General features: G+C 40.0%; 2 protein-coding genes across 15 annotated transcripts; one reads left to right on the forward strand and one right to left on the reverse strand.

Annotated features, from left to right (window-relative positions):
• Nucleotides 1-13,435: 13,435 nt before the first annotated feature.
• MARCHF5 (membrane associated ring-CH-type finger 5) lies at nucleotides 13,436-33,972 on the reverse strand. Of its 4 annotated transcripts, none has more exons than XM_088670375.1 (6): nucleotides 33,769-33,972; nucleotides 21,802-22,004; nucleotides 19,374-19,504; nucleotides 17,205-17,388; nucleotides 16,610-16,776; nucleotides 13,436-15,727 (listed from the first exon to the last, which is right to left on the reverse strand). In XM_088670375.1, exons 1-6 carry the CDS (start codon nucleotides 33,849-33,851, stop codon nucleotides 15,611-15,613), a joined length of 885 nt encoding a protein of 294 aa, XP_088526501.1. In that variant the 5' UTR covers nucleotides 33,852-33,972; the 3' UTR covers nucleotides 13,436-15,610. The 4 variants fall into 4 exon arrangements, with proteins under 4 accessions (XP_088526501.1, XP_088526502.1, XP_088526504.1 ...); XM_088670376.1 differs by having other exon boundaries at nucleotides 16,610-16,746; nucleotides 33,769-33,892; XM_088670378.1 differs by having other exon boundaries at nucleotides 16,610-16,746; nucleotides 33,438-33,769.
• On the forward strand, nucleotides 33,966-106,173 carry CPEB3 (cytoplasmic polyadenylation element binding protein 3). Of its 11 annotated transcripts, none has more exons than XM_088670366.1 (11): nucleotides 33,966-34,106; nucleotides 42,711-43,609; nucleotides 63,003-63,162; nucleotides 73,348-73,404; nucleotides 80,811-80,834; nucleotides 86,214-86,381; nucleotides 86,486-86,575; nucleotides 98,280-98,398; nucleotides 99,405-99,519; nucleotides 100,093-100,274; nucleotides 102,372-105,583. In XM_088670366.1, exons 2-11 carry the CDS (start codon nucleotides 42,722-42,724, stop codon nucleotides 102,597-102,599), a joined length of 2,031 nt encoding a protein of 676 aa, XP_088526492.1. In that variant the 5' UTR covers nucleotides 33,966-34,106; nucleotides 42,711-42,721; the 3' UTR covers nucleotides 102,600-105,583. The 11 variants fall into 11 exon arrangements, with proteins under 11 accessions (XP_088526492.1, XP_088526495.1, XP_088526500.1 ...); XM_088670365.1 differs by lacking the exon at nucleotides 33,966-34,106 and adding an exon at nucleotides 40,488-40,601; XM_088670364.1 differs by lacking the exon at nucleotides 33,966-34,106 and adding an exon at nucleotides 42,347-42,478.
• The last annotated feature ends 9,366 nt before the right edge of the window (nucleotides 106,174-115,539 follow it).

Here is a 115,539-nt window from a genome sequence, read left to right on the forward strand (position 1 = left end):
GGAGCAGTTCAGCTAATGCAATGAGCTTCGGCTGTGCTACTGAACTTTCCCTCCCTCACCAATCCCTGCTCACTCTATAAATCTGAACAGATTTGGGGAGATTGCTGGGACAGAAGGAAAGAAAAGTTCTGCACTAACACAACTACTGTTTTGGACTTCACCCTATGTTTGCACTGAGTGAGGAATACAAAAAGCAAAATAATAAAGTGTTGCTAGTAGCACGGCAGCCTATTTTGTATTACTGCTTATGCTGCGTTGCTGAACAATTTCTAGGAGCATTAAGTAGCAACCCCCTCTTTTTCTTTCAAAGCTTTCTGTTGTCTTTTAAAGCAAAAAGGTTGAAGAATGATGTGACACACTCATTTGTCATGTGCGCCGCCGACGCTAAAAATAATGTTGACATTTATAGAAGATGCACATTTGAGCCAAGTTTTCCCCACACATGACTCTTCTTGAGCTCAAAGAGGCTCTGCGGGTGTCAGGATAGGCCTTTGAAACACCTTGTCTCCTCCGCCACCACCCTGTCAATTTTTTGGTATCCCATCTCCCCATTTTGTATCTTTTCAGGCTGCTGCAAAGCAGTGAGAATTACCAGTCACCCAGAAGAGGGTTGGTATGTTGTGTACTGCCCTGGAGGCAGATGCTGTCAGCAATACATTATGTACATAAAAGGCACTCTGGAAACTCAGGGACAAGCTACGTGGCATGAGCTCAAGCCAAGCCGGAGAGTTTGTTTTGTAAAATTATTGTCAGTTGTAGATTTGCCACCCTGCACTCACCTGGAAGCAGACATTGTCTACTTGGCTGCCTTCCAACAGTCTTGCTTAGGGCTGATTCTGTTCTCATGGTGCTGGAGCAATGGTTTGCTTATTAATTACCTACCCTTCACCCTAAGTTCCCAGGGCAGGTTGCAGCATTAAAATACAATATTTAAAAAAACCATTTTAAACAACAGCCCTAAAGATAAGCTGGGTCCTAAAAACATACTTTCTACGTATCAGAAGCCACTTTAGCATTAGCTGCATAAGGAAGGTGTGGGAAGGGAAAGGGAATTCCACAACGCAGGGGGCCACCACAATAAAGCCATCTCCCAGACTGCCCTTGTCCCGAACCTTTGGGGACAGAGGAACTACCAAGAGAGGCCCCTCTTCCAATCTCAACACCCAAGAGGGTCTGTAGGGAAGGAGGCAGTCGTTCAAATATTTGGGGCCTGTGTCATTTAGGGCTTTAGATACCAATATGAGTACCTTGAATTGGGCCTGGGAACAAGTTGATAACCAGTGCAGCTGTTTTAAAACAGGGTGGCGCTGTGGTCTAAGTACCACTGAGCCTCTTGGGCTTGCCAATCGGAAGGTTGGTGGTTCAAATCCTCGCGACAAACTGCCAACCTAGCAGTTCGAAAGCACACCAGTGCAAGTAGATAAATAGGTACATTTCCAGCGGGAAGGTAAACAGCATTTCCATGCGCTCTGGTTTCTGTCACAGTGTTCCATTGCGTCAGAAGCAGTTTATTCATGCTGGCCACATGACCCGGAAAGCTGTCTGTGGACAAACGCTGGCTCCCTCGGCCTGAAAGCGAAATGAGCGCTGCAACCTTTGACTGGACTCAACCGTCCATATGCACAGGTCCACCATGACTCCGACCTATAATGTCACCTCAAATGAATGGAAATAGCATCTGTTTGAAAAGAGTGTCAAGCTTTGTCCAGATTCCAGGAAAGAGGTCGCCAGCAAGATGCTACTTTGATATGGAAAGTGACTGAGCTCCATGGTGTATGTGTGTAGATCAGCTGCTTAGAGACAAAAATAAATGAATACATTTAACATGCTTGTTACAATCGCAATACATTTTACAGGATTGTGATATTTCATTGTGATTTGACCACTGAATTTCTAGTTCAGTCAATCTTTGTTGTTATTCCCCCCCCCCAAAAAAATGTCTGTATGTCCTAAAGCACCCTAAAATGCATTGTTTTGGCCCTGCCACACAGTGATGGTGGATTTCACAAATGCTGCCAGCACGGACCGCTCACCCACATGAATCATCACATCTCATCTGCTGAGTAAGTGTCATGGGGATGTGCCTTAAATAATTCCCCCAAAATCTAAGACGATACAAGAATGGAAAGAGAATAGGAGAAAAACAAAACCCTGACTGCATAGGAACACTACAGATTCTGAGACAATGCAGAAGGCACATCAATTTTAAAGCTCCATAACAGATTACGTAATTATTGTTGTTGTCGTTTAGTCGTTTAGTCGTGTCCGACTCTTCGTGATAATTACTCTACATAATTATAGGTACTTTTTATTTTCCATGTGTTTTCATACAGCTATGTCAGCAAAGAAATTGGTCTATAAGGATGAATATGAAATATTTGAGCAGCTTCCTTCCCACTTCAGGTCACCAAAATGTAAGAAATTTAAATCACTGATGTTTTGCCAGCTTTTATGTCACCCATATATGCTGCCTGTGATCGCCACACTTCGCTCTGCCCCATGGTAGGACTGATCCTACAGTGCAGTCAACATGACTGACAAACAGTTGCTTCCACAGGGGTACCTTGATAGCAAAATCATTTTATTGCGAATTGTGACTGATGCTGACAGCACTTTCAAAATTCAGTGTGCCCAGTAGTCCAAAAAAGTTGACAACCTCTATCATAGGTAATGAGTGTTTTTATACTAAAACGCAAACTAATAAGCGATGTCGGCTCTATAACCTGTGATCCTGTGTATTTTGTCATTGGATTTTACCTCTCAGATTGTAGATCAGTCACTAACACCAGATCCAGTCTTGGCCTTGCTTTTGATAGAAAGCAATACAAATCCCAGATTGGGAATATGGTGGCAAGAATGTCAGCAGCTAATCATTGTAAATCTTGCTCACCGCCTTCCTCAGTTGATTACTGGGTTGGTAGAGCCTGGGATATACGGTAGGTATCTCTGAGCATCTCACATATCAAAGAAAACTAACTACAGGGGAATCTAAATCAGATCACTTTTATGCTACTTGGTTTAAATTTTTGATATATGTCAATACAACAGAGACAGAACATGGCCCAATTAAGTTTGTGGAGAGGATATGTTTCAGAACATTAGGATAGAAAGTGATCTATCAGTGTCTTGAACTGTGATGAAAAAAGATGCACCACATGATTTAATGTAGGGTATGGCCTTCCCTTTTCTTCCCCTCCTCCTTATCCATTCTAATTTTCCTCCCCACCTTTTTTATCAATACATTTGATGTTGTTTGTATCTTGTCTTTATTTTAATAATTTTATTTTTTATTTTAAAAAGCAAAAGTATAGATGTTTTTGTGTGTCTAAAGATTCAAACTGGAGCCACAGGGCTGAGGAAGAGCTATTTCACAGTGGAATGGGCTCCCTTGCACGGCGGACTCTCCTTCATTGGAGATTTTTAAACAGAGGTAGGATGGCCATCTGTCAGGGATTATTTAGCTGTTATTCCTGCATGGCAATGAGTTGGACTAGATGACCCTTGGGAACCCTATGGTTCTATTTATTTATTTTTAAAGCCCGCCTCAACACCGTTTTTATCATTCACATACATGGCTGCTGTTGGTTCTGCATGTGGGAGGAGAGAGAGAGAGAGGTTCTTGCAAATACTGGTAGAAAACCAGCCTTGCTTTGCACAAGGTTTCCTCTGCTCTTTTCTTTTACTTTTCTCATTTGCATTTGTTCCCAACTTTGAACCCTCCCCTTTTCCCAGCTACAATTTAGAAATCCAGATATGCTTACAAGGCAAAACAGATCAAAGGGTGGGAAAGCTGTGTCTCTACCCCCCCCCCTTTTCTGCTATTTATGCTGGGTATGCTGTACATTTTCTTTCTCTGCTTAGCTCTATAGAAAACACTGGGGATATATTACATCGCTCTGAGCCCTCCAGGACAGTGTGGCCTGTTTCTCTTATTTAGATAGATACAGATACCCGAGAGATCATTGTTTTTGCATGTACTGTATACTAAATATATATATATCTTATCCTTACATTGCTGAGAACAGAGGCCTGAGTTGTGTCTGCTTTGGTTTGTGAAAGGGCAACTCCATATATAAGTCCTGAAGGATAGATTACTCCGATGTGCTCTCACAGTCCAAATACAAACCACAAAAAGAGAGAGTTTATTTCACTGCTATTTTATTTCTTCCTTTCCAAGGTCTTGTCATAAAGTGGGACGCCAGCTTCCTTTAAAAAAGGCATAAAAAGGTGGTACCACTAGCCAGAGCTTTCCTAAGTGCTTTACAGCTGTTCCCTTGTATTATGTATTTCATTTACATGCCACCTTTCCTCCAAGGAGTGCAAGTGATGCCTGAAAGAGAAAAACAGGCACTTTTTGTTGGGGGGGGGATGGTGCGGTTCCACCCCCATCGTTCAGCCCAGACACTGAGGTCCAGTGCTGAGGGCCTTCTGGCGGTTCCCTCACTGCGAGAAGTGAGGTTACAGGGAACCAGGCAGAGGGCCTTCTCGGTGGTGGCACCCACCCTGTGAAACGCCCTCCCATCAGATATCAAGGAAATAAACAACCACCTGACCTTTAGAAGACATCTGAAGGCAGCCCTGTTTTTCGTGTATGACCTTTTATTATGTTTTTATATGTGCTGGAAGCTCCCCAGAGTGGCTGCAAACCCTAGTCAGATGGAGGGGATATAAATAGAAGTATACCATCTAGATCAAGGGAAGTAATAGTACCACTGTATTCTGCTCTGGTCAGACCTCACCTGGAGTACTGTGTCCAGTTTTGGGCACCACAGTTCAAGAAGGATGGTCAAAATGGTCAAAGGCCTGGAAACGATGCCTTATGAAGAACGGGTTAGGGAGCTGGGTATGTTTAGCCTGGAGAAGAGAAGGTTAAGGGGTGATATGATTTGTTGTTGTTGTTTAGTCGTTTAGTCGTGTCCGACTCTTCGTGACCCCATGGACCATAGCACGCCAGGCACTCCTGTCTTCCACTGCCTCCCGCAGTTTGGTCAAACTCATGTTCGTAGCCTCGAGAACACTGTCCAACCATCTTGTCCTCTGACGTCCCCTTCTCCTAGTGCCCTCAATCTTTCCCAACATCAGGGTCTTTTCCAAGGATTCTTCTCTTCTCATGAGGTGGCCAAAGTATATGATAGCCATGTTCAAATATATAAAAGGATGTCATATAGAGGAGGGAGAAAGGTTGTTTTCTGCTGCTCCAGAGAAGCGGACACGGAGCAATGGATTCAAACTACAAGAAAGAAGATTCCACCTGAACATTAGGAAGAACTTCCTGACAGTAAGAGCTGTTCGGCAGTGGAATTTGCTACCAAGGAGTGTGGTGGAGTCTCCTTCTTTGGAGGTCTTTAAGCAGAGGCTTGACAGGCATATGTCAAGAATGCTTTGATGGTGTTTCCTGCTTGGCAGGGGGTTGGACTGGATGGCCCTTGTGGTCTCTTCCAACTCTCTGATTCTATGATTCTATGAAATAACAACTTTTTTCTTTTTCTTTATTTTCATGCCAGGGAAAGGTCCAGTATGGTTGTTGTGAGAAATCAGTGGGCCCAGCAAGAGTTTGGGTTTTATTCAAAAGCAGCTCTCTGCATTTTGTGTGCAAGGGAGCCAAGAGCTGTTGCTTTTTCTGCGGCTTAGCTGGCCAAATAGCTGGCATTAAATTATGAGCTCGAAGGGAAAGGTTTTGACAGGTGCTGCAGGGCTTGTTTGGCTAGAGCATTTTGAATCAACATCTGACTTCTGAACTTTGGGGGCTGAATTTTTTCCCACCCTGCTAGTTGCTGCCGCTTAGCACAACCTCAGCAGAAATTGTTCCCTGCTGCCTGTGGCCGAGTGCGTCTTAGGAGTGCGTCTCACAAGCAGGGGCCACGAGGTGGGTTTGGGGATAGAGATGAAGTGGGAGGTGTTGGAGCGATGGGGTGGGCGGTGTTTATGGGTGTTTGCGAGTTATGAGAGTAGAATGGGATGTGTAGTGGGTGCTGTACCGGTATTATAAGTGTAGAGATATAAGGCAGAATTTGGGTATACTGTGTCTATGGTACTGGGGTCACTGTTGTATAATGGGAGTCAGGATGTGCTTTGGCAAAAGTATTGCCTTGTATAGTTCATTACATATGTTATTTCTGTGACATATAAATATAAGGAATACTAGAGGCTGCCACCCCTGCTCGCTCAATTCACCAACCCCAACTACTTGCCAACCCCCTTCCTCCATAACTACAGGTGAAACTCGGAAAATTAGAATATCGTCGAAAAGTGATTTATTTCAGTAACTCAATTTAAAAGGTGAAACCAATATATGAGATAGATGCATGACATGCAAAGCAAGATATGTCAAGCCTTTATTTGTTGTAATTGTAATTATTTGTTATTAGCAGGGTCAATTATAAATGGAATGTAATTGATTAAATGTAATAGTGATGTTTATTTTTGTATTATTGTAACCATTCGTTTTATTACTGTGGAATTTCCAAAAGAAAGCATTTGTAAAAATTAAAATAAAAATAAAAAATAATAAGTTGCATTACTGAAATAAATGCACTTTTCGACGATATTCTAATATTCCAAGTTTCACCTGTATTTGATTCCTTCTCTCTTTATACCCCAGTGAGTGTCTATCATGCTTTTAAGCCTTTTATTGGTTGGTATTGGTTTTATAGAAGTCACTTTGGGAGCCCTGTTAGCTGAAGACCAGGATACAAATGTCCAAAAGAAGAGGATCTGCGTTGTTTTTAAAAACTGCAAATTACATGCAAATCATAAAATAAAACCACAGTGACAAAATAACAAGACAACAGTGTGCACAGCAATGCGCTCATGCCGTTTTCACTAATATATTCATTTTTACACACGTTTCCCCTAAATACACCGGTATGGATTCGTACATATTTTCTGGTTGGAGAACTGCATTGCAAAATCCGGAGAAGGGTGAATTTTGGAAACTAGCTGTGTTTCAGAAAGTGTGAATTAGGTAGGTTTGCATCAAAAGGCAAACTGAACCAAATTTCTTCCCGTTGCTGGAACAGGCCACATGATTTCTGTGTTCTGTACGGTAATAATATCGCAATATCAGTACTGGATTCAGGAACTTATTTCTGGACTGCAATATTTCATCAGACATCCTTTTATGGAGGCCCTTGAATCTAAACTATTGATTGTGCAATTAAAGCTCCAAATCCTCACCTTTTGTGCTTCTGCTGCAGGGGTATCACATTTCCTAAGTGCTCAGAGCACAATGTTTGTGCCTGATAAAACATAATACCCCCTCTCATAAGCACTCAATAGCATCAAGTGATTGTTAGACCGGAATGTGGCTGGACAGGAGAAATAAGCACATCAGCTTTTCTTTTCTTTTTTGCTTTTGGTGGGCAACAGAATTCATGTTCCCAGACCCCCATATCAATTCATTTGATGCTGTGCACAGCTGGAGTGTTAAGAGGCAGCTCTGAACATTACAATTATGTGGTGTGTTTAACACCAGTATTTTCCCCACAGAAAATAAAAATACTTAACCTAAGACATTCACCTTGAAATCCATCTTAACCTAGCAAAATAGATGTGGTGTGGGGTGTGTTTTTTAATAGTTGCTGTAGGTTATTAAGCATAAATTGGATGGCCACCAGTCATGTATGGTTTAGTTGAGGTTCCTTCACAGCAGAGGGTGGGACTCGATCACCCTTGGGATCCCTCCCAACTCTACATGTTTATGATTCTAAGGCTAGGGGTTAGTCTGGTTGTGCTCTCAGGATTCCCCTCCATTCCTGTGATCTTGTAGCTGCTGAAAGAGTGGATTCTGCAGAAAAAAGAGACCGTTAAAAGTAGTCGAACCAGTCTGTCTGTGACGTTAATAGCTATAGCCAAGTCTGTGAAGTATCACGTGTTGCTATGTTATGCTTGGGCTGAACTGTTCAGCACAAAATAGCTGGAAATCTTTCCAGGAGGTGAACTCAGGCAGGAAGGTATTCTTCCCCCTCTCACCTGGCTGGAGGTGATGCCATCAAGGTGTGGGACTGAGTGTGCAGAAGAACAAAAGAACCAGTCAGTCAACTGGGAGTTGGAAAGATAGAGAGACCTGATTTCTCTCTCGGTGAGAATCTACTACTAAGAGTCTGGGAAAGATCCCCTAGAAACCTAATGGGAAAACAGTTAGATCTGTTGTTAATGTTGAGAGCCCTTCCATATTATGCTCGGTCTGTGGTGGGTGGGTGTGCACGCTAAACAAAACCGTATCACAGAAACACTACAGTCACTACCAACCTTCATTCTAAAGAAACTAAACCCAAGGCACTTGCAAGCTCCCATGAAAAAATCCACTGCTCAGAGACTGGGGGTGTGCTTAACAATGTATTGGCTCTGTCTAAAACTGATCAGAAATGTAACACCAATTGGCATCTGCTTGAAGGATAGATATTTTTAATTGGCTGGATATGTAATTTTTCCTAAATATGAATTTAATTATTATAGATGTGTTTTCTCTCTCTGCTGTTTTAAGCTGCTTTCAACAGATGTTGGGAAGACAGCATTTAATTTTTGTTTAAAAAATATAAAGAAGTCAACTGAAGTAAAAGTATACTACGTGTGGGTACAAATATATACGGTAGGCTCAGCTCAATGAAGGATTTCACAACCCAATGGCTTCTGCAAATGACTGGGAGATGTCTGGTTTTCCATCAGGTTGCAGCCCTAGTAGTTTATGGCAAGCCGTGCTGCAGGGAGATCCCTCCTGCAACCTTGATAGTGTGGATGGAATCACTAGACCTGGTGGGGCTCCTAGGAGGTCCCATGGGTGTGGCCAAGTTGTTATTACTTTAGGTTGAGTTTGGTCTTCCTTTTGGCCCCTGCTGTCATTGGGGCAGGAGAAGAGAACAATAGAACAAAATTCCTAGAAGTGCTCATCCACCAAGAACTATAAAAAGGTCGAATCCTATGCCACTCCCTTAAAAAGATGACCACCATATAGCACAGGCAACCTCCAGCCCTCCAGATGTTTGGGACTACAATTCCCATCATCCCTGACCACTGGTCCTGCTAGCTAGGGATCATGGGAGTTGTAGTCCCAAACATCTGGAGGGCTGAGTTTGCCCATGCCTGATATAAAGGTAAAGGGACCCCAGACCATTAGGTCCAGTCATGACCGACTCTGGGGTTGCAGCACTTATCTCGCTTTATTGGCCGAGGGAGCCGGTGTACAGCTTCCAGGTCGTGTGGCCAGCATGACTAAGCCGCTTCTGGCAAACCAGAGCAGCGCACGGAAACGCCGTTTACCTTCCTGCTGTAGCGGTACCCATTTATCTACTTGCACTTTGACATGCTTTCAAACTGCTAGGTTGGCAGGAGCTGGGACCGAGCCAACGGGGGATTCAAACCGCCAACCTTCTGATCGGCAAGCCCTAGGCTCTGTGGTTTAACCCACAGTGCCACCCGCTTCCCGATGCCTGATATAGCAGGCCAGAAATCACACCTCAGTGCAATCTAAACTAATGACTAGAAGCTGGAGCAAACAGAGACGCCATACGTCTGGTGCCTCCAAGGTGATGATGATGATGGTGATTAAAATTCATACACTGCCTGTCATCCAAAGATCACAGGGCGGTTTTCAGCATGAAAATAGAAAATAGAAAAATACAAAATGCGTATCATAATGAGAACATCCCACCCCACCCCAAAAAACCCTCCTCCCACAAACACATTTAAAAGGCCATGGATTATTTAGCAGCCAAGGGTCTGGTTATAGAATAATGATGGCATCACACAAGCTTCCCAGGGGGAGAGCATTCCACAAATGGTTAGCCATTCCTGAAAGAGCAGGTTCTCAGTTTGCCACTCACCTCACTTCCCTCGCAGGAGGCTCATGGAGAAGAGACTCTGATGAATGATGTCCACAGGGTTTGGGTAGTGTCATGTGGAGACAGGCAATCCTTGAGGTCCTGGGGTCCTGAGGTGCAGAAGGCTTTAAAGCTCAAAAACAGTACTTTGAAATGAGTTTGGAAACGGAGCACCAATGCAGCCATACCACAATGGACTCTGGAAATCCCCTTGAGATTCAGCTGGTTATCCATTATTGGGGTGTGCTGTTTGGACTCATGGCACTCGTGCTTTGATCCTTTGGGATACTGGCAAACCAGTAAATAAAGGTAAAACAGCCTGTTAGCAGTTTAGTCTTGGTAACAGAGACAGAAGATCATACAAAGTTCTTAACAATTTGGGTCCAGGATGCTGTAAGGACCACTTTAGCCCTTACGTCCTGACTTGACCACTGAGTTTCCCCCCATGTTACAGAGGCCTGGCTGGCCTCCATTGAGAGTTGCACATTTTGTGTCAGAAGCCCTGAGCTCTTCCAGCAAAGATTCAGTATGTTAAATTTCAGCCATCTCCTAAGACCTTTTTTTATGTAGACAGGCCTTTGCAACCTTCTTGATCAGTCATTTTAATCATTTTATAATGTTTTTATGATGGTTTTACACCATGATGTTCTATTGTCTAAATTGGCAGCATATACTCTATAAATAAATAAAAATTCAAAGTGTTTATTGAATAGGAGCAAGAACAACACACGAAATCTATTTAGGAACCACCACCCTCCAGTAAGCCTTTAATTGAATTGCTGTTGGTCTAACTGCATTCAGTTCAGGTTTCGATGCAGCAGGGAGTAGACTACTCATAAAATTCTGTTTTTAATACTGGCTTCCATGCTGTTGTGCTGTCTAAATGATTATTGCTTTGCAATAAAGCTGCCTCCACAGTCTGCAAGCAGTATTTTCATAATATAGCCAGGATAAATGCTCATAACCACGCTCAATTATTTACAGAAGAGCTTAATTAAAACAAGTGTAGATTTAAATAAAGCAGCAAGCAAAGTTCAATGATGCGTAAGAGATGTTGCAGTGTTAATGCTTTCCTCTCACCACAAATGTAAATTGGTTGTCCGGGTGTAATGTGAACAACATGCCCTGGTCATTCCAGACACAGAACTTGAATTTAACCCATAAAGTCTCACTCCCAATGTCTATTTTATACAACCCACTTTTAAAACTATCGTCTGTCAGCTTAACCCTCTTGCATCGTTTGTTTTGACATCAATCTGCCTTTGAGGTATATTGGAGCACCTTATTAAACTCCCAGCTAGCAATAAAGATACAATTTATTTCAGTGTGACTCTGTGTTTAACGTAATAAATTTATTGGAAATCACAGTCGAAAAACATTGCTAAACACACGTTACTAGGGTACATTGGCCTCTACAGCATTGTTGTCATGATTATTTTTTAACAAAACTGCTACTGAGATTCATTAGAGCAGTTTTGTGTTGAGCAACTGTGAATCTCAAGCACTGTAGGGCTGATTATTTATTCATTTAGAGACAAACCAACCAGCTGGGAAAAGATACAACCTTCCAATGAGGCATCCTTCATTAGGAATCTCTGGAGGAGAAAACCAAAGAGAAAACAAAAAATGCCTAGGTAAAATATGGAAGGTGTTTAATAAACCCCACTAGATTAATAAGAAGAAATAGTACAAATAAAACATGAGTGCTAACAAGTTTGCTATTTGAGAGTATTAACTCCTGTGTCAAGATAAAGACAACCTGGAGAAGAATGAACCTCCTAAGGTTAAGCTTAGCCTGCGATCCAATGGATGCCTGCAATGTTTTATAACGCTGGGGGTTTTTTACATAAAGAAATGAAATGTAGTTCCTTACAAAAAGAACCCGATTTTGATCAGTTGCTGGAGATAGGTAGTGCCTTTCCTATTCAATTTTAATAGGGATAAATAGGATCTCTTATTTTTGCAAGCTAAACAGAAATTTTCTCTTTTTTAAGGGCAACTGGCCTCAATTGTTGAGGATTTCATGGAGCATGAAATGGTTCAGGGTTTTTTGTTTTTAAATTGAAAAGAGTGACTTAAAAAGCTACCCCAACTTGGGCAGATGAATCAGTAAAGTTTCTGTATTTGCCACTTGTGTGTGTGTGTGTGTGTGTGTGTGTGTGTGTAGATCACATGAGCCATCCTTGCTATATAAACAAAGGTTACTTGAATACTGAACAAACTCCTAGAACCCCATGGATTTTACACATCTTTTGATGAGACACCTAATGCATCTGCTGGAATTTGTAAAGCTTGGGTATGAGCACTCTTAATGGTGATCTAAATGGAAGAAGACCGGGATTAGCAAAGGCTCTGCAATTGTAATACAGAAGTTGGCACAACACAGCAATTCCTTGTGGACAAAGAGATTTTGCTGTGTACACAGAGCTGCCTTGCACGCAAGTTTCCTGGTTTACTGCACAAATAGGCGCAAGGCCAGTGCACTTGTGGATCTTCTGTCTGTGCATGGGAACTTTTGCTTCTTCCTTGTGACATCCCCTTCCCACTGCAACCCCTGAAAAGCCACTCCAGAAACTGAAGAAACCCTCTAGAATAGCCACCAACCCAATTTTGAAGCTGCTGTAGGCATACAACATCAGCCAAGCATTAATTTGCATGTGACAATGCTTCCCTATATCATGGGGCTCTTTGAATCCTTGATTCCACTTTCCAGTGCCTAACAAATTCAAACCCCTCTTTCCAACACCAATGTCTCAACCGCACATTGAGGCTTTCAATCTCCTACATAGCAATAGAAATATCACTTCCAGAACCACACAACTTGCATTTCCCAATGCTCATTTAGCATAAAGCAATAGGTTAACTAATTTGGGGTTGGAGAAGGTGGGCTCAGCCGTTTTATGAAATTAAGCAAAGCAAATGGTGGCATGGTCCAAGGATCTGCAGTGGAAAAGAGAAAGGAATTATCGACAGTACAACATAATCCTGCATAACTAAATCTGGGCAGAGTGAAGATGCTCTCGTAGAACTGGGATAATGAACAGCAAGCGCCTTTATGGGAGATGAAATCTGATGTTGCTAGTTGATGTATGCTAGTAGAAACACCAACTTCATTGGACTGGTCATGTTGTGCGGATGCCTGATGATCGTCTTCCAAAGCAACTACTCTATTCCGAACTTAAAAATGGAAAGCGTAATGCTGGTGGCCAACAAGAGGTTTAAAGACTGTCTCAAGGCATATCTAAAAAAAATGTAGTATAAACACCGACAACTGGGAAACACTGGCCTGCGAGCGCTCCAGTTGGAGAACAGCCTTTACCAAAGGTGTCATGTGCTTTGAAGACACTCGATCTCAGGACGCAAGTGAGAAACATGCTAAGAGGAAGGCATGCTTGGCAAATCCACACCGTGATCAACTCCTGCCTGGAAACCAATGTCCCTACTGTGGAAGGACATGCGAATCCAGAATTGGCCTCCACAGTCACTTATGGACTCATTGTTAAAACCGTGTTTATGGAAGACAATCTTACTCGGCTACGAGTGATCGCCAAAGAAGAAGAAGCTAGTAGAAATAATCAAACTAATATATTCGTTGTTAAATTAAGCAATGGATATGGTTCAGTGTTTAATAGTTTATTCCCCCAAACATTTAAAGGGATTAAAGCAATCTATGTTACTATATTTGACACCATACACCTAAAGAATATAAAAAACTTTATTCAATCTAATCCAGTATGTGATCGTAAATTGCATTACTAAAAACATGTCAACAGCACAGTAACCAAGGTAATGCTTTTCGCTACTGAATTTAAAATATAATCCCACATTCTTCACAGTACATTTGTAGTGATAAAACAATAATTTCAGCAATTTTACCATAGAACAAAATTTTAGACCAACCAATCTGTACTTTTAGGTTTTGTAAGAGATTGCTTAAAAACCAGCAGGTATCAAAGAGCTGGTGTATATAAAGATCACCTAGAAGGCTTCATCTCACAACAGGAATTTCTGCAAGAAATGTTTTATAGTGCTGAAAACTCATAGAAAGCCAACATTCTGCAGGATACTGCTGAATATATAAATATATAGATATCAAAAGTCAAATTGACTTACAGTGGGGGTTTTTTAGAACTTACAACAAGAAACTAAAGTATTCTGTTATGCTTTAGGTTTTTCCACATGTACCAATGCTGAAATACTAGCTGGTCATTATTACCTTTTAAAATATTACATTTTTATATTTAAAGTAAAGCTTGCTATGGAAATAATAATATTTCTTTAGCATACGTTATTACAATCAAACAAAGACTCTTTTTTTCATTTGCATCACTTCTGGTCAACAATTTACCAGTACTTAAAAAAGATGTGTTTATTACATTTTCCATGCATTAGATATTTGAATTTGAACATAATTTGAGAGTTTAAGAGACACTCAATGGTTCTTTAATCCTGCCAAAGCAAATATGACTTGTAAACCCAGAATGACTGTCATTTGTTACATCGCGATGATGTGACTTTTACAGAACCCAACATTTAAACACTGATACACTAATTTCTACTGTTAAGAAAAAGTGCAATTTAAATATCTCCCTTATCAACCTCAATCCTGCCATGTACTAGGAAATCCATCTCATCAACTGGAATGGGACTTCTGCACACATGTCTAGATTGGAACCTATGCTCCAATCCAAATAATTCACTTATAGGTGCCACCAAAATCTAGGACACTTTGAAAACATATTTCAAAAGAGATGCAGTTAAGGTGAGCGCCAGATAAGTCTTAAAAAAATAAAAATAGAAAATAGAAAACTTACTTCAGTAAAGCAGGATTTACTTGTGTAATCAATAGTCTTTTAACATTCACAACTGAACATTTATACTTTCTTCTCAACACAGCTGTGTGTTACCAGTGCTTGTTTTTGAACCCTTGCTTCTTGATTTAGCCTGAATGATGACTCCACAATTTGGTTGTGCTTCCACAGCATACGGGCACTAAGCAACAGTCTAATATTGAAACGAGTCACATATAGATTGTAATTCAGTTTTTCAATTTTACTGGTGGCAGACAGGAGTTAATTATATATAATGCTACTTGCATTACAATGAAAGAGCCAAAAGACAGCAATCTGTTGAATTCTTTAAAAAAATAAAAAAGCAATTTGCTGGTGTTCCAAGTTATCAGACCCAGACAGGTTTTTCTATATTTAATGAAACTTCTAACAATCTGGGCTGTTATGATGGACTATGTGAACTAGCAAGAAAATGAGTTGAGTTCTGCTATCACTAATTTGAGGCTTATTCTTTAGCTTCCTCTATGAATACGGGAACCCTTATTAACTGACATTCCAGAGTTCCACTTGGCAATAATAAACTATGCATATTTTTAGAAGTTTCTTATATTGGCCCATTTAGCAAAGTACTGTGCATTTACTGCAATAAGCAAAAAAATATAATTCAATACAGTTTGCACATAATTTATTAACTTCACAACTGTTTGGCTTCCGTTTTGAAAGAAGGCAACATTTGCCCATAGGAAAATGATTCAGATGTCTTCCGCCTCAAAGTAAACACATCAGTGAAAACAAATCACATTCTTAGGATCAACAACTAAGGAGGATTTGCCCTGCCATAATAAGGTATTTTATTATTCTATGGGGGGATGGGGGGGGGGACCGACGACAAAAAACAGCAACATATCCTCCATTTTCAGCTCCTTTAGCCAAATAATAGTATTGGTACATTGCTGCTGAATATAGCAGATGAGATTGTAAAAGTCTGACACCCACAGTCATTTATGCACCTTCTTGCTCAGGATAGTTTAAAATTTTCCGATGAGCTTGTCGCAAATATTGCTGCTGTTTGAAATAGACCTTGAAAGCTCCTTTTATAGCAACAAAAGCAATTCCGCCCTAAAATAAAAGGGAACAATTATTCAAAACTGACAGAACATGTTTAACACCTAATTATTATTATTTTTTTAAAAATGGTTACACACACACACAGGGTTGTCAAGCCCCATTTCCTTTGAAGTTCGGCTAATTAGAGCAATTCTGTACTAAAACCCGAAGCATACATTTCCCTGTCATGATGGGGGTAATCTAATGTTTCTGGTATAAAAATATCTATGCTGAGTTTGCGCATTCTTTTGAAAGTTTTCATTCACTTAAATGGGGAGGGGAGGGTTATGGTTTGTTCTAGGGCTGAATCTCAACTTTCTCACCCTCTGCGGGCCATTTTAACAGGTGGGTGGGGCCACTGACACAAAAAAGAAGAAGAGGGAATGTTCAGTCCTTCACAGCTCATGCCCAGTCCATGGTTCACAGGATTGTGTGAATGCAATCCTAGAGCAAGGGTGGGGAACCTCCAGCATGTGAGCCTACTTATGGGTCCCAATTTGGCTCACAAGGCTGTTTCCTTAAAAAAAACCACCACCCACCTGCTCCATACCTAACGCTATATGTGACATCATGTTAAGGATGCATTCCAAAGGAACAACCAGAAAGTATCCTTGGACCCCAAGCACCATCACTAACCCCCCTACCCTATGCAATAGGACCTACTGTAACTCCAAAGTGCCATATAAATGCTACCTGAATATTTTAACCGATATTATGTAACAGTAAATGTAACAAAACACATCAAGCATGTTATTTAACAGAAGTACGACAAATGTGAAAATATGCAGAGAGAAGCCAAATCTCCTACGACAAAGGTGAAAATATGCAGAGAAGCCAAATCTCCTACACATCTGCCAATCTTAGTTCTATAAAGGAAACTTTACACAGGCTTACCAAAATTGTTCGCTGAAGATTAGAGTTAACACTGCTGAACATCAACTTGCCAACTATCGTAGCAATAGTGGGAAAGACAAGAGCTCCACAGAGAATGCGAGTAGCAGAGACGTGATCTGCCAGAGGGTTGGCCTCAGCTGGAATACGAGGAACAGGACATCCAATCCCTAAAGAAAAATGCCATTGCTAACCAAGAATTAGAGTGCACTAAACCAGATTTGTATTACAAATTTAACCTCTCCCTTCCCATTAGCTCTTCGATTTAATGGTTTTGAGTACTCCTAGCCAGAAAGCTTATATACTGCAACACATTCTAATAAAATTATTTATGGCATTTACTTCTAGTTCCACAAATTAGAAAGTGCTGCTCACAATTACACTGTTTTTAGCCTTTAAACTGCAATACCTGCTTGCAAGCTGCATTTGGGAGATGGAACTCCTCTAACCAAATATTGTGCTGGAGAATATATTTTTACTTAGCACCAACGAGAGAAAAAGAGATGTACTGTATTCTAGATACTAAAATCTATCTTACCACCCCTCCTCACAGAAACAGCCAAGCCTAGATATTCTACTCAAATTTTGGTAGCATTACCTGGAAATATGCTGTTCAGAATCTGTAGTTTGTTAGAATATTTTCGCCACAATCTAAGCACATAGTCTTCCCAGCGAATCATCTTTCCCAATATAAGCATAACTGGGATGGTGGGAAGTCCAATTAAAAGGAATAAAGGATCAGCTCTTTCCATGACATCGAGGCCTTCTTTATGACCCACAACCTGATGAACAAAAAACACATTATTACATTAAGCACAGCACCATTCTAAATCTAGGTAATGTGACTACCTTACAATGGCTTGAATCCTCAAAGAAACTTCTGCTTACATATTTTAATTTCTAGTGTTATTAATGCAGCACATTCTGCCAATAAGACACCATTTTCAGACTCTTTAAAACTTGTAAGAGAGAAAAGCACTTACAATTCAAGCAGCATGTATCAAGACATGATTCTACTTCAATTTTTATACCAAAGGAAAATAATTTATACTAAGCCATTTTGTTAATGAGGCAGACGTTTTTGCCCTTAGATACCTCAATGGAAACCTAAAACTATGGGTCGACTTCAGGAGCCACAACTATAGAACCTAATTTGAACCACCATCCAGAGAACCTACATGCCACTGCCCTGTACACTTATAGTAGTGATTAGCTTCTCTTGCACACAGAGATTAGAGTGCCAGACCTTCTGGGCTGGTGAGCAACTCATACAATTAGGCAACTGTTTGTCTCTCTTAGGCTAGATATCCATTTAGAACTGATGGTGCAGTATCAAGTCAAATAATCCTGTTTCTGAGTATACGTAATTATTGCATATGAGTTTGGCAGCACAGAAAACAATCTTGTAACTGAAACCTGACAAACCATTTAAAAAAGATATAGATACATATCTGAAATGGACTAGACCTGAAACAAGGAAGTATTTTTGAGTAGCTGTTTTCGGTATTAATTCCGCTATATATGTCCAAAAGCATCTTGATATGAGTCACAAGAAGTGTTGCGGTCAAGAAAGAGCGCTACTCCACAAAAAACTTCAAAATAAATGTTTGATATATATATATGCTACACAAGAATGATGTTCCTAGAACCATGTATCAAGAACAGAATCCACGAGTAAAGCTAACTTTTTAAAATATCCGATATTTTTCAATCCACAGTTGTGCTATAAATAACCACAATCTATAAACTGTTATGACAGCAGTAGTATATTGAGCACATCTGTGCAGTTGTCAAAAGCCTGCTTCAAGTACTATATATAAAGTGAACAGATGGATAGTGAAGGTACTGCAAGTGACTCCATATCTATACTCAAAGGCAGGAGCACATGAGAAATGAGTCCTGCCTTGTATCTTTCCTCCAAGTATTCCTCTAGACAGAAAAGATGAAAAATTGGGAAGAGGCTGAGAACAAACCTGTTCATTGAAACTATATAGGAAGTCTATATCCAGGCTGAGGGCTTGCTCTGAGCATACTCCCTTTGCTCTCAGCTAGGTATTTATTTCATTTGTTTCCCAGCTTTCCTCTAAGAACAGAATACACAAGCATTTTATCATCACAACAGGGGGAAGGCTAGCCCAAGCAAGAATAACTGGCCCAAGGTCATCCAATAAGCTTCATGGTGAAACAATGACTGCTTCCTTTCCCTGACCTCCTCCCCAAAAAAGTGGGAAAGGTGAGCAATAAGCAGTGAGAGAATCATGTTGAGCATGAGAAAAGCAAGAGAAAAATCTCAGATCGTAGGTAGAATAGGAATTATCAAGCAATCTGTTTCTCATTCAAATAGCAGCAGTGACTCCCATATAATTTTGCAGAGCTTGTTAATGAATAGAAAAGCACGAGGGCATGTGGGCATATGCAGAGATATACACAGTCAGAAATGGACCGATGTGAGGCTTTGCAGGATATTTATGATGAAATTTATTCAAACAAATGCTTGTGTGTGTAGAGGGAGGAGCTGAAAACAGCTGTGCCTGTTAGATGGGATTTGTCAATCTATAAGCACAGAGTTACATGAAATAGCAAGGCGGGTAAGGAAAAACCACCACATGGGTAAGGAAAGAAGAATATGGAGTCAGGCTCTTGTAAACTGTGTTTTCCAATCCTCCCACTGAATTTTCTTCCTTACAAAAAAAAAAACTTCTTTGCAACTGTCTAGAAGTTTCCAGCTTGATTAAAATAATGTAACATTTAGAAAGTGCATCTGAACCTGCATCACTGTTACAGCTCCATAAGTGACAGCTGTCCAGTAGATAGAGCCCACCATTATTCCAGCTGCAGCAAACGGACAGGCTTTTGAGATAAGGCGATCTGCCAGGTCCAAGACATAAACAACTGGACCTATAACATAAAGGAGAAATAAAGTTTTGTAGCAGAGATGATGAATCAAAAGAGTATATAGCATGATACTACTCTCTATTAACTCTATCACTGTCTTTTATTATTAGATGCTATGAGCTGCTTTAAGAATCTCAGGGCAGGATAATAATAGAACAAAATCCAACCCCGAATGTTACACTGTCCCTTGCATCCCACTGTCCATCACCTTGAGACAATTGCGCATAAGGCAAATGATGATGATGATACCTTCCTTTTCACATAAGAATGTAAAATGTCACCACCCTCTACAGTTTGCATTGCTTATAGGCAGGTGGGAGTTCGCACCCAGCCCCGCACATCTCCTTCAAGCCCCCACTGAGGCTTGAAAGGCATCATGAGGATGTTTACAAGGTGTGGTTTTAAATCCCTGTGGTCCACTTTGAAATCCCGACAATTGGGGCAGCAATATGGCATAAGGTGATTGACAGGTGGGCAGCATGTGGGTGGAAGGAGCTGTGAGGGTTAGGGGTGAGGTGTAAAAGATGCAGAGTTGCCAAGGGAGGGTGAGGGGGTTGTCGAGCCAAGCGAGCAGGGATGGAACCCCTGGTTAATATTAGTAGTAATGGCGGTAATGTAATAATATTCCAGTTGTGTGCTCCCCGCAACCCACTTTTTTTTTAAAGACAATTTATTAAAATTTCCAATTAAACACATTTAAACAAAAACAAAACATACAACCACAAACACAACAACACATAATAAACACAAACATTTTCTTCTTAACATCTTATCAATTATTACAGTTTTCTTTGCTCTGCCGAGCTTTGACTTCCCTCCTTCCCCCCAATCGGTTTTCTTATCCATTCCTATCTCATAGTTCCTTTATTCCTTTTACCTAAAATCAATTCGTAGGATTTATTTATTTTATTTATCCTGCAAGTGTCTTTAAACTTCTACAGTTCTTCTCCATATAGTCCACAAATTTGCTCCAATCCTTTTGGAACCTTGACTCTCCCTGGTTTCGGATCCTGCTAGTCAGTCTTGCTAATTCCGCATAGTCCATCATTTTCGTCTGCCACTCTTCAATCGTCGGTAACTCCTGGGTTTTCCATTTTTGGGCTAACAAAGTCCTAGCTGCGGTTGTTGCATACATAAATAATACTTGATCTCCTTTCAGTATCTCCTGTCCTACAAGTCCTAATAAAAAAGCTTCCGGTTTTTTGGGAAAGGTGTATTTAAAAATCTTTTTCAGTTCGTTATATATCATTTCCCAAAATCTTTTGATTTTTTTGCATGTCCACCACATATGAAACAATTCACCATCCTTCTCTTTACATTTCCAGCATGTTTTGCTACTCATCCTAAACATCTTAGCCAATTTTACTGGTGTTAAATACCATCTATACATCATCTTCAAAACATTCTCTTTCAGGGCAGTACATGCGGTAAATTTCAAAGTTTGGTTCCACAATTTCAACCACGCGTCATATTCAATATTATACCCAAAATCTTTTGCCCATTTTATCATCACATCTTTTGTCAATTCATCTTTCGTATACCATTCTAACAACAAATCATACATTTTTGACAACAATTTTGTTCTGCCTTCCAACAAATCTATTTGAAATTTGGACCTTTTATCTTCAAAGCCTATTTTTTTAATCATTTATGAACACATCATTTACTTGGTGATATTGCAACCATCCAGTCAAACATTCTTTAATTTCATCATAAGGTTTCAGCTTCCATCCCTTTTCTGATTTCCTCAGTATCTCCTCGTATGTGGCCCTCCTCCCTTCCATATTTATCTTTTTAACTGTCAACACCTCCACTGGTGAAATCCACCATGGGGTCTTACGTTTCTAACAGCGATTTATTTATTTCCCACACCTCATATAAAGACCTCCTTATCACATGATTTGTAAAACCTTTGTGAACTCTTTTTTTGTCATACCAAAGATATGCATGCCAACCAAACCTGTTGTCGTATCCTTCCAAATCTGATAAGTCTGTATTTCCCAATGTTATCCATTCTTTTAACCAACAGAGACAGGACGCCTCATAATATATCCTCAAGTCTGGCATGGAGAATCCACCTCTTTCCTTTCTATCCACTAGAATTTTATATTTTATTATTGGTTTCTTCCCCCGCCAGACAAATCTCTGCAAAACTTTTTGCCATTCTCTGTATTGTTCTGTCCCCTTTATTATAGGTATCGTTTGAAATAAAAATAACATTTTGGGTAATACACTGGTTCGTAATTGTCATTAAAGCCCCGCAACCCACTCTTCATGGAAATTTCACATGCGCATCTTACCTAGTTTTGGAAAGACTATTAAGTATTCTGCATTGCACTGAGGACAGGCAACACGAGCTGTACTGTTCCCTCTCTGTTTTTCATCCACCCAGCGCTGTAGACAAGTTTGATGAACCCATTTCGTAGAGCCTCTACACCTGCATGGTCTCACCCACTCTGCTGTTCTGTCATCCTCATCAGTTGCAAAACACACCCAACAACTCCTGAAAGTTAAGCACAAGTGACACATCAGAAAGCGTTAGAAATCTCCCCAACCATTTTATTGCTAATTTGTTTACCTAGAAAGGGCATTTCTTAAATGCAGTGCTACTAACTCAAACTCATCAATACCATAGTCTTATAGCTAGATTATATATATATATATATATATATATATATATATATATATATATATGTGTGTGTGTGTGTGTGTGTGTGTGTGTGTGTGTGCTTAATCCTAATGCCATTTCTTAAAATCATATTTTGCATCATTCGTTTCTGAAGTAATTGAGGTCCATTTGCATTTTTTTGCTTTATTCATTAAGTTAATGTATTCCAACAAATGAACAAATTATTCTACATATAATATTGATATTTTGGTCTTTCCTGAATAGGGAATGTTTACATCCTGGCAACACTTACAAATAAAGAAAAATGTGATTGTAAAATTAAGGAAGGAAATGCACTTAATTCTCTTGTAGATTGATTATTTTATTTTTAGTTATAAATGTGTTTGACAGTAATCTAGCGAAGGGAAAATTGCCCTCTTGCAATTTATCTTTCCCCTCCTGTTCAGATAACTGAGTGATTGCATTATAAATATATCTAAGTCTGTAGAGCCCTTTGCTTTCCACAATCAATCGTAATCACAGCGCTATACAGAAAATGCACAGCAAAAGAGACATACATTTCCTTTTCCAATATGGAGAGAGAGAAAAAAAATTCCATTATTCTTATCATGTCAAATCTACATTGCTATGGCACTGCAACTAAGCAGAATTCTACCTTCATTCACTTCATTTCTTTCTTACTTCCGTCAAGAATATAGTTATTGGGCAGTATATAATAAATACAGCAAATAAATAAATACACAAATTTCTAAGAACTACAACTATTAAATGTTATTCCGGAAGAGTAGAATGATCTAGAATTCAGAATAGGACGGTAAGTAAATCCACAAAGAAACTGTACAGTTAATTACAACTTTCCCACATTTGCACAGGAAACATTTCTGGCTGATTGTGTTCAAAAAATCCTGCATAGAAATGAATAAATGCTTATTTATGTAAACTATTTTAATCCATTCCATATTTATAATCACATGATAGGGCAGAAAATAATTGTATTTCTCATTTCCAAAATGCTTAGCCTGCCTTTCAATGGCTAATTTGCATTCTCAGGGCATCTGAGAAATGCAAACAGAAAAAAACCCAGCCTCATCCAGGAAAGATACACAAATAGTTGTATCAGGACAGGAGCAAAAACAACAGTAGACAATTTACAAGGAAGATAATCAAAATTGAATCTTAAATTGAAGGCAGGGTGGACCGATTTAAATCAAATACTTCATCTTGAAATTCATCTATTTTCTGAAGCAGCATGCATACCAATTGGGTGCTATAACAATTAAACACATTTTCCTGCAAACAAATACATTTCCAATGAACCTCAGACGTCTGCTTGTGGTACCGTGTTTCTCCAAAAATAAGACACCGTCTTATATTTATTTCCCCCCCCAAAAAACAACGGTGGCTTATTTTCAGGGGATGTCTTATTTTTTTATTACATATGGTACAGTTTAACCTACAAGGATAAACTGCCTATCACTATGGCTTATTTTCGGGGGTATGGCTTATTTTCGGAGAAACATGGTTATAAGGCCTTTGCTTCTTCAGCTCAAACTACAGCATAAAAAATAGGTCTGCATTCCTGCTTACTGTTCTGAACCACTTTGGTGCCTGCCACCAGGCTCAGAATAATGGAGGCAAACCAACAAGATTTGATGGGACACCCCTGCACAAGCATTATTTACCATTGATATAAACCGTTTGGCACAGGATTTCCAGAGTTTATTCAAATAAAGAGTTAAATATTTTAAAGTAAGCAGCACCAGCTGATGCCACTTTTAGGAATTTTATAAATTCATGAAGGATTTATACACAAGGAACTTAATTACTACCACCCTGCCCTCAATAGCAGGGGTCAGCAAACTTTTTCAGCAGGGGGCCGGTCCACTGTCCCTCAGACTTCGTGGGGGGCCAGACTATATTTTTTTGGGGAATTCCTATGCCCACAAAATAACTCAGAGATGCATTTTAAATAAAAGCACACATTTTACTCATCTAAAAACACCAGGCAGGCCCCACAAATAACCCAGAGGTGCATTTTAAATAAAAAGACACATTCTACTCATGTAAAAACATGCTGATTCCTGGACCGTCCGCAGGCCAGATTTAGAAGGCAATTGGGCTGGATTCAGCCCCTGGGCCTTAGTTTGCCTACCCATGCTCAATAGCTTCAGACTTGGCAATCAACAAATTATCTTGGGAAAGTCCCCTAACAAAAATTAACATATACTCTTTCTATGGTGTATTCTATCTTATATACCCAATCTTAGCTATTATTATCATTACTACTGTACCTTTATTTCACTACAGCTCTGTCTACTATTTCTTGTGTGTGTGTGTGTGTCTTTTGTATTCACATCTAACAAACTGTATTCCCTGCTTACTTTCAACTTTCCATTATTTAGGGAACCCTCTCCCCCCAAAAAGCAATGATGAGACAGTGCTAAGATGCTGGAACTACATGGCAATAGAAAAGCATTTATCTGAGCTTTGAAAAAAGGAATACGGGAAATAAGTTGAACAATTCAATCTTTCTTCTCACTATTACAGAAGAACTGGAATTTCTACACACAGACACACAGACACACACACACACACACACACACACACACACACACACACATCAAAAAGCAAAACAGAAATAAAGTTGCAAATGCAGAAACTACTAGACATCCTCACTGAAATTTGAGGAGTCTTTGGAACAAAAAAAAAATCAGACTGGAATACAGTATCAACTCTTTTACCTAGAAGACACATACAGTAATACCTCGGGTTACGAACGTGATCCGTTCCGGATCGCAGTTCGTAACCCGAATAGTTCGTAACCCGAACGCGATGGGCGCCGCCATTTTGCGCATGCGCAAAGCACGATTTTCGCGCTTTGCGCATATCGCGCGATTGTGCGCGCGCCGCTTCTGCGCACGCACGCGCAGCGAAAACACTTCCGGGTTTGCGCAGTTCGTAACCCGAACTGTTCGCAAACCGAGGTGGTCGTAACCCGAGGTACGACTGTACATGACATATTTCATAGCTTGCTCAAGTTACAATGTATGATGGCTACCTCTGAACTGTTAATGAGTGCAAAACTGGGCCACACAGATAAAGTTGTGACATGCCTTGGGGCAACCTGACACCCCAAGAGGTCTAAAGTTCATTTGGATGACAGGAAAAAATGACTTTACAATCTTGCAAAATAACACCCTTGAATTAGTTATTAAAGGCTATACCCTGAAGTATTAAAACATGTTTAATACTAGGTTATATGCTTGAAATATAATATATATCATTAAGACTATCAAATTCATTTTGATACAGCAATGGATCAATGTCACATACATTTTTTAAACGAGAAGTTTCATCCAATTTATTGCTCAACAGCTATATTTTAAACAATGGATGGCCTACAAAAAGAATCACATGATATCCTTTATATTCTTAAGCCTTTAGCAAGTTATGAATAATGAATAGTAAATCCCTTGTTTTCTGTCATCAGCTTTATCTTGCTATTGACAGTAGCTGCAGCAGAAAGAGCTAAATAAAACCATTGACACAAGGATCTCAGTTCTTGCCAGATTTTCCATTTTCTTGTATTGAATAAAACATTACCCTGGTCTTAGTACAGAATCAGGTCGCTACTCAGACTGCAACCTAAAATAGAAACAGCTAGCTAGGTCAAACAAAACATAGTTTCTGAAAACTCTACTATCTCTATAAAACCAAATGAATTAGCAATAGTATACTTTCCCCAACTCTTTTTTACTTTAAGCATTTCAGAACAGACTTATTATTTCAGTCTTGAAAATAATTATCTCTTTATTCTAGCTACTATTAGCATTCAACTTCACCAGAGATCCACAAGTTCTAACATCATGAGAGAGGATGTTTGCATCCTGGATTTCAAGTTCCAAAAAAATGACACTGCTGTTAATTTTGAGCAGCACATCTAGCTTAGCATCCTATTCTCACAGTGGCCAACCTGCTGGCTACAGGAAGTTCCCTCTTTTAAAGTCAAATGTGATTGTGTTGGACTTCCTTGGTAATTGTCCACTTACATACGGTATATGTCGAAGTTACTCATTACTACAGCACTTTCTTCTTTTGAACGCTTCCTTGATTTCATTCTCCATCTCAATATCATCTTCACATTTTGATCAGTGGCAAGATAGTAAGCCCACTTTTGGGGCCAGGTATCATCAACCACGAGGGACCCAGGTGGCGCTGTGGTTAAACCACTGAGCCTAGGGCTTGCTGATCAGGTCGGTGGTTCGAATCCCTGTGACGGGGTGAGCTCCCGTTGCTTGGTCCCAGCTCCTGCCAACCCAGCAGTTCGAAAGCACGTCAAAATGCAAGTAGATAAATAGGAACCGCTACAGCGGGAAGGTAAACGGCGTTTCCATGTGCTGCTCTGGTTTGCCAGAAGCGGCTTTGTCATGCTGGCCACATGACCTGGAAGCTATATGCCGGCTCCCTCGGCCAATAATGCGAGATGAGCGCGCAACCCCAGAGTCGGTCACGACTGGACCTAATGGTCAGGGGTCCCTTTACCTTTATCATCAACCACAGCAGCTGTGTGGAGGATTCTGCCCCTTTGGGGATTTCTAGCTTGGGGACTCTATGCCCGGCGTACAGTGATGCCACCTCCATGACGTCCTTCCTATAGAGTTTATATCCAGAAATAACCATATCCCACTGGTTCTCTCCGTTCCACCAGGTTTCCATTATGCCCACTATATCAATGCTGTCCTTTAAGACCAAACACTCCAGTTTGCCCATCTTGGCTCAGAGGTGTCTAGTAGACAGCAACACGCAAATATAGCCGCTCTCTCTCTCCAAGTAACTTTTGGCATGTGTGTTTTACGCTACAACATTTAGCAAGTCACAAATGTCAGCCATGTGCCCCCTGCCCTCTTAATGCTTAGTTCTACACCTTCCCTATTTAAATCATTTTTTTCTTCACCTGGTGGGGAGTGGAACACTTCTTCTGAACCAGACCCTGTTTTGTTCCTGTCAGTTTCCCCCCCCCACAATCAGTTTAAAAGCCGCTCTGCCACCTTTTGATTTTAAATGCCAACCGTCAGGTTCCGTGCCAGTTCAAGTAGAATGTATTTAAGTACCGGTATGTGAGGGAAGAGCCTGTTTTCCAATATAGGTGTGGCTCCATTTGCTCTGTGCCAGAGAGCTGGCTATTACTTTCAAGCACTACTAGATTACACCACATTCCAGCTGTTGTGCACATAGCAACTAATTTCAATATTTATGACCCTGTAAGTGAGGCTCTGTGGACAAAACATCAAGAAGATAGATACTCATACCTCCCTTTTCTTAATTTCTGTATTAATCTACTACAAAGTTTATCTTAAAAGCAATCTGGGGAGTTAAAACAGTGTGAGCAACTTAATTTTACATGGATGGTGCAGGAAGAATAGATTCATCTAACTAGTCCTGCCAGGGGAAGCCCACACAAGGACATCTGCTAGCACAATACGGCTTTCCCCCATCTCCTCCCCCTGGTATGGAGGAAATCCTGGAACAGCACATTAGGCGGGAAGGAGAGGGCAAATTGTTCCAGAATTGCTTGCTCTGATGGAGTGTTCTGCTTAGCACAACGCTGAATTCTTCCCTGAGCCTTTTCAGAAGACACATAATCCTACTTATAAAATATTGACCATTCTGTTGCACAGAATGTACAGCAAAAAAAAAAAGCTCAATCTTTTTTATACAGAATGAGTGGCATCCTACATTTCTTCTAGCATAAGGAATTTTAGCTGAGCAGTGGAACTTTCCTGCCCTCGACTCTCCCCCATGGACCCCAGAAATGTGCTCCAAATGGTTGAGGAAATCTCCAGAACAGATTTAGAGGGTGCACAGAGAAAGAGGGGGGGAGTTCTGTTCTATAGTTAAAAGTCCTTCTACTAGTATAACTCATGTTGAATAAATTATTGTATTTTAATACTTCTGTTGAAAGCCGCCCAGAGTGGCTGGGGAAATCCAGCCAGATGGGCGGGGTATAAATAAATCATCATCATTATTATTATTTTGCTGGATACATCATTTGCTTTTGAAAATTAAAAGGTAAAGGTAAAGGACCCCTGACAGTTAAGTCCAGTCATGAACGACTCTGGGGTTGTGGCGCTCATCTCGCTCTACTGGCCAAGGGAGCCGATGTTTGTCCGCAGACATTTTTTCTGGGTCATGTGGCCAACATGACTAAGCCGCTTCTGGCGAAACCAGAGCAGCGCACAGAAACGCCGTTTACCTTCCCACCGTTTACCTATTTATCTACTTGCACTTTGATGTGCTTTCGAACTGCTAGGTTGGCAGGAGCTGGGACTGAGCAACGGAAGCTCACCCCATCACCCCATATCCACCCCATAGAATTTGAACCGCTGACTTTCCGATCGGCAAGCCCTAGGCTCAGTGGTTTAGACTACAGCGCCACATGCGTCCCTTTGGAAAATTAATGTTGTTCTAAACTCTCAATGTTTTCTATTTTCTGTGAGATTACAGTACTGACCTATTTGCCTGACTTCTGCAGTTTGACACGCCAAACGTCAAGTTGTTTTAATTAGATACAGAACTGGTCAGTAAAGGGGAAGAACTAGAAGCTTCTTAGGAAACCAAGGTAGGGTTATTACTGGACAAATTTCACAAGATCTGTATGAAGATATTCCAAACAAGTTATTCTTGATTAGACTGAACTATAGTAATGAATGTTTGCCTTTAGTGGAATTACAAAAGGTCTTATGTAAACAAAAGGTAGGTGTGTATAGGATTGCACTGTTAAGCACTTAATCTTGACACTATTTAAAGACTCTAGAATGTTTCATTATCATATTGCACCACTGGGCTAGAATTTTATGCCTTGTCACTGGTACTAACACGACTTCACTAATCAGCTACTCTTCATCTGTGTGCACCAACTATCAGGTTCACTCATCTTGTGAGTGGAAGGAGGAAGTAGAAAGTGCCTTTTTTGCTCTTAAATAATTCTGCCACTAGGAAGCAGAACTTCCTCTTTGTGAACATGTAGACAAATAATTCAAATACTACTGGTTGAAATACCTTTTTTGTTTTGCTGATTGTGTAAAAGGCTTAGGGTATTTATTTTCTCCTTCCGTGGGTGGCAGTTAATTCTAGCAACTGCAGAACTGCTACTCCCAATAATTAAATTTTCTGTTTCCACATATAGAAACTACTTCTAGTAACTGCAATTGTGCATAAAAATCCCTTTCTTTATTGAGCGCACAGATTGTTGTTTAAATTAGCATATAGAGAACAAAAAAAATGCCTCCAAATTAATTTTTAAAATGAGAACTACTTTTTCTGGAAAAAGAACAGTAAAATCAACATAACAGCATATAAGATAAAGTTAGTATTTATGCCTTATACTTTAAAATATTTATTAAGATATATTTTTATAACAAAAAACATTTATCCCCAATTTCATTTACTATAATACAATAATATGAGAAGAATTAGTATATCCTTATGACATTAATTACCCCTGCAGCTAGTAGCAGCAAATAGCACACCACCACTGATTTTTAATGTGAGTGATCATTGCCCCTTTTCCATTGTATAATAATTTTCAAATACACAACTTCTGCCAACACTTACAGATGAATGTCTATTTAGAAGCAATTCTCCTAAAAATCCACCAAGCTTACTCCCAGGGGAGTGTGTGCAGAATGCTTAGCTAATCAATACTTATTCCCTATTGAATGGCAAATCTTGTTTTCTTTTAATGAAAAAACACTGTCACTCCCATTTTGAAGAAAACAATGTTATTGTGCATCTATATGTGTAGGTATCCATGGTACATTATAAACATGATGGTAGGGCTGTTGAATGCCTGCACTTCCACTAGGAAACAGACATACGCAAACATCTGAACCAGGGGGAGAGAAGTAACCTAAGGCAGGTTTCCCCAACCTGGTGTCCTCCAGAAATTTAGGGGTCTACAATTTGAGCATAGCCAACAGTGAGGGGATGATATGGGTTGTAGTATAACACTTTGTATGGGGCAGGGGGAAGAACCAGGTTGGAGATCTTCTCCTCAGTTTTTCTCTATGTCACTATTTCCACATTAGAGAAGTCAATAAAAGATGAAGAGCTGCAGAAGAGATAGATGTTAGAATTTGCTGGCAAAGCATAACTCCTGAACTTTGGTTCAGTCATCATCCATTGCATTCAATGGGGCATTCTACATCTGTGTATAGAACTGTGGCATAAGTAGCCTTGGACAAGCCACTCTCTCTCTCAGCAGCAGTGTCCCATCTGAACTATGGAGATACAACTTTTGTCCACAGGCACCTTTCCAGGTCATGTGGCCAGCATGACTAAACTGCTGCTGGTGCACAGAGAACCATGATGAGTGCCAGAGCACACGAAAACGCCTTTCACCTTCCCGCCACAGCAGTACCTATTTATCTACTTGCACTGGTATGCTTTAAAACTACTAGGTTGGCAGAAGCTGGGACAGAACAATGGAAGCTCACACCATTGCACAGATTCAAACTGCTGACCTTCCGATCGGCAAGCCCAATAAGAGGCTCAAAGGTTTAGACCACAGCGCCACCCGCATCCCTTATCAGGTTACATATATCAGGTAAATTAGGATAGTTTGCTGCATGTAATGTAAGTTGGCTTACTAACTCCCAACATTCATTTTAAAAAGGCATTCCTACCACAAAGATAGGCAAGGCAACAACTTTCCAAAAGAGAGTGATTCCCCTGTATTCACCAAGAAAGACTCATTTCTAAATACGATAAATGAAGACCAACTACACTGCAGTGCTTTCCCCAGGGGGTACTCAAGGGTACGCAGTACCAGCACCTCTTCTGTTGTTGTTAAGAAGTGTGGCACTTCCAGTGAAGTCAAACCACTGGAGAATCACAGTGCCTGTTATGGCTGCAGAAACCAGTAACTTGTAACTGCAGCCTTCTGCATGGTTTTTGCCGTGTTAGCAGCACCTAAGTGACCTCTCTGGGGCAAAAGCCTGGGCAGTGTGTATGGAGGTCCTGGACCTGGAGGTCTTAGCCTTGCTGATGTGGTCCAAAGGAAAACAGAGCAATACATTTGGTATCAGCTTGGATGCAGGAGTTGCTGGAAGGATGCGTACAAGACGCCATCTAACTGTCTTAGGGACTCCATTCCGGACTCCATTCCACTCCACTCCTTGGCCTTTTCATCCTTCAAAGACGTCCCACAAGGCAGCGGGTACAGATTTTTCCTCAGGGTTTACTCCCAAAGCCTTTCTTACGGAAGAGTATAACTGCAAGGCAACATAGGTTTGGATCAGATTTTCCTTTTCCTTAATGGCCTACCTTACCAGGTTGATGAGCCATCTGCCCCTCACCTCCCACTACAGCATGTACAGAAACCACTTTCTTGACAGTTGGATCCACTATTGGTCTCATCCACTCAATCCACCAACACCTGCCTTCACATGCAGGGGAAGTCTTTAACACACTGAGGGTTTGAGACCCACTGGCTACCCTCAGCTGTTTTAGCCAGTCAGTTGAAGCCATTTCCTGAGGTGTGGCCACTGCTGCAAGCTGACAGCTTATAAGAACCACAGGTGAGAGCTGAGTGCAGGATGGGAACCAAAGGTGGACGAACCACCCCAGACAGCATGATGTGTCCCCCACCAGAGGTACTACCCCTCCTCCAACAGCCCATATCAACACCCAGTATCAATCCCTTATATCCAGTAACTACAGTACAATACAGGCAACACCTGATTTGTGTGGGAGTTGCATTCTAGGTCATCACATGCGACGCCGGAGCATACATATGCCTGCTTCGCTCCTGCCTCCTTTCCAGCCACTTCCAGGTTGCTGCAATGCCCTATCATGGCCGTGCATCAGTTGGACACACATAAATTCATTGTTGCCTGTATTATTGGAATGCAATTAAATGAGACTATGGTTCCTCAAATGACTAATGTAACCATTTTGCCTTACTCAAGTCAATAGGGCTGTTCTCAAAGATATGGGAATTTCCCTTCTGTCACTAGGTGGAAAAAAGCACAGGCTAAGTCTGGGTTATTTCCATATCATGCCACCCGCCACAACAGAAAAGCAATACAGTGGTACCTCTGGATGAGAACGGGATCTGTTCCGGAGCCCCATTTGCATCCAGAGCAGTATGGAACCTGAAGCATCGAATCTGTGCATGCTCACCACGCGATTTGGCGCTTCTGCGGATGCAGAACCCCTTCCGGCACTTCCGGGATCGGCGAGTTCGTAACCAGTGATGTACGCAACCCGCAGGGAACGTAACTAGAGGTATCACTGTATAGTTTATATAGAATTACTAACAGGACCCACCTCTTACATGTTATTACTGTAGATAAAAGGTAAGCCAACAAAAACTGGAACTACAGTGCTAGTTACAGGTAGGTAGCCGTGTTGGTCTGACATAGTTGAAACAAAATAAAAAAATTCCTTCCAGTAGCTGTAGCACATTAAAGACCAACTACAGTGATCACTGTAGCAGTATACAATATGGAATGAAAAGATCGTACAGCAACCCACAGTCAGATAGCTGTATCTCAGCTCTACAAGAATCCTTTGAAAAGTTGTCCCAACGCTCCACATACTAGGTTTCTAACTTAATCTTTATTCTCTGCTTCTTCCCTGCAACCACGAAGCCAGAACAGTAGCACTCCTGTCCTTCTGGACCACAGAATTCAAACTCTTTTGGAATGAGGGCCTGGGGACTCTGAAGTAGTCAGTGCTGAAGGATAGTGACAAAGACATAGAAAAGGTTACTTGAACAGTGGTAGTATGAGCACAAGGTTGCTCCATGTGGTGGAAACATCCATGATCACAACTCATTGTTTTATATGCAAGATCTGTAAGCTACTAAAATAGGAGTTGTAGGTGTTGACATAGATGTTTTTAACAGCACTGTAGGGGCTAGGACTTTTAAGATTACTGCAAGGTGAACGTAGCAACAATTTCTACTGGAAGACATTTGACAGCAAACGGTGTGTGTGTGTGTGTGTGTGTGTTATTTAGGCCCAAGGCCTCAGACACAACAGCAACTCTCCACCCCCGCCCCCCCAAAAGACACAAACAGCCCTCCGTTTCTTTTTGAGCCCCTGTTTCCACATCCGCTCAGGCCTACCCTCAAATTCCACCAGTGACTTTCTGCACGCATATAGGCCGTCGCGGTCCAGGATGGTGCGGTGCCTCCACGCGTGCTTTCCCTTCGGCCCGGTTCCTGCTCCAAAATAATTCCCTCGAGTCGCACTTGGAAACGGGCCCGCCTTACCTCCCGCAGCTCCCCTTCTTTCCCCGTACCTGTCCATGGTCTGCGGTAACAGCAAGCCCGTCTGCTCCGACATCCTCTCCGGGTGCGGGGAGCCCGGGGGCTCGGCTACGACAGGCGCCAGGAGCCGGCCTGGGGAAGCAAGGCCCAGAGCCTGCCGCCGAGGAGGAGGAGGAGGAAGCAGCAGCAGGAGGAGGCTCTCCTTACAAGCGGCGACAAGCGGCGACGGGCCGCTTTGACGACCTAGGCCGGTAAGGGGGGGGGGGGCAAGGAGAGCGAGAGCCACAACAGAGCCGCAACCTCGGAGCGAGCGAGGGGGCGGGGAGGAGCGAGGGCAACTGCGCACGCGCGAGGCCCTCTTACCTCACAGAGGAACTGCCGCTGCGCCTGGTTCCCTTCTCGCCCACTCCGAGCTGAGATACCGCAGAGCGCGCCCAAGGCACCATGGGAGATGTAGTTCCCGCTCTTCGCCGGCCCTGAGGGGGGATTTAAATTCCCCTTTCCCTCCCCCTCCCAACCCCCTCGCCCCTGCCGCCGCCTTCTTCTCCTTCTTCTAACGGCGCGCTCGCTCGCGACAGTTGCTCGTTGCCCTGCTCCTCCTCGCCCGCCGCCGCCGCTGCGTGAGAGCGCGGGCCGGCCGGGGTTGGGGTTTTGCCTTCGGCTGGGGGAGCGGCGAGATGGCTACGCTCGCTGAGGGAAAGGTCAGCACACACCTCGACGCTGTCAATTCTTGCTCCTTGCTACCCACTCACCCTCCCTCCCTTCCTTGGGGAGCAGGAAACAGAGAGAGATGGGCGAGTCTGTTTCCACAACTTTCATTTCCCCCGCTCCCTATGCGGAGACGGTGGTGGGGTGAGGTGGGGTGGGGAGAGGTATTTTTCGGTTACATCATCACATTGAAGCTCCTTCGGTCCCCTTTGCCTTGCCTTCCCCACTGGCACAGGTGCGCCTCCTTTGTCCCAGGGCATTCAGCGGGGGGGGGGCAACTCTCTCCCCTCCCCCCTCGTCACAGACGTCCTTTTGGGGCAAAGGGGTGGCTGGGCTGTGACTCCTTGACTGACTGTGCTCGCTTAAAGAACTTCATGTACTTGTTTGTTACCTTCATCTACTTCGCCTTTCCTCCAAGAGGCTTTTCAGTCGCGCAAATGGTCCTTCCAGCTCCCTGCCCCACACTTTTACCCTCCCAACTCCCCTATGAGGTAGGTTAGGCTGAGAGGGGGGTGACTGGCCCATGGTCACCAAGTGAGTTTCCCAGCTGAGGGGTTTCAACCCAGCTCTTCACTGTACTAGCCAGAACCACTATAGAGAATGGCTACTTTTCTTGCCAAAAGATGACACAATTCCCCCCCCCCCCGCCACAAAAAAAGGTCACCTACCTCAACAAAAAGAAATATGCAAATACACTTTGAGTATGTGTTGCAAGTTGGTTAATAATATGCTTTTCATGAGTTTTGTGGCTTCTCCCAATATTTTTTTATTGGGGAGGCTGTGGCTGTAATTGAAACCATCATTTTATTATGGCTGTGTTTCTCAACCTCAATCTCCGAGTCAACAGAAGTACCATTCAGGAGACTTTTCTCCTGGGAAGAGGGTGCTGGAGTTTGGAGGCATTTTTGTAAAAGATGATTGTTTGTGTACCAGTACAAATTCATGTTGAGTAAAAAGGACAAACACCCAGACTATAAATTTATGTGAAACTGTTACAAATTTGATGTACGGTATAACTAAGAAACCTAACCAATTGGGGCCTACTTTCTAGAATGTTCTGTAAAATACCCAAAGGAATGCTGCCACTTTGACTTTTTATCTTCTTTTTCAATATTTTGATTAAACATGCAGACTAGCATATAGACAGGGACGCGGGTGGCGCTGTGGTCTAAACCACAGAGCCTGGAACTTGCTGATCAGAAAGTCGACATTCGAATCCCTGCGATGGGGTGAGCTCCTGTTGTTCGGTTCCTGCTCCTGCCAACCTACGTAGCAGTTTGAAAGCACGTCAAAGTGCAAGTAGACAAATAGGTACCGCTCTGGCGGGAAGGTAAATGACGTTTCCATGCGCTGCTCTGATTTCGCCAGAAGCGGCTTAGTTATGCTGGCCACATGACCCAGAAGCTGTATGCCAGCTCCCTCGGCCAGTAAAGTGAGATGAGCGCCGCAACCCCAGAGTCATTTGCGACTGGACCTAATGGTCAGGGGTCCCTTTACCTTTACCTAGGATATGGACAGTGATAACAAAGTACATAGATATGATATAGAAATAAATAGCAACATGCTTCTTTAGGGGGATTTAGTGAAATGGGATTACATGCATCACTTTGGCTGGTCAAGTTAGTTAAGGCTGCAACCACTGAACCAGCTGAAGCTGGTGAAAACATTCCTGGCACCTAATGTCACTTGCGTCTGCAAATAGCACTGAGACTTTGTAACTAGCTCTTCAAGAAGACTGTGATCCCATCCAGAGTCAAATTTAAATATTCTAATTACTAGATTTTTCCAAACCATGGTATTTAAGAAAAACCTGGATTATTTTTTTAGTTTGTTAGGCCTCATCCATTCCAGTCCTCTAATCAGACTGGAACCTGCTGAGGTGTTTCCACACTGGAATTAGAAGGTGAAAAGTTGTATAGAGCATATTGATAATATTGCTGCTCAAACAAATGGATCACAAACACCATAATTTCAGACTCAACAAAACACTTCTGTGCAAAAATTGTCTTTTTGCTTCAAAATTGGTGCACTCTACAAATGTGAAAACTTAAAATTAGTTAGTTCTTAATGTTTCTGTTTGGTTAATTTTATGAAAGAATTAAACTCCATTACTTCTCCCTGATAATTTATCTCCTATCAATTTTAATTTGTATATAGTAATTGATATTGGTTTTGCAGTTGTTAAACATGGCAGAACTACAAAGTGGGATGCAATAATTTGTATAACAATTTAGCTATTAGGGTTTGTAACAATTCTTAGGGAACTAGTTACAGTGGTACCTCAGGTTAATAATTAAATTTGTTCTGGAGGTCTGTTCTTAACCTGAAACTGTTCTTAACCTGAGGTACCACTTTAGTTAATGGGGCCTCCCGCTGCCACCGTGCCGCCACCGTGCGATTTCTGTTCTCATCCTGAAGCAAAGTTCTTAACCCAAGGTACTATTTCTGGGTTAGCGGAGTCTGTAACCTGAAGCGTCTGTAACCCGAGGTACCACTTTATTTCTGTCTGCAGATTGGAGTTGCTTTGGGAGTCATGCTAGTGGTATACTTCTACAGAATGCTAGAAGTGTAACCTTCTGATACATTGTTTTGCTCTACTTAAAGCTATTTGTTTTCCTATTAACTGATAATTTTGTATATTTTGCATATTAGCATTTAGCTTGCAGCACTGAGAATGAGTTGTTGGTGGTGGTGGTGGCACCTGTCTGTCTCGAGAGACAATAGAGTGTGCTTCTGGGGGTGAAATCAAACTGCTGTATAACTAGCACCAAAGTGACCTCCTCGTGGCACAAGCCTGGGCTGCTGAGATGACAAGACCCCTCTCTCAGCCTCGTTGATCTGGTCCAAAGGAAAGTAGAGTAATACATTTGGCACAAGCTTAGCTGCAGGAGTTGTAAGGAGGTGTAGAAAGTACCATCTAACCATCTTAGGGACTGCACTCCAGGTTTGTGTAGGGTCAACTCCTTGGCCTTTTTCATCTTCCGAAGACGTCCCACAAGGCAGCGGGTACAGATTTTTCCTCAGAGTTTACTCCCAAACTGCCCCCAACGGAGCATGATGTGTCCCCCAATAGAGATATCATCCCTCCCCTAATCCCCTCACATCCCAGAAGTTGTCCTCTTATACCAGGTTCAGACCATTTATATTTTCCCTTCCCCATCCTTTTTTATGCAGATACAGTGGTACCTCTACTTACAAATTTAATGTATTCCGAACGCACATTCGTAAGTCGAAAAAATTTGTAAGTCGAATCCCATAGGAATGCATTGGGAGAAAAAATTCGTAAGTCGAAGCAACCCTATCTAAAAATTCGTAAGTCAAAAAAATCCTATCTAAACTGCATCCAAGATGGTGGACGGAGCTCTGTTCGTAAGTAAGAAACATTTGTAAGTAGAGCTATTTGTAAGTAGAGGTACCACTGTACCAGGGATTGATCCTGGGACCTTCTGAATACAGATTCAATCCCAGTGGTATTCCAGAGAGTGCTGGGTATGTTCTGAGCCTGGAACCCTGGAGAGCTGCTGCCAGTCAGTGTTGAAAATAAATGGTATACCTTTTGGCATAGTGATCAAGCAACAAAAAAGCTAGCCAGGGCTGATCCTGTCGGTTATTCCCTTGTCCTTTTGGTCCACTGTTCCAGGACTTGGAAAATAATTAGGAAAAGACATAGTGGACCTCCTTTAACCTGAAAGAGAGAAGGCATGCAAACAAGAGTTATTTCACTGCTGCTGACTTTCTTGGATGTTCTGTTCAGTGCAAAAATGATGCTGTGGTTGGGGCAATTAATGCTTTATTGTCTTAGGGTCTTGGCATAAGCTTGCCTTGGAGACAACTGCATCATGGGGTGGGGATGGAGACAAAGGCTGATTTCTGTTCACTTCTGCATAGTGGAGGCTGACCCATTGGGGCAAATGAGGCACTACCCTACCAACTCAAGTCTGCCCTTACTCAACCCCTATAAAACCACCTTCTTACTTACAACCAGTCAAGGGTGGCTCAGTCTGCTATTCACTTTGGTTCCTCCTACTGTTGGTCTTCTTGCCTTCCACCCTACCAGTCCTGTTGGGCATCAGCCACCACTGCTCCTGCAGGCAGGGGAGAGGGGTGGATTAAAGGACCTAGGGGAGGAGTGGGCAGAAGCAGCTGCTGCTATGTCTCTTGTTTGATCCCAACACATAAAAATAAACACCTGTTTTTCAGGTTACAGTCTGGCTCCCTATTATTATTTTAGTTCCAAAATAATATGAAAGGGGAATCAAAATATAATTACAAATAATAAAAACAGCATAGAAAACAGCTGCATAGAACTATGAAGCAAACATCCATTTTGTCAAAACTAAAGTGCCAAATCAGAAAAGGAGTGAATCCAAGAAGCAAAAGAGAAAGAACCAAAGCAGCTATTGTTCAAAAGGCCTTTCTGTAAAGCCAGGTCTTGACTTGATGTCTAAAAGCATTCCACAGTGAAAGTAGGCAAGTCTTACTAGGGATGGTGTTGGTGCCAAAAACAACCAGGCCCTACAAATTGGGTCCAGAAATTAATAGGTAAACAGTGAAGATCGAATTGCACTGGATTGATATATTCAAGCTGCCTACTCCTGACAACAGCTTTACAGGAACATTTCCTATCAATTGAAGTGCAATGCACTTTAAAGGAAGCTCCCTACATAGCATGTTACAATAATTTAGTCTGGAATTATTTATTATATATCAATTGTTTATATTACCCTTCATCTAAAGATCACAGAATGGTTTACAAATGAAGCAAGACTGATGTGGTTAGGCATGCCCTCTCCAGGAAAAGGGACGTGTGGTATAGTAACCAAACTTGGTAAAAGGCATTTCTAGTCAACTGGCATGATCTGATAATTCAGAAGCAGCATGAAGGAATACCCTCTCGCTGTGATTCTGAATTTTCAGAAAGAGTGCAGCTGCATCCAATACAGGTTGTATTTGTAATATTAGATCCTACAGTTATTTCATCTTATCTGAATTAAGTTTGTTCATTGGCATCCAGCTTCTCACAGTTTCCAGGCACCAATTCAGGCTTTCCACTGCCTTCCTCAGATCAGAGGCAGATGGAAGATGATAGTTTATATGAGAGAAATGCCCGATTGTACTTTATGGAATTGACATCTGAATAAACAATTGGTGACTGAGAATTTAACATAGCCAAATCCCAACTTGTTTAAAAACCCTGTATCTTATTAACAGTACAATATACATAATGCTACTTAAGCATAGTAATCTTTGGTATTTGTCTTTCCAAGGTACTTCTGTGAAGTAAAATGCCCATTGGTTGGTAATTGGGAAAACATGCAATTCTGCACATTTAACTTGGCTTATTAAAGTCATGCCATTCTATTATTATTCATAACACAGGAAGATAGCTAATTAAAGTGATTTATGATGATGCTGTACTTTGGTTAGTCAGACTGACCTGACAACCTTTGGGACTGTGGGGTTGGAAAGTGGGTATCTAGGGCACAGTCCTGTAAAGAATTCTGATACATGTGATGTGTTGAAAAACAAGGCTTTCCATTTCTGCCACTTTTGTTATGTTACCCAAATTTATCCCTGCCCAAAAGCTGCATGTGAATCCAAGGCATTTGACTAGGATATGCTTTAAGAATGAAGGATATTATAATAACTTAATCACTAAGAATATTTTGAAGAAACAGATATGAAACCTGCTTCCCATTAATAAGATGAAAATAAAACTTTGTGCCAACTGCCTTCCCCTTTTCAGCAGTGTAATATACACATCTGAAGATGCTTAGGTGGAAGATGAACATAACAGTTGTTTGCTGTGATTGTGTGTATGTATGTACATAACACACACACACACACACACACACACACTGAACATGGGGGGGTTGTCTTTGCTTGTAATCTTCTCAGTGTTGTAGAATGTGCACTGTTGGAGAAAGAACGGGATAGATTTTTTATTTGATCCATTATGGCAACCAGGTGTTTTTTGTCATATGTTGTGCCTTTTAAAATGGAAAAAATACCCAATAATTAGCTAGTATTAGAGTTGCTTACTTTGGATCACTATTACTCTGTTGGATCTTAATTTAGATGCGGCTCAAATCTCTCTATAAAAAAATTAAAAATAACATATTGACCCATATCTAAATTAAAATCAGAGTGACCCGTGCCTAATAAAATGCTTGGCTCCAAAGGTACCTGTTAAACCAGTTTTGCCTCCTGAAGAGTGATCGAGAGGCTTTCAGCCATGAGAGAGCTGCAAGCTCTTTCAGTTTTACAAACGTGCCTCGGTGCGTTGAACACTCTTCTCCCAGCTTGCCTCTGTTCAAGGAAAGACTTCAATCCCCACAATTCCGCGGTTGCACATGCGTCTTCTGCTTACAGTTGTCAAAGTGCTCTTGCCAGAGCAATTTCTATTTGTCATATACCAAACCCGAAAGAAGGAAATAGACACACTGTCCCTTCCTTTTATTGATCTTTAAATACAGAATACTCAAAAGGTAACTTTTATCGGCGGCTAAGTGGATTACTGCATGCAAACGAAGTATTACGGGAGTATTTGATTTTCATGTACAGTAGTTTAGACGGGCACAAATACACCGGGGGGGGGGGAAGGGGGTGGAGGAAACAGGAGGCGCCGCATACCAGCCCAATGCTAGGTATTTAGTTGCCTATTTTTTCCGAGTAATACCCAATTTGTCTCTCTTCAGTTTGCCTGCGTGCACGTAATGGTTAGGTATTGACCTTGACAGAGGGGTAGATCTGTAGTGAAATCTTACGTATAAAAAGCGATGGGGGAAAATAATTATAGCTAGAGTCTCAATATGAAGTTGATAAAAAAATACCTTAAAATTGTTGTAGCACAGCTTATCTGCTATATTGGAAGCAATAGTTTTACTGTTACTATTGACTATTGTTTAAATGATTTACTAAACTGGGCGTTAAAACACAGGATGAGAGCAATATATTTGATTGTCCCTCTTTGTATGAAATGTATTGTATTAAATTTTCTTCCTTTACTGTTGTGGTGACTTTGATCGGAGCGCAGCTAATGGAAAACTACACAAAGCCTTTTATATTATGGCTTGCTGCAGTGCTGCTTTAAAGGTTTCCCTGCACCCCCTACAGCAGCAGCAAAGCTGCGTGCTACAGATGTGCTAGTTTGCTCCTTTTCGGATTAGGAATTTAGCTTAATACTCTCTTTATGCACTCCCTGCAATGCATTATTTTTAGATTGTGTGCACAGATCAATAAAATAAAATAAAAATACTGCTTGAATATATTTCTTCTATGCCCATTAAAATGTTGCTGTTTTCACTTGATTACCTGTTATGAAGAGGGATTTTAAATTCAGGAATGTTTTGAATTTAGTGGATATGAGAGAGGAAGTTACTACCTTCATATTTCTTCACACCCTTCTCAAAGCAACCCCTGTTTAAGTATTGGTTATTTTGCTGATGCAGTTAAATAGCGTTGAGAGATACATTCGATTTTGAAGGTTGCAACATTATTTGAGAAAAGTATATTGTTAAAACAAGCCTGTTTAATTTATGAATTTGTTCAGCGTCTTTTCCAGACCGCCGTCTTTTGTTTGGCCTATTTAACTATTTGCTGTTCCTCTGATAGCGTTCTTATAGGTGCAGAGGTAGGGAATGCTCTTTAGTAATAATAGATAGAAGACAAAATGGTCATTATTACTATCTGGTGATTTATATTGGCAATATAAATTAATTAGTGTTTTATGTCTGTGCGTGGAAAAATCTGCAGCAGGAGGATGCCTACAAGGAAGTGTTAGGGCGTCTGAATACTTTCCCCAGTTTATGCGGGATTGAAGGCTTCAGTATTTTTTGCTCAAAACAATTTAGTTCTTGGATTATTAAATGCCATATTTAACATGGGAGACAAAAGGACCGTTAAAACAAACAAAACTGTATCCCCTGGTTACGTGCAAGATGCCTCCCACCCCTTCAGTAGCTTTAAAAAGTACCGTTTGGCTTAGTTTTTTTCGTTTATTCAGGGCTTTAAAATCGTGGATCCTGAACTGTTTTTAATTATTTGGTTGAACCGGTTTGTTGATTAAGCGAAATGGGTATGCGGCTCCTTTAAAAGGTCTATTCATAGGAAAGGGGGTGGGGGAGAGTAAAGGCTGCTGTCTTTTTAACCTTGCTGAAGGACGCAGCAGTATTTATTGACGTATGCAAATAACAAGGAAGGAGGAGGGTGCACGGAAAAACAGGAACCAGAATCAGTTTCTCATTGCAGGGCGAGAGATCTGAGTTCCGGTGTAAGAGAAAGAGACGTGGCGAAATTGCTGTATATCTCTGCCCTATAAGCATATCTTTCCTTTACACTGAAGGGAACCAAGACATCAAAGAGGGTGAAACATCTTCAAATGTATTTTTAGAAGCGACGTGGAGCGATTACACTGATTCAAACTGTTACTCCTAAAGGGGTGGGGGTAGGGATTACGTATTAGTCGTACATTGCAACTTGCGGCAGCGTTACGCTAGCAGTGGCATTCTTGCAAGCAGCAGAAGCAAGGCTAAAGCAGCCATATGAATGTTAACAGTCTGTCTTCTGGATTTTTTTCCTTCTTCCTCTCGTTTCAGCTGCGCAAACCATGCAGGATGATTTACTGATGGACAAAAGCAAAGCCCAGCCCCAGCAGCAGCGGCAGCAGCAGCAAGATCCAAACGCAGCAGAAGCCCCTTCTACGCCCATCACGTCAGAGACACCCAAACAGGAGGATAGCAGCCCAGTGACTAGCATCGGCTCAGCAGCTCCTGCCCAAAATAGCAAGGAAAAGATGCAGATGGAGTCCCCCATCTTGCCAGGCTTAAGTTTTCACCAGCCTCAGCAGGAACCTACAGCCGGCACCTCCTTGTCTCCCTCCTTCGGAAGCACCTGGTCTACTGGGACCACAAATGCCGTGGATGATAGCTTTTTCCAAGGGATTACCCCTGTCAATGGGACAATGCTTTTCCAGAATTTCCCTCACCATGTAAATCCGGTTTTTGGTGGCACTTTCTCCCCCCAGATTGGCCTAGCTCAGACTCAGCACCACCAACAGCAGCAGCAGCAGCAACAAGCCCAGCAGCAGCAAAGGAGATCGCCAGTCAGCCCCAATCAGGCATCTTTTGCCCAGAGAAATGCTGCTTATAGCCATCAGCCCATCATGACCAGCAAACCTTCCTCCTCCTCAGCTTCCACCTCTTCTCCTTCCAGCTGGAATAACCACCAAAATGCCGCCTGGAGTACACCTTCCAATCCTTGGGGCGGGCTGCAAGCTGGCAGGGACCCTCGAAGGGCAGTAGGTGTGGGTGTTGGTGTAGGAGTGGGAGTTGGAGTGCCATCCCCACTCAATCCCATTTCACCTCTTAAGAAGCCCTTCTCTAGCAATGTCATTGCCCCACCAAAGTTTCCACGGGCTGCTCCCCTAACCCCAAAATCCTGGATGGAAGACAACGCCTTCAGGACTGACAATGGTAACAATCTGTTGCCTTTTCAGGTAATGTCTTTTATTTGAGTAAAGAAAGCGAAGTGATATTTCAGTATTTGTCTCATAATATAATTCTATGTTACATCAAACACAGTATTTGTCATTCTAGCACTTGCCTTACTTCATTAGCTATTTTCACAGAAATAATTCGAGCTATGTAGTAGCTGAGGGGGCTCACATATGTTAAAAATCTCAAGTGAAAATTAGAGTCAGGTTGTGATTCAATATTCTTTGTTTCCCTTTAATTTTGACTTTTAAGGATCAGAAATATTTGCTTATTGATGCTCACTTCTTTCTTTCCACCCCTCCTCCTAGGATGTATAGTGTTCCATGTACATGTTTTTTTAATTGGTACAGTAGTTTTTATTTATTTTTAATCTGAAATATAGGAACATTAATGGATCCATTAAAGTAGTTGGCTTCAATGGCTGACTAAAACAGAACAGTTGAGGAATCTAGTTAATTACCTTCTGCATATTAAAGGGCCAAACCCTTTCTGCTTTAAAGGGCTTTACTTGATTAGTGTTGAGAAATGAGGTTCAGCAGGATTGGGTTTGCAAAATCAGGCAGATGAATGCAAATAAAATGCTGAAATTGCTGAAGTGTAATCATGATAATGTGTTTAGGGTGTGGGTTTGAAGGAGTTTTGGATGTGTGTTGACTTGAGTATCATTTGCTTTCAATAAGGAAATCTCTAATGGCAACACGCAAGATTAAGAAATACAGGGAAGGTATTTGTGTGAATGAATTTCTTAAACTTCAGTTTTATGCCTTATCAGAGGAAAGATACAATAGGACATGACCTTCACAACCATATTGCAATGGAGCCTATTTACTAGCTACATAAGCCCTGAAATATTTAAAGCAGCAGTGTCCTTCATTGGTTTTGTTATCTAAGATGTCAGGGCAGATCAATTGCAACAACTGAAACGGGAAAATAGAAGCTCTGAAATTTTAATGTAGAATGGAACTTGTCTTGGTGTTAAATGCCGCCTCAACTGAATAACTGGCACATGCACTTTACCTTGTATCCTGTATCAGATTATGAAGATAGAAGCTTTTTTGTTTTATGTTGGTTGCCCCAAGTTGTTGCTTCTAAATGCATAAATTGGACTCTTAAAGGGCAGTGAAATCACTTTGTTTTCTGGTTTCAAAGGAACACTCTTTTAAAGTTACATTTTCCAATTTGGGCAATAAAATTACAATAAACAGTTACTGTTGGGATTTATTTTAAAATCCAGTATATTCAGTAGTGCAGAATAAAATCTTTTAAGAATACCTGCTTGCCTGGAGCTTCCAGGAAGCAGCGCTTTGCTGCACAGGAGCGGCGAGGTTCTGGGCCATATTTCCTGCACGGCCATTGGGGGATGCCAGAGCCTCCCCTTCTGGCTGCATGGTTTGGCACGAATAGTCCATTCCAATGGGCCAATCAGAGAGTGCTAGGCTTTGTCAGCAGCCTGCTGATATCCTATAAATTGCTGCTGCACCTGGGGCCCCAGTTATTTTGGGGGTTTCCCACCTTTTCACCCTGTATATGTGTGGACATGCTCAAATGTGATCAGGCAAGTCAGTGTGAAGACCTTCCTATGGAAAACTTAGTCACCATTCTCAGAGCCATGAATTAATTTTCCTGCAGACAAATTGACCGGTCTGCAGACTTTCGCCTACCTCATAGCAAGTGTCACAACTTTTTGCAGATGGCACTGGGTTGGATCTTTAACCTACTGGGCACTCCCTTAAAGGGTATGGAATGGGGTGTTTATTTCCAGGAGCCTACATGTGGAGTCAATAGGCTATAGTACCTTTCTGAGTGGTGGCCCTGGTGGGTCGTCCAACTTGATATATGTCAAGGAGTGACTCTGATCCCAGGAATGACCCATCCCATTGATCAACCAGTAGGCAGGTTGATTAATTCCGGATTCATACCCAGTGCCTTTGCCTATGTCTATTTACATCTGTAATCAATAAAAGGTTGGGGTCTATTTCAACCCAATAACATCCTGTACAGTATATATTTTTTACTGCTTGTATGGCCCAATACCGTGCTGCACACCTTGTGTTCTTGAGCATGCAATGCTGCTTGCCTCCTTCCATTCAAATAAGAGGATTGGTTTCAGATTTCATTGTGCGGCTTAATTCTATTAAAGGGAGAGTTGCTTAGTTCCTACTGGTTCTTCTGTGTGAAAGGAGCTGGAGGCTTCTTGATAGTTGGTATCTTAAAAGTCAAAGAGGTGGACAGACAGACTTCTCTTGAGACATTTACGCCTGCTAATTGTAGTTTATTATTGCATTCCATGAAGTAAGTGTAAAGTATAATTAGATGCTTCTGTGGTGCCTAATGACAAATACGGTAACCTATATATTGCTATATAGGTTACCACATCGACTTTCTGAAACATAGGTGTTAGACTGACATGCGTGACAAGTCGCTTTTTCCATTAAAACAATGAAGACAAGCTAACATATGGCATTTTCCTTCTAAATAATAATAATAAGAGTTTGGATTTGATATCCCGCTTTATCACTACCCGAAGGAGTCTCAAAGTGGCTAACATTCTTTCCCTTCCTCCCCCACAACAAACACCCTGTGAGGTGAGTGGGGCTGAGAGACTTCAAAGAAGTGTGACTAGCCCAAGTCACCCAGCAGCTGCATGTGGAGGAGTGGAGACACGAACCCGGTTCTCCAGATTACGAGTCTACCGCTCTTAACCACTACACCACATTCAGTTGTGGCTGCTATGGAATGGACTGCCACTGGTGCAACCGTATTTCCCCTTACTTTCTTCTCACTTGTTATCCCCCCCCCCCAAATGCTCCAGGGGTCCTCCAGAGCAGATTTGGGGAGAAAGTAGATAAGAAGGAAGACCGCTCATGTATTATTGGATGTTTCCCAATGTTTGCAGTAAAAGGTAAAGGTCCAGTCGCGGACGACTCTGGGGTTGCGGTGCTCATCTCGCTCTATAGGCCAAGGGAGCCGGCGTTTGTCCGCAGACAGCTTCCGGGTCATGTGGCCAGCATGACTAAGCCACTTCTGGCAAACCAGAGCAGCACATGGAAATGCCGTTTACCTTCCCGCCGGAGCGGTCCCTAATTATCTACTTGCACTTTGACGTGCTTTTGAACTGCTAGGTGGGCAGGAAATGTTTGCAGTACTCACATTCTAAACACTGACATATCTTGTTTTTATGTCAAGAGTGAAAGTAATTTATAAAGCACATATGATTTTGACTCAAAATAGATACTTTGTACAGGCAATATTAATTTAACGTATTGGTTTTAAAATATGATCAAAACCTTCCTTTTCTATACCCTATTAAAGTCAAAGCCAACATAAGAAATATATTTATTTTTATTTTGTAGAAAGAAATGTGATTTTTGAACCAAGAAATGACTTATGTTGATGGGGGATGGATTTATGACATGAGAATATTCCATGGTTCATTTAGTGGATATGTTAATAGTACAGACTTAACTTGTTTCATAATATGTGCTTCTGGAAGTTAGTTGCTAATAATTTCCAACAGAATTCTTAGCATTGTCATCAAATGACAGTTCCATATTTACTGTATTGGGGAGTATGCATTGATAGTTCCACTGCACTCGGAGTGGGCTATTATAAGTCAGACTTGTTTGGGGTTGCTTTTCAAAATGGAAATTTCATCTTTACAAAATGCAACTGCCCAGTTGCTTGACAGGATCAGGCATTTGGAACACATAACACCTGTACTGTACTATATAGCACTGGCTGCCAATTCATTTCAAGGCCTGTGCTGGGTTTTATTTTGAAATGCTGCTGCTTTGTTTTTGCAATTTTAATTAAATAGCTTTTATCATTATGGTTGTCTTGAGCCATATTTGTATTAAGTTATTGTAAACCATGTTGTGAAAGCTTTTTTTTTAAAGGGCAGCATATAAACTTACTCAGAATAAAGCTAATTTAAGTTTGTAGTATGACTATGCGATCCATACAAGTCATTGGCACTTGGGAGCTGTCACTAAATACTAAGAACACCAAATGGCACAATTATTATTTTAAACATATGTTGCTAAGTATTTCCCCATAAAAACAATTAGGCAAATTTGTCACACCGTTTCCTATTTGGTGTTATTTGAAAATGTTTTCATTTTGTAGCTTTAACTTGGCATGTTAATTTTAGATGATGTTGTGACTAGATAAGGTGGCAGTTCTAAAATTACATATACATTGCAAAAATTCTTTAGCTGCCTAAATTTAAATATTACATTTAACTTACCCTGTATGAACTGTGAAAACATAAAGATGCTTGTTAATACCTAGGTGAGGGTGATTATCTTAAAGGAAGACATTGTTTTTCATCACCATCAATACATGTTTTGCAAATGGTCTCAAGAAGAATTTAAAGAATGTGGGGTGATGCACTGAAAAATTGTGGTTATTCAGTCATATTCAGAATTTTTTATCTTTTTATGAGAATCCCACAATCTGCTTGTGTTAGATTTTAGTCTTCAAGGTACACAGATGAAAGGCAAATAAGTGGTCCTTGCTGGAAAAAGTTTTTGAATCCTGTCTTATATTTGTATGGTGTCCTATTTAAAATTGGTGCTTCAGAATATACAAAATATTATTTGATAGTGTCAGCTACAAGCACTGAGAGGGAACCTCGTTTCTCTACCTTTCCCAGATAATCTGTTTGTGATAGCTGACTGCTTCTCTAAATGAATGTCAAGCTGCTGTTCCTAATTATTACCTTTTTTAAATGTTGCAGTATTGACATAATTAAGTATCCCATTTGGCTCAAATATTATGTATTAAAGGGCAACATTTCTTGTAATGCTTCTGCTCTTGAGTTATAAGCAGGATGTCCTGAGCCTTAGATCTTTTAAATTAATCTTATAGTTGGAGATCATTTAAAATATGTGTGGCTACTTTAGTGTCATTTTCATTACTTCTGCATATATCTTTGAAAACTATGGATGCAGTAAGTTTCTAAACCAGGCATCCCCAAACTTCAGCCCTCCAGATGTTTTGGACTACAATTCCCATCTTCCCTGACCACTGGTCCTGTTAGCTAGGGATCATGGGAGTTGTAGGCCAAAACATCTGGAGGGCCGCAGTTTGGGGGTGCCTGTTCTAAACTTTTGAATGCCCATCATGCCTCTTGGATTAGGTCCATAGGGGAATAGTTCTGAAATCCTGAGTATACACAACAGAGTATGGCATGACAGATGTGAGCTGGAACAAAATTTCAGTAATGTTGACTACAGACTCTTAATGCTTAGAGTATATATTTAAGAATTTAAAAATATTTTGTATTATAATTTATGTACTTTGAGGAATTAATGCTGTGCAGCTCTATCCTAGACGATGTTAATATTATGCCATATGTTGCTCTAAAAATACCTTGCTTATCAAACAAAAAAGAGCAAGCAAACACAATATCTTGGCTACCATTTGCTACTGAGCAGCTTGGTTCAGCAGGAACTCTACACATGTCCTGGCACTAAAACTATTTTGCTTTCACACTGTGCATGTAATATATTTTAACCTTTTTTTTTTTTTAAAAAAAAACCTGGCTAGTGTTTGAAAGTAATAAGAGAGCTATCAGTTGTTTTAAGGTGAATAAATTCAGCATAGTGTAGAACAGTGGACTTAGATCCAGATTGAAATTGCTCCTCAGCTGCAAAGCTTACTAGCTGAGCTTGGGCAGTCATTGTCTCTTAGCCTAACCTACCCCACAGGTAATAAAGTGAAAACATCACGTGTGTTGCCCTGAGCTCCTAGATGAGAGGAATCAAAATGTATAGCCAGGCCTATCATTCTGGCTTTTAAACAGTCCTTGAAAACCAATTTATTCCAAATTGCTTTTATTTGAAAACAAACAAACCTGAGATCTTGAGCTGATTTATTGCTCTTGGTTTAAAATTCTATTTTTACTAATGGTTTAATTAGTTGTATGAGCTATAGGGCTGCACTCTGAGTTGGTTTTAACAGCTGAAATCATTGTATTTTATGAGAGCTGTATATTTTAATGTAAACCACCTTTTGGGGCTTTTTTCCTGACAGGTGACCTAGGAATATTTTTTAAAAAATATTAATAATAAATAAATGTGATAATTATATTACTATTGTTACTTGTTACAGATACAAAGCAATATTCTGGGTGCCTTCAAGCTACAGTTGATTATTGCCTATTAGGAAAAGGAAGTTAAATGTTTAGGATGGTGGCTTTAACACCCCTTATACAATAGTTCTGTTGCTTCTTGATAATATAGTAGCAGATGCTATTGAAGTAGTCATCATATGGAAAAATAATGGATGGCTGGGTTAGAGTGCTGGTTGAATAATTTTTCATGTTGCTTAAACTCAAACAAAAAATTAATTCCATGCTAATTTCCACAGTTCATTTGCTGTTAAGACTAGAATATTAATTGATGGAGCAGTTTTTAAAATGACTAAAACTGATGATTTAATAATTACATTTATAATAGAAATAAAGAATTGGATGCAGCTTTTAGAGAACACTGCTTGTTGTGAGAGAGATTTTAAATACAGGCAGTGGCCATTTTGCACGTGTTCCATTGGCACGCAACCGCTGATGCACACCCTGTTTTTGGCCCTAGAATAGGGCGGGCTTATTTGCACTCCGGCAGTTCATGTGATGACCCAGAATGCAATCCCTGCACAAATGAGGAGTTGGCTGTACAGTAATGTTAATATGACCCTTGGTACAGATGTGTATCTTAAAATGTTATGGCATAATAATAATCACTGTTCTGATGTCAAAGGCTAATAATGTGGCTTGTGCATTAGCTCTAAAGCCAGAAATAAACTGGTTATCATACCATACAATACTGTATCATATCCAATCCCAGTTTGAACAATATGTGCCAGCTCACTTCCAGTTAAGATGGTGATCTGAGAGGTAGTGATTCCACAAACTCCAGACCTAATTTTTAGCCAAAGATATCCTGCAATGGAATTGTTTTTCTCCTTTCCTGTAGCATATAATTTTTATTTTGTCCTTTTGATGTACATAATCAACTTCACTTGGAGTAATTTATTGTATGTGGGGTTGTGCTTGTGGCCTATGCTGTGAAAGGGGCCTAAGAAACTGGTGGATTCACAGCACATGCTGAGGAACACACCTGAAGCCTTTGGTTGCTTCAAGTTCCACTGATGAGATTATGGATCTTAAAAAAAGTATCTGAATGAATGTGACATTTATCAAATAATAAATTCTGATGCTGCACACTTCAGCACATCAGAGTCAATAACATATGGTCACCACTGAGTATTGCCTTTCAGATGTGCAAGGCCTGGAAGATGAGACTGTATTTCCCCTTTATATCCTTAGAGTGGAGAATTCAGCTTTACATGCTAAATAGTTGGATTTGGTGGGTAGGTCTCATAGTAACAATTTAAGAATTATGGGGATGAGGGAGAGATTGGTGCAGGGGGAACCCTGTGATTTTTGTGGCAACCCTGCTAACAGTTACCGGATCTCTTGAATGGTTCTATCTTAGATAGAATGTGCAAAGCACAGCCCAGTCCCCTCTCTCCTCCCAGGAAGAGAATATGTCGATATTTTAAGATATCTAATCAAATAGGATTTGTTGTGGAGTGCATGTGAGAAGTGGGTGATGAAGTGGTGGCCAAATGCGGATGAGATAGTTTTTTCCCTGGAAGGAGGTTTTGGAGGCCTGGCAGACTTTTTCCAGTGTGAAGTACATGGCCCAGGAGTGTAACATTACTTTCTTTATTATATTTCCTGCTATTTTCTGTATGTGCATCAATGGGCAAGTCAAAATTTCTATGAACCAGCAGTGCTGAAGGACTTTCTGCTTACACTTGATCTTCCACTGGAAAATCCTGTACAGGAATAACTTTCTGTGCAGGCCTGGCCTTTACTCGCTGTCCAGCTGCCTTATTCTACCCAGGTTGATTTCATCAGCTGTCTTCTGCTGAGAAACACTGTAGACCTGGTTCCTTCAAACTGTACTCTAGCCTAGGTTTAAACAGTTCCTGAAGTTGTCAGTGACTATGGACTTATCGTTTTGAACACGGGCATTGCATGGACAATTCTATTTGTTAGATTTAAGTTTGTTTTGGATCACCATGTTGTATCCCTCTCTTTCTTTAGTGTGAAGTAACACATTCTGGCAATCCCCATTGATCTTCTGGTTTCCCCTTCCTTCCACAGCAACACATTTGCTTTATTTTAGTTATATTACACTGTTTTGTTTTACCCTGTGTAACTGTTATAACATAGGAGGGAGGAGTTGTTGAGCTTTTACTTAGCACACTGTGTAGCTCGTTGACAATCCTGCTATCCCTGTTAATAAACAGGCTCTTTTAAAAGAATCATTTATTGGTTGGGAAGGGCCATAGCTCAATGGTATAGCATTTGCCTTGCATGTGGAAGGTCCCAAGTTTAGTCTCCATCATTAAGGAGGTCTGCTATGCATGATGCTAGAATTGGTCCTTTAGCATTGCAGCACCTACCTTTTGGAATTCCCTCCTATTATATATCAGACAAGTGCCTTGTCTATTGTCCTTCTAAGCCTTTTAAGTGGACACTTGTATCCCTGTTAGTATCTGTTGGATTTGAACTGATTTGTATATGTGTTGTAACTTTACATTGCTTATATATTTATATAATTATTCCAAAGTTGTTTTATATTGCTGCTCAGCAGTGACATGTGAGGATGTCACATGCCCTCCCTTTTTTGTTTCTTTTCATGGGAAACTGTACTTACGTTACCTATGCAATTGGGTTCTTTGTCCCCTTTTGGTGGCCAAGAGTATTCTAAGGAATTTATCACAGCCACAATCATTCAGTGATCACAAGACTTGTCAACTCTTGCAGAGCATGAAAAAGTGACCTTTGGCAGTAGCAACAGATACACAAGCACACATACATTTGGTCTTCATATATAGAACTGTGTGAATTAGGCAGGGCTCATCAGCCTTTTTGGACCAGTGGACACATTTTTAATTTTGAGAGGGTGCTGTGGGTGCCAGTCACAAAATAGCTGCCATAGAAGTGTAGCATAACAATAAATTAGACAGTACAGTCCTGGCAAATCTTTTCCCATAACTATATTTCCATACTCAAGCCATGACTGTACTGTCTAATTCATATATGAAGACCAAATGTCTGAGTTCCTGTGCACCTGCTCCTACCTGCCCAAGGCCACTTTGGTTAAAGGCACTAGAACCTGGTTTTTCTCCAATAACAACCCCTAAACCAAAGGCTAGACTGCCCCATTAATCACAGAGACTTACTTCTGTGTAGACAATTCACTGTGCACTGAATTGTTACTAAGTGCCTGTTCTTTAGCTCCTGTACAACATGAGACATCCTAATATTCTTTGCAAAGTTTTCATATTTGCCTTTTTTTTTGGGGGGGGGGAGTTATTTAACATCAATCTACACTTAATTGTGTAGTAGTATTTGCAGAAAATAACTTCTAGGGACCTCCTGATCTGAGATGCATCAACGGCAGGAAAGTTTCATCCTGGTTGTTAGTGGAAAAAGGAAGGAGGGCAAGGACTAGAAAGTAAGACAGAAGCAGGAAAAATGCACTAAAGAGGAGGGTAAAACAGCAGCTCTTTAGGACCCAGGGGATTCCTGTTGCCTGGTGTCCAAACAATTATCAATCCCAGCTGTGACTTCTTTGATTGGCTAAAAACACTGACAGATGGGAGCAGGTAGGTAGCCGTGTTGGTCTGGATCGAAGTAAAATAAAAAAAATTCCTTCAGTAGCACCTTAAAGACCAACTAAGTTTTTATTTTGGTATGAGCTTTCGTGTGCATGCACACTTCTTCAGATACTTCTTCAGGTATTCTTCAGATACACATTCTTCAGATGGGAGCAGGCAGCCTGGGTCATTTCACAGAAATCACTTGGAAAGGTAGCTGCATATTTTTCTTCATAACTTCCTTTCTAGGAGGGCTAGATATTTACTTCTCTTTAAAAAAAAAAGAAAAGGGGGGGGGAGTAAAACTCAGCCCTGCCCCCTCCCGCCACATGATGCCCTTCACAAATCAGAGTGCAACCCTTTGACATGGAGTGTATAAGTAGCATTTCAGTTGGAGACCATTCCCCACTCCTTGCCTCTTCTCTCCCCCATTTTATAATTGTATGACAGTATATTTATGATTTTGCTTGGTTTGATTGCTGCTACTGTTTCTTCTTGTGTTCATTTGTATTGTTACAAAATGAATACTAAAAAAAACCCTATGCATTAAAAAAGTGTGCAAGCTGTCAGTGCTGGGAGAACAGCAGCAGAAATACTCAAGGATGCTATTATTAGTTTGGTTTGTGGTCCTCAGTTCTGTTTGGTCAGAATTTCTGTAGTATATTTGGAGGGTAAAAAGTGCTTTACGCTTCTCATCTTCTATTAGCTGATGAGATAGGTCCAGCTCCAGAAATGGTGACATGCCCAAGGCAACTGATATTTGCAGTTGAGCAAATACTTGAGCATGGGTCCTCCATAGGTCATTTGGCACTTGTCCATTGCACTGCAGGGTTAATTAAACTGGAAAATGAGTTTTTATATTGTTTGTGCCATTTGTGCCTATTGCACCAAAATTCAATGTCACATTCTAGTGTGGGTAGGCCAGGGTTCTCTTATAATTTTGTTACAATAAAATATTTATTGTTCACATTCTCCTTGTTGATCAAAGACTGTAGGTTGCTATGTAATTAATTTACTTCTATTTAGCTGAAAATTGTCATAAAATTAAAAATATTATATACAGTTTTATAGTTCAGGTGATTTTTCAATTGCTCCTTTGCAAACTCCTTTTTTTTCTGATTCCATGTTAAAATAAGGAATATCTGAAGCAGCTTTCAAATGTTTTTCAGAAGTCAAAATACATTTTAAAAATATGTGTGATGTGTGGAATTTCATCTAGACTCTTGCAAGTGCAAAAACAGCCAAAGGTAATATCTGAATACCAAAATCTGGATTGGATCTCTTCCATGCCCAGAGGCACAGTCACCTTCTTCTGTTTACCACTGAAATAAAATAAAGATCTGTTGCAGCACAAAAGCTTCAGAAGCCATGCAGAAGATGAGCAATTGCTCATTCCTGGATCTATTGATCACAAACCTCATCTTTATGAAAGGCATGTGTAATAAGGAAAATTACTCTCTCTCTCTCTCTCTCTCTCTCTCTCTCACACACACACACACACAAACAGTATATTCTCTTGTCGCCTAAAAAGTGTTTCAGTCACTGATTGGTTACTGACTTACAAGTAACAGAATGCAGTAGAACCTGGTTTGGGACCCCCCTGTAAACACACTTCCTCATATTCCTAGAGGTGTACAGTATACCTTTCCTATAAGAGTCTCTAACTTGATCAAGTAGGATAAGCTACATCTGGGTATGTTGTTGATTTAAATGGGGAAATGGACATTGAAGATGAGATTAAATCCATGTTTATGGGGCATAGTGTTCCTTTATGTACTGCATCCTCCATATAGTGCAATGTAGATGGACTAGGTCACATTACTTTGTAAAGAGTAGTTTGTATCATAAATGAAAACATTATAAGTCAGGGTAGCCAATGCAATGTCCTCCAAATGTTGATGGTTTACAGTTCCAATCATCCTTGATCATTGACCATGCTGGCTGGTGCTGATGGAAGAGGGGAAACCAACAACATCTGGAAGGCACCATGTTGACTGTACCTAGGCTAGTTATTTAAATTGATCATACAGTGATAAAATTGAAGCTTTCAAAATGTGCTCTTTGATCCTAGTGCAATTTCTTGGGTGTGTGTGGGAAAGCATTAACTGACATTGCAGATGTTCTGGTTGTACTTCCTTAAATACTTAAATCATACTGTTTCGGGATACAGACTTGTGTGTACTTGTAAAATGTTAGCAAATATATTGAGAGTAGATATATGTTTGAATTCAACACTTTTTAAAATTGTAGGTTATAACAATAATAGGAATAACCAGAAAAATATGTATTATTTTTCACTGCTTATGTTGATAAACTCTTATGTCCCTGTAGCTTTTGGGATTTCTCTTCTGGAGTATTTCCTGTAGTTCGTTGGCTTGTAGGAGTTTTGGATGTTGCTACTAAAATAAGAATAGAATAAATTAACATTATGTTGAATCAGAAGGGTTAGAGGTCTTAAGATGTTCTGCTGCTTTGCCATCTTAATAAAATATAAGTAAAATGTACAGCAAATGTTTTCCCCGGAGTCTGCTTTTGAATGGGGAAACTTCTCATAAGGAAAGACTTCTGATTACTTCAGGGCGATCCAAAATTTACTTCACTGGGATTGCATTTGAATACTGATTCAGCTGAATCAAACTTCAAATTCTTAACACTGTTAGTTGTCACGAAAGTACCAGCTGTGTGTCTCGTTGGTTTGCTGCATACGGATAGGTTGCAAAAATTGGGGGCCTTAAGGTAGCGAGTTCTAGTCTTCTAATGAATCCAGCCATTTCCTTCAACAAAGCCTTCCACAAAGACTAGGGCGCTACTAGCTTAGCTTTTTTCTTTCTTTGATGCCCAAGGAATCATGAGAGATCTTTTCACTGCAGCTGCTAGATATGAGCGTATTAAGGTTTTAATGCACTTGCCAAAAAGCACAGCAACTGCCTGTTGCAGATTGGCCATTTATTATTATTATTATTATTATTATTATTATTATTATTATTATTATTAAGTTTTAGGACTGTAATATTTAGGACTGTAATATTCTCATTATATTGCTGGTTGTCCTGTGGCATTGGAGGTGATAATTTCAGCTATGTTCTACATCTAGTTGTCACTGAGCTGCTGCAGAAGAAAGTGGCTTCTTTGCTCACAACTTCATCATTACATGATGACACTTCCTTTTGTAGTCTGGCTTGAACTGTGATTTTTCTATAAATTGCTTAAACACAATGAGAATATGGATGCTCACATAATGAGTATTTTCCCACCATGAAAGAAAGGAAAAGCAGGCACAAAGCTCTAAACTTTCCAGGAGTTCTTACCACCTCAGGCTATCCTTAGAGCTTGTCACCGCTACAATATGGGATGATATTGGAATACTAAGTGGGTGTGCTACAAAGAGGGTGACAACTCAGAGTTCCTGAGAAATAACAACAATGTTCACATTATTAGGCCCCAGGTCAGAGTTAATAAGATGTGATGGGAATAGATCCACAACTGTACAGTGGTACCTCGGTTTAAGTACACAATTAGTTCGAAAGTCTGTACTTAACCTGAAGCGTACTTAACCTGAAGCGAACTTTCCCATTGAAAGTACTGTAATGGAAAGTGGATTAATCCATTCCAGACGGGTCCATGGAGTACTTAAGGTGAAGCGAACTTTCCCATTGAATGTAATGGAAAGTGGATTAATCCGTTCCAGATTGGTCTGCAGAGTACTCAACCTGAAGCGTACTTAACCTGAGGTATGTCTGTAATTGGTTCCGGAAGTCTGTACTTAAGCTGAAGCGAACTTTCCCATTGAAAGTACTGTAATGGAAAGTGGATTAATTCGTTCCATTCAGGTCCACGGAGTACTTAAACTGAAAGTACTCAAACCAAAGTGTACTTAAACTGAGGTATGACTGTATAGGGAAAGGTTAGTGTGTTTGATTGTAAGAGCAAAATGGGTATGTGGAAGTTAAATAGAACATCCCTACTTGCATTTTCCCCACCCACCCACCCCCATGCATAACTTTTTTGTTGGCTGTACTCTGAAGCCAAAATTGAGACCAGCTGAGAGAAAGTGCTTGGGGAGGACAACAGAGAGTTCAGTGGCTGGCAGTGGTAGGTATTTGCAGTTTTCACCTGTATGCCACCTTTGCTCTTTAAATTGCTTCCAACTCATGCTTTCTACATATATTGTTAAAACTTTGTCCATGAAGCCTACTTAACATTGAGTCTTCTGAGTATTGAGAATCAACAGAACAATTATGAAATAAATGAGTTTGCTCAAAAATATTGATATGAGGTCACCCAGACCGCCTATGAATGATCACTTGAAGCCTCATCAGGGTCAGTCTACAATATTTTAAGCTCATACTAGTGGCTTTGTGGTGGCCAAAACCCATTTGGCTTGTAATTCATGTTCTTGTTAATCACCACCACCACCCTGCTTATTTTTATTCATTTCAAGACATTGTGGCATCATACTTTGGCAAAGGGCCACTCACGTGACTCATTAATGTGCTGCTGCATCCCAGAAACTTGCTACATTGGCTTGGATTGTGACCTAGTTGTATGATTTGTGACGTGTGCCTAAACTGTTGTAGTAGCATTTCTTTGCTAACAAAATGGGTCACAGCTTTGCCAGCATTAAAGATCCGTTATTTTTAAGCCAAGCTATTTTATAGTCCAAGAATCTACAGATTCAAAAAACATTTCTACTTCCTTGTCTTTTGAGCTTTTTTAACAGATGAATATAGAAGTAAATTTTACCAGTTTTAGTCAATAGAAGTAGTCATTCGCTTTTTAAAATTGATTCATAAAGCAGAATGTGTGAGCAGATTTTTATCTGAAGCTTGGTGCTAAACAAAATTTAACTGTAACCTAAATGCCACAAGTTCTCAGTCGATCGTAAAAATGTCTACAGATAATTTGCTGGAGTGCAGTCATAAAAGTAAGAATAATGACTTCCACTTTCTCCTTTGACAAAAAAGGAAAGTACTCTGTAATATCTTTTTAATCTCCTGCAGAAATAAGTAGTGTTCATTTTTGAACTGCTGGGTTAGGTGAGCTAGGTTAACTGTAGGTTTCTGTGTGGTGGTGGTATACCTCTTAATCATGGAATGGAAAAGCATAGGTTTTTCAAAATTGTTCAGCAAGCATATTATGAAACTGTATTTGAAATATTGTAAACATTAACTAGTATGAAGTGCTTGAAAGATCAGTTACAAAAATCTGCAAGCCACAGCTCCTACAGAAAGCAAGAGGACCAAGGAATGTGTGTATAATCAAAGTCACTTTGCTCCTGATTCCTAGGCCTCTGACAACACTGTCCTCTTCCTGTTTCTGAGCTCTGTGGAAGGGGAAGCCCGCTGCTGAGATAAGCATTATATTTAAGTTTGTTAATGGTGGATATTTCACCCCCTCTCTTCTGTCTAAGTTGCCAGGTGAATTAAACATTGAAATTGACACAGCACAGATGAGCTTGAAGAATAACTGCTAATGGCTTGGGGATCAAAGAAACAGACTGACAAAAGAAAACATTTATTTACAATGTATAATTTACCTCCACAAGTTGGGTTATAATAAAATGAGCTGTGCAGATGAAATCTCAAGTTCCTAGACCTTGATGAGGATTTGCCTTTTACTTTCAGTGCCTTAGATTTATCACTGTCACCAACAGGAGGTTGGAGAAATAGTCAAATGTTCCTGTGCATTCTCATATGTATATGTGAAGTCTTCCTTGCCCTTGGGTTACTGCTGTGAGCTAATTTTTCTCATTTGATTATGGGGCAAATGTTTCCAATTCCTGGAAAGTTCCTCTGGGCTAAAACAATTATAACACAGAAGGGTTTTTGTTGCTCTTTTTCTTACTGTGTACAGCAACATAATAATGAAGTGTGTTCACATAGCAGAAAATCCTCCTGCATTTGCTGGATTGCTTTTTAAAAGCAATAAAAATGATTCTACTGAAAATTACAAATACTGTAATCAAGTAAATTTTTGTATTTCACTCACTCATTGGTGAAGAAAGAAAGAGAAGGTATAAATGTTAATTTCCCCCTTATCTGACTCCAAGATTTTATAAAGGGTAGACTAATATACAATGGCTATACTGAAGACATTACCGTATTCTTTTATATATACATTGTATAATATACAATGGCTATACTGAAGACATTACCGTATTCCATGGGTGGACAGAAATTAGATCAGATGTAGTAGGTCTAGGCCATTTCTAATATATCTTCAAGTGTTTCAGAGTCCAATTATAGCAGCAACAAAATAACTTTTTGTTAAAATAATGTTTAACACCTAAATTAGGCTTCTGAAATGAATACATCTCAGGGTAGCCAAGAGTGAACTTTTGTGTTGGAGGAGTGTGTGCTCAGTTCACTTCTGCTATTGGTAGATCTTGGGTTATAGCAAAAGGCAAAGTAATGTAAGTCTGACAAGCCTGAAGTCTGCTTACCCCTGCCTTAGTCACCCTAGCATCATGGACTTTTGGTGGCTCAGTGTAGGTGCATTTTCTCTCTCTTTTTAGTGTACTGCATTTTCAGGAGTTTCAGGAATATATGTGTCCTCAGGAAGCACATCCTGGGTGGGTGGGTGTGGGTGTCCCAACAAAGGATCTATCCCTACTGTCTTGCTTCCACCTACTTATGTTTCTAATAAATTCTGTTGTCATAGTCTACATGTTTCCAGTCAAGTAGTCATTGGAATGTTAGTAGCATAGGTAGTTAGAAATTGGGAATCTTCCAGTTGCTATCCTAAGTGAGGTCTCTTGAAACTATAATAATAAAATAATAAAAATTTATTATTTATACCCCGCCCATCTGGCCGGATCCCCCCCGCCACTCTGGGCGGCTTCCAACACACATTAAAATACATTAAAATATAACAGATTAAAACTTCCCTAAACAGGGCTGCCTTTAGGTATTTTCTAAATGTCAGGTAGTTGTTTATCTCTCTAACCTCTGATGGGAGGGTGTTCCACAGGGCGGGTGCCACTACCGAGAAGGCCCTCTGCCTGGTTCCCTGTAGCTTTGCTTCTTGCAGTGAGGGAACTGCCAGAAGGCCCTTGGTGCTGGATCTCAGTGTCTGGGCTGAATGATGGGGGTGGAGACGCTCCTTCAGGTATACAGGACCGAGGCCGTTTAGGGCTTTAAAGGTCAGTACCAACACTTTGAATTGCACTCGGAAACGTACTGGGAGCCAATGTAGATCTCTCAGGACCGGTGTTATGTGGTCCGGGTCACCCCACGTAGAGTGCATTGCAGTAGTCCAAGCAGGAGATAACCAGAGCATGCACTATTCTGGTGAGACAGTCTGTGGGCAGGTAGGGTCTCAGCCTGCGTACCAGGTGGAGCTGGTAGACAGCTGCCCTGGACACAGAATTAACCTGCACCTCCATGCTCCATGGACAGCTGTGAGTCCAAAATGACTCCCAGGCTGCGCACCTGGTCCCTCAGGGGCACATTTATCCCATTCAGGACCAGGGAGTCCCCCACGCCCACCCGCCCTCTGTCCCCCAGAAACAGTACTTCAGTCTTGTCAGGATTCAACCTCAATCTGTTAACTTGCCATTCAGTTGTGTTAGTTAAACTAACTCCAGAGCATAGACAATACAAAGCACAAATTAGTTAAAATAACAGTAAGAATGTTTCCTCAGATACCTTCAGGGTGAATTTTATTTTATTTTATTACAACGCAATTAGGCAAATTTATGGAGGACACTGTTAACCACAGTACTGTAGTTCAGTGTGGATGCGCTATGCCTCAAAGTACTGGATGCTGATGGAAACTTTCTTGCCTTGTTTCCAAGTACCTAGACTATATACAGAATATTAGATTTAGATTACTGTACTTTAGTCTGATTGTGCAGGACAATTTGTACATTCTTAGCATGATATTTGATTGTTGAATATACTATTCCCCCCTTAACCTTAAAAAAAACCTTAATTGCTTACTTACCGTAATAGATATGGTTGAGCAGTGTTGCTTGGGGCCCATAAAATGTTTGTGTTTAAGTCAGGTTGACAGGAGGCTTTCTGTACATTTGATTTGATGCTTGAAGGTGCATCAGCTCCTATACCACCCTACTCCATATGTGTGTGTGTGTGTGTGTGTGTGTGTGTGTGTGTGTGTGTGTATATATATATATATATATATATATATATATATATATATATATATATATATATATGAATGACATGGGGATGATCAGAAGGAACAGTGTAGCTGTTGGCAGATGGCTCCAACACAGAGTTGACAGTTCCAGAGGGCTGCCCATCTGGCAGCAAGTGACATATAGAGTATTTCTCCTGCCAGGAAATCATGGGGATGGGTTACAAGCCTATCCATTTTGTGCTTTCTGAGCATACATGAGGAAACGCCCACCAAAACATAATTTAAAATATCAGTATAGAAGCTTCCATAGGAAAGAGATATATTTGTTGTCATCAGCTTAATTTTAAACAGTCTTTTTAAAAAAGAGTATAAAAAGGCTCTTGGATATGGAATAATAATTGATTCTTTGTGCAATGCTTGCTAACACTAAAATAAAAAATAAAAAATCAGTTGAGCCTGGCAAGGATTTTAGAGAGGCCACTGTGTGCTGCTTAGTCTTCTGCTGTGCTTCACTGCTTTTATCTGTTCTCAAGTTGTTTGCACAATCTTGCTGTGCTCAAGGGTTTTGTGTCAGAATAATTGCCTTATTTTTGCAAGCAGGCAATGCGGAGCCTCTTGTTGGGTGCAAATGGTAAAATGTTCAGGGAACGCTGTTTCTGAGTGAGGCTGATTTCCTCCTCGCCCTGTCTACCCTATCTCTTAGTTTTGTGTATTAAGATACCAGGAAATGTAAAAATCTACCTTGTACTGATACATTATTTACCTTCTAGCAAGCTTAATACAGTATGTGAACAGTAAGGGAATTAAAATAAAATTAAGGCAATTTTAGCCTTAAAATTAAGGCAAATATAGAACTACAGTGTTCCAGTCACAGAACAGACCTTTTCTATCTACTCCTGCCTTCTGCAGCCTACTTTGCCCCACCCCCAAGCTGCGCTTGAGTGTCAGAGCGGCATCTGGAATAGGATTTTTATTTATTTGCACATTTGATGAGGCTTGGGGGAGGAACAACAGGCAAGGCACGTCGTCAGAAATCCAAGAGCTTGCATAAACTCATATGATCATAGAATTTGCTTTATTCTAGATCTAGGGTATATAAAATGGATTTATTTATTTATTTATTTAGCGCAAATTATGCTTCACATAATTTGGGTACCAATTTCTTAATCTCTCTAAATGAACTGAAACAATTACAGCACATATTTTCTCAATCTGTGGGGGAAATGGAAGGGATATGTGGAAATCTTTGTCTTAGATGTGGATTTGGTTCCTTCCAGATAATGTTGCAATAGAAGAGGAACATTCATTATAGTTTTATTCCAGCATTGATTCTGACATTCTGATACCTTTTTGGTTACTCACTTCAATAAGCTGTCAAGTTAAAACTGTGTCCTTTATTGCAACATTCACACTTGCCATGATCAGTTGCATTTATAGAAAAGAAGATCATTCTCTTTACATGTTCTGCACTCAAAATGTTCTGAAGGACTTACCATATTGAGCTTTGCATATTTTGCTAATTTTACAATAAATTTGTGGTGAGTGGGGAAAGTGTTAAGTGTTTGCATTATTTAGTGATGACATTGTAACGGTCCTCTTATTTTTTTGTTTTTTTCCTAGGACCGGAATCGGCCCTATGATACTTTTAACTTGCACTCTTTGGAAAATTCATTAATGGATATGATAAGGACTGATCATGAGCCTCTTAAAGGTAAACACTACCCTCCCAGTGGCCCACCAATGAGTTTCGCTGATATAATGTGGAGGAATCATTTTACAGGTTAGGAATATTCATATGTTCATACTCACTTTAAAAGAAAACAGCTTTTTTGCTGCAGTCACATTTATGTTATACTTTTTGCTAGTAAACAAGTTGCTAATATGTTTTATGCTACTCTTTGGCTTTAAAATCTGAGTTAGCTAGTTAAGCATATAGTGTGGTTAATGATACAACTGGATGCTAAATAATCATGATTTCTTTAGAGGACCTTTTTTCTTTTACAAAAATATCTTAGGCTTTCAACTTCTAATTTTTAAATCAATGAAACCTACAAAATTGATAATCCAGTTATTCTGTTATGAAATGGGTTAATATTTTCAAGTGGTTGTTTAAATATCTACCCATAATTATCATGTTTCCAATGTGGATACAAATCTCAAATGGTTTGGAATTAGGGGAAAGAACGATTACATTTTAAAAAATCACTTCTTTGGTTGATGTAATGAAATATTGATATCTCTTCAGCTGAGCAGACCAGGCTGTTCTTTCAGCTCCAGTGATAAAGATTAAACTACTCCTAGCACTCATCATAAACTATGTGAGTGAGTGGTTTGGGCAGCTTTTAGTTTAATAATTCATACTAATGTCTACTTCAACATCAGTCTCTCCAGTCTTTAGCTAAATGTGCCATATAGCTTTCAGGAATTACTTAACAGAGAGCAATGGATTTTGTTGAAAAAAATATTATCAAAGATATTTAGTGCACAAATTTTGAGCAATATCTAATTGCTTATCAAACTTTGGAGATCAAGCAGTTAGTCTTAAGCATGGGACAGGATGTCTGGGATCTAGGCTGATATTGTATTTAACTGTCCAGATGGAGCAGAAAATGAATTTGCTTTCATTCCAAGCTCCATGGGACACCTAGGATATATTGGAGGTCAAAATCATCAATTTAGGTTGGTTGTAGGAAGGCTGAAGACTTCGTGGGCAAGTGAATATGGAAACTGGTACTCAGAACAGTGAAGCGTTTTCATCTTTCAGCCTTTTAATTCCAGTGACGTTCAGAATGCAAGCCTCAAGTAAAGATCCTGTTAAAAGGATTCACTGCTTTGGAATTACTTGTTCAGCTGAAGTGAACTATTCCTGCAATGCCATTTTGACCAAATGTTTTATTTACACTTGTTTTCCACAATATTTGCTGTTTCACTTCACAATGATATGCCATAAATTTCTCCCTAAACTTAGTAATTTTCCTTGCAAAATATCATAGAACTGAATTCATAGAATTGAATGCATAAACTTGTTTGAAAACATTTACTATATTTCTGTGATATGTCACATAATTCAAGTATAGTTTTAGGACATGCCAACATAATGATATTAAACAATATTATGCCAATGCAATGTGTATTGGTGGCTAGTATGTGGTGGTATTTGCTAATCAGTGGGCTCTAAAATCACAAGGAGCACACTCTATGCTATTTGAGTGAGCTCCCGTTGTTCGGTCCCTGCTCCTGACAACCTAGCAGTTCGAAAGCACGACAAAGTGCAAGTAGATAAATAGGTACCGCTACAGCGGGAAGCTAAACGGTGTTTCCGTGTGCTGCTCTGGTTCGCCAAAAGTGGTTTTGTCATGCTGGCCACATGACCTGGAAGCTGTACGCTGGCTCCCTCAGCCAGTAACGCGAGATGAGCGCCGCAACCCCAGAGTCAGTCACAACTGGACCTAATGGTCAGGGGTCCCTTTACCCTTTACCTTTACAATATGATAGCTCAACTACCTGCTTCTTCAGGTGGTATATAACACCATCCAAAGAAGGCAACTGACCAATTATCTAGCCTCAGGAAGTGCTCATCTACAGTGCCTTCACCTTGCCAGGATTCAGACTGGTTCTTTTTCTTCCTCCAGCCCACCACTGAGTCCAGGCACTGGTCTGGGCTTGTATGTCCTTTTCTGATTAAAAACATGGCTGTGGAGAAATGGCAGCCTGAGTCAGCAGACTAGTTAGTCTGTGAGCAAGCTTCCATGACATTATCTGGGAATCAAAGTGTAAGTTCTTGTGTTTGAATGCCACCCCTCCCAAGCTTTGACTGATAGGTTTGGAAGGCCAAATTTGAGGAACTTTCAGCTGCATGTGTTGGCCTCTGATTGGATAATTATGATGCTGGAAAGATGTAGCTTTAACCTTCTCCTTGCTTTCTTACAAACCAGCCACCCAAATGGCACCACATGGGCCTGTTTCATTTCTATACAACCTTATGTGCTTTCTGTATGTTTCTAAAAACAATTGGCTATCTTTCTTCTTTTTTTGAGGGAATAACGGGGGGGGGGGTTGTTCTTACAGAATAAAACTATATACCTGAACTTAATGGGAACTTAGACCTTTACAGCACACCTGTGCCTCTGAAATGCTCCCACACACACACAAAAAACCCCCATTCCTACACATAGACAAGAAGTGTGCCAAGAAAAAAAACACCTGGAAGTGGTTTCCCATGGACACAGACATACATATGAAATATTTGAGTATTGTACTCAACCTCCTATCAGCCCCAGCCAGAATGACCAGTGATGATGGGTGTTTCAGTCCAGCAACATATTGAAGACCACAGGTTTCCCATCCCTGCTTTTGTCTCTGGTGCAGTATGGCCTAGGTGCTGCTGTGTCATAACAAACTTCATAACAAACAGCCCTCCTACGTATCTACAGTAGTAAAGACAGTACTAGAAAAGTAACATCAGAATTAACCTAAATACTCAGTCTGAAGTCTGCAATACACTTATTTGTCCTTGAATATAACCATGTGACCTGTCTCTGCAGGGGTAACATGAGATGTATTCTACCGTATGTCTCAAGGACTAATTTACTTTGCATATATTGTGCCAGATGCTTGAGGCAGCATTTAATGGACTGTTATGATGTCAGACTCAGTAGATATTTGTAAATACAGTGTTCCAGTACTCCCTATTAGGCATAAAAATGCAAATGCATGTTTGAAGAAACATGGAAAGTTGATAAAAACCTGTGCATATACATTCTAGTCTCCATCCTTTTCTAAAGGGGTGTCTTTTAACTTGTGAGTTTGCTGTCTTTCAGAGAGACCAGTTGCAGAAAGGCAAGAAAAGTGCAGTGTAGGCTTGTGAATTGGAGGACTAGTTTTGGTAGAAAGGTGGGATAAAAATAATTTTAATAATAAGGCTTGCTTTAGTATTGGCCTACCAACTGGACCTTAAACAAGTATCTGAGATGTTTTGGAATTTATGGAAGTATCTGAGATGTTTTGTAGCAAATGTATCAAACTATGATGAAATAAGAGGCATTTGGAGAAAGTCTGTAGCAGTCTGTGTAGTAAAAGTATGCTGGTCCTTTTCTGCTAAAATAAACTGTTGTGTTTGAAAATACAGTAGAAGATATGAATGTGTGCTAGCCTGTTCAGTTTTCCTTCTGCCAGATAAACAAATCTTGGAAGGTCTGCTTCACAGCCATTAAGTCTTTTCAGATAAAATGTCAGCTTGCCACTGGGCACTGTGAAAAGCTCTCAACACCTATTCTTCTATGAAGTGTCCTCCTGACTTGACTTCTGGTTCTATTCTTTATACAATTGTGCCTGAGTATAGCACTGATCTTGCTGAGCCTGTTGCCTTCTCTGGAACACAATTCCCACTAATTAAGTTTACATACTGAGACAGAATCTGTGCTGCAACTTGTGTTAAATGAATTGCCCATGTCTCTTAACTGTTGTGTTAAAGACCTAGAAGTCATGGGAAGCAGCTTTGTATAATAACATATATCACCATATAGAAGCTTTTATTCTTCTGAAACTAAAGGTCTTCTCCAGCTGGTTGGCAAACCTAATTCAAGCACCATATGTGTCTTAATAATCCCAAAGGCCAGAGAAGAGCAATTTAGGTTTTATCATAAGATGACCAGCTATGACATAGGTAGTTTAAAGGTAAAGGTAAAGGATCCCTGACAGTTAAGTCCAGTCATGAATGACTCTGGGGTTGCGGAGCTCATCTCGCTTTACTGGACAAGGGAGCCGATGTTTGTCTGCAGACATTTTTTCTGGGTCATGTGGCCAGCATGACTAAGCCGCTTCTGGCGAAACCAGAGCAGTGCATGGAAACGCTGTTTACCTTCCCGACGGAGCGGTACCTATTTATCTACTTGCACTTTGACGTGCTTTCGAACTGCTAGGTTGGCAGGAGCTGGGACCGAGCAACGTAAGCTCACCCCGTCACGGGGATTCGAACTGCCGAACTTCCGATCGGCAAGCCCTAGGCTCAGTGGTTTAGACCATAGTGCCACCCGCATCAGTTAGTTTAGTTTAGTTTTGTTTAGACAGATAGTTTAGACAGTAACAATTCAGTATTTACTATTAATTTTAATTTTAATATTATTATAATTATTATTTATTAGGAAAGACTTGATCATCATCATTGGCCACCTGCTGATGGAAGTGTGTGGACCACTGATTCCACATCTGAATCTGCATTTGTGAAGTGGGGTGGGGGAACTGAGTATCATGTCCTTGATGTGTATGCTTTGTTACTTGGTCCAGTGGGCACATTATATATTGCCCTTTGCTCTGAACAGATGCAAATGTCTACCAACCATCATTATTGTTAAACTGTAGCAGATAGGTTTTCTAATGAACTATAGATTCTTAAAATGTATGTTCTTTTTTTTAAAAAAAAAGTCTGGTGCTGTTTATTTTCATTTTCGCTGAGTCATGTAGTTGTTTTGCTCAGCAATATTGACACTGCTGATGATTTTTGTTTATTGTAGTTCTCTGCATTATTGAGAACCAGGCAGCTGAAGGGCATTGTGATAAAGATAATGTTAAGGGAACGAAATTCAGTCCCTGTAGGAATGCACAAGTTCTCTAACCCGAATCCAGTCAGCTGAGGTCACGTGGCTGGAATTACACAGTTGGCTGCTAGCCCTTTTTGGCTCAGTACCGCGGGGACTGCCTGCTAAAAAGCAAAAACTAAAGAGGGCATTGTGTGCTGCAACATAATGTTTACGTAGAGTGTGTTTGAAGTCTCTCTGTTTAGAATATTTCATTTATGAAGAAGAATGACCTCTTAGAACTTTAGAATATTTTGGAGTGTTTTTTTCAGGTACTGTGAGCCAAATACAACTTCGGAGGCAGTCAAAGTTGGTTGTTTTACCTTCCCTATCTATGGGGAATCTGAAGTCCATTTAATATTGTACACCTTTTAGAACCAGTTTGCAGACTTTAAGTCTTTTAAAAAGTTTTCTTTTTAAATATAAATATACTTAAATTCCACATAAATTCCTTTAAAATATAATTAGTAATGTTTAAATTACCGTAGGATATATATAGAAGCATTACTGGTCAACATATCAATTTATTTCCCAGAATCTTGAGTTTTTCAAGGCAGCACCCTTCATGTTGACGACAGAAGTTTAGAACCATCTTGTTGATAAAATTTCAGATGCAGTACTTCTACCATAGATTTAAATAGAATTTTTTTTTAATCTGGTAGGCAATGTATGTGTAACTCATTCGTTGACATTTTTTAGGAGTAGGTGGACAGATAGATGTTGTTATTTTCTTTTCTTTTTGAAGAATTTGCAGTCTTTCTATCTGCTTTCTCTCATGTTGTTAAGCACAACAGCTATTTTCATACCATTGTACACTGGCATGAATTATTTCTTCCTCCTGTGCTTTAAGCTGCTTGAAGCTTTCAAGTAAAGTAGAAGTGGGATTTGACCAATCTTACCATTACTGCTTATGTTCTGTTCAAGTTAAACATAATGAGAAACTTGATGCACATGAAATTGTTCACTCTCACCTTAGTGCCTCTGGAGTGGAGAACTATGGTCCGACTTACAATGCTAATACTGCAGTTTCTCTTGAGCCATGCTTATACTGAATAATAGTTTTCACCATAGGAAGTTTTGCTATCTGAATAACACACTCCTTAGTTAAAGAAAAAAAATGCTCTATAGTAGAGGATATCAGCTAATACAGATACCTATAATCATTTTCAAAAAGCAAATTTTCCCCTCTAGTAGTTCTTGAAATAAACCTAATGATCTAAGTAGGGCTACTGAGAATAATACAATTTTCAAATCTTAAATTGGCAAAAATAAGTTCTGGTTTCTACTGGATATAAATGGCTGCTTATAACTCAGCACCTCATTCTGGCATTTTCTAATGGATCTCCCTCCTCTACCTTTTCTCCTCACTTCCCCTATTTATCTTTTTAAAGCTTGTAAGCATGATGGCAGGGCTTGTGTCTCATTTTGCCAATATATACGAACCTCTTTGGCAGACCTTCGTCCAAAATGTGGGAAATAGATGATTCAGACTTGTTGCAATTAAGCACTTGCCTTGTGGTGAATTAAAGTTGCCCCAAGTAACTGCATGCAGGCCCACCACTGAGGGAGAATACAGTTGCTGTTGGCATAGCTCTCTGCTATGCTTTCTTGGTCAGGAAAATCCTGTCCCTATACCTCCTCCCAGTGGCGAAGCTGCATGCTCTGGCACCGCTGCCTGCGGGGGCATGGCGTGCTGCCCGCGGGGGCGTGACGTGCATCCTGGGGGTGTGGTGCACTGCCTGCAGGGATGTGGCACCCAGGGCGGTGGGGTGTGTGTGCCCGCGGCACGTGTCTGGGGGCACGGCCGCGATGGTACCCCCTCCCCGATGGTGCCGGGGGCGGTGCGCTCCCCCGTTCCTCCGCCAGTGCCTGCTCCCTGGCCAGAAAAATAGGGAGCACCAAAGCCAGAGAAGTTGAATGGGGAAGAGTAAATGTTATGCACCCAGTCAGGGTTGGCAATAACTGTCCTGTCATGGTTTGCAAGCTGAATACATGATGCTAACATTTCAACTGGCATACAGTTACTTTGTCCTTAACCGCTTTGAAGTTGAAACTGAAAATATCAACCAAAAAAACACAGCTGTTTTCGTATTAGTTTCAGTCAGATGTTATTACTACTGTAGTCTTCTCCCTAAAAGCTGAGATTCTTGGGTACAGCTAAACTAAAACACAGAATGCTGACTAATATTATACGTTATTGAGATATTTTTGAAACAGCAGTAATTACTAATTCTATTGCTGATCAATTTCTCAAACAAAAATTAATGCAAAGTATTTCAGTTTTAAGTTATTCACTCAAGGAGCTGAAGACTGAAGCTATCATGTGTTACTTTCCTATTTAGATCTCTTAGTATTGTAAGAACAAGTATGCGTGACTACTCATACAATTTGACATTTTTGCTTTTCTGGGAAGGTAGTTGTCAAGAGAAACTTAAAAATAGAAGGCAAAGGGCAGGTGACAAAATGTCACACAGGCAGCACCTGGCAGAGTGACTGAATGAACACATACACACACTCCAGATGTCACACTCTTGATTCTATTTTTATATCTAGTTGAATAGCACAATTCCAGCCTTAGCAAAGGAAAGGAGGAGAGAGATTAAATATGCATTGAGAGCAATAATTCATAGCATGCTCATTTATTCCCTCATATCTAACCATAAAACAATTTAAATGGTTGGGTAACCTTTTATTGCAATCATTATGCTGATAACTATTTTGGCAGACATTTGTGTGCCATATGGGATTCTTCTGCAGACATAGCTAGAGATTAGATTGGATTCACATGCTGTTTCTTGCTTGGGTAGTGTGCACGCCTCCCTTTGGGGAATGGGTGATTGCATATGGGTTTAGGGCTACCCCTGCTATACTACAGTGAGAAGTCAATATATAACTTGCTTCTTATTCTTGGAACTGGATATCCCATGAATGAATATGAAACATGAATGTGGGTAGCAAATTCCAGTGAAGGTGCCTTTTTTCTCTTTCCAATGTCAAGTGAGGCTTCTATTAAGATTTTTTTTTAACTGCCCTGCATTGACTTGAGTTCAAGAAGCTATTTAAGAGCTTGTTATAACACTCAGGGTGGTGGTGGAATGGCTGGGCTTATGAAAAGTGCATAATCTAAGCCTTTATCTAAGTCTTAACCTTTATATTGCCCTTGTCTGTTGAGTCTGTATTCCAGAATTTATGTAACTCTGTGTGAACAGCTTGCTATTTATTTTGGACTAAGTTAAAAACAACAACAACACTAAGATTGAACTACATAGCTAGAATTCATTTAGGATCTCAACTGCTATTTTTTTTTGGGGGGGGGGCAGTTTATAATTAAAGCCAATATTGATATATAGCCCTCTATAGTGCATTCAGCAGCATGACCATACCCAAGCACAGTCTCCTGAATATGTTAACCATATTCTTATTTTGTTTTCTGGTTCTGGCATGCTACTGTTGTCACCTTGGGTGGTAACAAAAATTATTTTACAGGCTGGCTTGATCAGGTCAGCCTTTCAAATAAGTTCACAAGAAGTTACAAATGTGATGGTGGATGGTAGTCTTCTTAAGATGAATTAATTGTGGGGGTTTGAAGCAATAGCAAGCATTTATATAGCATTTTAGAGTATTCAGAGCACTTCACATACATGATCTTGCTACGTGCACCCAATAAGGTAGGCTAATATCCTCCCCATTTTGTAGACGAGATTTTCAGATTGAGGGAAGATGGTTTGGCTTGCCCAAGAACACCACCTGAGTTCATGGTAGGCAATAGTCAAACTAGAAAATTTCTGGTTCAACAGTCTCTTAATTTGCAGAAATGCAGTGATTTGCAAAAATACAGCATACTGCTATTGCAGTCCTCTTTCAATCACTATACAAGTTTTAGTGAATCAAAGAGGGTCACAAAAGTTGCCAGAAGCAAGGCAAAGAGAGGATTCTTTATACTAACATCTTGATGGTATCCAAGCATTTTCTGCATTGCAGTGGGTTGGACTAGATGACCCTTGGGGTCTCTTCCAACTCTACAATTCTGTGATTCTAAGCCTCAAGGATGTGCCTCAAGGATGCTGCTGCTTCTTTTCAGAAAAATGGAAGAAGGGATTTATTTCTGTCTTAACTATCAGCATCCCATTAAGCAGGCACTGAACATTTGTGGGTTGTCTTCTTCTTTCCAGTGATTTTAGTAAAGTTGGAGTTGACAAGAACAAGCAACAATCCAACAGACTGAAATAATGAGAATTCTTCAGGTGTTCCTTTCTCCACACAATTAGCATTGCATTGAGGAGGAAATAATGGGGGCCAACCACACTTGTCCTTTCCCTTCAGTCATCTTCCTCCATGAGTTGGAGGGTGACTGTCTACAGCAGGGAGCCTACTCTATTTGTGTAGGCTCCCTTGCAGATTTTAGAACTAATGGGAAGTCCATGTGAATGAATGGAATCATGGCTGCAGACAGTTGCCCTCCAACTCATGGAAGGTGATTGGGAGTTGTCATCTGGGTATTTGGATCATGGGTGTCATCGGTATGCTGATGACCCACAGCTCTCTTCCCATTCTATATGAATCTGGAGAGGCTGTCAAGTTGTTGGAGTGGTGCCTGGAAGCATGATGCACTGGATGGAGGCCAATAAACCGAAGCTCAGTTTTAGTAAGGCAGATGAGCTGTGTGTGGCTGGTTCCTATGTCTTGTAATTAAGTAAATGACCTGCTTTGGGAGAGGTTGCACTTCCTCTGCAAGCACAGGTTCATAGTTTGGGAGTACTCATGGATTCCAATCTGTCACTGAAGTCTCAAAATACCTTTTGTGACTTGGAATGCTTATGCCCAGTTTAAGCTACTTTGCCAGCTGTTGCCATTCTTGAATGGTGATAGCTTGATCTCAGTACTTCATGCTGTAGTAAACTCCAGTCTGGACTACTGCAATGCTCTCTACATGCGACTGCCCTTGAAGATAGTCCAAAAGTGGCATGTGCTACAATAAGGAACCCCCCCAAAAAATATGCTTTATATTGTTTTTATAATTATTTATTGTTTTGTTTGCTGCTCTGGACTTCTTTGGGGTTGGTTGGGATAAAATAATACTAAATTATTAACATAGGTCTGTCATGTTAATAATTTAAAAAGTGTAAGTCTGAACTGAAATATTACATTTAATTAAATTAATAAAGTGAAATTGGCAGTGTTTAAAGTTCCTCTGATCTTTGCCTTCCATTTTTTATTTTTGTTTTTTTAGCAATTAGAATGCATAATTACTATTAAACATTCTTATAGAGAAGTATATAAAAAGCAAATCTTTTCCAGTTTCATTACCATTTTTATGTAGTTGTGAAATCTAGCGTTGAAAAGTAGCCTAATGAACATAAAATATGATGCCAAAATGTTCTATTTTTTAGGTCGTATGGGTATAAATTTTCACCATCCAGGAACAGATAACATTATGGCTCTCAATAGTAAGTTTACATTTATCTTCTTATAATGCATTTTATATAATTTGGCTATACTCAATATGCTTTTAAATATTTGTTTTTTGGGTACAGCGAGGAAAAAGTAAAAATAGATGAAAAGTCTCTGTACATTTAATCAGGCTTTACTGCTACTATAATGTGAAACAAATCACAGAACACATCTATGGACACAGAGGTAATATTTGATCAGATGCTGATTTTGTGGAGATCCCTTATAAAATCATGAGAATCCATAATAATCTGTGCTTTATATTAATCTGTGCCTTATATCCATGTTCCCATGGCAGTGCTGGAAATACCAGTTCTGTGATTTTGACAATGCAATCAGTGGAGATGGATGTGATTTGAGATTTGATGCTGATTATTGGTGGTATGTAAAATAAAAATGCAGCTTTGAGAGGATGTTTTGCTGAATCTCTTCTGCATGTCTCACCTCTCTTTCTCTGACTCCTGTGGAGCACCATTTTCCTGCTCCCAGTTTTCCAGACTGTCCCTCTTAATACTTTATCCTTTCTCAGTCATTCCACTTTCTATTCTGCTGCTCATCTGATTCTTGAAAAGCATATAGAGCTAACAGACGAAGTAGAAGTGGCCATTGTTCTGGCATCATCATCACTTTGAACATAACTTGCAGAAAGGCTGCATGCAAAACATTATAATTAAGAACAATGCTCCTTCATTTTCTTGTACTTTTCAAATGTGGGGAGGGGGGTAGTCACCTTTGCCATCTCATGACAAATGGGGCTCTGAGTGGGAGAGGGCTCAGAGGCTTTGCAGGTGCCAGAGGAAGTCCTCATGGGTGTCATCGTGCCCATGGCTGCCATGCTGGTAACCTTTAAAACCTCTCCCAAAACCAGTACATAGTATGGGACTGTGGAATGGACTCCCTGTCCTTCCCAGGAGGTTTTTAAGCAGAAGTTAGATGGCCGTCTGTCATGGATGCTTGTTGAGATTTCTGCTTTGTAGGTGGGGTGACTAGATAACCCTCAAGGTCCCTTCCAACTCTACAGTTTTATGAAAGCCCCTCAAGTGAACTAAAGTAAAAAAGCTGCTGCAGAAAGGTGACCCGAGGGCGATGTTAAACGGGCAGCGGCAAGCTCCACAGACAAGGAGGACTCTGGGGCAAAATCCCCGTGAGCGAAAGCCCTTCCAAAGAAGTAAATGAAAAACCGCTGCACAAAGTAAACCCGAAAGCGATTAAACGGGTAGCGGGTAGCTCCACAAACAGGAGCACTCAAGGGCTGAAGGCCCCATGGGGCAAAAGCCCCTCTAGAGGGAAGGGAGGGGAAAGGAAGGAAAAGGACTAAAAATTAACAAAGAAGGGGAAAGGAAAATAATTAAAATGGGTTCGGGAAAGGAAGGGATAACGGAAAGAAATCACCAGGACGATCCGTCAAAGGTAAATTGCTCTCTCTCGGCTGCACAGAGGACATGCTGTTGCTGTTCCGAATGCACGCACCAAAAGAGGAAGCTCTGGGTCACTCGATCCGTTTGGACTGCGCCCCATTGGCCAGATTGAAACCCAACATCAAGGGACCTACCAATTGGGTGTTGTAGCTGACAAATCTTACCCACCCACAACACAGCGGATTGGTCTTCAGGTCTCACCGCAACACGTGCCATCTTTTAGGGAGGACACAATATGTTGGGAAGGCATGAACAGTAGCTTTACAATACTTGTTCATTGGTTAGTGAAGGGCATTCCGCATATGCTCAAAGGCACACGTTTATTCACACCAGAATATTGCAGCATGGTGGTTTGCAGTGACTAAAGGAAAAACATGGCTGATGCTTAAATTCCTTCTGGCCTTCCTCTTCCCTTGCTTAGGGGGTAGCTTTTGTAGTATAGCTTTTGTGGTATGTCTAGATGTTGTGGCACTACAACTCCTATAAGCAATAGCCAGAAGTTGTCAGGGTTGTTGGGAGCTGTAGTTCAACATCACATTGACTATCCCTGTCTTAACGTAGCTCTGAGGTAATTCCCCACTGTAAACAGGGACAACAGCAAAATAGTATCCAAGAGATGTCTTTCTAATGTTCTGCCTAAAGGTTACCTAATAGAACCAATATCACCCTGGTGAAGTTACAGGCCACATATTAAATGTTCTATAATTTTAGCTAAGTTCCATTGTGAGAGTAAATATTAGGTTTTCAAAAGGAACTGATCCGCTTGTGCTTAAACATATTTCCGAATTGAATGCTAGACATGTTTCAGGGAATGAGGCCCTTGCAGGCTGACCTCATCATTTGAGAACAGAGTCACATTAATATACAAAATCTCTATTGAGGATATATTTTAGTAACATGAATGTGTTCTGTAACTACACACAGATCTGGTTAACATGTAATGGTAAGCCAAACCAAGGCTTAGCACAAATGAGCAAACTGGATTTCAGAGAGATTGCAGCTGCTTTGCTCCTCTGGTCCTGCTGCCGCCATGCTGCGAGTTAATGCATGGTTTGGCTTAGCATTATGTCTGAATCCAGGCTTGTGGTTTATCTCCCCTAGACAAACCACAAGTGGTAAGCCATAAACAAACCTTGGCTGCTGTTTGAGCTTCATTAGGAGCAAGATAAATGTCGAAAAAGTTGGCTTTTAGTGTAGTTGACTTTTCCAGTATAACTGGAAGTTAGACTCTGGAAAAATCAGCTATTAACAAACATGTTATCCACAGCAGTCAGTTGATTTTTTCTTAGGAAGTCACTTCAAACCAAAGAATTAGATTTAGATGTTGTTTGTGCACTTTTGCTGTGCAGTACTTGCCAACTTGCTTCTTGCTTCTATTCTGCTCCTATTCTAGTAGACAAAAGGAGAAATGGGTTGAAATATATTTTTGATTTATAGTATTTAGTTGACTGAGATTAATTAGCATTTGCATTATCCAAGCATTTTTGTCCTTCCTTCCCCAGTTTCATGGAAACTTTTTACTAACATGCCATATTATTTTCTTTATGTTCAGTCATTGGTATCAGTTAATTTTTTTTGAGAGGGGGGGGAGTTATGGTTGTAAGTTGTTTTTAATTGTTTTAAATCTTGTGTTTTAATGTTGTCACCAACTCTCAGACCTTAGAGTGAAGACTGGGTAGTTAATAAATAATTATTCATCATCATCATTATTCATTTCATTTCTATACTGCTTTATATGGTTAAGGAAAAAGTCTCAGTGGTTTACAACCTACATTTAAACACCAAACAAAGCAATCCAGAATAAAACATTATTGAAGAAAGTCAAAATATAAAGTATAAATTCAAAGCAACATAATTACTAGGAAACTAAAATGTTATCTTAAATATTTAAAACATTACAGAGGAGAGCAACTGCAGAATGTACATTTAACACAGCAGAGTTAACAAAAAACCCCTTAAACATCACAAAAGAAAACATTACTAGAAAAAGGCAAATAAAAAAAATGCATTCTTAAGACAGCATAATTAGCAAGAGAATAAAATATCATAAGCATAGAACATACTTGCATCTGTTGCTACCAACCACTGTTCATGGCAAGTGGTGACTGTGAAAGTTCAGATTTGATGACCTGGGTTTGCCCTAAGAGGCAGCCAAAATCATCTCTCATCTCTTCAGCAGTCTCAACTTTTGTAGCTGGAGTGAATCAGGGCCCCACCCTCCCAGGCCAGGTGGAAAAATCTCATAGCCAAGATGGTCTCCGGCCACAGTTTTCTGGTACTTCTGAACCAGTGAACTATGGACTCATCCATACTGTTGTCTAATGTGGCTAGTGTGAGCTTCCTACTCCTTCATCATTTCTCTGTTGTCCATATGACATTTTCCTCCAAATCACTGCCTTCCTGCACTTCCTTCTCCTTAAGTCTGGATTTTCTTATACCTGGGATACTCCAAAAAGTGGAGGAAAGGAATTATGAGCTCTGGGTTGGAACAGTATTCAGGGTCTCAAATAGTGGCTGTTGAAGAGTAAACAGGATCTTGTGTAAGTTCAAGGATGGATAGTGGTGAATGGTTGGTGGATAGGAGGCAGGAGCCATAGAGGAAACGTTTGTTAAAGGGATGAGATCTAAGATGTCCAGAATGGAAGAGAGAATAGAGATATGGTGCCATTGGGTGTTCGATTTAAGACCCATGTGACGCTCATCTTGCAGGACCCAGTAAGCATGGGGAATCTTAGCTTTGGAAGGGCGAAGGCACTTGTGCAAAAATCAACTGGTGGAGCTCTTCAACTTAACATGATAGAGGTGGAACATAGATGGTCTGTATGTCGCTAAGATGATATAAATCACCTCCCTTGACAAACAAGATTTTGATTTTTTGATTAAGTGGTTTATAAAATTTCTTAAATATTGTTGAGACTTTCGTGGGTTTTTTAAAAATTGCATTTAATTTTTAAAAGCTGATGCTTCTGAATGATGATTGATAATGTAGCATTAGGTTGGCTCTGGAGGCAAAGTACCAGAAGGTGATGGTGGGAATCTATTGCTCTGCCTCTTGGCCCTTTCATTAATTGGATGCCACAGGATTCCAAATTCTTTCAGTCCTTTTTTTTATATAAAGTTGGCACCTAAAGCAAAAAGAAATGCGATAAATAAAAGCATTTCAAAACTAGCTATAATTTCCTCCCTCCCTCATCCTATCCCTTGCCAAGGGGAACAATGATCAGTGAAACAAAAGAAATAACACATTAAAAGAAAAGTTACATAACCTGCCCCACCCCATATTTATGCAAATATTAAAGCACATGATGTTTTCTTAAGAAATCTAAGACTTTGGAAAAACTCAAGGACTCTTTGCCAAATACTTTGAAATTTTTCCAGACAGTCACACTTAAGATAAATAATTTTCTTTTTCACAGCCATGTTGGTAAAATCTTGTGTCCAAATTTCTTTATCTGAACTAGCTTAGCACAGCAGGACCAGTTGCTTAGCTTCAGTTTCTGCACATTGAATCCAAGCTTTCAGATGTTTGTTTGGACCCAATAGATGTGTTAAATATCCTAAAATTTCATACGGTATATAGAACATAGATTAAATGGCATATTTAAGACCATGTGAATGAATGCCAGTGCCAAAAGTCGAGGCTGTGAAGTATGCCCGTCCCTCCCAAACTGCAACCCTGCCCTGTTTCTCAATACCTACATGAAATCACTGAGTGAAGTCATGTGGAGTTCCAGGCTGAAATATTATCAGAGCTGAGTATCCTCAGCATACTCTCCTAGTTTCTAGGAAGATTGTGGGCTTATGAGACCAGAGTATAATGCTACAATCTTGTGTGGTCTTTGGGCTCAACTCTGCGGGCTTTTCTTTTAAACCCCTAAACTGCTCAGAACTGGAGTACCTTAAGCACAGCTCTCTTTTTATATGTTCCCTTCCATGCACTCCAGTCATCCCACTGAAAGCTAGCGATCACTGACCTCCTCTGCTGCCTGATCATTTATGTTCATTTACTGCTGCTATGTTTTGTTGCTACCGTGTTTCTCCGAAAATAAGCCATACCCCGAAAATAAGCCACACCCCGAAAACATGCCATACTCCAAAAATAAGCCATACCCCGAAAATGCCATAGTGATAGGCAGTTTAACCTTGTAGGTTAAACTGTACCATACTTAATAATAATAATAATAATAATAATAATAATAATAATACATCCCCTGAAAATAAGCCACCGTATGTTTTTTTGAGGAAAAATAAATATAAGACGGTGTCTTATTTTTGGAGAAACACTGTATTGCTATTTTTTATTGCCGTTTCAAAAATATTTATTATATTTAAATTGCTATATCTCTATTTTATTTGTTTGCTGTAAGCTGCTTGTCCTTATTAAAGGACAAGTGGGATAAAAATTTCTAAAATTTTACTGTAATTGGTTAGGTTTGCCTTTGAGGTAGTAATTAATATTTTTCAAGTTTCTAGAATGAGCAACCACTTTCATGCAAATAGAAAGTCACTTTTCTTGCCAGTTTAGTTCTTACACAGCCCACTGCCTACACACCCTTTCCACCAAGGGTTATGCAATACATAGCTGAAACAGTAGAACAGCAGAACATACCTATTTTAAAAATAAACAGAGTAAGCCATACTCCAAGTAATCCCATTGTCATTATTAAATTAATCCATTTGATTAACTGGGCCTCCTCTCTGAATGTGGCTCACTTGTCTTACAACCATTTGAATTCTGTTAAGTTTATCTGTGTTGTGTGAATGTGAAAATGAGCTACATATTGGCTAGAAGAGTCAAATCTCCTTCAGCTATAATGCCAAAAATTTTGGTCTTGCAGTCATGAGCTATTCACTGTTTTTATTTGGGAAGTGGTTTCTGGTTGCCACATAGATTGGGATGTCCATTAAGCTAGCCCCATAGAAAGGATTATTTGTCTGGCTGAATTCCATAAAGTTCTGTGTTTAAATCATGCCCCCCTCTGTAAATATAAAAACACCTTTGGACAGTATCCCCCACCTACCCAGCCTGCCTGCATTTTTCTCTGATAGATGAGAAATACAGGGAGAATACAAAATTCAGAGATTGCTGCAGCAGGGAGGCAGCAATCAGAAAATGAAAACCATATCCATTTGCTGTTCTCAGTTTGATGATAGACTCTGCATTTCTAGGAATAGTCTGTGTGACTAAAATGCAGAGATGCTATTTCAGATAGTATTGTGGGAGCTTCATAAAGATTCAGCGGCATAAAGCAATGTATAGAAATTCACACTAACCCTTTAATTAACTCAGATCTTCATTTACCAAATGGGTTGCTTCAGTTGTCTGCCTCAATCAGATAAGCACCCTTCTGCTGTTTCTTCTACTACATTTAGTAACCCATGTACTATTATCATAGCTCAGTTTTGTCAAGGTTTGTGAAAAACAAAGAAATGCCACTTTGGAGGCTGTAGTGTTTGTTTGTTTTTTTAAAAAACCACATTGAACATTTTTGTAAGAATTTGAGTTTTCTAGTGAGTTTCCTCATTGACATTATTTTGCCAAGATCTGAGATGAATACTGAAGATTAGTGTTGCTGGGAAATACAGATATGTGTGTGCACAGAACTTTTAGTTCTATGTCTAGCCATTTAAACAGATAGTGACAGGTGGTTATGTTTTCACAATGCACTTTGCTGAGTTTTCAGTGCTGTATATATTTATTTCTATTGAGTTCTATGAGGAACTCTTTTAAAAATGCTTTCTACATAAAAAAATCACTCAAGATAGGCATATGGATAAATGTCTTCATCCTTTAGACACCTACTGCAGATTATTTGCTATCGGGGAAACGTGTTGCCCTAACAGTGCTTCTCTCAGTCACTAACCCTAGGACTGTTTGAATTACATGAGCTACTTTCTTCAAAAGCTGAATTTTACAGAAAACAATATATATAGTAATTACTGTTATGCCAATACCCACTATATTTTTCTGTATTTACATGCAGCCAGGAGCTATGGGCGGAGACGAGGTAAAAAAAATATTTTAAATTTTACTGAATATGGTGACGGGAACAGCAAATTGAGGCTATGTACAGCTGGTTATTTCTGTGGGGCAACAGGAGTGTCTTCCCCTTCCTGCCATAGTGGCACTAGTCCCAATATTGGATATGTAGCTTTATAGTTATATGAACATAGAGTGTTGTTGAAAGGAGAGAGATTTTGTTTGTTTCTCTTAAAAAGCACAGTGCTATAGCGGTAGACAGTAGCTGCTGAACTGTCCAAAGAAAAATATTCACGAAATGTTGATATATTGCTAATGGGAAACAAAGTTTAACTATTTTCAAAGATCTATGTGAACAGGTGTGGATCAACATCTATGATCTCACATGCTTTAACAAAAAAAAATTAAAATGGAACTGTTCAATTTTCTATTTTTTTAATTTTTTTTACTTTTAAGCATGTGAGATTATAGAAGATCAAAAATATCAAACATTTGCCTAGATGAGGCACACCTGTGTATACATGTATTGTACCACTGTTCCTGTGCTTTTGGGGACTTCTGGAGGTTTTTACTTTTTCCCAGGCACAGCTCTTAAAGCTATGACCCATTTCAGTTTTCATCAGAGACTATGATAGGACATAATAATATGTGTATATACTGTGGGTAATTATTATTTTATCATGCCACCCCCAAGTCTGTGATGCTCTGTACAGTTTTCCTGTAACAGATTCTTTTTCTGCAATCATGCAATACAGATTTCTAATTGCTTATGGTTAATTTATCACAAATCATTGTTTTACTGCCAAATTTAAAGTTCTTATTTAATACTTGAAACTGAACTTGAGTCATTTAACACATGCACATATTCTGCCTTGATGGTTTTTTCAGTGATACAGTATGTTTTATTACATTGTTGAAGGAGCAGCTTCAGTTTAATGTTATGCTGTGTTTTTTTAAAAAAAACCAGGCTTCTCATTTTAAAATTGAGGTAAAGGTTTCTGCTGAAATTAGCAGGTTAGTCCGGAAGTTTCCTAGGAGAGAGAGAGAGAGATTTGGGGAGGGCGGGGGGAGAACGTTATTCTTACTGGTTTCTGTGCAATCCCACATACGGCTTCTGTGTTTGCATACAGCAAACTTCAGCACCTAGAGCAGGGGTCAGCAAACTTTTTCAGCAGGGGGGCGGTCCACTGTCCCTCAGACCTTCTGGGGGGCGGACTATTAATGGGGGGGGGATGAACGAATTCCTATGCCTCACAAATAACCCAGAGATGCATTTTAAATAAAAGCACACATTCTACGCATGTAAAAACACGCTGATTCCCAGACCCGGGCCGGATTTAGAAGGCGATTGGGTCGGATCCGGCCCTCGAGCCTTAGTTTGCCTACCCATGACCTAGACTAGAGCATAGATAAAGAACTTTGTGACCCTCCAAATGTTGTTGGAGTCCAACTCCCACCATCCCCCGCCAGCATGACCAATGATCTCCAAAACTGATCTAGAGCCAAGGGCTGTCCTTGGAGTACATACTTAAGGGACCATAGGCTGTACTTTTGTGCTTGGATACTTCATGATGAAAAGAAAGTCACAAATCTTGATTTGCATAAGCCTGTTTGACAGCCTAGAATAGATGACCACTTCAAGAAATGTTATTACAGGTATCAACCTCCCCACTCCCTCCCAAAATATTGCCATGCTCTCTGTCTCTAGCCAGTCTACTCAGTCACCATTTCCAGACTTGAATAATATGGCCAAACACTATATCTGCCAATCATTCCAACAATGTGCCACTGGCTGGCTGACCAGTGAGGGCCTACAGGATTTCATGCTTCTCAAATTTCCATATCAGCCATGATATGGCGGCAATCCCAAACACTTAGTTGTAAGTAAGTTCCATTAAAATCATAAGTAAGTCCCATTAAAATATTTCTTAGTAGACATGTATAGCAATGCACTGTTAATATACCAAGGGCTAGAGTAAAAAATATCTTAGTCTTGTGTGCAACCTTCTATTTTAAAAGGCACAAATATTATCTGGCTTTGAAATATAAGCACTGAAGAAAACTATGTGGAGCAGGGAACACATTAGCAACTTGATCCCCCACCCCCACCCCCAGCTAAGCAGAGTTTGTTAGTTAATCAAAACTACTATAAGGAATATTCTCAAAGTTCATGTTCTAACTTGAATAGGGAAGTTTTCTGATTTTTGTATCTGCCTCCTTTTTTTGTCTCTTACGGCAGTGGATACCTGGCTTTTCCCATCATTTCTAGGCAGGGTTACATGATGGTGCTTGAGGCTGGAGGGGAGTATTAGATCTGAGAACCTCCCCTTTTCTACTTATATTTCGTTGCTATTGTTCTGCATGCATGTTACACTTTTCTGTCCTTTTCATTTCTGGTTCTTAACTAAATATTGAATTCTTTCACTTTTAAAATTAGAGTTGTGAATGCAGGATAACTGTTCCCCATTATTTAATTAAGAAGGAATGCAAGAACACACACATTTCAGTAAACCAAATGAGAAAGCAAAACAATCAACGCATTATAGAGTCATTATCCTAGTCTCTATTTTCTTTTACTGAATTTTAGAGAAAATAAAAGAGAAAATTTGAGTCATCTTGCATGTCAAACTTCTGTTGTTGTTTTACTCACATGTAAAATGCAATTTTGAAAAACTGTTTCCAGATAATGAAACTTTGGAAAATTATATTTAAAATGATAATAAAACAGGTTTATTAAGAATGAAAAAAGTTTGTAGGTTGACATTTTCATGGAATAGATGTTGCAGTTGTCTTGCTTTGGGGATTGCTGATGCATCAGTGCCATGGATGCTTATTGGATAACGATGGGCATGCATGGAGCAAGATGCCTTCTATTTTGGCACCAAGTCTATGGAATAGCAAAATGTATTTAGAGTGTTTTTGGGTGCGGCTGCTTAGTATTGTGCTAGAAACATTTACAACTTTTGACCTACTGGATTTTAAAGCAACTTCAATGATTTTTGTTGCTTATAAAATTGTTTAGCTAGTATTTATTATTTTAACTGTCTTGATTCATTTTTTATAGAAAGGGATACAAATACCTTAAATAAACAAAAATCTAGAAAGACCCACAGGGTTAAGACTATCTCTACAATTCTGAACTAGCATAACATTTATAGTAAAAGCTGAGATGACCAGCATTCTTACAGCCACCTGAACCTCCCAGAAATCTTTTTCAGAGGTTTTGGCATGTGGCATTTGGGGCACTGCAGGAGGTGAGGAGTTGAGTAGACCTCTGCCTGATTTGGGGCAGTCCTCTACTCCCTTAGCACACCCAATCCACACCCTTCCTACATTGTTTAGGAAGGGCCTCTGATCCTCTGGAGTGACTCTGGAGTGGGGCACAGGTGGGTATTTTAGGAGATGAGGGTGGGCATGCAAAACTTTCCTTCCATGCACTTTTATGTTGCGATCCAACCCATAGTTTTTGAGTGTATCCAAAATAGGAATTACAGTGTGATTGGATCTTGCAATGGTGTTATATTCTGCTGTGGTCTGTATACACAAACACATGTATACCTGAACTGCTCCCACATTACCACCCTTATCTTCCAAGCAAGGCAGAGAGTATCCCAGAGCCTAATAAGCAAGTCTGAAAACCAAGTTACAAAATGACCTTTTAAGCTCTCCACCTTGCATGCAATTAATTTGTGGGCTTTCAAGCAGCTTTCAACTGTGCAAGGTTGAAATCAAGCAAGTTAATTGTGCGTAAGATGCAATCGTACTATATTGGCTACTTACATTAATTAGGACTTGCTCATGCTTTCACTTTACTCTGCATTTTAGGATGAAATTTTCTTATGCATCCAGCATTTCTTCAAAGAAAGCACCTTAGCACGGAGTGTTCCTCCATGTTTTTAAAATGTTCAATACAGCTGGCCCTTTGAGAACTTTTTAGTTTCCTAAATTTATAATATATTGCCCATTATAATTATTATGAATATCCCAGGTGACAGAATAAGAGATTAATCTTTTGTGTTTGATTTTCCTTACAACAACAATTTCCTAGGCAACTAAAACATAGATGCTGGACAAAACAACAACAACAACAACAACAACAACAACAACAAATTATTATTATTATTATTATTATTATTATTACCTCGCCCATCTGGCTGAGTTTCCCCAGCTACTCTGGGCGGCTTCCAACAGAACATAACATTAAAATGCAATAATCTATTAAATATACATTACATTAACATTTACAAAATCCTACCTGCAGGCCTATATTCTAATCAATGTTATAAAACATGAAAATGGCTGCAGATAAATTTTGTGATCTAGAAACAGAATGGACTACTTTATCATCTTTTATCTCCTCTTTCCAAGCTAGCCAAAATTAATTTCTGAACTCACTTGACCACGGTGTGTATTGTGTGCATCTGGATGAATGAGTAAGGGGGTCCCAACATTACCCTCTTCATCTGCACATGTTCAAACTGGTCATTGCTGGTAACATGCTTGATATGTATTCATATCAGAAATGACACTTATTCACATGTATGGTTGGAGGATCAAGTACATATTTTAAAAATTGTGTGGTGGTTGGTTGGTTAGTTGGCATTTGTCTATGCCAGGCATAGGCAACCTCAGCCCTCCAGATGTTTTGGGACTGCAACTCCCATGATCCCTAGGTAACATGACCAGTGATCAGGGGTGATGGGAATTGTAGTCCCAAAACATCTGGAGGGTCGAGGTTGCCTATGCCTGGTCTATGCCATCAACTCCAAGGCATGTGGTAAAGCCCCAGGAAAGGACAGAATCCCAACAGAAGTGCTGAAAGCAAACCTCAACTCGTCCCTCATGATGCATGGTGATCATATAATTATTATCCACAGCATCTGAACCCACCTATATTTGACACAGGTGTCTATCATCATTCATTTTACACTTGTAGATGCTCATCTAAAGTAACAGTGTATTATTGTTCTGAGTACCACTGTTCAAGTCATGCTGTAGTATGTGGTAGACGTAGGCAAGAGAAAACTTTTGTATTCATCTGCAATCAGGGCCGGCTCTACATAGACCCCCGGTGGCGCAGTGCACCACGGCGGGGGGCTGGCAAGCTGGGCGCCGCGCGGAAACCAATTGCGCCCTGCAAGGGCGGGGCGGGCGGCGGAGCGATCTCCGCCCCTCAGCACCAGGGCGCGCGATCTGCTCAAGACGGCGCTGTCTGCAATATAGAATTCACTTACTTCTGGCTACAACAGTGATAGCATAGCATGATAGAAGGGATTTTAAAAGCCATTGGGGACGGACGGACATGAACTGCAACATTTTAAAACACTCTTATAGTTTGTTCATTGAATATGTCTTTCCAGAAAAGTGTAATGTTCTGATTTCTAATACACTACAACATTTTTTGCAGGTCGTTCTTCACTCTTTCCTTTTGAAGATGGCTTCTTAGATGACAGTCATGGTGACCAGTCTTTATCATCGGGTCTTAGCTCTCCAACCCGCTGTCAAAATGGTGAAAGAGTGGAACGTTATTCTAGGAAGGTGTTTGTTGGAGGTCTGCCTCCTGACATTGATGAAGGTACTATGAAATAGTAATGTGCAGTATGGTGGGAGGAAGGGAATTGCTGTCATTTTCCTTTAAGTTCTCTTTCTAAAAGTCTTTACAACTTTTTTTATATATAGATGAAATCACTGCCAGCTTTCGTAGGTTTGGACCTCTTGTAGTAGACTGGCCTCATAAAGCTGAAAGCAAGTCATATTTTCCACCTAAAGGTAATCAGGTTAATATAAGCCTTCTGGTGCATGAAAATGTTCCTTCTGTGTGCGAATGTTATTTTTAAGTATATGTTTTAAGTGCTTTAAGTATTTTTAAATTAAGCTGCTTCTGATGGTAGAATATGGAATAAACACAAAAAGGATGTCCTTTTAACAGTATATTTTTAGAAATGAATTTAGAATTTCAGCACATGAGACTTTGTATGTGAATAGTTTCTTCTCTTTCTCTAAAGACATATGTGGTTCTTGGCTTTTTCTTTTGGCTTTTCAAAGTTCTTTAATCTCTCTCTTGAGCATGTACGCAGGGTCACTCTAACAAAATGCTAGATGCAATACCATTGTTTGCTAGTATTTTAGGACATAAATTCATAACCATTTGCATGAGTGTCCAGCATCTGGATTGTTTAAAAGAGCTTAAAGTTGTTGTAATGCTAGTCCATACAAGACTTCATAGTCACAGGCATACTGTATAGGACAGGAGTAGCCAGTATGGTGCCTTCCAGATGTTGCTGGACTACATTTTCCATCACCCCTGATGATTAGTTTAGAAAAATGTATGCCAATTCAATAGGCTTTATTTTGGGCTGTGAACATACATTTCCTCTTCTCTAGCTGGGTTGAGCTGAGTTGATTAATAGTAAGTGAAGCATCTCTAGCAGTAATATTTTTGAGAGCATGCTGACTAATAAGATTCACGATTCCTATTCAAACTTTTTGGCAGATCACTGGAGGATCATCCACTTGATAATTGTTTATGTTAAAAACAGCTGTATTTTTCCAAAATGATTTTTAACTATAGCAAAAAATGACACAGTGGATATACAATATAAACATGTGGATGAGAAAACCAAAATGAATCAGTTAACCTGCCAGTTTGATTGCAAAGTTTAAAGATGCCTTTCCCCCAAAGAGCATTTGTAGAAGGCTATGATTTTATTTTTATTTTATCATACAGGCCTAGGGTAAAACCTGTTTCTGCTTTACCAGGTGATTCCTAATAGTGTGTGGGTTTCAGAGTTGCCTCACATAAAGAATTGCAGTCCAGGAGAGACTCCTCCCTGGGGGACGGGTGGGGTTTATTTTTGCCTATTTCCCTCCCTCTGTAGCATCCCCATAGGGAAGATTTTCAGAAGAGATGGGAGTCTGAAGGAGCAGGGGGAGAAGGAATTGGCAAAAATCACTTCCCTTCTTCCTTCAGCAGAAGCATCCCATGAGTACAAGGGAACTATGAAGTCAAGCCAGCATGTTTCGTCTTGCTTTAGTTTTAAAAAAATACCTATTGCTGAACTGCAAAAGGCCTTAATTGTTACTGTTGGAAGCAGTTTAAACTACCTTTGAGGAAGCTAAATCAGTGCTCTGTCATGCTTGTAAAAATCTTCTTGAGTAAGATCTATTTTAGCAGAAGACAAGGAAACAGTCTTTTCCTATTTTTATCATGGTTCTAATGTGGGAAACAGCTTTCAAAGCCCCTGCCAGTTGCCCTGAATGTCTGTCTGAAAGTGCTAAAGAACACTCGGTCACAACTGTTCCAGATTATTTATAACTGACTTCTGAGCTGTCAGAGCTTTCAGCACAAACCCATTAAATTCTGTTGGTCAGGTAAACTTGGGAACAGGTACTTAATTGACAACTGCAGTACCATTTCTTCTGTGTTCAAAAGCCTGGTGTCTTTGCAGGTATGTTCACATTCTTATGTCGACAGTCTTTCTTACCATGTTTCTAACTCCTCCCAAGCGCTCTTCTCACCCGTCACTGGTTGTCAGGATGCTTAAAAAATAACCTTGCCAGTGTTTCTTGAGATCAACATCTATGCCAGCTAGCTAAGAGTACGTTTTACTGTACCCTAGCAGCATTTTGTTTTCTTGTGGCTTGTAAATATTTTAAAAGTTTGTCTCAAGCTTATAACTGTAGTTGTGCAACACCATGGGTGTTACATCCCTTTTCTATAAGTGTGTTATATTGTGTTTTGAATCTTCGAGTTAACCCACTAAATCTTTGACCATCCAACCAGCATTGTCACATTCCAACTCCCTTAAGTGAAGGGGAGCTTTTGACACTTGGCAAGTACTGCTTCTTCATGTCACCCAGCAGCTTTTTGGGTTAAAGACTTGGAATCCTACCAAAGATCTACTTGCCATCTAAAGTTGTATGTTCCCATTTCTGCCTTAGTTTTGCAGTGGTCAACATTAGGGAACTCTTTGGTTGTATTTCTGGAATTTCCACCCACAAAGCCTATTATTCCCATTGTTTTGTCAGCCCCACACTTTTTATGTGATGATTATGTACCTCTTAAGTCATTTATTTCCCTGTAATTGCTGGGAAACTTCTCTGTCACTTCTTGGTAATGATGGTTCCAAGGTAGTTGTTGACAGAAGCCCTCCTGGCAGCCCCACTGGGGCAAGCCAGAATGGAATAGTTGACATAGTGGCAAGGAATACCTGAGCTGCACTGGGAAGAGGATGTGTGTTGCTCCCAGGACAGCAACATCTCAACAGTAGACATGAGATCAACTTAGCCAGGAAGTCTGCAATGTAATAAGTTGTCCACTACATCAGCAGAATCACCACTCCTTGTGGTTCTAAGTACTAGGAATTCACATCCAAGGTTGTTGAAACTTTGCATGAGATGTCAGGTAAAGGAGAGAGAATCTATACAAAAGATTTGACAATTTTCCCCCTGGGTTAGTGGTCCTGTACTAAAAAGCAGAACTCCACTCCTTTGGTGTCTTCAGATTTAGGTAATACATATTGAATCAGCTGCTTTCTCTACTACCAAGTTGTGAAAAACTGCCAACAAGGCATTCAACAGCTACAAACAGCTCAAATATTTCACTAAAAGAAATCTAATCTTGGCTAGTGTTAAAGAGGCACAGGGATTAAAAGGTGCCAAAGCTATGGAGCCCCATCTCCCATTCTTTGCCTTTTCTCCACCCTACTTTTTGACTAAGTTAATTTAAATCACATTCCTGAATAAATACTGGCCAACTCTCCCTAGGACAGTGTTAATCAAGAATCCCACTTCTCTTTGTTTGTTTTGAATACCTTGCCTTCCTCTCACTATGGTAGCTTGATGATGATCCACCCTGCTTCCAAGTTGAGTTTATTTTACCGGAGTTTTGTGCCTCGTATGAGTTCCGCTGTTTCTTTTCCACATACCATCTGACCCAGCTAGACAATCAAAATCCCCAGATCTTCCCCCAATGCTCTCCTGTCATTCAAATTCTAAGCCTTATTTACCAGTCAAGTCACATGTTGCCGAAATACAAAGTTTATTGATACTTCTCACGACCCCATTGTTCTTTGTGATCTTTCAGGTACATTATTATTATTCTACACAAACTCTCGGATAAATAATCAGGCACTACTACCTACAGATCGCCTCCTTTTTTACTCCATCCAATGCTTAGGAAGCAGTTGCATAGATGCTATATCTTCCTATTCTACTGATTTAACAAAAAGACCTCTAACTTGTTGTTGAGCACTGTTATTCTGAGATGTTTGACTCCTGAGCCAATTACAGTACTAGGAAATGATACCTTAAAGTCATCACTCAAATGTATATATAATTACTGTTATTTAAACAATCACCACAAATCATTTAAGTATTCTAATGGTTTGTATCCTAAGCTAAATGTGCTGCTTATCAAACACTAATGCTATGGATTAAATATTAAATCAAAAAGCTGTAATTCCAAAGGCCAACCATCTTCATACTATGTTAATAAATAGAGTCTTAGAGTGCTAAGAACATAAGTGTTTTCACACAGCTGACTTCTCGGAATTAAAACTGAGTCCCTATATTTGAACAAGAGATTGCTATTTCTGGTCTCTGAGACATTCAGAAAATGGCTTTCACATAGCATTTTACATTCTCCATATTCTGAAGCACTGCACTGTGTGTGATGTGGGTGTTAGTTCCATCCATGATTTTGCTTCTATGAAAAACTGAAGTAGCATTTATTGTTTTGAAGATTCTTGGAGCGTATTGTATATTGCTGAGGATTACAGTACAGTATGTCCAGGGCAAATGGCAAAGTACCGTATTTTTCTGTGTATAAGACGTCCCCATATATAAGATGACCCCTATTTTTTAAAATCCAAAATTAAGAAATTGGGCCAGAGACCAAACTTGAGCACCAGAACTCAAAGTCGAACCCCTGTGCATTAACCACCCATGTATAAGACAACCCCCCCCCATTTTTTGACTATTTTTTAAAGCAAAAAACATCGTCATATACAGAAAAATATGGTTATAGAGCTAATAAAAGGTATAACTTAGTTGATGCAGTTGTTCAAATTAAAGTATTTAGTTGCAAACAATTGAGTAAAGTGCATTTTGTGCATAAACTTTCTATTAAGTTATGAAATGCCTGTTCTATTACTTAAAATTTGTATCTCACAATTATTCCTAGAAGAGACCCTATAGAAGATACTGTAAAAATCCTAATAGTATTATTTAAAATCTGTATAATTTGTTTAAAATGCCAGGGCCATCTTAAGCATATCGGGCACCCTGGCGCCGTGGTGAGAAGATCGCTCCGGCGCCCCATTTCCCACCGCGGCTGTCTGGCGGGCGCAGCGCTGCTGCAGCGGGAGCAGCCGAGCGGCGCCCCCTAGCGGCCCTGCGCCACCCAGTCTTGCCTTAGAGCCGGCCCTGTAAAATGCTTTATATGCATTATCGTATTTTGTTGTAATTGTATATACAACAGTTATATAAGGTAAATCAGTGTCCTTATACCCCATATTGCAGATGGGGAGAAGTTTCATGAGAGCGGGTTGCTTATCTCAGGCCAGTTAGTAAGTTTACAGCAGAAGCAAGATTTGAAGCAGGAATGCCCTGATACAGAATTCAGTCTCTTAGCCACTATGCTTCATCACGTAAAAATACATTTGAAAATATAATTGGGTACATTAAATAGCAAGCACAGAAAACATCAAAAATGGTACCAGCCAATAAAAGTACGGTAACGCATAAGTGCATGATAAAATAAGAGCTTGGTCAGATATGTTTTAGTAAAGATTTGGATTGATCAGTTAGTCTACGTATGAAAGCAGAGTGATGGAATAGGATAACCAAAGCTCTTAACTAATGTTATCTTAAGGGACATAGGCACAATAAATGTGATTGCTGCAGGGTTTCCCCACTGGCTAACCTGCAGCTGAACTCTTCAATGCACATGCTGTGAAACATAATCCTCTTTACCGCTGTCGTCTTTCTTCCCTACTTCATGTGCCAGGTATGCAAGTGGCACTGCCTAAAATAAATAAAAAACATAGATTGGATGACAAAAAGCTTCAGAGTTTTAATTTTTTGCTTTAAAAAAATGCAAAATTGATAAAATGAGTTTTGAAGAATCCCGTATCCTTCAATTTGCATATTACATGATCTTTAAAACCACACAACTCAACTTCAGTTACGTATGAAGTAGATGATTGTATTTGTCCCCTCAACTTCATCCTGAATGTTCATGTATATAGATGTATGTGTATGTGTGCATTATATATGGGATGATAGCTCTTTCTGTCATCTCTTTACACTTTTAGAATACAAAACTAAAACTTCCTTTTACTATGTTAATGCTAAACTGGTTTCTGAAGTGGTTGATTGTGTTTCATTCACAAAAATAGAAATGTAATTTTCTTACCTTGAAGTTATTCCACCTATTGCTACCGAGTGCCAAATCTAAATCATACCTTAGGTTTGTTTTTTGTCTTGTCTATGAAAGACCACATACTATCTTAAATGTAACACAGTTCATCCTTGCCTCATCAAAATCTTTGTTGTTGTTGTTGTTGTTGTTGTTTGCTCATTCATTTGACTTTGACAAATGCCCTTTTAAAACTGAATATAGCATCTGAACTTTTTAGTATGTCCCTAGTCTACATTTTGTTGCAAATTGTTATGGACTGTACAACAGTTAACTCTGATGCTTTAAAGCTGATGTGATTTTTTTTTGAAAGAAGAGCTGCCTTATAAAGGAGAAAAATGTAATCAAAACAGTAATATGAATATGTGTGCATTGATATTTCTATGCAAAAGGATGTAGTGGCCTGCCAGGAATAACCAAACCATAACAGTTGTTTGTAATCCTGGGTGCACTGATTTAAACAGTGCTCTCATTCTCCTACTCATATTGAAATACCGCCCTTCAATGAGGCCAAACTTAGATTCACGAAATGTTTAGGGGTATGCGTACCCTGCATCCCCCCAGAAAAAAAGCACTGGATTTAAATCAAGTTAACTCAAATTAACGTTTTAAATCAACAAGAAAAATGGCTAATTTAAAGCACTGATTTTAAAAGAAGTTTTGTTTTGAAACTTCATATTTTTTCCTAAATAATGATGCAAACCATGACCACTAAACAAATAATTTAGAGTTGCAAAACCATACTATAAATAATTTTGCATGCTTTCTGTAGAGGGCATATATTTTAATATTCTTACGACCAGCATCCATAACAGTCTGCAAGGTTAACACCTCAGACATATGCATGTTTACTCAGAAATAAGTCCTCTTGAGCTCAGTGGGGCTTTCTCCCAAGTCAGGAAGTAAAGAAACCTGCACACGGTACAGTTTTGTCTTTCATGCATCTTTGCAGCGTTGTTTCTTTTGCCCTTGGCACAGCCCCACCCTCACAGAAAAAGGAGCAAGCAGAAATGAAGTGAACTGATACGTCAAAGCAGGGTAGACTAGAACAGTTTATTTCCAATTAAATTAATAATAAAAGTCATAAAATCTTTTTTAGCTGGAATGAAAGAGAGAAAAAATAAGGTTAGGTCTTTGCCTCGGATTTTTAAAAATTGTTATCAAACCTATCTTTAGTTGTTTTTATTGTACAACTGTGAATCACCTTGAGATTTATATGAAAGGTGATTAATAAATGAAAATAAGCATCCTTCAAATTTCTAAAATTATTCTCAAGCTCATTAAAAAAATTGCAGTGTTTTATTGATTGATTTTAATCTGCTCTGGTTTTATATGGTGTGAAAATATATCATTTTGAGTGTGCATTTTATATTAATTTCCTGTTAGCTGTCTTGGGCACATTCACATGGAAAGACTGAATATAATGTGGATAAATTGAATCTGAGATAAGCAAGATTTCCAGGCTTACCCTCCCATTGAAGAGGGAAAACTGAAGTGGTTGCCGGGTCAGCCGGGGGCAGGAACGATCCACAGGCCTGTCTTGGAGACACTGAGCACATATTCAGAGTCCAGCAGAGATAAAACACAGATGGAGCCAGGCTGAGGTTGTCTACTAAAAGCTACTTTATTAAGCGTAAGGCAGAACAAAAGAAAAACATGTCTCCTCTCGCTGAGAGAAGTCCAAAGAAGAAAAAGTACAAACGGAAACAGAATACAGCAAACATCCGCTCCCGTGATTCCAACAATCTTGGCTGGAATGCATAACACAGGCATGTGACCTGCACAGTGAGAGGAATAGAAACCTAACAGTGGTGTGGCAAAGACCATTTTCATGGGGAAATGTCAAGGGTGCTTCACAGCCAAATGAATGCATACAGCAGATAGTTAACTCTTTCTTAAATAATATTTTATTAAAGCTTTTTCATAATACAATAAGATAAAAGAAACTAATCTAAACAAAAACAAAAACAGAGAAAGAGAAAAAACACCAAAAGAAAACCAATAGAAAAATGAAACAGAAAAAGAGAAAGGGAAAAAAAGAGAAAGAAAAATGAGGACTTCCAATTTTCTGTCTGACCACTACATAAAATTAATTATTCAAAATATTCACTCTAGAAAGATATCCAACTAATCTACTTTCTGTTACACAATAATTTCCCAATCTTTCCCAATAATTTTTCTAATCTTTTCCAATAATTCCAACAATTTTTCAATCCAATTTTCCAGTCCAAATGTCTCAGATTAATTCATTTTGCTTTTTAAACAAAGTCCATCTTTGCCGACACGAGTACAGTGATCATATATTAAAATAATATTCCATAATTATTCCCTTATGTATGGTATTCATTAATTTGTACCCAGTTCTGTATCTTCTGTTCCCATTTCCTGTTGTATTTTCTGTGGTTTTCCAACCTGATTTAAAGAAATGATTCCTCCTATTTACACCTCTTCAAAGAAAAGCCCCCTGCCCCCGATTTCATTCCAAGTTGTGCACAAGTCTCTCTCTCAACTCTATCTCTGCTAGCTCAGGACGTTTCTTCATCTCTCCATCCATTGTTTCATTCCACTCCTCCAACATCACAACTCTATCATTTGACTGTTTCATTCCTCTAAACACCTGTGTGAAGGAGTTTTCCATTTCACCCTCTGTTGCTACCAACTCTATCATTTCACCTTCCTGTTCTGGCAATCCTTTATCCAAATTGTTCTCCAAAGTCTCTGTATCCTCTTTGATTCCGCTTTCCAGTTCATTCTTCTCTTGTCTGCTTTTATTCACCATCTCATCATTCTCTGGTGTAATCATTTTTATTTGCTCATCAAACATTTGCTGAATTGACCCTTCTTAAATCCAGAAAGTAGCTCACACACCAGATGTAAATTTTCACCAGCAGATAGAAAACCTCTCTCAGTGATAAATTATGACTGTCTCAGAGATAATTAGAGAAAGGAAGGCTTTTGCAGACCCTACACCCATTAGGGCTCTTATGTGGGTTTTGGGCACTTAAATCACTCACTCCCGTCCGAGTTCCCAGGAGCTAACTTCTCAGTCTTGTGGCATAGTAAATGGCTTTTTCTGAGCATCAGAGGTTAATCCCTTGTTCTACAGCTTCTACAGCTCTGGATATCTACACTCTCTATGGAGCAGCTGCCACAACAGCAGACCACTCCCCCTCTACCAGTTTATCTACCTTCCCTGATGGACTGCATGACAGAAGCTACACCTGCGTGGAAGCTTCCTCTCCAATCCCTTTTCAATCCCCTCCTGGGAGACAGTGGTGCAGGAGAGAGGGTGGGGAAGCTCCTAGTCCTTCACTTATCTGACCTGCCTTTCCCTCCCCTTCTTCCAACACATCCTGTGCTCCACCCTCCAGCTCTGAAAAGTGCCCTGCTTCCAACTCTTGCTTCCTGGCCTGTGCAGTACCGCATATGTCATTGACCCCCTCTCGTGAGTCAGACCCCCAGTGCACACTTGTCAGCATCCTGCCAGTCCTGACCAGGAAACCCTTTTACCCTGACCCCGGTTGTGTTGGGAGCAGCTCTTCAAAGCTCATTGAAAATGGATCAGTTGACACAAATTTCTTGCATGTTTTCAATGGAGTGTTAAGGCAAAATAGATTTTCTTTATCCCTAGCAATAATTATGCTCTCTCCGTGTTGATTCGTCCTTTTATAGATTAACTTTCATTCTTTACAGAGTGCTGTATTTGTGATGCAGAGATGCTGCTACTGCATAAATTAGTTTAAAGCTTTAATAAGTCCAATAGCAATAAGGAATAATGTCTTTTATGTGGCAATTTTCCTGTGGTTTTGTGACAGGAGGGCACTACATAGGAATAAAGCTGTAAAACTTTTTTTTTACCTCATCTGAAATGTTTATGCACCATTTCCTTGGTTGAATGAGTCAGCTGGCACTGCAGTACATTGCCACTGCCTAAAGAAACCTTCATAGCCTAATATGCAATATCACTCTTCTGCAGTAGCTAAAGTAAGATTAGTCTCTTCTATTTTGCAATTTCTTTAGCACTAATGCCTTTGATGTTTTTGGAAAGCAAGTCACAGCACAGCAACACTTTAAATAAAACTCTGCAGTTCGTATTCTTAAATAAGCTTCTTTGACTTTTCATTTCATCCTTGGATTTTGAAGTACAATTTTATTAGTGTTCAAAGCATACAATTATAAAGTTATAAAATATGCCTGACTCTAGAGCAATGACCATTTATGCTAATTGTAACTAATTTTAAAAAGTTGCCTACATTCCTTAAGGGTTGTATTCAAGTAAGTTATATTCAGGGTAGACCAATTGAAAAATGTGGACTAACATAGATGCACTGATTTCAATGGGTTTACTCTGGGTACAGCTTGGATAAAATACTAAATGTTTTTCTAATGTTTTTCATAAAGAGGGGCCTATATGTCATCTCAGTAAATATAATTTTACAGCAGTGGAATTGGGAGCAACCCACTGCAGTGACATTATAAAGCTTGAAAAACAGTTTTAACACACTTTGTAAAGTGTCAAATGTCTGTAATTTAAACGTATTTTTGCTGAATAGCTATGGTCATAAAGTTTAAATGTTCTTCCCCATTCTGATTAAATGCAGTAGCTGTCTTGAATAGGAAATTCTATGTAAAACATTTCTGAACAGTGCCTGTGCACAGACCAAATTTTATATCTATAAGTGATACGGTATGTTCTATTGCTGATATGCTGTTAACAGTTTAGAACAGGCACCCCCAAACTGTGGCCCTCCAGATGTTTTGGCCTACAACTCCCATGATCCCTAGCTAACAGGACCAGTGGTCGGGGAAGATGGGAATTGTAGTCCAAAACATCTGGAGGGCCGAAGTTTGGGGATGCCTGGTTTAGAAAGATTTCCTGAATTTGAAAATTCAATCTACCGTTTCCAGTAGAAAAACACCTTATTTTTTCTTCATCTTTATCTGTTTGAGTTAATTCAAATATTAATATTTAGCTATGGATCCAAGATATCTCATAGGAACACTTAAAAGAAGGGCTTTTCAGATGCTTGCTTAGCATAGAATTATTGTTTATAAATGGAGAGTTATCTGTCTTTTAGCCTGATCCTCTACCTATGAAGTGGCTAAGAGTGGTCTGTTCTATTTCATCGTTGGCATAGGATCATATCTAATGGTGAGATACAAACGGAAGAAAACCAGCAAGAGTCTTGCTGTCTCCTGTCCCTCTTAATAATTACTGCAGGGGGTATGGGTGCTGAAATGCTGATTCAGCTGCATATACAAGTGCTTTGGAGCGCACAACTTAAGAGTTACCTTAACACCAAGCCAGCCCTTCTTGCTACTGACTTTTATGCTGTTGCATAGGAGGTAAAGTGGTGAGGCGCAACAGTCCAACACCCTGCATACACACACTCTACATCTGTACTGTATTTATACTAGTCCATTGTGTTGCTGGTGACAACCTGTGCATGCTCCAGGGTGAGGGAAGCCTTGGAGACATGCAGACGGTGGGGAGAATAAACAAGTGGAGGGCAGAGTGGGCAAATAAGCTGGTTGTGCAGCGGGGAGTAGGTTGAGCAGGAGGAGAGGTGCAGTAGCATGGGCGAGTGTGTGGGGCCTGTGGCAGTTGAGCAAGAGGGGTAGTGAAGGGTTGATGGCCAGTAAAATGAGCAGGGGCATCTGCTGTGTGTGTGCGTGTGTGTGTGCGTGCACGCATGCTATTTCTTCCTACAGCTATCAGGCCCACTTATGCCCCAGCATAACATTTTTGCTTGTGAATTTATGCAAGTACAGCAATAATTAAATCCCATCCTGAGCTTTCATGCAAATAATGCCTTAGGAGGTCAGGTGTAAACAAAACTTGTAATTGACCCTGTTCGCGTCTGGAATGTTTGTATATGCCTTGTTTCCACAACAACGTTGTGTCTTGAATCAACTGTCTCCACGACACATCTGTCATACAGAATCCATGCCATGTTTTCATTTTAATATTTGTGTATTTAAATGCATTGCTTTGCTACAAGAATTTATATCTTCTGACTTTATTCCTGTTTTGTAATTTTGTTCTCTTCCAAGGTTATGCCTTTCTGCTATTCCAGGAAGAAAGCTCTGTGCAAGCTCTAATAGATGCCTGTCTGGAAGAGGATGGGAAACTTTATCTATGTGTATCAAGTCCCACTATCAAGGACAAACCAGTAAGTAAATCAACATACTACCTTTAAAGTATATATATATAAATATAGCTGAAAGTCAACTACTGTTGTGCAAAAATGGCTGTCTCTGTCCTGTTATTTTGAATGTTATACTGGCATATTGCTTTAGCGTATATTGACCATGTTAAACTTCAGTAAATGTCAGAACAATTTAGCATTCAAAAGTCTTTCCTTTGAGATTGTATAATAGATTAATGCCCTGGTCCAACAAACGGATCCATGTACGAGCGCTCTAGTGAGCACACAAAACAGCTTTATCATGCGTGTTAATGTACTCTTTATGTGCATCCCTTTCCACGTGCTGGTTAGCTCCTTTCATTTGAAATGTAGATACTCCAATGTAAAAGAAATTATTTGCAAGTGTATATGGCTCTTTCGACTGGGTTGTGAGTCAGTTTGTGTATGGGATGTTTAAGCTTGCAAATAACAACCTTATTTTTCCTTAAGTTCCATTGCTGCAGACATAACAGTACTGAATTCTGTAGAGTTGTAGGCAGCCTAGCAGTACTGCATGAAAAGTAAAATATCACAAGTGAATGATATTTCATGGTGTAAGGCAGTGTATAGGTAAAACACATGAGCTGATATTTTTACATTCTTATTCAGTCTTAATATATAGTCTAACATTAGTGAACAGGCTTTTGGTTTGTGTGTGCTCCTGCCGCCACCCCCGTAAGTATGGCCACAGTGAGACTTTTGGTTCCATCTAGTGAGCACCAAGGAGATACAGCATTGGTTATGGGCAAGCCTGCTGCCTGCATCCTTTTACATAGCTGCGTAAGTTGATGCTTTTATGATGGTGCTTAAGTGCAGCGTATCTGTTCTGACTAATTCTAGAACACCCCATCTTCATTGGTTTGTATTTATATGGAATTAACTGGTTATACTGCTAACTATTAGAAATGGGAAAGGATTAAAAGTTGTCACTTGACTTTTGTTACTTTCAAAATAGAAGTTTAAAATGAAGCTGATCTTTTGGCTTTTTCAGGTGCAAATTCGACCTTGGAATTTAAGTGACAGTGACTTTGTAATGGATGGCTCTCAACCTTTAGACCCCAGAAAAACTATTTTTGTTGGAGGAGTCCCACGACCCCTCAGAGCTGGTAAGTGAATATGTTTAATGGTTACCAAAATCATGAACAATGAAACGGTTAATGATTGATGCAGTAATAGTCTCTAGAGCTTGTCATTATATTTCAAATTGGCAAAGACTTCGATGTGGTTTTTTCCCTTAGGCAGCAAGATTAAGGAACAGACTACACATTATACAGTATTATGTCAGTTTAAATAATTATCTTCATTAAATGTTTCTTGAAAAAACACTTGCATTGAGATACTGACCGCTCTGCATTTTAAACAGTGAAATGTAAAAAAATTCATTTTAAAAGTGTAATCAGTTGATTCTCATAGATAGGTAACTGATAAGAACTTGTTTACATTTCTGGTATTCTGTTTGTCTTTGTTTATAAAGTTTGTTTTCTGTTGCATTTGGCTTTGTTTGCTTTTTTAGGATTTTTGTCTTTTACACGGTCAATCATTTCCATTTCCTGTTTTAGATTACTTGGGGCTATAACTGTTAAGAATTTTGCTTTTTTATATATGTAGACTAGTCACAAATTAGCTTCTGGAAGTTGAATGAATGTATAGGTATTTTATAGTTTAATATTCTTTTACAGTTGAACTAGCAATGATTATGGATCGTTTGTATGGAGGAGTCTGCTATGCTGGCATTGATACGGACCCAGAGCTGAAATACCCAAAAGGTGCTGGTAGAGTGGCTTTCTCCAATCAGCAGAGCTATATTGCTGCTATAAGTGCTCGCTTTGTCCAGCTCCAACACAATGACATTGATAAACGGGTAAGCAAAATGTCATATGACTGATTGACACGGCTGACAAATTGTGCAGGCATCTTAAGTGGGCTCAAATCATTTGCCCATCTTATGCACCACTTTCTCCTCCAACTAAAAATTGCTATCAAGAATCTTGGGCTGTGGCCTTTTCAAGTCCTACTTGAGGAGATCTTTTAACTGGAGATACCAAGGAACGTTCTTCATGTAATGCATGACCTCGACAGCAGTGCTACGAGCCCTCCCATGAGTTTGTGATTGATCACTTGAAGTCTGTTTTAATGGCCAAAATTTAGTGTTTGCTATATTTTAAAATGTAAATTCTTTCCAATCTCAAATGGGTTTCAATAACAGTGTGCAAAATCAATATTGTCTTCATAAGTGAAGACATAGTACAATTTCCTTATTACTTTTTTCTCCTGGAAATGTTCCATTTCTGTAATATACTTTTGGATATAACAGTAGTTGGGCAAAAGTACTGTGGTTAAATGTGGGAAGGTGGAAGAATAGCAGATATTCAAAAGTATGTGAGGTCAAAGCAACAATACCCTTTCCTTTGAAAATGATTTCCTTCATAGTCTTAATTCATCCCAGAGCAAAAACTGCTGCTGTTGGTATTTTAACAAAAATTGTTGTGAAAATGGCACATGTATATTTGTACAGGCTTAACCTTTTTTACATAGAAATGTATTTTTTATGAAATAAAATAGGGAATGTGAAAAAAATCCAAAGATTTTAGCTTTTTAAAGCTCTAATTGAATATCCAAATGGCACTGCCACCCCACCCCACCCAGGAGAGAGCAAACTCTCTAGACTTTACTTAGAAAAAAAGAACCCACATAGATTTTAATGAGAAATATGTAAGCATGTTCCATTGAAACCAGTGAGATATAAGGATGCTTAACTTTGGCTGACTCATATCCTTACAGATTTATAATTTTTAAGTGTGATGAATCTGATAGGGCTTAATCTATAAAGCCATTAATTCTTGCATGACTGGAACCATCAGTGTTAATCCTGAGTCATGCTGTCGCTTTGGCTCAAATGCTGAGCTCAGAATATAATTACCTTGACACTGAATCATTATAGACTTATTTTGGCAATAGCATCTAATGTTATGAAAAGAAAAATGGGACAGGACAAGAAAGACAAGGCTTTTTCTACTCTGATCACTTTTTCCAGTGATCATGACAAGGTTAATGTTTTAATGTGGTTGTTTTATTGGGCTTGAAGTTCTACGTTTAGATCACTGTCTAGTACTTTAAACTTGATCCTAATATAAAGTAGATCCTAAACATTTGCTATTGTAATAGGAGTGGGGTGCTATTAATACGTCAAAAGGATTTAAAAGAACAGATTTTGAAAACATTAGACTTTTATGCTGATGTATGAAGGCTCATTCATGGGTTACGTAACGATGCAAATGGAAGTTCCAGCAAATGCTTTGAAGCATAGCAGACTCCCTAGGTCGATGGTGACTGACATTGTCAATGACTTCTAGTTCCTTCCTCCTCCTGCAGTCTTCCTCCCCAGACTTCTCTCTTTTTCGGTGCAGTTCTCCAAACGCTGCAGGAGAGCTGTGGCCAGGAAATAACGAGGGTTAGTTTTTGTAAGGTTTCTGGATAGACTTGCTCTAGCTAAAATTGGAACTGAGAATTTTGATACTATTAACCTGGAAGGTTAATTTAATAGTAATGAAACAAGGACACATTCTTGCTGCTCTTGCCTGAGGCTTGTCTTGCAATATGGGTGTCCATGTGGAGGTGGCAATTGTCCCCACTCTAGTCCTGATTCCCATCTTTAAGTTTACTTTGTCCCCACCCCAGAAAGACTCCTGTGGACACCCATGATGGTAATGTACAATTGTGGGAGCACTGACAGATCACTTTCTAAACCCATGCACTTCTGTGATGTGACAAACTGTACCAGCCAGAAGCACCACATTGTCTCTGATACTGAAAAGCTAAGTAGAGTGTGTGTTGTTACTGACTATTCTGGCAAGTTTATACACTATACAGGTTTGCCCTGCATTCAGATGAATGAGATGAATTCACAGAACCTTCTTTATATTTTGGGTTATTTTGTGTTTCCCCTCCCCTTCTGTAGGTGGAAGTGAAGCCATATGTGCTTGATGATCAGATGTGTGATGAATGCCAGGGCACTCGCTGTGGTGGAAAATTTGCTCCATTTTTCTGTGCCAATGTTACCTGCTTGCAGTATTACTGTGAATACTGTTGGGCCAGCATTCACTCTCGTGCTGGGCGAGAGTTCCACAAACCACTCGTGAAGGAAGGGGGAGATCGGCCACGCCACGTTCCGTTCCGTTGGAGCTGAAGTCTGGGCCTAAATCCAGCAGCAAAGAAGTACTGGAACTGAAGAAATTGAAGGGAGAAGAGAGTGCTGCCTCAGGGCTTTAGTGTTCTGGAAATCTGTGCATTCATCCTTTACTTTAATGAAGAGATGGGTCTTTTTATTACGATTACTATGATGATGATGATAATTATGATTATTTACAGCCACATTACTGAACTCTGTGTCCAGTATAATACAAGCCTAGCAGAGTGTAACTATACTGATTTTGCACTTTGATTCACACAAACATCTGCTTGGTACCTTAATTTCTTACACGAGACTTGTCATGTCTGACAATAAGTAGACTGCCATTCTCATCAGCCTTTACTGAGTTGGTGTGTATGTGATAAAGATTTTTAAAATTATAATTTTATTTTAAAACTGGAGCATGCACTTATTTTCAGAAACTTATAGACTTGCCCCTAGCAGATGACTTACCAAAGGTAACACTCACAAGTAGATAGGTGGCAGATGTAGCAAAAACTTTAAATGGATATTCAGCAATCATTAGTTTGGGTCATTTAGAATAGGAATAACCCTGAAAAGCCTTTAGTTGCTCTCCATTTTTACTGGTAAGGTTGATTGATACCTCATAAGCTGGATCACATTTTCTCCACCCCCACCCCTTTTTGTTTTGCTGAGGGTTTCCTATTTGGTTAGGTCTTTTAGTGTTATGTAAATGTATGCTGCAATAGCTTTTGCTGCTATTAAGATGGTATTTACTAATACCACAGTACTCTATTCAAGCTAGGGTATCTATCAGTTTAAAAGATGATTATATGATTTAAAACCGTGATGGCTGCTGAAAGGAGATCTGTATAGCTTCCAAGGAAGGTCAATAGTTTTGACTGCATGTTTACTTAAATCAGGTTGCTGCATGCAATAAAAATTTTTTATATATGTCTCAAATGAAAATCTGCCCACAATGCACCAATTAAGGATTTATATAGACTACAAATTACTTGTTATTAAAAACAAGACAAAACCCACACACAGACTTAGCACACCAGACACAAATTACTGACTGGAGGAAGGCATGCCTCAGTAAATGTAAATGCTTCTGAAATTAGGATCAGCCCTTTGCAGTATGAACTATATTACAACAAATATTTTTTAAAATACCTAGATGTCGAATATCCTTAAAACAAATTTCTGAATGATAGACGAAGTACTTCGCGGTGCTCTGTTATATATTGTGCAATTTATTTTATATAGTAAAAGTGATTATGTCTAGTACTGTGATCAAACTTAACTGTTCAAGCCTCTATATCTAACGTTCAATCACTTCTGAAAGATACAGATACATATGCACACTCACGAAATGAATTATGAGCTCTTTAATTCCAATCTCATAAATGCTTGCACCATTTATGTAGCTGCAGCCCTTGTCCAGAAAACCAAAGAGCTCATGGCAGCGTATGTACACTACTAACTTCACTAATAGGCTGATAAACTAGGCACATTTTATGAAAGGTGGGGGGAAGTGGTGCTAAAGAAATGTCTGCATACAAAAGTTAACTTGCAAGATGTCTACTCTCTGGGTGTGACATTTAATTTCTTGAACCCTGGATGTATCCTGTGAAGCTTGAATATATTTGAGATCTACTTTATAGCAGTGGACATTTTTTTAGCATGTATTATGGGCGTGCAAGACAAACACATAAGCACACATTAGTGTGCTAACTATAAGAAAGTGAGGACGTGTACACTATTCTTCTGCATTTTTTGTGAGTTCCCTTCTCCACCCCCACCCCCTGGGAGTTCTGGGGACAATCTGACTGGATCTGGCACCGCATAGTAGATTTAAATGTTAACAGATTTTGTGTGTTGTGATGGCCTTGTTAATGTCTAACTTTGTACGTTTTTCTTTCAATGTTTAGTTGCAATTAATGGCTCTGAAAGAAACTTTGTGTTTAGAAAAATAGTTTTTTACTGGTTTAAAAACAAAACAAAACCATTCATAGTATCCCTTCACGTTTTCTTCTGGGCATTTTTGTGATATTGCTTTATCCAGCCCAGCTGTCTTTTTTCTTCTGTTTGGGGTTTCTTTTCTTTTCATCTATAAAAGATTTGTTATGCACTACTTTTTGTATCTAGACAGTTTTCAATAGTTGGCAGATTATTCTTTTTTAAAAGAAAAAGGCATGCTTTCTGACTGACATGATCTTTTGCAATACCTCAATTTTGAAATATAGGAAAGAAAATATTTTCTAAGTAAGTTTATTCAGAAAAAAATATATATTAATTTAATTCTGCGAGAAAATGATTTAACAGATGGGTAACTTTATTTTTTTCATGCTTATTTGCGTTTTTGAAAATGAAGAAGTTAGAGCTTTATAACTGTAATATTGAAGATCATAGCTAACCTACAGAAGTCTACCTAATTATGTGAAACAATAATACACAGTTTTGAAGAAATATCCCTCTCTCATTGTACAAACACCCCGGAAAGAAAGGAGGGAAAGAGCGAGAAAAAGAGATGCTGGAAGTTATATAAGTAATAACATGAAATCAAAAACACAGCAACGAAAGGTGTAAAACAAACTGCATTTGGTGCTGGAAGTTGTGAATAGAAGGTGAAAAAATATTTTTTCCCTTAATTTGTATATTTATAATCAAGCAATTATGCACGACTGACCAGAATTGTGAGAGTTCTTCTGTTTGTATTTTTTTAAAGATACTTTTTTAGTTTATTAAATTATAACATGGTCCCTTTTTGTTTTGTAAATGAATGTGCCCCCTAAGTTGTTAATATGTTATATTATTATGAGAGGGTCCTTCAAGAAAAGAAGTTATTTTTTAAAATAAGGTGTTCTGAACTGCAACTTGACTAAGAAGTCCCTGGGTACAACAGGTCCTCTTGTGGCCTTCTCTTGATGTGAGACTTGAACTAGTCGATTTTTTTTGAAGGCAACTTAACCTCGACTATTTGTTGTTATGTGCAATACTGTTTGTACTGTTTGTATAAAAAAAGAAAAAAGAAAAGAAAAAAGGCATAAATCTTTATTGCAGATTTATTTTCATTGCAAACTTTAGACATTGTGATTCACTAAGATCATTTTTCTACTGTCAAATATGTACCTTTTCTTCATGCTGGTATTTTTTCAATAGTAATGTAGCCTTTGTACTGAGACAAATTTTCATTGTTATTTTTAGAAAGATTTTTTGCTAAGAGAAATTTAAACATTGACATATTTTTCATTTTTATTTCAGATTTTCTTTAAGGAGTGCTTTCTCAACCATTAATATAGTTGTTTCTGGGAGAGACTTTCATATCTGGTCAATGTCATTATTATTTTGTATTTTTACTTGGAATAAATTAATTTTATGATGCTAATTCTTTAAAAGTTTATTTTTTTCATTTTCAGTTATTTTTGAAGCTAAAAAAACCTTTGTAATATTGTTACTAAAAGTGTCTAGTTTTTTGAAATGCAAAGCTTTATGTATTAACTCGCTGTTGTGGTTTACAATGGTGTGGAAATGGTTGGATATGTAAAATGATTGAAAAACTGTAATGAATAATTGGGCAATAAAATTACAGAATGAAGCAGGAAAATGATGTGATATTTTTGAGAAGCCTTTTTTCCCTTTGTCAGAATGATTTAGGAAGATATTAGGGATGTCACAGTACCAGTTCGCTGTCTAGATTTATACAACACCAATGCTGATAAAACACTATTGCTGTTGTAATTAACTCCAATCTACAAAAATAACAGGCTGTTTAGTGTAATGCAAATTTGCTCCCTCCCCCCATTAGCATAGGCCCAGTCAGCATTCCTGCAAGTGCCGGAAATAAATAAATGGAGACTACACAGCATTAATGCTCGGTCAATTCCCCCCCCCCCCGCCAATACTCTTTACGGTCTCTTTTGGACTGTTATTTTAAATCTCTCCCAACATGCTTCAGTGTGATCTGCCATTATCTTATTTATTCCACTCGCCCCTCATGCTGCATTATTCATGCACTTCTTAAAGTGGCATCCCAGAACAAATGGAGGAAGTTGTATAGTATCTGCATAATGTTACAGTGCAATTACCATACAGTGTAATTTATGACATAGTTAGTGCTAAGTAATGCATGTGTAGCAACCGTTATTACTATATATCTGAGCACTTTTTTGAGCTGCTTGTATATTTATCCCTTTGTGTTGGCCCTTTTTAAAAATAAGTATCACAGGTGCAACGTCTGTTGCTGCTATCAAAACACTGCTTCACTTTATGTAGTTCATCACCACCACCCTTTGCCTATCTAATCCTTACCTTTTTGCTGTTATCCTGGCAGATTTTTTGTGCTGATGCTAGAGGTACTATTATCCACCCCTTCTGATCCTGCAAACCAAACTGGTGTTATATAAACAGAACATCCAATGGCCATCCCTAGATAGATCAGTTGCCAGACTAGATCTATTCTCACGCTGGCTTCTACCTAAGGGGGGTAATTTATTGATCTCTTGTAGAAATGTCTAGAGTTGGCCCATTGTGTCCTTCTTGTAAGAAATGTATAGGGGGGAATAAAATAGTGAGTAAAATTTAGACTCTAATTAGATACTACTACTGGTTGGAATGTACACAAATTGCGCAAGTAAAATAGAAGTGGAGGCGAAATTTCCTGCAAAGTGGTACAAAGTGTGTGCTTAGATTCTGCCTACACACTTGCCTTTTAGGAAGGCAGGGGCTAAAAGACAATTGTATTACAAATATGCAGTTAGCAAATAAACTTTGCTAATTTCATGATCTTTGTTAGAATAGTACAAAAAGTATAGTGCTTTACTGGGGGGAATCCCCCATGTTAATATTTCAGTATTGTGACATCTCTATTTGCAAGATATGAGTGAAAGATTAGTCACAGATTTGTAAAACAAATAATAAAAAAGTCTTTTGTTAAACCTGGCTTGTATGTAGTTGCTTTTTACACCAGTTTGTATAATGTCAGCTTAACCTTTTTTTTAACCAGAAAACCTTTCTTCTCAATCTCTGCTGTTGTAGTGTTTCTGTCTTACCACAGAGTATTTTATATTCATGCTGATGGTTTGCTCTATACCCCGAAAGGGTAGCAGATCAGGAGCTTGTTATGTCATTCTGCACATTTTAAATTTACCTAATAATAACGTTTAGCAACAAATAGAAATCCAGGGTGCTAATACGGGATAATCATTTCTGCTATTTTTTTTCTGGATGTAGCTCTGTTTGGGTATAAAGTATTAGGTATTTGTAATTTTGCTGTCAAAATAATGGACATAACTTTTAGAGTGTTCACAGCTAAAATCTCTGTACTTGTTTTTTCAACTAACTAATTTTAAATGTACCATATCTTTTACTACATGTTCTCTTAGACTGGTTTTGCTAGTAACCCTAAAAGGCTTTTACCTTTTTTTGGCTTGGACTAATGCTTTGTATGGAACTGCAGTACTGTGACTAAACATGGAGCTCAATGCTGCTATTGCTTACAACTGCTTCAACTTTGTAGTTTGGACAAATTTTTTTTCTGTAATAACTTATTAAATCTAGTTGTATGAAGTACTGACACTTGTCATCCTTTGCACTTTTAACAGAAAGCCATGGGGGAAACCCTTCCTACACATTTTACGCTTTAACAACAAGCATGCACATTCTCTTGCCCCCTCGTTCTGTTAGCTGATTGTCTACTTGAAACAAAATGTCCATGTTGCAGGTTAATCAGTTATATACACATACACCTAAAGAAAGTCATTTTGTTTGTTCAATTAGTTTAATAGAAGTCTTATGAAAAAGGGGGATGCAAGCAATCGTTTACGAAATGGTAACTTGCCCTTGGTACATGTAACACTTGGTAGCCACTTCTTTAATCCTGCTAAAGCCATTATGCCATTTTTTCCTACATAGTAAGCCAAAGCCTATGCAGGGGTTATGTTTTGGGGTTCATGCCTAAAGCCCAAATTGTGCATGGTCAAAACACATTGGGTTCACTGGCGGCTGGGATAGCAGTAATGTGCATTGAGGACTTTCATCATGCTTTGGATTCATGTGGGAAGTTTGCCTACATGTTGTGAACTTTCACATGGAAACCCTCCTGAACCAGAAGCATTCATCAGCTGCTCTCACATGAGGGAGGGGGGTAGGCATTAGGTGAGACTTATTTGTTAAGCTAACACAGCTGTGAAGTGGCATGGAAGACGCCTAAAATTTTAAGTAGTGGCTGGGAGGAGGCTGCTTCCCCTGCCTGTTGCTGGTCCTCTGCGCCTTCTCACCCTTCTCCTCAGCTGCTTTTTTGACACGTAGCAAGCACACCTAGAATCCTGGATGGTGGTAAGGTGGTTGCTGGGAAAAGTTGGCTCATAATTGGCAGTCTGCTGCTTCTTTTTTTAAAGCATGGAACTGTGCTTTATCTCTCATGACGAAATGGATGTCTCAATCCTTTTTTAAGCAAGCAACACAGGTCAACCTCAATTACACTCTGAAGGAGAATATGTGAATGCAAATTAATGACCCAGCAAATGTCTTCATAGAAGCAATAACTAACTGAAAGTTCTTTTATCAATCGGTGCTTCCTAAGAGCCGAACGATATATGATGCGGACGATTCACAGTAGGTTCTGGTGATGTGTTTTAGCTTTACTTCAAAGCACCACCACTGATTTGATTGGGCATGTACCACTTGGGTGAGGCCTACCCCTCCCACCCGCAATGTATCACACAGCACCATTTCCCCAGTAAAATGGCAGAGCCATGTATCTACTTTTGCAAGTAAAGAACAAGAAGTTGGGAGCACCGGTTAGTACATACATCTCAAACCTGCTTCAGGTTCACTTCTCTTTTAATTGGTGCTACTCTCCTCTTTTAATTGGGGCTACCTAATTTTGTGGCCACATCTTGAGTTAGAGAATCTCATTGTTTCAGTTGCTTTGTGTAATGTATGATTATTTCTTATCTGTCCTGAACCTGCTATCAGCTGCCTTCAGTGGATAAACCCAAGTTCTGGCAAGAGGATGCAATCTTCTCTCACTGCAGCTTATGATTTTATAAATTCACAAAGCCCAGCTCTTTAGCCTTGCATTGTACAAAAGATCCACCAACCTTTGATAATTGTAGATTGCAACTGCCCTTTTCTGTGTAATTTCCCAGCTGTAACATGCTCCTTTTGAGTCAAGACGGCCAGAGCTGCGTGCTGGATTTCATAATCTAGCTGAAATTTGTCCCCCCCCCCCCACTCCCCACACCAACTTCAACAGCACACTCTGTGTGCTCCCGCTCACTGATCCCAAAGTGGCTCTGCTCACAGCCACTTTTGAAAGCTGGGATTCCTTGCACTTGTTTACATCGCTTTACGTTCACATTAATGTCAAGTTGCTTTGTCATCCCATCACTCCTTTTGGAGCCATTCCACATGTCGTTTAGAATACAGGTAGGGAACATGTGGCCCTATAAATGCTGCTGGGCTACAGTTCCCATCATCCATGGCTGTTGGCCAGGTGGATGGAAGCTGATGGGACTTGGTGTCCAACAACAACCTGGAGGATCTCAGGGTCCCCTACTCCACCCCTGACACCAGATTGCTTCTTGTAAATTAATTAGTAGCAATCCTGATCCAGGGGAGTCTAGAGCTTGCATATGTCTCTATGAAGGAAAGGAAATGTATTCTACCCCCGCCCCCCGCATCCACAAAAAGGTATATCTTACTCCATCACTGCTAAATTTATATTGCAAAGTTGACCATCAGAGAGATTAGAATGTTGCAGTGCCAAGTGCAGCAAGTTTTAGCGTCTCTCCTTGCTTTAGCCTGCTTCCGAATCCTGCTTTAGCTGTAGCAGTAATAGACACACACACACACACACACACACACACACACACACACTGTATGTCTCCGTTACCACATCTAAAGCAGCCTCTTAGGCTGCCTGTAAATTTGGATTGTGACATGAATGCCAAGATTCAGCCAAGCTCTTTCTAGAACAGTCCAAGATCTCTTAACAGCTTGCGTGGCAACTTGCCAGGGGGAAGTGGAAAAGCAGGCAGGCACTGTACACCCTGCTTTGTCAGCAACAGGACAGCAAGTGTGCATAAAAGCTGACTAATGCTCTCCAGCAGTTGGGGGGGGGAAGAGCCCCATGAGAACACTCTAGTGCAATAAACCAACCAGCTTTTGGGAATCTTTAGGGAGGGTTGGGGGTAGGGGTGACAAAAGTCTGAGGGCCAAACTACACGGCAATCAAATGTGTCTTTTTGAATTTAATGTGCTTTTTTAATCCATGTGACGGAAGGGCTGTGAGTGAACAGGACTGTATCTGTTGCAAAAGGAAAACTCAAGCCATTCCTTCCCTGCCTGGGTCAAGAGGGAAATCCCTTCTTCTGAGGTTGTTTTTCGCTTTGGGGGAAGATCCGCACCACTCTGCTCCTGGCTTTGTACCAGTGAGGGATTTCCTCCTCCTGCAAATACTAAACATAACAGCTTGCTCTACTTACAGCCATATGTCAAGGATATAGACTTATAGTCTATATAGTCTATAGACTCATATATGAATGAATACTTGGTTACTGGAATGCAACAGACAGTGAATTCTCAAATAATGCTCTAAAGAACAGCCTGAAAGTTCATGCAGGAAATATGTACAAGCATTTCACGGTCATAAAAATATACTCAATGCCGATAGCTGTCTTAAAGGTAAAGGTACCCCTGACCATTAGGTCCAGTCACGGACGACTCTGGGGTTGTGGCGCTCATCTCTCTCTATAAGCCGAGGGAGACAGCGTTTGTCCACAGACAGCTTCTGGGTTATGTGACCAGCATGACTAAGCCGCTTCTGGCGAACCAGAGCAGCGCACGGAAACGCTGTTTACCTTCCCGCCGGAGTGGTACCTATTTATCTACTTGCACTTTGACGTGCTTTCGAACTGCTAGGTTGGCAGGAGCAGGGACCAAACAACGGGAGCTCACCCCGTCGCAGGGATTCGAACTGCCGACCTTCCGATCGGCAAGCCCTAGGCTCTGTGGTTTAGACCACACCGCCAATGGGGCATTTATAATTTGCTAGCTGTGAAACTGACATTGATGTGCTCCTGTAAATATTCAGTTTGGTGTTCTTATGAAATAATAAAGGTAGAATCTTTCTGTAAATTTTATTTGCTTCTATAGTGATATTAACATATAACTTGTAAGCTTGAAATATATAAGCTTAATTTGTTTATTTAGTATGTTCTAACTTTGCACATGCTACGTGCTTCTACAGTGTTGGTTGAACACTCATGCCTTTGTCTTCTTTAAAAAACAGGTTGTTGTAATTCACACACTTCTACCGATTCTTTAGTTTCTATGAAATTATAAAGGAGAACTTGCAATGTTTCATTTTACTCTGCTTTCTGGTACCCTCAGAATGGTTTTATAATGAACTGCACCATATGCAGCGGCAGATATAAATACTATAAAATTACATTTTGAGAGGAAACTGGGATCAATAAAAACAGCATTAACGCCCAAAACAATGTAAACCATAAGGTTGCAAAATTCCACTTTGTACCTCTATTTTTCTGAACAAAAATGGTAGAAATTCATAGAAAATATTAAGTCCACAGCAAGTGATGCTATACAGAGAGAAACCACCACTATGACAACAACAGAGCTCACCTGGGTATCCTGATAAACAAAGGTGGCTGGTGCCCAATGGGGCAGGTGTTGCAGAAGACAGGGAGCCATAGGCAGCAGTACCAACTTACGGCACTCCAATTTTGTCCCCATCCTCCTGCTGAGTTCTACAATGGCAAAACTGAAGCTAGGAAGGAGGAAGCTGATAGGGTTCCCCTCCCCCCCTGGGTGGGTTGATAGCAAAAGGGCAGGCAGTTGGGAAGTGGTTGATGTTGGCAGGGCCTTAATGGGTCCTGCTCCATGGCTAGTCAGGGTGAAACTGCTCTCCCGACATGCAAAGGCTGCCCTTCACTCTCCATCAGTTTGGGAAAGAAAGAAAGAAAGAAAGAAAGAAAGAAAGAAAGAAAGAAAGAAAGAAAGAAAGAAAGAAAGAAAGAAAGAAAGAAAGAAAGAAAGAAAGCATCTTAAACTGCTTTGTGGTTTTATTACAATCAAGCTGTATATAAATGTTGTGAAAGAAATATCCAGGGAACTAAAGCTAACGAAGGGTTTTGCTGTGTTAGATGACACTGTGGATTGACACTCCTGAGAAGCTCCTGAGAATGTCAATGTGTGTCATCATGGATGTTTGTGTTTTCCTCAACATCAGCCTCACCAGGTCTGCAGTTGTGCAACACAGAGAAGAAACTGCATGCCTGGCAGAATTACTAAGGCCAGGTGTTTTATGATCCCATTAAAATCGTCCTGGTTCTAGAAGATAGTTAACTTAGTTGCTTCAAAGAGCACTCAATTTTTCTAGGCTAATTTGTAGTTAGAATAAGCACAAACCATTGGCTTTTATGCTATGTCCAGATCATTATCGCTGTATATTTAGCTTATGTATGAAACCTGCTTGCGAGCCATTAATTTATTCACGTTTTTATCCCAATATTCAGCTCATTGAAGCCTTGGGGTGATTTGCAGCAGCAGCACAAAAAGTATAAATGAAGCACAAACAGAACACCTGCTAACAAATCCACCACTAAAACAGCAAAGTCGAACGGCATACCTTGAGAGACAGCATGGCTGCCTGAAATACTGAACATTTTGTATTGCAGACTACATACCTTAGGAGATTCTGAAGTCCTGGGCTGGCCCAATGCATTTTGCTGCTCAAGACACAACAGAAAATGGCACCTCTTGCTGCTGCCACCCTCCCCTCCACCCACCAACTCCTCCTCCTCTCCCCTGCTGCCGCCGCCGCTACCTGAGGTAACAGGAAGTGACTCGGAGAAGCCCTTGCGCACTGAAGGCATGCGGGGAAGGAGGCTGGCGAGGAGCAGGTGGCGGCAGCAGTGGCTCTGCTCGTCTGAGGCAGCGGCTGAGGGCAGCAAGCATTGCCCTGCTTCCAGCTGTTCCCGCTCTTCCACCTAAGGCGACTGCAGGCGGTGTAGTTGACTCCCAGAATCCATGACAGAACCTGCACTTTGAGGACCCGTGTCTTCCTGAGGGACAGAATAACCGCTGCCTATTAAATGAGCAAGTTAAGCTTATGCCGGGCCTTGACTTTGGTGTACAAGTGGCTCTGTATGAATGGTATGGTACCCCTCTTCCACAATATGAACCTCCGCCCTCCAAAACTAGCAGGGAAGCATATCCCTGTTCTGCTTGACACAGATGACGCAGCAATCCTCTCAAGAACTCCTCTAGCCCTCGAAAGAGCCACGGAAACACTGGCAGCATACTGCAAGGAGAGCAAACGAGAACTAAATGATCAGAAAACCAAAATAATGGTCTTTGCCAAAAAGCCCAAACCTTGTTCATGGCAGGTACATTGATGGCCATAAGACTGAGCAGGTCACCTGCTTCATATATTTGGGTATAACCCTTCACCATAGCTGCCAAGTTATCCCTTTTTTTAAGGGATTTTCCCTTATGCTGAATAGGCTTCCTCGCGAGAAAAGGGAAAACTTGGCAGCTATGCCCTTCACTCTTTGGGAGGTAGAAAAGCCCAAGGGGGTTATGTTGCAGGGAATGCCCAGAGAAGCTGTAAACGCAATGCTCAGGTACCATTAGAACTGGTACAATCTAAATTCTTAAGATCAGCCCTGCAAGTGCCTAAACACATCTCCAATGCTTGAAACTGGATTTGTAAGAATTGAGGCTGGAATACGGTTCACCACACTAAATTACTGGCCGAGACGATCCTTCCTCCCGTATGGCCCTGCTCCCTTTACTTTCAAGGATGGTTTCCAAACGACATGGAAACATGCAGTGCTAAACAGAACAACTCTAGGCTTCATCCCGCAGATCCTACTCAACATGGGATATGAACAAGCCAAAAACAAAAACAACGTCAAACAGTGTGTGGAAGATACTGAATGCCAAGCAGATCTAGCCAGGTCCCTGAGATTTTTAATCGGTGAAACCAGAAGACACCTCACCTCCCAGATGCCATATATGACGAACCCTGAAATTCCAAAACAGCAAAGGGCTTCTACTCTGGCCCGCTGCCAGGCACTCCCTTCAGCTATCCAGGAAAGCCGCTTTAGGAAGACACTGTACGAGAGGAAATGCCCATGTGGCGTGTCTTTTTTCACTGCCAAAACCATACAGATATACAAGCTAGGTTCCTCTTGCCTATATTACGCAAATCCCCAGGTTACACAGAATAACTTTATACCTCCCTGCTACTTCAAGGTGAAAACCCAGATGTTACATACTCAGTTGCTAGATTCTGTGCTGCTATGATTCCTTACCTGTTTTAAGTCTTATGTGGTCTTATGTGTTCAGTTTATCCATATGTTTTATCTTACACTGTTCTGTGAGCAAATAAAGTTTGATACTGATACAGGGGCTCAAGTTCCCTGATATTTCGTCCTCCAAACTTCAGTTCAAATTGATTACATACAATCTTATTGCCTCTGTTTAGTCAGCCCATCTTTCTTTCTCCTGCCCAAGCTTTCAGATGGCTACTGAACACTGCTAAGCTTTATCCCAAAGGCATCAGCTGCTGCCTCAACTAATTTCCGATCTCAACACTCTGGTGCCAGGAAAAGCACCCTTGCCTGCCTGGTGGCTTCAGGTTGCCTCCAGCTGCATTCCAGTGAATTCAAACAGCTTTTGTAAACTTAATTAGTGGCTGAGCAGTTTCAGCACAACTCTCCAGTGATAAGCTCCCCTTCTGTCTCTCTCATGCCAATACTGTTCCTATCTGGCACTGCTGCTGAGAAGTAATTGAAATGGAAAATCTCTTTAAGCTCATCAAAATACCTGCCAGGTAAGATGTAAAAAACATCTTCCCACCTGTGCTGTTAGGGTAGACTTGTACATTGCCAGTCCTGCAGGCGGATTAGAATACCTGCAGCTGGCAACTCTTGCTCACGCC

This window comes from Zootoca vivipara, chromosome 5 (assembly GCF_965207765.1).
Source record: "Zootoca vivipara chromosome 5, rZooViv2.hap1.1, whole genome shotgun sequence".
NCBI classification, from domain to species: Eukaryota; Metazoa; Chordata; class Lepidosauria; order Squamata; family Lacertidae; genus Zootoca; species Zootoca vivipara.

Excerpts from the sequence above, each read along its gene's own strand:
- MARCHF5 (XM_088670375.1), bottom strand. The coding sequence starts at position 33,851 with ATGGTGCCTTGGGCGCGCTCTGCGGTATCTCAGCTCGGAGTGGGCGAG. Across the intron at positions 22,005-33,768 it reads AGCGGCAGTTCCTCTGTGAG|GAGTTGTTGGGTGTGTTTTG; the intron begins GTAAGAGGGCCT and ends CTTAACTTTCAG. Across the intron at positions 16,777-17,204 it reads TCTGAACAGCATATTTCCAG|GGATTGGATGTCCTGTTCCT; the intron begins GTAATGCTACCA and ends ATTTTTCTTTAG.
- CPEB3 (XM_088670366.1), top strand. The coding sequence starts at position 42,722 with ATGCAGGATGATTTACTGATGGACAAAAGCAAAGCCCAGCCCCAGCAG. Across the intron at positions 43,610-63,002 it reads ACAATCTGTTGCCTTTTCAG|GACCGGAATCGGCCCTATGA; the intron begins GTAATGTCTTTT and ends TTTTTTTCCTAG. Across the intron at positions 86,576-98,279 it reads GTCATATTTTCCACCTAAAG|GTTATGCCTTTCTGCTATTC; the intron begins GTAATCAGGTTA and ends TTCTCTTCCAAG.